The 144,179-nt window shown below is 40.7% G+C and overlaps 8 protein-coding genes and 1 long non-coding RNA gene across 12 annotated transcripts; 5 read left to right on the forward strand and 4 right to left on the reverse strand.

Moving 5' to 3' along the window:
• The first annotated feature begins 11,380 nt into the window (after positions 1–11,380).
• LOC114280230 (serine/threonine-protein kinase PEPKR2) lies at positions 11,381–15,636 on the forward strand. Its single transcript, XM_028222576.2, has 4 exons — positions 11,381–11,719; positions 11,843–12,645; positions 14,262–14,558; positions 14,899–15,636. The coding sequence occupies exons 2-4, from the start codon at positions 11,889–11,891 to the stop codon at positions 15,267–15,269; spliced, it is 1,425 nt and encodes a 474-aa protein (XP_028078377.2). The 5' UTR covers positions 11,381–11,719; positions 11,843–11,888; the 3' UTR covers positions 15,270–15,636.
• Positions 15,637–29,617: 13,981 nt separating this feature from the next.
• On the reverse strand, positions 29,618–30,037 carry LOC145822103 (uncharacterized). Its single transcript, XM_082918696.1, has one exon. It carries the CDS (start codon positions 30,035–30,037, stop codon positions 29,618–29,620), a length of 420 nt encoding a protein of 139 aa, XP_082774822.1.
• An 8,351-nt stretch (positions 30,038–38,388) lies between these two features.
• LOC145822104 (uncharacterized) lies at positions 38,389–41,804 on the reverse strand. The gene is made up of 2 exons (XM_082918697.1): positions 41,054–41,804; positions 38,389–38,618 (listed from the first exon to the last, which is right to left on the reverse strand). The coding sequence occupies exons 1-2, from the start codon at positions 41,802–41,804 to the stop codon at positions 38,389–38,391; spliced, it is 981 nt and encodes a 326-aa protein (XP_082774823.1).
• A 4,639-nt stretch (positions 41,805–46,443) lies between these two features.
• Positions 46,444–46,938, forward strand: LOC114271899 (uncharacterized). Its single transcript, XM_028213565.2, has one exon. The coding sequence runs from the start codon at positions 46,444–46,446 to the stop codon at positions 46,936–46,938; it is 495 nt and encodes a 164-aa protein (XP_028069366.2).
• Positions 46,939–55,384: 8,446 nt separating this feature from the next.
• Positions 55,385–57,141, reverse strand: LOC145822105 (uncharacterized). Its single transcript, XM_082918698.1, has 2 exons — positions 56,017–57,141; positions 55,385–55,897 (listed from the first exon to the last, which is right to left on the reverse strand). Exons 1-2 carry the CDS (start codon positions 57,139–57,141, stop codon positions 55,385–55,387), a joined length of 1,638 nt encoding a protein of 545 aa, XP_082774824.1.
• Positions 57,142–59,950: 2,809 nt separating this feature from the next.
• On the reverse strand, positions 59,951–66,585 carry LOC114280181 (bet1-like protein At4g14600). The gene is made up of 3 exons (XM_082921691.1): positions 66,221–66,585; positions 62,077–62,133; positions 59,951–60,296 (listed from the first exon to the last, which is right to left on the reverse strand). The coding sequence occupies exons 1-3, from the start codon at positions 66,344–66,346 to the stop codon at positions 60,126–60,128; spliced, it is 354 nt and encodes a 117-aa protein (XP_082777817.1). The 5' UTR covers positions 66,347–66,585; the 3' UTR covers positions 59,951–60,125.
• On the forward strand, positions 63,822–66,025 carry LOC145822994 (uncharacterized). Its single transcript, XR_014365004.1, has 2 exons — positions 63,822–64,000; positions 65,392–66,025. It is a non-coding gene; the product is annotated as an uncharacterized LOC145822994 (long non-coding RNA).
• Positions 66,586–85,638: 19,053 nt separating the features above from the next.
• LOC114280228 (pyridoxine/pyridoxamine 5'-phosphate oxidase 1, chloroplastic) lies at positions 85,639–99,980 on the forward strand. Of its 2 annotated transcripts, XM_082921695.1 has the most exons (5): positions 85,639–85,874; positions 99,098–99,265; positions 99,389–99,457; positions 99,577–99,743; positions 99,898–99,980. In XM_082921695.1, exons 1-3 carry the CDS (start codon positions 85,740–85,742, stop codon positions 99,425–99,427), a joined length of 342 nt encoding a protein of 113 aa, XP_082777821.1. In that variant the 5' UTR covers positions 85,639–85,739; the 3' UTR covers positions 99,428–99,457; positions 99,577–99,743; positions 99,898–99,980. The 2 variants fall into 2 exon arrangements, with proteins under 2 accessions (XP_082777821.1, XP_082777822.1); XM_082921696.1 differs by lacking the exon at positions 99,389–99,457.
• A 200-nt stretch (positions 99,981–100,180) lies between these two features.
• Positions 100,181–117,063, forward strand: LOC145822995 (pyridoxine/pyridoxamine 5'-phosphate oxidase 1, chloroplastic-like). Of its 3 annotated transcripts, none has more exons than XM_082921693.1 (4): positions 100,181–100,400; positions 102,765–102,821; positions 111,053–111,143; positions 112,114–117,063. In XM_082921693.1, the coding sequence occupies exon 4, from the start codon at positions 115,518–115,520 to the stop codon at positions 116,331–116,333; it is 816 nt and encodes a 271-aa protein (XP_082777819.1). In that variant the 5' UTR covers positions 100,181–100,400; positions 102,765–102,821; positions 111,053–111,143; positions 112,114–115,517; the 3' UTR covers positions 116,334–117,063. The 3 variants fall into 3 exon arrangements, with proteins under 3 accessions (XP_082777819.1, XP_082777820.1, XP_082777818.1); XM_082921694.1 differs by having other exon boundaries at positions 100,193–100,400; XM_082921692.1 differs by lacking the exon at positions 102,765–102,821 and having other exon boundaries at positions 100,330–100,400.
• The last annotated feature ends 27,116 nt before the right edge of the window (positions 117,064–144,179 follow it).

Genomic DNA, 144,179 nt, shown 5'->3' on the forward strand with positions numbered 1-144,179 from the left:
CCTACCCCTCCTATCCTAGGTGTCTGTTCATCACTGTGGGATAAAGGAAAAGAAAGACCAAGCCAAAAACCTGCACACATGGTCAGTCATCAGTATATGGATGTAAGGAAAATAAAAAAATAAAATAATCAGTACGAAATGAAAAGTAAATTAAAAAAAAAAAAAAAAAAAACCCCTTCTGGACCTTCTGAACCTTAGACCTTCTGAACCTCAGCCTTTATATAAGATCTGAGTCTGCATTCGTTTAACCACACCATCTTCACCATCTCATTCCAACACCTTCAACAGCTCCATCACACTACAATATTAACTACATTCAGTGTACATATCCATGTGAAGGAAGAGAGAAGAGGTTAGTTTGAAGCGCAGTTCATATTCTTGATAGTTTCAGAGCTGAGTTGCAGGAAGGCGAATTGCAAGCGAAAAATAGCCACCAGGGACAACCGGCCGGTCATCTGGTTCAGCTACTAGTTCGCCCTCTCCACTCAGTTTCGCTATCTGTTGCCTATCTGTTTCTTTTTTTCACACCAACATCATACATTTTACTATACATTTTTCTTAACTTTTGCAATCATCATGCCGAGAATAAAAAGAGTGAGACCCGAATGTAGCGAAACCTCTAACCCTGTACGACGTGAACCACAACAACAACATCATGACTATCCAACTGTTGATTTTCTCACATATAATCATGAACAAGCTTATTCAAATTTCGCTAATCGACCAATTGTTACGGGGAGAAAGGTAAATCTACCATCTCAATATAATCCACTGTTGCTTGGCAGATTGGATACAATGGGATGGTTACTTTTAACTAATTTACCACATAAGGTATATCCCCGTCTTATACATTTATTTTACGTTCACTTGACATCTGTTGAGGAACAAGTGGAACTGTTAAGTCTGACCTCTTGTGTGAAGGGGAAAGTAATCACACTCAACCCCTACACTTTCACACAAATTATTGGAGTTGACACAGGAGATTTGCAATGCTATTTTCAAATTGAGACTCAGTTAGATAACATTGTTGATGATCTAACTGAGGTTTATATCACAATTTGTGAGAGTCGATTCACCGACACTAATTTACAAGCCAGACATGTAAAACCCCACCTTCGTATTCTTCATCGATGGATAGTTGAAAATGTCACTCTTAAAAAAGGACATTTTGATGTTGTTCCATGTTTTAATGTTTATTTGTTATATTGTTTTGCAATTGGACAAAAATTAGATTTATGCTTCATATTATTGAGAGAAATGATGGTTGCAAAACTTGGTACTCTGAGTGGCCGGTCACTTCCTTTTGGAGCTTTGTTAACCAAAATTTTCAAAGCGCATAATGTCAACCTTGAAGGTGAAGTAGATGTGAGAATCACTTCACCAATTTCTGAGTACACACTAACCCGAGCTGGTGGTGTTGAAAACTTACTGGGTTTTATTAATTTTGAAAATGAACCAATACCTGATGAGGAAGAACCCAATGACAATGCCATGCCACCAAATGAACAACCCCAATACTGGACTGATTATTTAGTGTTGGAATAAGAACGATACAATCAGCGCCTACAATGGGAACAACAAATGGCTAATCAGGTCAATACATTGGGTACTCGGTTCGATGAATTTGCCGCCGCTCAGAACTCACTAATTCAACAATTTGGTGAGTTTCGTGTAGACTCAGGAAGACGTGATAAAGTGACACGGAACCGCATTGATCAGATTGACCATCGAGTCACTCAGGTGTACCATCACTACTTCCCTCCACCACCAGCACCAGCACTACCACCACCACCTGACAATGATATTTAACTTGTTTCGATGAGCGTTTAAATGGTTCACACATGCTGTGGTTACATTTTGTTTTCTTATTTTGTTGTGGTTATTTTATTTTCTCATTTTGTTGTGGTTATTTTATTTTGTTATTTTGTTGTAATCTTTTGTATTGACGTAATGAATAGTCAATTTCTTTTTCTGCACTATAAAATTAATCATGTTATAAAAATTTGTGAGTTATATTATGAAATTAAAAAAAAAAATTCGTACAAAAATTAATAAATGTAACAAATCCTTCATTTCAATAAAATGAAAAAATTAAAATTAAATTTAAAATTTAAAAAGTCTATGAATTAATAAAAGAATTAAATTAATAACAAAACCATTATTTTAATGAAATGAAAAAAACAAATTAAAAAAATAATCGGCGGAAATGAAATAAAACAAGTTAAAAATTAATAATTATACTTTTTTTTAATAAAAAGGAAAAAAAATAATAATAACTTATTTGGTGTAATATCTGAAAATAACAAAACCATTATGTTAACATGAACAAAAAAACAATTAAGAAAAAGAAATTAAAATTAATAACAAAGCCTTCAAATTATTTGAAAATGAGAAAAGTAAATTAATTAAAATATGTAGTCTACAAATAAATTATAAAAAATTTAAATTAATAATAAAACCATTATTTTAATAAAATGAAAAAAAACAAGTTAAGAAAAAAAAATCGGCTAACATGAAATAAAAAAGTTAAAAAATTAATAATTATATATTTTCTTTAATGAAAAGGAAAAAAGAATTAGGCTTGGTTTGGGATCTCAAAAAAAGATAAAAAGTTAAAAAAGTTAGTTAAAGAAAATGATCACTATTCACCAAAAAAAATATATTAAATAAATAATTTTACACAAAACAAATTTTGAAACAACTCTGATGTGGGACAGGCAAAGCTCACTTTTTGGAAACAAGCTTCTATTTAGGTGCACTAATAACTCAGTGTTGTTCGGTCCGTGGAGACCCATTACTCATCCCGTTTAAATAATCTAAACCGTTCAATATGTAGAAATCGTAGAGTACTATATGCCTATGAAAAATCATCTTCATCAGATATCGATAACGATATGATCAAATCAGTTAAAATTTATAAAATGGATGGTGTTATAGTTAGCGGTTGAAAACAAACTAATCCGATCAGATAGCTATCGATATCCGATCAACGTGAATTTTTATAAGAAGACAGTATTCGACAAGTTCTACACATTGAACGGTTTTGATTAGCAAAACGGGACCCGTGGTGGGTCCCCACGGGCCGAACAACACCTCCAATTCAATGCCCGAATAGCAGGGAAACATCTCACAGCCTCTACTCTACCAACGTTGTCCCTGCATTCAGCCCACCGTACCACCTATTCCATCCAATCTTATCCTATACAGTAATTTATACAATTTTTTAATACACATTTTTTCGTAAAAAGTCAAAACATTATCTCAAACAACCATATTTTTTTTCTCAACTTTTCAGACCAAAAAGTGAAAAAGTGGACTTATTTAGGACACCCCAAAAAAAATTAATAAAAACTTGTTTGGTATAATATATGAAAATAACAAAACCATTATGGTAACATGAACAAAAAAATAATTAATAAAATGAAATTAAAATTAATAACATAGCCTTCAAACTTGTTTTAAAATGAGAAAAGTAAATTAATAAAAATATGTTGTCTACAAATTATTTAAAAAAAAATTAAATTAATAACAAAACCATTATTTTAATGAAATGAAAAATACAAACTAAGAAAAAGAATTCGGCTAAAATGAAATAAAAAAAGTTAAAAAGTAGTAATTATATATTTTATTTACTAAAAAGGAAAAAAAATTAATAAAAAGATTTTTGGTATAACAATTACTAACAAAACCATTATGTTAATAACATGAAGAAAAAAAATTTAATAAAAAGACATTTAAATTAATAAAAAAGCCAAAATTTCAATAAAATGAAAAAATAAAGTAATAAAAAATGTCGTATAGAAATTAATAAAAAAATTAAAATTAATAACAAATCTATCCATGGCCATCAATTTTTTTTAATAAAAAGTTAATGAACATCATAAACTGAATGAATATCATAAATTACAATTTTTGTATGCATCATTTAACCATCAAATTCAATAAAGTGTTTGACCTTGTATATTATACATTGCATCAACAACATATTTAAGTGTCTTCATTAACGTAATAACATTTTGTTGATTGATCATGTGAGGATCTTTCTGTTCCTTTTCCTTTAATTGTCATTTAGCCCAATGCTGTCCTCATTGTTAGTTATCCTATAAAAAGAGGAAAGAAATCATTAAATTCACAATTACGTAAAGTGGGTGAAGTTATGTAATAAATGTGTCATAATGATTGAAACTAGTAAAATAATTATACATTTAAAACCATTAGTCACTACGATATTCACTTGCCTTGTTCACATTACAAATCTAGCCATGACCAACATGATTTTGCCACATAGCAGTAACAATTGCATTCCTAAAGTTAGATTGATACGTCAATCCATGTTGTGACATGTCAACATAGTCAGCTTGGTCTCCAACAAGCCCGTCTGCTTCCGCTTCTACTACCATTTCATTATCAGCTTCCATAAATAATAGGTTTATTTCTACATGCAAACAGATCCAATTATGCACTACACAACATGCAATCACGAGAGGGCCTTGTCTTGTAGACTTGTAATTTGGCATAGACCGCAATATTGGGAATCGATTCTTCAGAACACCAAATATTCTTTCTATAACATTACGTAACGACGAATGTCGATGGTTAAACAATTCCTTGGGTCTTGAATAATGACGGCCATGAAACTCTTGCAAGTGATAGCGTTGGGAACGAAATGGGGCAAGAAATCCAGGCATGTTTGTGAAACCAGCATCTACTAACTAATACTTGCCTACATGTAAATAATGAATGCACTGTTCTATCAAACAGATGTACAAAAAAAATAATTTCAAAAAGTGTACCGTATGTTATTTTGTGACACTTACCATTGGGTGGGTGTGAGAACTGTAGATTAGCTCTTGTAATAGAGCTAACTAAAATAGCGTTGTCGTGTGCGCTACCTTCCCATCCATAATTAATAAATGTGAACAACATATCGAAGTCGCAAGCTGTGAGTACATTTTGCGATACAGTAGATTTGCGACCGTAGAATGTATTTTGTCTTGAAGCAGGGACCCATGCATCCACTAATATGCCATCGATAGCACCGACACAATCCTAATTGAAAGATATTTGTTTGACATTAAAAGCGAAACAAACTTGGATATTATTTGTATAACAAGAGGAAAAAAAATATCATTCCTTATTGTTATGTAGAAGTTACAGAACAATCATTAAATTTATACCTTGAACTAGGGAAAAAACCTCCTGTCATTTAAAATTTTTGCCGGTATCTCGTCTTGGTTATGTGGTTTGATAACCGTTGATGCAAGCTTGCACAATGCCCGCATAACAATTTTTATGTGCCGACAAATTGTTTCCGTGGTGTTGAAATCTATCTGCCAGTAGTCGATGGCGATCATTTTGGGCAAAAGTGTATAAAAAAATTCCAAGTGATTCCTCCACACTGATATGCATATGTTCAGTATCGATAAAGCCATTTTGGAGTAAGGTGTCTTTCAATAAAATGAATGTTTGTCCATCCATTCGCATAATGTCCATCATTGTTTCTGGATGACCATTTAATAAGCTGAAGATGTAATCATCACCTTTGAATGGACAAGTTCGCTGCGGTCGGCGACTACTTGACGCGTTGATATGGTTATGCATGAAAACAATTATCAAAAAATCCATAAAATCTTCAATAACCTCATCCTCCTCTGATGAGATCTCCATTGCATTGTTTTCTGTGTCGGATGACATATGGTTTCGTCTACATCACAGTAAAAGCATAATTATAAAATAATGTTTGACAATATTGTAACGCTTACCATTATTGGTGAAACTGAATTAAAAAGTGGCTACATGAATAGTCGGCCTTAGTCATTTACCAGCATCCACAAAAATATATACGAGAAAAAAATTTGTTTAATATGTAGTCATCTTGTAATAACACAACATATTTTTAATAAAACAGAAACTATTTAAAAGTTTAATAAAATTAAACATACAAAGATGGAAAAGAAAGAGCATCTCATGGAATGAAAAAAAAAAATGATAAAAAACAAATCAGGAATCATGAAATCATCTTGCAGAACGACAAGGAAATTCACTAACACAATCAAAACACAACTTCGCACTTCACTGCAAAGCGAGGATCATAGCTAAGCGCATATGGGTAGGAGTACGCATAAAAAACCTTCGCCATTCCTTGTCTTTAAACAGTGTCAGTACCTTAACGTACTGCACCGGTGGTATGTCTCAACCTCTAGCAATGCATCTTGACATGCATCAAGGGAATACTCATCACCACTTGCACTTACAGCCTCTGTCTCATTTTTTCGTGCACGTGAATGCTCTGTTTTTGCCTGTACGTAGGATGTGAAAGCTGCGCACACATCATCGAACCCACTTGACTGTGACTTTTTGGAACGACCATTGTCAATCTGGTTGCTTGTAGGACCCCTCTTGTGACTTTTGCCCTTCGTTGGATCCATGTACTCATCGCCGAATAAGTCAACGGGAATGGCTTCAACAGCAGTACTGCCACCAACTTCAGGGTTCCAAAATTTATTTAGCATTTCATCTTCTTCATCTGAGTCAAGGGCTCCTTATGTGGATGCACGAGACAAGGCCCCTGTGGCACAACAATTTTCAACAATTTCCGCCATTTCTTAGCAATACTCAAATTCTTTTGTCCTAAACTTCTTTATATTTCTGGTAGCCTACAACAATTGAAAATATAGAATTAAGCATACCGTATGCGTGATGAAATGTTAAAAAAAAAAAAATTGAAAATGGTACAGGTTAATGAAAAACCTTATCCCAAAATTCATCCGATGCAACAGTAGTGCCTACAATGGGATCCCATCACAGACCAGTCTGTGCCTGGAGTCGCTTAAACGTCTGGTAATGAACTTTCAATCACTGATATTTTTGTCGCACCTGCTTTGCTGTATACCGAAATCCATACAGATTGTGCAACTGATTGGCAAAATGATTCCAATGCCTAATTGTCCACACAATAGTACAGCCCGTTAATTGATTTTTTTTAACCTCTTCTTTCAACATGTTTATTAATTTCATTTCAATTCTAGGAGTCCACATTTTTGTAGCTTGATTGTCATCGGAATTGTTTCCATCCATCTATAAACATACAATTTATATTTAAACTAATCTGGGGTGAATATAAAAGAATAACAGAGCAAACTACTCTGGAGTGGATATAAAAAAATAACGGAGCAAAAACTAATTACAATTATTTATGTAGGAACCAAAAGTAATATTTATTTCAACTTGGTAAATAATGTTGGGAAAAACAGATGGTTTGAAGGGCAACATAGATAAAAAAAAATAAAACCACATAATAGTAATGTTACTTCAACTTGTTAAATAATGTTACGAGAAGCAGATGATTTGAAGGGCAACAACATCAATGTTTATTTCAACTATAGGAAAGACAGATGATTTAAAGGCCAAAATAGAGACAAAATAAAAATCACGTAACATTGTCTGTATTTACATGCTAAAAAAATAACCACGAATAAGCAGAAAAAGAAGGCCACAAGAAGAAATAAACAGAAGAAGAGAAGAAGAAATAAGAAGCAGCAGGACAGAGGGAAGTTGACCGGCCGGATGACCCGGGGGACGACCGACTAAGTATTAAAGGTGACAAAAGGTGCAAAGAGTTTAGACAGATCAGAAACTATCTCAAACTATTTCTATACTCATTTGGACTTCTCAGAAATCATTTCAGAACTCATTTGGACTTCTCAGAAACCATTTGCACATAACAGATGATTGAAGGAGATATTTACCAGATTAGTGGGAGTTGAATAGGTATCACCTATGATAGAGTGACTGAATGTGCTACTCTTTGATAATCGTCTGATTCGACAATAGGTTTGATAAATTTGACCTGAGACAAAAAAACAATTGGGAATAAAATTACGGATATTTTTTTAAATCAGTGACCTATAAAAAAATATGTCAATTAAATTTGTGAGTTATTTGACCTCGCACTCATCGTTGTTTGGTTGCCCGTAGAAGGAATCTTCCATACTGCACAAATTGTAAGTCATTTGATTTGTAGGAGATAGTATGAGTAGGGAGGGGGTTCACAGGATTCATGATTATAAAATGGTCTAAGTTCTCTATGAATACTACCCGTGACGAATCTTCAGTCTTGATCTTTGATACAGAGAAAGAAAGATGATCTACGACGAATCTTCAGTCCTGATCTTTGATACAGAGAAAAAAAGATGAGTAGATCAGTTCACGTGAACCTTTTCAGAGACGATGGACATGGAAGCTTTTCAGCAAAGGAAGAGGAAGAAGGATGAAGACGTTGAAAGTGGAGAAATGAATCACAAAGCTGCCAAACGGGTTTTCAAATTGTAGTTTGAATTATATGGTGAAATTCTATTTTGAAAATGGTATCCAAACGTGATGCGGGAGTGATAGGGTAGAAATGTAATTTCAAAACACATCCAAACAGAGCCTAAATTTTCGGGTTGTTACACTATGCGTGCGGCGCCGGAGCAAAAGCGAGGACAGTGGTGAACCAAAAGAGAGACATCGATCAAAGTGAGGATTTGTAGAAGGGAAGATGAGAATGAAGATTTATAGAAAGAAGAAGGAGATGGCGGTGAAGGTGGTGATGAGGCTGGTGGCGGCAATGACAAGGTGTGATGGTGGGTAACGACGACAAGGCGAAAAGAGAGAGAGAGAGAGAGAGAGAGAGAATGTGCCAGTATATAAGGGGGTCAAAATCGTGAAGATTTGAGAAATTTTGGCGCCCAAATTAGTCTTTCGTTAATTAATAGAGACGGAGATGGACAGGAGTATCGGATTGTAACACGAGTGGAATGGTGAGGTACAAATTGTCAAAATTGGAAACTTGGGGTTTTAATTTGAAAAAGGCACTAAACCCTGGGGTTTTTTTTTTTTTGTAATTTCCCCATCAAATTATCTCAAATAGAAAATTATAAAATTTTATTAATTTTTAATTTTTTTTTTCAATAAATGAGGTTATTTAAATTAGGAGTGGCCATCAGTCTGATCAATTGTCCAACTTGCTCAACTTAATCCGATATTTTTAGGATTTGAGAAAAATATTTAATCAATAAGGCTGAATTGAACAAAATTTTTGAGTTTGTTTAATTTTCAGGCTAGATTTGGGATAAAGAGTATTTGCCTAGTCCCGCCAGGCTTGCTCATTTAAAAAAAAATAATAAAATAAATTTTTTTAAGGTTACTAATAATAATAATTTAAAATGTAATTTTAATTTTTATATTATTTAGTTACAAAATAAATTAAAAAATAATAAAAGATAAAGAAAAAAAATATATATATACTTCTTTTTATAATTTAAACTAAAACACTTCTTAAAAATTATATTTATTTTATAATTGAAATTTATTAATATTTAAATTTAAATAATTATTAGAAATGATTCAATAATTTAATAGCCTTTCGAGATAGGGAAATTTTTTTTTTTTTGGTATAAAAAAAAATTTAACAGTTCATATCTATTACGTTAATTAGGTGAGCTTGGAATTTAGACATTCTTTTAAGAGATTTATGAGAGTATTTAGAATCAGCTAAATAAATATATTTTTTTATTTTTTACAAAAGAATGTAAAAAAAATAGAGGGATGATATAACCCAAATAAGTATACTTATTTAAATAAGTACACTTATATAGATCATGTCACCTGTTATCTAGCTAGACTAAACTTAAGATGACACACATACTCTTATTATATAATATGAGTGTTTGAGAAATTGTTATTTTAGTTTTTGACTCTTTTAGTAAGTTAAAATTTTTGTGTTTAGAAAGATAGTTAATTTTTTTGTAGTTGGATGTAATGTTTGTGAGAGAAAAAATAAAATGATTATAAATTTGATGTGACATTTTGTCTTATTAACTATTTTAGCCTATTTTATTTTTTTTATGAATTTTAACCAAAAAATATTAAAAATAACTTTTGCCAAACACCTTAATATCAGCCCAACCTAAATTCGGTATAGCCCGTTAATTTGTCCACCCCTAATTTTAACATGTCATGGCAATTCTAAATAAAATCAATATTAAGGTATCGTTTGGTTTTGACTTTTTTAGTTGACTTTTTAACTTTTTTTAATTTTTTTAGCCTGAGACTCTTTTAGTCATTTGGTATTTTTGTTTGGCTTTTTTGACTTTTGGGCTTTAGAATAACAAAATTGCCCTTAGTATAGAATGATACTTTTTTGACTTTTGTTTGTATATGAGATATTTTGATACTTTTGTAACTTTTTTGTCTTTTTGTGATTTTGTAATTTTTTTTTTTATTTTTTGTGATTATATAGCCTAGGAGGAAAACCAAACCAAGACTAATGTATAATTAGTTTTCTATTAAACAAAATATTCGTGTTTATTATGACGATTTGATTTTGACGTAATTTTTATTTATTTATAATATTATGGTTAATCAAATTTTCATTTATTAGAGCATCCGTATCAAAGTAGTTAAAATTATTTTTAGCTAAATTAGTGATATTGTTCATAAAAAATGGACGTGCATCAGTCTTGCTACTATTCATCGCTAATTTACGAGTGCTATAGTATCTCGCTACAACAAGCGAGATATTGTTCATCGTTACAATACGGAGATTAGTGTTACTCGAAGTCCGGCCAGTCAATCAGTCATGGCTAATTTCTTTTTTTTTTTTTATACATTTTTTAAAAATTGTTTGGCTGGTAACTCATTAATTTAATAAAAAAAGAAAAATAACAAACTCAATAAAAAAATAATATTTTAATAAGATTAAGTTAAAATAGAGAGTTTGATACAATAAGTACTAAAGAAGTGATTAATTAAAATAGTAAAATAACTTTTTAAGCTATAATTTGGCTGGTATTGTTCATCGTTACAACACGGAGATTAGTGTTACTTGAAGTCCGGCCAGTCAACCAGTCATGGCTAATTTCTTTTTTTTTTATACATTTTAAAAAAATTATTTGACTGGTAACTCATTAATTTAATAAAAAAAGAAAAATAACAAACTCAATAAAAAAAATAATATTTTAATAACTCGTTTGGGAACATGCTAATTTAGTAACTTTTTGGCTATTTAGCTAAAAAAGTAGGTAAAAAAAACTTATATGTTTGGGATGACTTTTTGGCTAATTACGAAAAGATGTGCAAAAAGTAGAGAGAAAAGAGAATCTTTGACTTTTTGGTATGAGTTGTTGACTTTTTAGTTAAAAAGGTAACTTTTTGACTTTTTGACTAAAAAGGTAAGTCTCCAAACGGTACAATAAATACTAAAGAAGTGATTAATTAAAATAGTAAAATAACTTTTTAAGCTATAATTTGCCTAAAATTTTTAAGAAACTGGTTGGATGCTCTTATAACTAATGATATGGAGACTGTAGTTTATTGGCATTGTCAATATAACAAAAGTGGCCGAAAAAATCAAACCCAAAACGTCATTTTAAATATAAAACGACATGATTTTAACACATTTGACTCGTTTAAACCACAAAAAAATCAAACCACCAAATGTTTTCCGTCGACATAAACATCTTCCGTCAACATAATTGCTTAAAAAGTCGGTCTCCCCATAATCCAAAATGTACCCCAAGCCTCCCTAAAAACTCACTTCACATTACACAAATCAATCAATCAATCCCCAAATCCACATGATCCATCGGAGATTTCTATAGAATTTTTTGTTTCATCTTCCCCCTACCTACCTTGTCTCTCTTCAGCTTCGATGTCTCCCCAATATGCACACCAAAAGGTTCTTTCTTTTGCCCTAGTCTTCTCATCTTTCTTCAATTTATTATTATTTATTTTTGATTTCTTTGAACATCAATCAAGCATTTGTTTTGTTCGATTCTTGATAATGTGAATGATTTTACAGAATTGAAAATGGGTTTGCTTTAGGTAGATTATAGTGTGATGTGATTATGAGGAAGAAGAGGAAAGGTAGTGAATTTCTATACCCAGATCAAGAGGTTTTAGAATCAACTCGCGATTCGCGTTCGTTATCGAATTTAAAGACCCATTATTCTTTGGAAGATTATGCTAGGTTGAAGAAGAGGTGTAAGGAAGATGTGGTGGGTACAGACCCAATTGGGTCATGTAAAAATAGGCTTCTGGGTATTGCTTCCACGGCTCCGCCATGCGGAACTTCGTCGTTGGTTTTACCAGGAAGAGGGTTGAAGAGAAAGATAGGGTGTATTGATAGAGCCACTCAATTGGGTAGGAAGAACAAGATTGAGGATGATTATGTTTCAGGTGCCACAATTGGAAAAGGTAAATTTGGGTCGGTTTGGTTGTGCCAGAGTAGGGTTACTGGAGTGGAATTTGCGTGTAAGACTCTGCGTAAGGGGGAAGAGACGGTTCACCGTGAGGTAGAGATTATGCAGCATTTGTCAGGGCATCCGGGTGTTGTAACATTGGAGGCGGTGTATGAGGATTCTGAATGCTTTCACCTTGTGATGGAGCTGTGTTCGGGTGGACGTTTGATTGATCAGATGGCCAGTGAGGGTCGGTATTCAGAGCACCGGGCTGCTAATATATTCAAGGAAATTGTGCTGGTCATTAAGTATTGTCATGAGATGGGAGTTGTACACAGAGATATAAAGCCTGAGAATATTCTTCTCACAAATTCAGGGAAGATAAAGCTGGCAGATTTCGGCTTAGCCATGAGGATTGCAAATGGTAACTAATCTGACACCTCCCTTCTATATTGTTCTGTTACTTTTATTGCCCATAAATATTTTTCTTTCTGCTGCAGTTTTGAACACCAGAAGTTGGAATGAATATGGACCTTTTTATCTTTTTGTTTCTTTACTTATTAAATCTTTGCAATTTATTTATTTATTTTTGAGTGGTTTCTTCCAATTAGGAAATTTTCTTATCATTTGTTGGAGCCTGTAATTGGAAATTTAGTGATATAATTTGACATGACTCGGTGGATACTAAGCTACCAATAGAAACTTGTTATAAAAAAAGCTTTGTAAATGGTCTAAGGATTTTATGTTTTAATTATGGCAAGTCTGTGTAATGCCTGGTGTTTGGGATTGATAAAGGTGGATATTCTTCACAGGTGCTTCTCCTTCTTACCAACTTAAGCAAGAATAGCAAGATCATGAGATGAAGTACATAATGGTCCTATATGGGTATTGCCTTTCTGTGTCTCCCAGTACATATCATTTTTCCTATGCTAGTACAAAGAGCCAAAAAGGTGTGAGCATACATTTTTATGAAAATCATTGGGGCCCACAGGTTTTGCTGGCCTAATCAACTTCTATTGTTGAATGGTTGCCTCGTGTCTTGACTTTTTCAAAATATTTTTGGAAGTATATCAGTTTAAAGGCATTTGAAAATCTTAATGGCGAAGTTATTTGATCTGATGCATGCTGAACTCTCAAATGGAGTGATCATTTCTTAGACCATGATTCTTTAAACAAATTTAACATTTAGCATGGCTGTATGTGATGGTCTGTTACCTGTACTTGCTGGCTGTAAGGATATGATACTCATTATTAACATAGTTTTTAGTGCATTCCCTAACGGAAGAATTTTTCCTGTGGTCTTCTAGTTTTATTAGACGTTGTTTGGTTACTTGGAGGCATATTGGTGATTAAGATGGAGGCAGAAAAGGACTTTATTGTTTGGTCGCAAATAACACTCAACCAAAGACATTCTATAGAGCTTTGTTCTTCCCCATTATGTGGAATTTTTTAACCAGCATGAGGTGCCTCAAATTCCATAGCTTGTGTCTTTTGTTCTTTTTCTTTAGGAAAATGTGTAACTGAAATGTAATAGCGGTGAGATACAGAGGATTTCAGCATTACAAAGTCACACTGCGCTAAAGTAATCTGCAGAAGATGACACTAGATTCCACCATTTGTGCTTAGAAAGGATTTAATAGTGTGACAGAATTAAGATTATTTGGATTCCTTGTATGAGGCTTCCAAAATTTAAAATCTGTAAATTATAAGAACAGTTTCATTATGCAGGAATTGGTTTTTGCTTAGCTTTAAAAAGAGTTAGCTACATCGAATAGGCTGTTTTTTCTTCCTTGTGGGAACCGTTGGTCTTCTTGGGAGCCAAACACAGGCCTAAGCTGCAGAACATGACACCTAAGTTTGTGTTTTTAGGCACATTGTAACAATTGATTAAAGAGAGAAATCGCCTCATGTTCTGGATTTTAAGTGGAATTCTGATAAATCCACTCTAGTGGTCTCATATTGCATTTTATTATTTTAGTAGCTGCCTTTTGTGATTGCTTTCCTTCTTGTTTATGAAACATTGCAATCATTACATTGCAGGTCAGAGATTGACTGGTTTGGCTGGGAGCCCTGTTTATGTTGCCCCAGAAGTTCTCCTAGGCGATTATTCTGAGAAAGTTGATATATGGAGTGCTGGTGTCCTTCTACATGCTCTCTTGACTGGTCTTCTCCCATTTCAAGGAGACTCACTAGAAGCAGTTTTCGAAGCAATCAAGAGCATGAAGGTTGATTTCCACACCGGGATATGGGAGTCTATATCGAAAGTTGCACGGGATCTGATTGAGCGCATTCTTACAAGAGATGTTGCAACAAGGATAACAGCAGATGAAGTTCTAAGTAAGTTTTCTATACTGGTCAAATTTCTGAATAGGGTTTCTAATTCTTGGTGGTTTTTTATTTTTTATTTGTTTTATTTTTTTTAAGCTGTATACAACCGTTTTTATCGCACACAAGATTTTGAGTATGAGATGATAATGGCTGACCAACCGTTTTGCCAATGCAATTACGGCTTGTCTCTAGACCATGCCAGTGCCCTAGAACAATACCCGAATGTTTAGAAACGTCAATTTTTATCATTCACTTTTTTTTTTTTTTTTTCCCATACCATTTTCTTGACTTAATCTTGAATTTGTTTGTAAATATGCTAATCTTTTTCACTCATCAATGTTCCTTTCAGGCCATCCATGGATCTTGCTCTACACTGACCGCACATTAAGGACGCTATCTGTAAAGTCGAAAGCAAAGAGCCGGTCACCACCACCACCTTCCCAGCTACCAGCCATTACAACTAGACTGGAGGAGCAGAATGACCGTAGGACAGCCTATGATTCTTTTGGTGAGACTAATGATCCAGCATCGTTGCCTGGAAGTTTGAGTCGCAAGGCTGAAGAGCAAGACGGCTCTGGTTTGGTTGACGCACTTGCAGTAGCAATTTCACACGTGACGATCTCCGAAACAAAACGGAGCAGGCTGTGCGTTCCAACAAACCCAATACAGGAGCAATGCTCGTCTAACATGAAGGCTAACAATCTCTGCAAAGCATTTTGATTCCGAGACATAAACAGCTGACCGAACTACACCACCAACACCATCCCTCAGTTATTTTTTGAATGGGTATCTGAATTAAAAAATTTCGTGGCCAAAAGATGATATAACTGGCAAACATGTTTGGGTATCAAAATAACAAGTATTGGATTGATGGCTGGGAAAGGCTAGAAATTGTTGGAATGCTTGTTTGATCTAATGTTGGCCATTGTTGACATGGCAATGTACCTATAACCTGATACAACCTAATAAACTGATGTACAGTACTGGTAATGTAAATAGAGAGTGCTGGTGATTTGTAATTGTAACACGGGGTTTGTTTGGTTCTTTGCTTTATTTAAATATATTGTTTTGCTACCTGCATTTCACATTCTTGGAACTACAGAATTTTTGTAGATGGTGTGCTTTTTTAGGTCATGGGTATGCCAAATGTGTCGCAGGCAGATCTCGTAATAAATTGATAATTATAAGACAACTGAGCTTATTCATGGTATCCTGTGGACTAGCAAGTTTTGAGTAGGCCCTTTTTGTTTTTTGACAGATTGTGATAGTAAATTAAAATGAAGTTGAGCCATTGATTATGGTATATATCTCTCTCTGTAATTTCCATATGTTTTTTGAGCCAGGATTCGGTCTATGGTGGATCTTTATAGTACTAACATAAATGATATTTTCATGCAGAGTAATAAACCAGCTTGACCAGGTGCTTCATTAAAAAGATTATCATCATTTAATATATCCTCTTATGATATATTTGCGGATATATATATATATATATATATGTATGTATTTATAGAAAAGAGAGAAAAAATATTTCTTATTTTTTATTTTGCATTGATTCACTGGGAGTTCAAAGACAATGTGAAACAGTGTCCATATTCTATACAATTTTACCAAACTGCATGGGTTTCCGTTGACCCGAAAATGGTAGACACAATAGTTTATTGGTAACGCGGTCTATATTTTAGTTTTGTTGTCACAATCTCGAAACCAACTCCATTTTAAAAATCTCAAGATGAAAAAGTCTAATTCCAAGTCCCAAATTTTCCATCTGCAACAATCAAACCTGATGGAAATGGAGAGTGGTCTCAAGATGTTCACCCAAACCAACAAGCCATGTTTCTCAACCAAACTTATCCTCACATATCTCTCAACCTTGTTCCTACTTCTCGTTCTCTTCCACATCCAAACCTCCCCTTTCACTTCTCTCTCCTCCCCTACTTCCACTCCATGGTCATTTTTCCACCAATGGAAGAGCAACGACCACCGCTCCAAAGTTGTTGAGACCCTAACCGACAGGCTGAGGGACTCAGTCACTTTCCTCCCCCTCAAAGACCTCAGATTCGCCGAAATCGCTATGACTGGCAGCACCTGGTTCATGAGCTCCTTAAACGACAGCCATGATGAAGATGGGTCAGAATACCTCTACTTCCCTTCCCTGGCCACAAAGGGCAGGATTCTATGCATCAAGGGACGCAACGCCAGAGACGGTACAAAAAACTCCTATGCCTTGGCTTGATGTCACGGGCCGACTCCTTTAGAGGCGCAGTGGATCAATTTTTGCCCGTGTGGCGCTCAAACTCCACCAAGTTTAAGTCCGCCATAGCTCATTGACAAATCGAGTGTTGATGATCTCACCCGTTTGAACATTAGGGCCCAATGCTTTGTCAAGCAAAACAACTTCACAAGGAAGCTTCGTCTTCACCCGGATGCCACAAGTAGGCCTGACGCCTCAAGTGCACCAAGCACGGCATAAGTCACTTCATAGCGCCAAGCTTATCTTAAACAAGGTGCTCGCCCAACTTAGGTTTTTGTCATCAAGGTGCCTAGCCACACAACAATGTGCTAGCAAAGGTCCTCAACTTAGCCGACAAGCCAACGTTGCATGTTGGGTCTTTGATAGCATCTCTAAGTGTCGTAGGGTCAAGCATGCCTCAATAGATGCATATTGGATGGCCACTTGGTCATGCGAAGTCCACAAGCCACCGAGGGTCAATCTCTCGCCCACGGCGTAATCCTCGTGCCAACACGTGTGTTAGATTCCGCCTAAGGCCATTGCGCACCTTAGCGTTGCACCAACGTGTAGCATGAGTAAGGCAACATCTCAATCCGTAGCTTGCTTGTAGCATAATGTAGTCTCTCAATGGACTTAGTCAATACGTAGCTTGATGTCTTCATTTGATACCCCACATATGCGATGTTGTCGTCCAACTGCTTAGCTTAAGCCACGGGATCCCCTCGTGCAAGGTTAAACCAAAACCAAGCACTTGAGTTGGCACACGAGGCCTTTAGTGGTGCTTCGATAGCCCATTCGGTCCAAAACGAGTCCCAAAGATGCTATATTGTGTAGCATAGTGGAAACAACGTAGTGGACCTCTCACACGGGAGGGTGCGCGCAGTGCCTGCATTATTGCACCGTCCAGGGGGCTCCTAAACCCACGTTGAGACTCTGGATACCCCTCTGGATGCCTAAAGCCCGTCCTTGAGTTGCCCCAAGGTTGCTCACTTAAAGCCCGGTTTGGGCGGGGAGGTAGGTAGGTAGCACACATTCCCCCCTTATATATGCTTGTTAAGCAACCTACCCTCTGGCAGGAGGAAACATCATACATGTTCGAGGAGTCATAATGATTTTTCATAAATTCTACAAATTGAGAAAAATCACGAAACTTGGTCAGGAAAACACTTTCCCCAAAACCTCTTTACCATAAAAATTTCAACTCGAAACTCCTTCGTTTGACTGCCGAAACAAAGCGCCAAAACTCTGCACTGTTGGCTGCCACTGCTGGCTGCTACTGCCGTATTTTGCTGCTGTTGGCAGTGCTGTTTGCTGCTGTTGGCAGCGCTGGTTGGCTATTGGCATGGGCTGCGGCTTTGCTGTTTGCTGGCTATTAGTGGCTTACATGCCTTGGACTACTTAGGGCCAATGTTAGGCCACGTTGGGGCATTTCCAACGGCCACTCTTGAGCACTCAAATGGCCACACCACCGTGAGCGAAACGTCACGGAGTTAGGCTTGCAAGGCAACCCGTGACACTTGGCCAGAAAGTATTCCAAACTCTGCCACTCTAATCCTGGGCCTAACCTATGTCTCTGACACTTACTATAACTATGACAATCTCTGGCACGGGTTGTGCGCGGTGGCACCATTTGTCAGCTGGTCAGTGAAGAATCAGCGCTTGAAGCCGAGAAGGTGGGTACTGTTCCATTGGGGGGAAATGAGGACTAAAATAGGATCATGGGTTGAGAACTTGTTGAAAGCCAACTATGGAATTGGTGGAGTGGTGGTTGATAGATTCGAAGCTGGTGATGGCCCGTACTGCTTCGAGAAGGCTGTGGTGATGAGGCATGATTTGGGGAGGATGGGGGAGGAGAGGAATATGGAGGTTTTTGAATTGTTGAGATGTAAGGCTAGGGAGGTTTGTGGGTTGAAAATGATGGGTAGAGGGAATGAACAAAACGGGATTCCACTTACAAGGCTGACTCTGCTGATGAGAAGAGGATCTAGAGCATTCAAGAATGGAACAACAGTTGTAGATGTGTTTGCCAAGGAGTGTGCTAGAATTAAGGGTTGCATTCTGAGTGTGGTTCAGTCTGAAGATCTGAGCTTCTGTGATCAGGTCTTTTTTTTCTCACCCTTTCCATTTTTAAAAAAAATTATGTTATTTTACTCGGTCTCATTTCACATTTTAAAGTTTTGTTAATGCATGATGTTAGTAAATATCTAATCAGACAAAAAAAGGTACAAGTTATTAGATCGGAATGGATTTATCAGATTAAGACCCGTCATTAATTAGATCAATTGGATTTGGGTCTAATCAGATTATAGATTTGAACCACTATTAACAGATTTGGAAATTTCAAGTTGGATTCTGATCGGATTCGGATTGGACCCTATTTATCGACAGACGTTTATGCCACATCACTTTGTAACATTTTTCTTTGTAGAGGTTGGTATAGAACTTCACCACAAGTCTCCAAACATATATAACACTAGTGCACCATGTTAATTGCTCCAAGACAATGACCTTTCATCTAACCATGTCAGTTTAGTCTTGTTCAGCTATCATCTCAGAATGTAGTGACATGCTCTTTTGTTAATGTAATAATTAACAAATTAAACAATTTTACGGTTCTGCTATGTGTACAGAATTGATGCACACAATAAAGAAAAGGACACCCTTCTCTTTATTATGTGGACATAGGTTTCTTTGCCAACTATGTCATTCTAAATGGCAAATAAGGGTATATTAATCTGTAGAGAATGTGAACTCTTTTAAGATCAAAACCAAGACTATTCAAAACAGAGAGACAAATGCAGTTGACAGAGTTTCATGGTAGGTGTCTGACTTATAATTGTGTGGTCTTCATTCAGGTGAGAGTGATGACCAACACCGACATTGTGGCATCTCCGCATGGAGCACAGTTAACAAACATGCTCTTCATGGACCGGGGCAGTAGCATAATGGAGTTATTTCCCAAAGGATGGTTAGTGTAGGTGAGAGGTGTGGTTAGAGGTAGTCCGGGAAGATGGCGGGCACTTCAATGGCCTGAGATCACCGGAGGTGGAGAGGAGTAGGTCAAGGCAAACTTGGAGAGGGAGAGGTTGGCAGTGATAGACCTTTGAACACTAATGTAAAGTATGAGAGAGTGTTTAAGCATGAGACTTGGTTGTATTGTTGTTGTTGTATCTCGCTGCATATACGATACGTTATATAGGCCACAGGAGTATTGGAGCCCAAGCAAACTGTTGGACAGGTGGCTCGTTCTCCTCAACTCTACCAGAAGTGATATAAGCCTTTCTGCCGTCTGTGGCTTGCCGGCAGGCGGAGAGCAATATTTCGTGGCAGGTGGAAAGTAACGTTTCGTATATGCATCGGATGACATGAACGTAAGGTCATTGTTGCCTCTTCTCCAAGCCTGGTCGAAATGGAGTTGTCTTAGCAAGAAGACAACCATCTCGATGATCTCATGACCTCAACCGCCAGTCCAGTATCCTCTGATGATCCCGAGCAGTAGTGCCTGGGTCCTGCTCCCAACCCAGGCATCCAAGTAGGTGAATGGGCTAGGGCCCACCTTAGTGTTTAGAAGAGCCAAGGGCTCGCTTCTAGGCGACCAAGTAGGAGGGTGGGCCGCGGGCTTATCTCAATGTTTGTCAATCTAAGTCCAAGTGAACTGGGAGCTTGGGTTGATTGTATTGTTGTTTGGTCTTGGAGCGAGGTATGAAGGATCGTGGACCCTGCGGGGCCATGGTGCTGCCTGTTGCAGGGCTCTTTATATTTAGATATATTTGGGCTCGTACATATGCTCCCGCTTAGGCTAAGCATATAATTTTGGTTGCCTTGGCACATGGCGCCCATAGGGCTCGCCATGTATCAAACATATGACATGCCTGACGTGGTGCCATATTGGTTTGCCACGTGGGTGGGGTTTTGGTGATGTGTCACCTGTAGGGCTTGCCACGTATTGAGCTTGATACAAGTACCCACAGTAATGCCCCCATATACAGATGCTCTTATAGTTAATGAGAGTATTTGTACATGACTATGTTAAAAAATTTTGAAAAATATTAACTCATGCAGACAAGTATTCAGATAGAGTCGTCTAAAATTAACCTTTTGATACAATGGGGGCATTTGGATTGCTCAAGGAGAGTTTACATTTTAAATTTCATCTGGTGCGAGCCGGCCAGACAAAGATATGGGATTGTTGGGCGATGGCTTGATTCCGTAAAATTTCCACTACTTCACAGGAGATTTCGGCTTCGTTCCATAGGCACCAGATTCCGCCCTTCACCCTTTCCATGCTGCTAGGAGGGGGGGCAATGGTCTTGGTGTTAGGAAAGCCCATGATTTGGCTCATGAACTAGGCCTCGCTTCTCCCTTTTTTTGGGTTCGTGATGATGACGAGGTGGAAGCGTCTGCTAGAATGTAGGTGCATGTAGTGTTGGAGGAAGTTAGGGCGAGCGACGCCCTCAGTGTTGAAGAAGAGGATGTTAAGCGGAATGTTGTAGGGGATGTTTGGCTGAGCACTGCGGGAAGCGCTTTCTTCTCCCATGTTGAGATCTGCAAAGCTCTCTATGTCCCAACCAAGTCCCAAATCTTCATTTGGGTTTTCCAATGGTGCTGACATGATGGAGATGTGGTGGTCTAGATCTCTCTCTGTCGGTCTTTGCGAGAGGATGTTGATACGGATCCTCTCAAAATGTGGGACTAACACCTGATTTGCCTGGCAGGTGGATCCCTGGAGAGTGAGGTTGATTTCTTGGTTTAGCAAAAACCAAGTATGGGACAGTGGTATTGTGTAAAATTCTGGAATGGTTAGTGCCTTGTACCATCCTCTTATTTTACCCCGGAATTCTTCCGGCACCTCTAAGACTGTATGAGCAGATATTGGGTGTTGGATCCAAGGGGATTCGAATAGCTGATCTTGGAATTGCCATGGAGGCATGGAGAGCATCTTTCGAAAGAACTCACACACAGGGCGGTGACGGTGAGTAGGAGTGGAGCTTGAAGCTCTAGAGCTGGAGCTTGAAGCTCTATAGCTTGGACCTCTTGGGTTTGGAGCCTTGTTCACTAGCCGCCAAATGGTGTTATCTCGGTGCCCTTGGCCTCCGGAAGCCATTTAGAGAGAATGGGTTGAAAGGAGAGCGTTAGCAATTAGATATGAATTTGCCTGCATTTTTGTGTGTTGTTGTCCTGCATTTGTGCTCTCTTATAAAGACGGGAAAGAGGGGGTGAATTTATTGACTTTTGCAACTTTTTGTTGGGAAAGAGCGATCTATGGAGAAGGTAACTCATCAATTGGATTTATAGGTTTAGAGCAGACTACTAATAGCTGCTGATTTGGAGCTGCTTGGTAGCGTGCGATAGCTTGAGCTATTTTTTTGAAGAGTCTAAGGTTGTTGCAGTCTGTTTTTAATATTTGTAACAGGCAAAGAGAATTTTTGATTGGTTTAAGGATTTTCCTTAGGAAGGTACAACCTCAGTATGTATATAAATTTATTTAATCTTTTTTTTTTTTTTGGAACTTCTCGTCCTGCTTGAACGTTGCATTATTGCCACATAAAAGATTGTGTATATTCTGGGTATAACTTAAACTTGTTCGAATAATTGGAATAGTGAGCTCGCTGTTTTGTGGAAATAAAGACTCTATATATATACATATATATATATATTATTATTATTATTATTATTATTATTTTTTTTTTGAATCAAGATCTCTGTTTGCTCCCTTTTACCCATTGTACAGAAGGGTGTCTCATGGACATGGTTACCTAGAGTTGGGTTTCTTAGACTAATGGACCATAAAAAAAGAATAACAAAAAACCGTGTTTGGCGATTCTAGGGTTTTGTTGTACCATTATGTTTGGGTTCGGGTCTAAGTGTTCCATAGTCTCTCAATCCAAGTGGAGTGTTGGGTTGCTTCGTTCTCTCTCCAAGTTGAGTTCTGGGTTTTCTATATTTTCTGTCCCTTTTTGTAAGCTTGGTTGGATGTCCACGTTGTGTGCAAGCTGCAGAGGAAAGATAGCGGGACGAAGGCTGTCGTAGGTCGGCATTGGTGGGTCGCAAGGGTGTGGAGTGGTGCGCAGTGGTGAGGCGACTCGCACGCTGTCTTTGGTTGAACCAGGTTGCGACGGAGGTTCGGTTTCTGGGTATAGGAGAGGGGCTAAATTTCTATATTATTGGGTTCAAATTGGTGAATCGAACTTCGAAGTCGCGAAGGGGGAGAGAGGCGAGTCGGACGGAGGAAGAAAGGAGAGAAGAAAAGTGCTGCGAGTCGCGGAAGTCGCCGTTACGTGAGCCGCAGTGGTGCTGTGAGGTGATCGGTTGGGCTGTCAGAAGTTAAGTTCTGATTCTGGTTTGGCTGCTAGGGTTGGGTTCTGTTTGGGTCTTGATCGAAGAACCTGTGCGTGAGCCATTGGCAGGAAGGGCTGGGTTTCGATCTGTTTGAGTCGGTAAAGTTGGGTTTCTAAGAGTTATTGTTATGGCTGGATCCTGAGAGGAGCAACGAACTAGGAAGGGGACGAAAAAGAGCCGCGAGCACTCGCGGAGCTCGTTAAGATTGGCGCTGCCGTGGGCTTGAAAGGTATGTGTGTTACTTAGTTGAATTTTATATATTGATATATATAGATATATATGTATATATATATATATATATATATATAAGGCATGGGTTGTGATAAAAAAAAAAATGTTGGATAGTCTTAAAGGAGGTAAGCCACGAAATGAAAAGAAAATAAAAATAGAATATTAATTATTTTTTTATTTTTTATTTTATTTTTATTATTTTTGAGCAAGAGGCAGATCAATAAAAAAAAAGGGTTGTGTTTTGGAGAATTGGAGAGGTCTATAATAAAATGTTAATTAGGTAAAAAGTGAAAAGGTTAGAAAGTTACTAATAATGAATATTGGAGAAGTGTAGGCTTAGAAAATAAAAATAAACTGTTAGAATAAACATCCGAGAGCTATTTGGCAAAATTTTAGGATGGTATTGAGAGCTATGAGGTTTTATTTATTTTTTATTATTTATAGGTGGTAAACAGAAAAGTTGAACCGAGGGAAGCCCACAAAAGGATTTGGAGAAGTATAAAAATAAGATAAATAAATAAAATAATGAAGGGGCTATTTATTTTATTTTATTTTTAAAGTGATGAGGTAATAGAGGGCTGTAAATAAATGAGGGCTATGAAAGATGAAGCCCATAAACCAATTTCGGGAATTATAAGGAAATGAGGCGAGGGAGGCACAAGATTTTTTTATTGTTTTATTTTTTTATTTTTACAAAAAAAAAGAATTTTGTGAAATAAGGAAAGATAAAGCGAGGGAGGATTGCTGCGAGGGGAAGTAAAGATTAATGGGAGGGATGGTGGGTGTTGCGAGGGATGGGTTTGGTTATGTGAGGGTAAGGGGCTATCCCAAAATATGGGTTTTGTTATGCGAGGGAAAGTGGCTATCTCAAAATATGGGTTTTGTTATGCGAGGGAAAGGGGCTATCTCAAAATATGGGTTTTGTTATGCGAGAGAAAGGGGCTATCTCAAAATATGGTTTGGCTCTTTTTTTTTTTAATTTTTTTTAACAAAAGAATTTGGTGAAATAAAGAAAAATGAAGCGAGGGAGAAGTGGTGCGAGGGGAAGGAAAGATTAATGCGAGGGGTGGGGGGAGCTGCGAGGGATAGAGGCCTAGCGAGGGGAAGAGGCCTAACTTAATTTTTTTTTTTTTTTTAAACTTCGGTGGAAATAGTTAGAAAGTTTGCGAGAGATAAAAACATATGCGGAAAGCGAGGGAAAGGGGAATTGGAACGAAGGTATACTTCATGCGAGGGATAGAGGCCTAGCGAGGGGAAGAGGCCTAACTCAAATTTTTTTTTTTTTTTTTTAAACTTCTGTGGAAATAGTTAGAAAATTTGCGAGGGAAACATATGTGGAAAGCGAGGGGGAGGGGAATTGGAGCAAAGGTATACTTCATGCGAGGGATAGAGGCGAGGCCTAGCGAGGGGAAGAGGCCTAACTCAATTTTATTTTATTTTATTTTTATTTATTTATTTTTTTAACTTCGGTGGAAATAGTTAGAAAGTTTGCGAGGGATAGAAACATATGTGGAAAGCGAGGGAAAGGGGAATTGGAACGAAGGTATACTTCATGCGAGGGATAGAGGCCTAGCGAGGGGAAGAGGCCTAACTCAATTTTTTTTTTTTTTTTTTTTTAACTTCGGTGGAAATAGTTAGAAAATTTGCAAGGGAAACATATGTGGAAAGCGAGGGGGAGGGGAATTGGAGCAAAGGTATACTTCATGCGAGGGATAGAGGCGAGGCCTAGCGAGGGGAAGAGGCCTAACTCAAATTTTTATTTATTTATTTATTTTTTTAAACTTCAGTGGAAATAGTTAGAAAATTTGCGAGGGAAACATATGTGGAAAGCGAGGGAAAGGGGAATTGGAGCAAATGCGTACTTCAAGCGAGGGATGGAGGCCTAGCGAGGGGAAGAGGCCTAACTCAAAAGAGTTTTTTTTTTTTTTTTTTTCGATGGAAAGGGATAGAAATTTAGGCAAGGGATAGAAACATAAATGTCGGCGAGGGATAGAAACATACCTGGAAGGCGAGGGAGAGGTGAATTGCGAGGGAAAGGCCTAACTCAAAATAGTGCCTCAGCGAGGGGAAGATGACTTTCATTTTTTTTTTCTTCGATGGAAAGGGATAGAAATTTAGGCAATGGATAGAAACATAAATGTAGGCGAGGGATAGAAACATACCTGAAAGGCGAGGGAGAGGTGAATTGCGAGGGAAAGGCCTAACTCAAAATAGTGCCTCAGCGAGGGGAAGATGACTTTCATTTTTTTTTTTTTCGATGGAAAAGGATAGAAATTTAGGCAATGGATAGAAACATAAATGTAGGCGAGGGATAGTAACATACCTGGAAGGCGAGGGAGAGGTGAATTGCGAGGGAAAGGCCTAATTCAAAATAGTGCCTTAGCGAAGGGGAAGATGACTTTTTTTTTTTTGGTCGATGGAAAGAGATAGAGACATAGGCAATGGATAGAAACATAAATGTAAGCGAGGGATAGAAACATACATGGAAGGCGAGGGAGAGGTGAATTGCAAGGGAAAGGCCTAACTCAAAATCGTGCCTTAGCGGAGGGAAGATGATTTTTTTTTTTTTGGAAAAATGCACCTCAAAAGTGAATGACATTTCTGATTTGTAAATCTTGTGTTGATGCAGGAAAGGCGAGCTTTTGTGATATGGCTAAAGTAAAAGGGGGAAGTGTTGTGTCCCGTCGCAGCGCCCAACAATCACTAGCAGGTTCTTCTGGCATTTCCAAGTCGAAAGTGGATAAATCCAAGAAAAATCTTTTTAAGGCCAAGAAGGACACGGATCCTCCAATCGTCCCTCCAGCGGAATATTGGTGTAGGGCACCTTTCTTTGGTGCCATGGATTTGTTTTGGGCGAGGGTGGATTTATTTGATGACAATGGCGGGGTCCCGATTGATTTTCTTCTTGGTGGGGTTGAGCCAGAGAAAGGGGTTGAAACTTTTGTTCCTCCAGAGTTTATTGTACATTTTCATGTGGAGAGGGGCACTTATCCTTATTCTTTTCCAGCTTTTGAGGATTATACGGGGCCCAAAGATGACTTTGATGTTTGGAGCGCAGCTATCTTTCGTCATCCTTTATATTGTGAGGTGCTTGCTGGAGCTAAGATTGCTACTGCTATTTCTCAGTGTATGCGGATTAGACAGGAGCCATCTTGGCTGGAGTTTACATTGTCATGTTGGAGTTCAAGTTCTCATACTTTTATTGCACAGTGGGGCGAGACGACCCCTACTCTAGAGGATGTAGTTGTTTTGATGGGGTTAGAGCGTCTTGGATCAGCGAATCCTAGCGTAGGAAGTTTGTCCCTTAACCAGATGGCTATTGTTGGGAGATTGGAGGAGGCCGTGGCACCGGCAGGGAAGTTATTGAGTCGTTATCAAAATAAAGTGTTAGTAACATCTCGATCACGAAAACGACCAAAAAACACTTTCGGGGGTTGTCTTCGGTACTGGTTTCGAGATCTTAGCCATCAGGTGCAAGGAAATGCGAATGATGGATTCATAGGTCTAGGAATGGAATGGGACAAGTGGGGGAGTGTTGAGCATTTAGCTGCTTTTATTACATATTGGCTGTCGCGGTATGTCTTGATGGGTAGACCCCAGGACGGCGTTTTCCATGAGCTTTTTCCTCTTGCTGCGATTCTTGCTTCCGGCCGTCCCATTCCGTTGGCTCCTTTGTTTCTGGGAGGGCTATATAAGAGGTTAGATATGTATCAGGAGGGTGTTGATCATTCCAAAGGACGATATGATGTTACTAGCTCCCTCCCTACTACCTTTCTGCAATTGTTTTTGTATGAGAGACTTCCTAGTTTGGCCCCTATGCCAGAGGTGTTTTCCATTGAAAAAAGTGAGCCGCGTTCTGCTAGTTGGGCTGAGGGATGTACACAGGGGAGTTTGGCCAGCATTTTTGATTTTGAGGACAAGTTTGTTGCTCGTCCTTATGTCATGCCGGTTTGTGGAGTATCTTCTACCATTGCCTACCGCCTAGATGATTACAAGCTTGTTCTCGAGCCGGGTGTGTCTTACTTGGGGGATACGGACTCAGTGATGGTTCTTAGCACCGTTTCTGGGCATTTACCTTATTTTGTGGATGATAGATACGATGTGGTGGCCTATAATCCTTTGAAGGTTGCTCGACAGTTTGGTTTGGACTAAGGGGTTCCTCAGCATCTTCCTTCCCCTGTACCTTCGATGGCCGACTGTAAGCAATTATATGTATACTCTTTTCTTTCAGAAGAATTAAGGCGTCGGGGGCGAGTTGTGCTAGCAAGTAAGGGTAGAATTGGCGGAACCACTCCTAGTTGGAAGAAGTATTGGAGATGCAATCTTGCATTATTTCGGACTTTCTTGAGTGGTGATCTCGATCCTGTCCATGTTGAGCTCATTTCGTCTGATGACCCTGATTTATGTATGGCCCGCGGAGAGCGGGGCTTGTCAGTTGCAGATATGGGGGAACTCAGTCCACTGGCTTGCTTATCTAAGGTGACTATTGCTTTGGAGCAGACCCAGATAATTTCTCCTGACCGTCCTTCTAGTGCCAAGCGTAAAAGGCCACTCTCTTCCTCCGTTCTTGTTCCAGTGCCTGGGAGAGTACCTCCAAAGATTGGAGGTATAGATTCGCCTACTAAAACCAGGATTGCCCGCCAAGCGAGGGGTTGCTCGACTGACACCATTGATTCGTCACAGGTAAACTCATATTTAGTATTTTGGAATTATTTGTGTGTTTGTGACGTTTCCAATACGTTTGTATTAAAATACCTATATTGTTTGCAGGGGTCGGCTGGCGTGTGTCGGATAAAATTGGCGCGGCATAAGGTCTTGCCCACAGGTGGAGGCGGATCTCATGATGGTGGCCTCCTAGTCCCTCTAGGTGTTGAGGATGATGCAGAAAATTCTGAGGATGATGAAGAGGGTTCGGATCAGAGTCTTGAGATTATGGGGGAGAGGGACGATGTTGAAGACGATATTGGATGTGACATTATTAGTGCCAGGCCTTCTTTGTCGGATACACCAAATTCTAGGGATGCATTGGTTCCTTTGCGAGCCAAGATTGGAGGTGGTGTCCCTATTGCTCGCTTATTTGAAAGTGGTTGTAATTTTTCACATAGCGATGTGCTTAGCTCATGAGTCGGAGATGCGAGTACATCCGTGAGCTTGTCATGTGGCATTGGCTCTTCTGCGCCCATTTCTTTACATACTTCTACGACCTCTGCGAGCCTAGAGAGTAATGTGCCCACCATTCCTTCGGGCTCCGAAGTTGGAATCAACTCGCCTATTGTTTCAGCTGGTTCAAACTTGGGTGGTGTGCTCGTACGCGAGTTGTTTGGCTTCATTCAAAAAGGTGCCAGTGATATTGCAGGTAGCCTTCAAAGGCCATCACTGCCAACTATTGATGGAGATTATTCCCTCATTCATGCTACTGATGGAGATTTTTCTCCTATTCATCTTCCCCGTGGCAGTATGGTTCTTAAAGGGATCGATGAGAAGGAAAAGCTACTGGATCCAGTTGTGTTGTTTGCCAGGGTAAAAGCAGAGTTAATTCCTCGACTGCTCTTTGTTCTTCATTATAAACCGACCACTTTCATGCACTTGGGTAGCTCTTATCTTCGGACTTATTTTTTGGATGGTTTTGGAGAATTCCTTAAGGAGCTTTACAAGTTATCCCCAGAGACAGCTTCTCTTGATGAGGTGTTGGCCCAACGTGCTGTTTTGGGCGAATTTCGAGATGGCCGTATTAACAGATTGGAGGTGGGTTGGTTGGATGATTAGTTATCTCTTCTTGAATCCAAGGCCAGGAGGAGGATGATTGAGGCTGAGCTAGACGAGGTAGATAAGGCTTTGGTTGTTACTGTACGAGTGAAGGAGGAACGTAAGCTATCTTTTGAGCGAGCACAGAAAGCTTTGAATGAAACAGAATTGGCGACTTCTAGCTTGAGAGAAAAGAAAACGATTCTTGAAGCAAGATTGGCGGGTGAAGAAGAAGAAGATCAAGCTTCCAGAGTCTTGATTAGTTGGATCATAGCTTTGTAGCATATGATAGCTTTATAGCCTAAAACTTTTTTGTATGTTGGAGATTTGGGCCTCCCTTTCTTTTTTGTAATTGAAAATCTTCAACTACTTAATGGAGCTGACTTTAGAGTTAAAGTGTCATCTTTTATTATTTGTGATTATAGTTAGAATAAGTGTGAAAAAGGACGATATTCATTGAAGAAGCCCAAATAGGCACAATACATCTTGGTGTAGTACATCATATAGTAATGGGTAATTTCTAAGGATAGTAAGCCTTCAACCATTTCGCATTGATGGGGCTCAAGAGGGTTTGAGAGTCAGGCTCAGAAATTCTGTAATAGCCATTTTCATTGACTTCCCTTACTACATAAGGACCCTGCCACTTGGGTGTGAACTTGTGGGTTGATGTTCCCCTCATGACGTGAGGTGCAGCCCGTAACACTAAATCACTTTCTTGGAACTGTCTTGGACGTACCAGAGTGTCATAAGCTCTAGCTATACGGCTCTGGTAAACTCTAAGATTAGCTTGGGTTTTGTCCCTTCTCTCATCAAGGATTTCCAACTCTGACGGTCTGGAGTACAGGCTAATTCCACTTCGGAGGCCCATGCGAGCTGAGTGTATGGCAATTTCCACTGGGAAGACGGCTTCCGTGCCATATACCAACGAAAATGGGCTCATTTGAGTTGGTCTTCTTTTGGATGTTCTGTATGCCTAGAGCGCCATTGGAAGCACATGTGCCCAGTCCCTTTGATAATCCTTGAGAGTCCTTGAAAGGATTCTATGGAGTGTTTTGTTGGTTGCTTCAGCTTGTCCATTCCCCTGGGATAATAAGGCGTTGATTTATGGTGTGTGATGTCGTAGGAGACTAAGAGTTTCCCCACTTGACGGTTGACAAAAGGGGTCCCATTATCCGACAGAATTACTCTAGGAATACCAAAACGACATATAATGAATTCTCGAATGAAATTGGAGACAGCGGCTCCTGTTGCCTTCTTCAGGAGGATGGTTTCTACCCACTTAGTGTAAGTCTCCGTGGCCGCTATGATCCATATGTGTCCCCTTGACGGTGGAGAGATGGGGCCAATAAGATCCATAGCCCATGTGTGGAAAGGCCATGGTGAGCTCGAACTATGCAGATCGGTGGCTGGTGCGTGAATAAGGTTGCCATGGAGTTGACAAGGTTTGCAGCGTTTGGCATACATTTTGGCGTCTGCTTCCATGGTGGGCCAATAATAACGTATATGCAAAAATTTACTGCAAGTTACAAGCTGCTAAGGCTGAAGAAGTCAAAGAGAGGGAACAATATCAGCGACTTGTCGGGAAATTGATTTACTTGTCTCATACGCGGCCTGATATTGCCTTTGCAGTCAGCATGGTAAGTCAGTTCATGCACTCACCAGTGGCAGAGCACTTTGAGGCCGTTTATAAGATCTTAAGATATTTGAAAGGAACTCCAGGGAGAGGCTTACTGTTCAAGAATCATGGACATCTTCAAGTTGAAGTATACACAGATGCAGACTGGGCAGGAAGTGTTACAGACAGGAGATCAACATCCGGATACTGCTCCTTTGTAGGTGGGAACCTAGTTACATGGCGGAGTAAAAAACAGAATGTGGTAGCTAGAAGTAGTGCAGAAGCAGAGTTCAGAGCTGTTGCCCATGGAATCTGTGAAGTAATGTGGATTAAAAGAATTCTTGAAGAATTAAAGCTTTCTCACCCGACACCTATAAAGGTCTATTGTGACAACAAAGTAGCTATATCTATAGCTCATAATCCAGTTCTACATGATCGCACAAAACATATAGAAGTGGATAAACGATTCGTCAAGGAGATGATTCCGTCACCAAATATTTCAATTCGTTGAAAAGGTTGTGGCAGGATCTTGACATCTTCAACACATACGAATGAAAATCGGTTGACGACTGCAACCACCACAAGAAAACTGTGGAAGACAGCCGTATTTACAAGTTTCTTGCCGGCCTCAACATTGAGTTCGATGAAGTGCGAGGAAGAATTATTGGCAGACCTCCTCTCCCATCCATTGGCGAAGTATTTGCCGAAGTCAGAAGGGAAGAGAGCCGAAGGAGCGTCATGCTTAAGAAAAAAGGTACTGGTGAATCAATTGAAATTTCTGCTTTAATTAGCGATGCTGCGGCCAACAAGGCTGCAAATTACCAGCGCAGGTTTGATGATAAGCCACGGGTCTGGTGTGATTTTTGCAACAAGCCTCGCCATACACGCGAAACGTGTTGGAAGATCCATGGCAAACCTGTCAACTGGAAAAGCAGCAAACAAGGAGAGAAGAATCGTGGCTTTCCTACCGCTAATGAAGCCGATTCAGGTCCCTTCAACAAAGAGCAGATTGATCAACTCTTAAAGCTGATAAAATCCAACTCCTCATCCGGTACTCCTAGTGTTTTGTTGGCACAAACAGGTAGAAATCCTAAAGCCTTCTCTTGCCTAAACTTCTCTCCGTGGATCATAGATTCCAGTGCCTCCGATCACATGACTAGTTTTTCCCATTTATTTAGTACCTATTTCTTTTGTTCTGGTCATGACAAAATTAGAATAGCCGATGGTAGTTTTTCACCTATTGCAGGAAAAGGATTTATTAAACTAACTGAGAAAATTAATCTCAATGCTGTTCTTCACGTCCCCAACTTAGCCTGTAACCTTTTGTCTGTCAGTAAACTATCTAAGGATTCTAATTGTCGTGTTACATTTTTTGAATCCCATTGTGAATTTCAGGACCAGAACTCGGGGATGATGATTGGGCGTGCTAGGATGCTTGAAGGTCTTTACTACTTTGATGAAGTACCTGTTAGTAATAAAAAAGCTCAGAGCTTTAATAGTACTAGTTCAATCTCTGTTCGAGAAAAAATAATGCTATGGCACTATAGGCTAGGACATCCTAGTTTTCTTTATCTGAAACATTTATTTCCAGAATTATTTAAAGGGATTGATTGTTCTTCTTTTCATTGTGAAAGTTGCATTTTTGCAAAATTTCATCGCTCTACTTATTTGCCAAAACCTTACCAGGCTTCCAAACCTTTTTATTTGATTTATAGTGATGTTTGGGGCCCTTCTAAAATCACTACTCTTTCTGGTAAAAGATGGTTTGTTACATTTATTGATGACCATACCCGCTTATGTTGGATTTATTTGATGAATAAAAAATCTGACGTGAAAAATTTATTCACAAATTTTTACAATATGATTGAAAACCAATTTCAAACCAAAATTGGTATTTTACATTCTGATAATGGAACAGAATATTTCAATGAGCAGTTGGGTGAGTTTTTGGAAAAAAAGGGGATTTTTCATCAATCTACATGTCGGGATACCCCTCAACAAAATGGCATTGCAGAACGAAAAAATAAACATCTACTTGAAGTAGCACGTGCTATAATGTTTTACATGCATGTTCCTAAATATTTATGGGGTGAAGCAATTTTAACAGCCTCTTATTTGATAAACAGGATGCCTACAAAGGTGTTAACATACAAAACACCTTTCGATTGTCTCAAAACTTTTTTTCCTGACACGAGGTTGTTTTCTGATTTACCTGCCAAAGTTTTTGGATGTACTGCCTATGTTCATGTTCCTAGTCAATTTCGTTCAAAACTTGACCCCCGTGCTATAAAATGTGTTTTTTTTGGGTTATTCCTCAAACAAAAAGGGGTATAAGTGTTTCGATCCTCAAACCAAGAAATTTCATGTGAGTATGGATGTGTCATTTGTGGAAACAAAATCCTATTTCCCCAACACTTCTCTTCAGGGGGAGACAAGTGGAGTAGAAGACCGTTTTTGAGATATTTCTATCCCGCTCCCCAATGTCATTTATCCTACACAAAAACCACATCTGTCTGATAATGATCACTTAGGAGAACCAAGTTCTATGGTGCCTAGTCAAGAAGATTCTTGTTTAGGGGGAGAAGTACTACAAAATGATCTAAATCCTGAGCTTCAGGTTTATACTAGGAAGCGATTTCATCTGAGGAATAATGACCCGAATGTCCATCCTAATGACCTGAATGTCCACCCGAGTTCTGGCATCGAAATTTTAGGTAATCCTATTCCTTTTACTTCCGACCTTGATGTTCCTATAGCAATTAGGAAAGGTGTCCGAAATTACATTAAACATCCTATTGCAAATTACCTCTCCTATCAAAGACTGTCTAAAAACCATAGAGCTTTCACATCTAGGATTTCACACTTGTTTGTTCCAAGGAATATACAGGAAGCATTGGATGATCCGAATTGGAAATTAGCAGTCATGGAGGAGATGAATGCTTTAAGGAGAAGTGGTACTTGGGAGATAGTTGATCTACCCAAAGACAAGAAAACAGTTGGGTGTAAATGGGTGTTTACGATAAAATGTGAAGCGTTGAGAGATACAAGGCGAGACTAGTGGCTAAAGGCTTCACTCAAACTTATGGGATCGACTATCAGGAGACGTTTGCTCCTGTTGCTAAAATAAATTCCATCAGAGTACCGTTATCTCTTGCAGTAAATTCAGATTGGCCTATACATCAACTTGACATTAAAAATGCATTTCTCAATGGGGATCTTGAAGAGGAGGTGTTCATGAGCCTACCGCCGGGATTTGAGCAGAGACTTGGAAGCGACAGAGTATGCAAATTGAACAAGTCATTATACGGACTCAAACAATCACCAAGAGCATGGTTTGAACGCTTTGGGAAGGCAGTTATCAGTTGTGGCTTCTCGCAGAGTCAAGCAGATCACACAATATTTTATAAACATTCAAAAAATAGTAAAATTGCAATTTTGATTGTTTATGTTGATGACATCATTTTAACTGGTAATGATGAAGCAGAGTTAGCAGCCCTCAAAGAGAAACTCGCAAAAGAATTTCACATTAAGGATCTGGGAGCCCTCAAGTATTTCCTCGGAATGGAATTTGCAAGATCCAAGGAAGGTATATTCGTTAATCAGAGAAAATATGTTCTTGATCTCCTTGGAGAAACAGGTATGCTTGGTTGTAGGATGGTGGTGATTTGGACAGAGTGAGAGTTTGACGTTTTCACCGGAATGGTAGCGGCAGGGGTTGAAGTGGTATCAGAGCTACAAAAAACACAGCAGCCCTAAAACCGTCATAGCCATGTCGGAAGTCATATCCGAAACCACTTCAACCCCTGCCGCTGCCATTCCGGTGAAAACGTCAAACTCTCACTCTGTCCAAATCACCACCATCCGCCTAAATGGTGATAATTTTCTCCGCTGGTCACAATCTGTCCGGATGTATATCCGTGGGCAAGGAAAGATCGGTTACATCACTGGTGACAAGAAGTCAAAGAGAGGGAATTTACTGCAAGAGATAACAGTACTCTGATGGAATTTATTTTAGCAACAGGAGCAAACGTCTCCTGATAGTCAATCCCATAAGTTTGAGTGAAGCCTTTAGCCACCAGTCTCGCCTTGTATCTCTCAACGCTTCCATCTGCGCTACATTTTATCGTAAACACCCATTTACACTCAACTATTTTCTTGTCTTTGGGTAGATCAACTATCTCCCAAGTACCACTTCTCCTTAAAGCATTCATCTCCTCCATGACTGCTAATTTCCAATTCGGATCATCCAATGCTTCCTGTATATTCCTTGGAACAAACAAGTGTGAAATCCTACATGTGAAAGCTCTATGGTTTTTAGACAGTCTTTGATAGGAGAGGTAATTTGCAATAGGATGTTTAATGCAATTTCGAACACCTTTCCTAATTGCTATAGGAACATCAAGGTCGGAAATAGAAGGAATAGGATTACCTAAAATTTCGATGTCAGAACTCGGGTGGACATTCGGGTCATTAGGATGGACATTCGGGTCATTATTCCTCAGATGAAATCGCTTCCTAGTATAAACCTGAAGCTCAGGATTTAGATCATTTTGTAGTACTTCTCCCCCTAAACAAGAATCTTCTTGACTAGGCACCATAGAATTTGGTTCTCCTAAGTGATCATTATCAGACAGATGTGGTTTTTGTGTAGGATAAATGACATTGGGGAGCGGGATAGAAATATCCCAAAAACGGTCTTCTACTCCACTTGTCTCCCCCTGAAGAGAAGTGTTGGGGAAATAGGATTTTGTTTCCACAAATGACACATCCATACTCACATGAAATTTTTTGGTTTGAGGATCGAAACACTTATACCCCTTTTTGTTTGAGGAATAACCCAAAAAAACACATTTTATAGCACGGGGGTCAAGTTTTGAACGAAATTGACTGGGAACATGAACATAGGCAGTACATCCAAAAACTTTGGCGGGTAAATCAGAAAACAACCTCGTGTCAGGAAAAAACGTTTTGAGACAATCAAAATGTGTTTTGTATGTTAACACCTTTGTAGGCATCCTGTTTATCAAATAAGAGGCTGTTAAAATTGCTTCACCCCATAAATATTTAGGAACATGCATGTAAAACATTATAGCACGTGCTACTTCAAGTAGATGTTTATTTTTTCGTTCTGCAATGCCATTTTGTTGAGGGGTATCCCGACATGTAGATTGATGAAAAATCCCCTTTTTTTCCAAAAACTCACCCAACTGCTCATTGAAATATTCTGTTCCATTATCAGAATGTAAAATACCAATTTTGGTTTGAAATTGGTTTTTAATCATATTGTAAAAATTTGTGAATAAATTTTTCACGTCAGATTTTTTATTCATCAAATAAATCCAACATAAGCGGGTATGGTCATCAATAAATGTAACAAACCATTTTTTACCAGAAAGAGTAGTGATTTTAGAAGGGCCCCAAACATCACTATGAATCAAATAAAAAGGTTTGGAAGCCTGGTAAGGTTTTGGCAAATAAGTAGAGCGATGAAATTTTGCAAAAATGCAACTTTCACAATAAAAAGAAGAACAATCAATCCCTTTAAATAATTCTGGAAATAAATGTTTCAGATAAAGAAAACTAGGATGTCCTAGCCTATAGTGCCATAGCATTATTTTTTCTTGAACAGAGATTGAACTAGTACTATTAAAGCTCTGAGCTTTTTTATTACTAACAGGTACTTTATCAAAGTAGTAAAGACCTTCAAGCATCCTAGCACGCCCAATCATCATCCCCGAGTTCTGGTCCTGAAATTCACAATGGGATTCAAAAAATGTAACACGACAATTAGAATCCTTAGATAGTTTACTGACAGACAAAAGGTTACAGGCTAAGTTGGGGACGTGAAGAACAGCATTGAGATTAATTTTCTCAGTTAGTTTAATAAATCCTTTTCCTGCAATAGGTGAAAAACTACCATCGGCTATTCTGATTTTGTCATGACCAGAACAAGGGAAATAGGTACTAAATAAATGGGAAAAACTAGTCATGTGATCGGAGGCACCGGAATCTATGATCCACGGAGAGAGGTTTAGGCAAGAGAAGGCTTTAGGATTTCTATCTGTTTGTGCCAACAAAACACTAGGAGTACCGGATGAGGAGTTGGATTTTATCAGCTTTAAGAGTTGATCAATCTGCTCTTTGTTGAAGGGACCTGAATCGGCTTCATTAGCGGTAGGAAAGCCACGATTTTTCTCTCCTTGTTTGCTGCTTTTCCAGTTGACAGGTTTGCCATGGATCTTCCAACACGTTTCGCGTGTATGGCAAGGCTTGTTGCAAAAATCACACCAGACCCGTGGCTTATCATCAAACCTGCGCTGGTAATTTGCAGCCTTGTTGGCCGCAGCATCGCTAATTAAAGCAGAAATTTCAATTGATTCACCAGTACCTTTTTTCTTAAGCATGACGCTCCTTCGGCTCTCTTCCCTTCTGACTTCGGCAAATACTTCGCCAATGGATGGGAGAGGAGGTCTGCCAATAATTCTTCCTCGCACTTCATCGAACTCAATGTTGAGGCCGGCAAGAAACTTGTAAATACGGTTGTCTTCCACAGTTTTCTTGTGGTGGTTGCAGTCGTCAACCGATTTCCATTCGTATGTGTTGAAGATGTCAAGATCCTGCCACAACCTTTTCAACGAATTGAAATATTTGGTGACGGAATCATCTCCTTGACGAATCTCTCCCAACTTTAAAGTTAATTCGAAAACTTGAGATTGATTTCCTAGGTCAGAATACATCTGACTAACATTATCCCACAATTCTTGTGCAGTAGTATAGCACATGTAATTAGAGCTTATATCCTCCTCCATGGAATTGACCAACCATGTCATAACCGTGGAGTTTTCAGCGTCCCAACTGTCGAACAGCGGATCATTAACAGCAGGAGCCTTCTTGTCACCAGTGACGTAACCGATCTTTCCTTGCCCACGGATATACATCCGGACAGATTGTGACCAGCGGAGAAAATTATCACCATTTAGGCAGATGGTGGTGATTTGGACAGAGTGAGAGTTGGACGTTTTCACCGGAATGGCAGCGGCAGGGGTTGAAGTGGTTTCGGACGTGACTTCCGACATGGCTATGACGGTTTTAGGGCTGCTGTGTTTTTTTTTGCTCTGATACCAACTTAGAAAATATGAGGAAGAAGAACTCCGAAAATATGAGGAAGAAGGAATATATTTCTGTTATATTCAAAACTTCTTATCTTACAAGACCAAATGACACTCCTTATATAGGAGATATTACAAATATCATTATAACCCATTATATGCCACTTACATATTATATATTACCACTATCTACCACTATCATATTATATACATGCCACTATCTACCACCAACACCACTATCATATTCTATACATGCCACTATCCTTCACCAACACCACTATCATATTATATACATGCCACTATCTACCACCAACACCACTATCATATTCTATACATGCCACTATCCTTCACCAACACCACTATCATATTATATACATGCCACTATCTTATTATATACATTAACACAAATTTCCAGCAGTGTTGGAATAGCTTGGCTCCACCTTGGTGCTCCGACCCATGAGCAAGTTCTAAAACTTTATGGATTTCTGCTCCCGATAAGCAGCGTAAAGGCTTTCCGTCAAAGCCATGCCTGAAAAGTTGCCCTTCCTGCAAAAAGAATTTTGAAGCTCACTTCTTGATTGTTGCAGCGGTAGAGCGATCTGGCGGCAATGACGCTTCTTTGAGGTAATCTATATACACCTGACGCCAGTCAGAGGTGATTTTTGCGAAATTGCATTTAGCTTTTGGAGGGAATTCCTGGCATTTGGTGCACTTTCCCTGAAGGTCATTTGCTTCTTTGGCCATAGTAGGCCAATAATATCCCTGTCGTTGTAGCCTCCTGTAGAGGCTCACGTCTCCTGTTCCGCAAGAACGATTGTTATAGCGATCCCGGTTTTTCCTTTTTGTGTTTAACTGTAATCCGAACTCGGTTCCGTAAGGGTGCTGTTGTCTTATCCTCTTTCTATCCCTTATTCTTTGTGTTCGAGTTTTGGGTTGTGTTAGGCAAGTTGGGAATAAGTTGGTTGTGTTTTAAAACGTAAAATCTTTGCCCGGTTTTTGGTCTCTTCGCTCGAGCGACGCTTTTGACGCTCGAGCGGGCCTTTGTTGTTGCTTATCTGCTCGAGCGGGGGTGTTGGCGCTCTAGCGGGAAAATCACCCATCTAGTATTTCGTCTGCAGTGGTAGACACTCGAGCAGGGGATTGGCCGCTCGGGCGGGAGTTTGTGTCTGACGCTCGAGCGGGGAGTTTAACGCTCGAGCGTCGGGGACCATGTCTGTAAAAGTTCTGGGAGTGTGCATCCGCCGCTCAAGCGAGAGGTTGGACGCTCGAGCGGGAGTCTGTGAGTGACGCTCGAGCGGGGGTTTCCATGCTCGAGCGTGGCGACTTTTATATAAAGCCGAGATCCGACTTTTTTGTTCACTTTTCAACATCCTTTCTCTCTCTTACTTTTCCAGAAAGCTATTTTGAGAGTTCCTCTCACTAAAACCCTAACTTCTCTCTTAGGATTGATCTAGTAGGAGTTGTTTTCTCACCTCCAACCTTTACAAAAGTTGTGTTGATCGTCGAGGGCTATCTTTTAATCTGAAAATTTCGGGATTTGGAGCATTTTCGTTTTCTTCATCTTCTTCGTTGGGTTTCATCATTCGAGGTAGGGATATCCTACTCCTCTTTATGAGCTTTGTCGTTAAATTTTAGTGTTTTGATACGTTGGGGGCTGTTGGGTAATTTTGAGAAAGTTTAGGCCTTTGTGTATTTTTACAAAAGTTGAGGTTTTAAATATATAAAACCTATATGCATGTTTGGCATGGAGAAATGGAATTAATGTTGAAACATTAATGAAAATGAAACCTTAGGGTTGCAATATTAATTATGGAAAATGCCCTAATTGCATTGATTAATTAATTTGTATAATCAATTGTGAGAAATGAGGAATTGAAATGAGAAAGTCGAGATTGGGAATGTATGGGATTAAAGGGTGTAGTTGAATCATTTATCGCTCACCGAATTGAAATGTTGACTACAATATCCGTCAAGTGCATTTATTTTCTGTTTAGAAATAATTGCTTTGGGCTACCGGTGGAGGGTAGTTTTGATTGTTGTAGACAATGCATGATGATTAAGCAAACTAAAACTAATCAATTGGCTGTGTCATAGAGTATGACGGTTGAAAGAATACATTAACTTTATGTATTGATTGATTATGTATACTACCGATGTGTATATATATATATATATACGTTGTTTTGTGCAAACGGTTTATTGGAAGAAAGGGGCTAGACCTCTAAACCAAAAGGTTTATTGGAAGAAAGGGGCTAGACCTCTAAACCAAACGGTTTATTGGAAGAAAGGGGCTGGACCTCTAAACTGGAAATTGATACAGCTCATATGCTTATCTTTTGAAATATTGATACAACTCATATGCTTATCTTTTGAAGTGTTGATATAGCTCATATGCTTATCTTTTGAAATATTGATACAGCTCATATGCTTATCTTTTGAAGTGTTGATATAACTCATATGCTTATCCTTTGAAGTGTGGATGCAGCTTGTGTGTTTATCAATTGAAGTATTGATATAGCTAGAAATGGAAAAAAATGTTAAAGATGAGTTATTGTCTCATATAAGTTGTTTGGCTGGGTTCTGAACTATAGTATGAATTGAGAATTGGATAAGAAACGGAAAGTGAGATGCAACTTGGATATGATTGTCATGAAACTGTAACACGGTACAAGTGGGAATATAAGTGTGGACCATCTGTTGAATGCTATTATTTTAGTCATTGTTTATAATTGGTTTAGTGTATTTCTACTGGGCTGTGGCTCACCCTATATGGGAACATCATTTCAGGTACAGGTAGCATGCCACCTCCAAGGACATAGCTTGGGAGGCTAGAGGCAGACAGACATTTTTGTTGTCTATTTTCTTGATGTATTACATGTAATTCAGGCCAAGGGCTTAATATGTGTTTGAGTTAGCACTCTATTTTCTTGTAACCAAGTGTTAACTTGGAAAGCTGTAAGCCCGTAGGGCATTTGCTTTGTTAATAACATGTAATACTGTTGTACGAACTACTTTGATGAATAGAAGAATGTTGGTCTTTTGTATTTCAATACATTTCAATGTAGGTGGGTTTGTTGTATTATTTTGAGGACGTTACAATTGTGAACCCCTTCTAGCTTAGACTTGGCTTCGGTAAAGTTGATGCATCGTGCTAGCAAACCCCTAGGCCCTCTGTAGTAGAGAACTCCTTGGTAAATCGTAAAGTGTTTGATTTCACACAAAGGTAGTTTACCTGAGGGGGCGCGGAGCTCATCGATGATTGGGGCCCTCCAGTCAGCGGGTTCTTTTTCAGGAAGAATAGTTGTTACCGAGCACGGCATGGAGCGCTTCAGAACTTCTATCGTAGTTGATTCTTCTGCGAATTCTACTTTAGAAGCCAAGGTAGCAAGGGCGTCTGGGTGTCGATTGTTGGAACGAGGAGCGTGTTCTATCCTTACCATGTCAAATTTGTCTGTCAACCTTTGGACAATGGTTTTGTATGACGCTAAAGGGGGCTCCTTGATAGCATAGTCTCTATTGGTCTGCTTAACCACCAAATTAGAATCACCTTTGATGCATAGGAGACTTACTCCTAGGTGGAGTGCTGCCGTAAGCCCTAATATCAGGGCTTCGTATTCCGTCTCGTTGTTTGAGCATTTAAAATCCAGTTTATATGACAAATTGACTTCAGTTTGATTTAGGGAAATAAGGACTATTCCAGCTCCTCCCCCTTTAGAGGTGGACGATCCATCGAAACTCAAACTCCATTCTCCTTCGGTGTTTACTTCAGCAGCTTGGAACTCATCTCCTGGCAATTCATCCGAGGGAGGCTCATGTTCTCTACTAGGGAAGTGAGCCAAGAGGTCGGCAAGTGCTTGACTCTTGATGGCCTTGGGAGCTTTGCAAGTGATGTCATATTTTGCTAATGATAGGAGCCAATGAGCTGGCCTGCCGGAGAGCGCTGGTCTAGTGAGGAGAAAGCGAATGGGATCACTTTTGGTCATGAGATGGATCGGATAAGAAAGAAGGTAATGGCGAAGCTTTTTAGTGGCAAAGACTAGGGCGAGGCAATGTCGCTCAGGGGGAATATCGGATCTCAGCTCCTTGGACGACTCTACTTATGTAGTACACGGGTCGTTTGAGTCTGTCAATTTCCTGGGCGAGCAGAGCTCCGACTGATTTTGGTGTAGAAGTGATGTAGAGGAGTAAAGGCCTTGCTGGCCGAGGAGAAGTCATAGTGTAATAACCCTCACGCTATCCTAACCATACTCATATGCATTCATGTGATTCTGTCTTGTAAGCTTGCGTTTCAAGTCTTGTCCTTGTTCGTTTAAGTGTTTCAGCATGTTTTGTACCTTGCTTGGTGTGAGTTTAGCCGAGGTCGTCTTCCGTCTAGGATTACCTTGGAACCACTTTGTTTGACCTCCACCTTCGCCCTGACATATTGGCCGAGATGTCATCATCTAGGCCGAGGTGTGAATCATCTAGGCCGAGATGTTACCTTTGCACCTAAGTGATCTTGTCCCGGAGAGGTATGACCTAGACCGAGGTGTGGCACATCTAGGCCAAGGTGTGGCACAGCTTAGTCAAATGTCGTCCTTCCTAGCCGAGGTCATTATTCCCTATTTGCCGATGTCTTGTTATTAGCCGAGATCCTTACTCGCCAGAGTGCCCATGCCGTCTTGCTTGTTGAACACACTTTGTCATAGTTTTGTCTTGTCACTCAGTCACCTTTTTGTGTAGCACCAACCAGCCGCTGCCACGTGCCTCTGTAGGGGGTTAAGTCAGCCAGCAGACTTAGAAATGTATCATTTGCTATATGTCTTTGTTTGTGAGGAGAGAGAAGCTCTAGAAGAAGAAGAAGAAGTTTAGAGTGAGAGAGTGGGTTTTGAGCTTGATTCCTAGAGATCAAACCATTAGATTCGTGTATTGAGGTTAGATTCTCGATCTACTCTTGTCATTCTTATTGATCATCTAGCTGCATTGCATGATCGAACCCGTTTTGCATGTCATGCATCGATTTAAAGTTGGTTTTAGAAAGAGAAAATGGTGTTCATGTGTTCTTGAAAGAAAGGTCTTGTTTGATCTGAAAATTTGCATTAAGTGTTGTGTTTTTGTGTTTGTTCTCACTAGATCCTTGAATATGGGTACCCAGGTCCATGTTTTTGAACTCATAGCATGAAATCTCAAATATTGTAATAGCAAATCACGATCTTTGCATTCATCTTCCTCATATTCATGCTCATCTTGTTCTTCAAGAAAGGGAAACCCAGATTTTTCCCGACTTCATTCCTTTGAATGTGACCATCGAGGCCACACCTCGGCCAGGGGATGTAGAACCTCGGCCTAGACCTGGTAGTCGCCCAGCATGTTTTTCCGAGATAAAGAATTGTGTTTGTTTTGATTTGACTTAGTCTTGGGAAATGCCGAGATCATCTGCATGCATGTGAAACTTGTTTGAGAGTGCGTTCAATAGACTTTGCCATGTGTTTGTAGGGTTTGGACTTGCCTCGACCCCGACGTTTGAAGAACTAAATGAGTGGTATTTTTAATAAAGCTATGTTATAATGCTTTGATAAAGTCTTGTTTTGCTTCGTTTTGAAAAGTATTTGTAAGCATGAATGGTTATTCCTAATTGGAAAAAAAAATATATATATATATACATATCCTGTTTGATGACATTCTTGGAAGTCCGTACGTGCTAAGGGACTATAAGCACTTGTAGCACAAAGTTTGGAAGTCCGTACGTGTAATAACCCGACCCTCGTACATGTTCTTTGTTATATTTTTGGATCCTATTTTGTGATTTGAATGCTTACTGTGAAATCCTATGGGAAATTTAAATTAAGCAAGTGAACCATATGATTAAGGATGTCTATTTGTTCAACAAGAAAAGTATCTGTTACATTAGAAGGTTTGAATCGAAATTGGAGGCCTTAAAGGCTTAATTATCTGAAATTGATTTTATACAAGTGATTAGCATAATTTTTAGGTAATATTAAGCATTTTTGGGAAATTTCAATTTCGGATGTTTAAACGATTGACTTTTGTCTTATTAGTTCTTATAGCTCTTATAAATATGTATGTGTTCTTTGAGCTTTGGACTTAGTTCAACATAATTCCTGGAAAAGGATAGTAAGAGTAGAGGGAAATGAGAAGGGAGTTTCAATAAAGGCTAGAGATTGAATAACCTAGAGAGAGACTTTGGGAGGTCTCAACTCACGGTAAGTTTGTCTATTTTTTTTATAATTCCTCTCTTGAATTTGAGGGTGATACAACCATGATAATTGAACCCAAGGTGTAATTGGATCATGTTTTATCCATTGAATGAGTTTGAGCTAAGTTGCTTATATATGTTTGTGGAGAAATTAGCTTTGATTTCTTACTTTCTCATGAAAGATCATGAAGAACTTACCTTATATATATATATGTGATGGTATATGTGATGTTGATGCAAAAAGGAGATTGGATTGTGGGTGAGAGTTTAAGAACTCTTATGGACTTGTGTATGTTGAACTAAAGTATATTAGTTTGATGTATATAATTGTCACTGTATTCAAATGAATTTGGGTCATGTTTTACCACTTAAGAAAGTTATTTTGAGCCTTGTTCATGTTTTCCAAAAGATAGGATTTTGTAAGAATTTTTGGACAATTTTGAGCAGAATCGCCGCACGTGCGGGGGTCATCGCCACACGTGCGGGGGTCATGGCCGCACGTGCGGGAGGTGCTGCCGCACGTGCGGGAGTCATGGCCGCACGTGCGGGAAATGGTGAAAAACAGGGGCTTGGCCACTATCTAAAAGGCATGTGTGGGACATTTTGCCGCACGTGCGGGAGAGCTTACCGCACGTGCGGGGCTCACAGCCGCACGTGCGGCCCATGCTGAAAAACGTGGATCGTTCCGTTTTGCGTGTAAAACCCTCTAATGTTGTCGGAATATGTATTTGATGCCTTTTAATATGTATAAATTCCTTCGAAGTAAAACGAAACAGAAAGTAATCTGATATGAAAAGGAAACTAAATTGTAAAGGTTGAATGTGTGCAGGGCACACTCCGGGAGGAACAAGCACATCATCACAGCACTGTGAGTAGTATTATCATTATCCGCTTTACATATGGCTAAGGATTTCCATTAGCATCTCGTTTATACAACTATGTTAATGTTTCAAGTATGCAACCATGTTAATGTTTCAAGTATGTATGTTAATGTTCAAGTATGTTCCAAGTATGTAAAGAAAGAAATAGGAAAGATAAAGTACCTTCCTTCTATAAGACTCTGGGCCTACGTCCATTCAATATAAGTTGTAGTGATATGAAACAAAGTGCTACACGGAACTAAGTGCTACGACGTGAGCCACCTCTAGAATCCGTGTGAGACACCTCTTGAGTTCGTATAAGTATATTCAAGGGCTTAATGCCAAATTATCCAAGGGCGTAATGCCACTCTATTTAAGGGCTTTATGCCGCCATGTTTAAGGGCCTTGTGCCACCATGTTTAAGGACATCATGCCACCATGTTCAAGGGCATTATGCCACCATGTTCAAGGGCTTCAAGCCATTATGATTTAAGATGTGATATGTCAAGCTGTTATGTTCAAGACTGGGCCTAAGGCCGTTATAAGATGAACACAGAATCAGGCTAACTATGTGACCTCTGCACTTCCATATATATTGATATATGTCATGTTTCAAGTTGAGCATTGTTTCATTTATGTACTACTATTCACTGAGCCCGGCTTACTCTTTGTTATGTCTGTTTCTGTAGGCAACCAACCAGGTGGTCAATCCTAACCCATGACACCCGGTTTCTTTTGTCAACCTTCGTGTATCCAAGCACTTACGAGGCCACTTATTTTGTGAAGTTTATTGAGATAATTGGCTTACTTCTTGGTTATCCTTCCAAGGTTGAATGTATATAACTTCAACAGTTTTTATTACATGCCCGATTATAGGGCGGGTCTGTATATGTGTTTGTGTATAAGTACTGCTAAGAAATATATATATTTTTTTGGACTCTATCGACCTATTATGATGCATGTGATGTATGAGATCCTGGCATGTTAGAAATAGCTCAATGGAGTTTGTTTGGTTTAGTATTCTTTTAATGTTTTGTGCTTCCGACAAGGCCCCATATGCTACATATACCAGGTTATATGTCTGTTTTTGAATGGGTCATGCCCGAACTTTTAGGGGCAAGTTAGGGGTGTGACAAGTGGTATCAGAGCACGAGTTGCTATCTCACACACGGATCCATTGAGCTTCAGGGTGTCTAGAAAAGCTTTAGGCATCTTGCATGACATCCTGAAAGTATATGAAAGAGTGATTGCAACGTTAAGTCTACTTTGATAATGCTAACACTTTTGAAATATGTCTATTATGCATAAATGATTATTGTGTAGGCAATGGTGAGAACAAGGACAGAAGATACAGAAGATGCTACTTCTGCACGACTGGATAGAATGGAGAGAATGATTATGGAAATGGCGGAGACCCTACGGCAACAACAGCAACAGCCACAACCACCACCACCACCGGTACCTCCACCGGCAGTACAAGATTTCCATGCTGAAGACCGGACTATCACCCTTACTAAGGAGTTTAAAAAGATGAAACCGCCATCCTTCAAAGGAGGAATAGAACCAATGAAAGCTGAGGCGTGGGTGTTGGGAATAGAGAAGTTATTCGAAGTCTTTCCCTGCACAGAAGCTCAAAAGGTGCAACTGGCTGCCTTTACTCTTGAGGATGAGGCACGCAGATGGTGGATGCTTACGAGAACTGTACACCAAGGATTGACATGGGACAGATTCTTAGAATTGTTTTATGACAAGTACTTCACTCAAAGCATGCGGGATAAGAAGGTAACAGAATTCGAAACTCTCAGGCAAGGGAACAAAACCGTCGCCGAATACGAAGCCCAATTTGCGGAATTAGCTCGGTTCGCACCTCATATGGTGGACACGGATTATAAGAAGGCGCGTAAATTTGAAGGGGGATTGCGGAGCGCTATCCTGGATAAGGTCAACATGTTGAAGTTACCCACATACGTGGATATGTTGGAGAGGGCTGTTATAGCGGAAGGGAATCTTGCTACTCAGAGTCGAATTTCGGAATGGAAAGGGAAGAGGCAAAATACTTAATGGTCGAAGGGATCACCTACTCCACCAAACAAGAAGCAAACTTTTGGGAGTTCAAATACTTCTACCCCTAGTCAGGATTCAATGCCGACTTGTCCGGAGTGTGGGAAGAAACATTGTGGAACGTGCTATCGGAAGTCTGGAGCCTGTTTTCAGTGTGGTAAGACGGGTCATTTGATCAAGGATTGCCCTCAAAGAAATCAACAAAGTAATAATAGAACCGCTACAAGTTCAGCGGGGTCTGCACCAACTTCCAACACCAAGACAACTGTTAAACCTACTAATAATAAAGACACTGTGAGACAAGGCAGGGTGTTCGCATTGGTTCCGGGAGATGTACAAAATACGGCAACAGTGGTGTCAGGTACATTTATTGTTCATGGTCATTTCGCTCATGTATTATTTGATTCTGGCTCCACCCACTCTTTTGTGTTGAAACTATTTGTTCCTAATTTAGATAAAACTGAAGAAAAACTGTCTTATATGTTGTGTGTGTCTTACCTTTGGGAGGCCCTATGATTTGTACTTCTGTATATGCTGCTTGTGAACTCCAACTCGGGGATATCCGGGTATATGCCAATCTGTTACCTCTTGATATGGCCTATTTTGATATTATTCTGGGAATGGACTGGTTGGGTGAATATGGTGCAACTATCGATTGTTTGACTAAACAAATCAGTTTCCACCCTCCGGGACAGTCAGGGTCTACCTTTCAGGGACATGGAGTGACTTCTCCACCTTATTTAATTTCCGCAGCAAGGGCTTGTAAATTAATTCAGAAAGGGTGTCAGGGGTACTTATGTAGTGTTCTAGAGGGGAAAGTGGCGAATGGGAATACCGACATGATCCCAGTTGTCTGTGAATTTCCGGACGTCTTTCCAGAAGAATTACCAGGGCAGTTAATAGACCGTGAAATTGAGTTTACAATTGAAGTAGCACTGGGAACTCATCCCATTTCTAAAACTCTGTATAGAATGTCGCCAGCCGAGATGAAAGAATTGAAAATGCAGTTGCAAGATTTACTGGACAAAGGATATATCCGTCCGAGTGTATCTCCGTAGGGTGCACCAGTTTTGTTTGTAAAGAAGAAGGATGGAACACTCCGGCTTTGTATCGATTACAGAGAACTTAACAAAGTCACGATCAAGAATAAGTATCCATTGCCAAGAATCGATGATCTATTTGATCAGCTTCAAGGGGCACAGGTCTTTTCTAAGATTGATCTACGGTCTGGATACAATCAATTAAAAGTCAAGGCTGATGATGTTGAGAAGACAACTTTTCGAACTCGGTACGGTCATTATGAATTTTTGGTTATGCCCTTTGGAGTTACTAACGCCCCAGCAGCCTTTATGGATTTGATGAACCGCGTCTTTAAGTCCTATTTGGATGAATTTGTGGTGGTCTTTATTGACGATATCCTCATTTATTCAAAGAATGCGGAAGCTCATGAGACCCATCTTCGCTTAATTCTTCAAACCCTCCGGGAAAAGAAATTGTATGCAAAGCTAAAGAAATGTGAATTCTGGCTACTCGAGGTGGCATTTCTGGGGCATATTATCACAAAGGAAGGAGTTTCTGTTGATCCACACAAAATTGAGGCGATTGTAAAATGGCCGACTCCTACCAATGTGACTGAAGTGCGTAGTTTTATGGTTTTAGCTGGCTATTACAGGAGATTTGTTCAAGATTTTTCCAAACTTGCTGTGCCACTTACACAATTGACTCGAAAGGGAGTTGCATTTGAATGGTCAAAAGAGCGGGAGTCTGCTTTCCGGGAATTGAAGATGAAGCTAACCACAGCTCCAGTTCTGGCTTTACCGTCTGGCACCGAAGGGTTTGTAATTTATAGTGATGCGTCCCATAAAGGATTAGGGTGTGTGCTTATGCAAGGTGGAAGGGTTATCGCCTATGCTTCACGATAGCTTAAACCCCATGAAAAGAATTATCCCACACATGATCTTGAGCTCGCGGCAGTAGTTTTTGCTTTAAAGATATGGCGGCACTATTTGTATAGTACTACCTGTGAAGTTTACACCGACCACAAAAGTCTCAAGTACCTTTTTACCCAGAAGGAATTGAACATGCGGCAACGTCGGTGGTTAGAGTTAATTAAAGACTACGATTTACAGATCCATTATCATCCTGGTAAGGCCAACACGGTTGCAGATGCTCTTAGTCGGAAAAATATGGGAAATTTGGCCAACCTGTTTACGGAACAAAAGGAATTGGTAAGTGAATTGGATAAAATGAGTGTGGAGTTTAAGATACATGGACAGGAAACAGTACTAGCAGCGGTAATGGCTCAACCGACTTTACTTGAAGAGATCAAGTTACATCAAATGGAGGATGACATTCTAAAAAAGGTATGTGATGAGTTAGAGACAAAACCACAATCGGGGTTCAGTTTAGTAGATTCGGTACTCAAATTTCAAAATCGAATATGTGTCCCCAATGTGTTGGAACTTAAATGGAAATTGATGGAAGAAGCACACGCCTCAAGATTTTCTATGCATCCGGGAAGTACTAAAATGTACCGGGATTTGAAACAAAACTTTTGGTGGCCAAGCATGAAAAAGGAGATTGCAGACTTCGTCTCTAAGTGTTTGCAATGTCAGCAAGTGAAAGCGGAGCATCAAAGACCAGCAGGATTATTACAACCCCTTCTAATCCCGGAATGGAAGTGGGAACATCTAACCATGGATTTTGTTGTGGGATTACCACGGACACCTCGGGGTATGAATTTTATATGGGTCATTGTCGACCGATTGACTAAGTCCGCCCACTTTCTACCAGTGAAGACTCAGTACAATGCAGATAAACTGGCGGTCATTTATGTGAATGAAATTGTTAGACTGCATGGTGTACCGGTCTCGATTATATCGGATAGGGATCCGAAGTTCGTTTCCAGATTCTGGCAAAGTTTACAAGAAGCCATGGGTACAGAATTAAAGTTCAGCACAGCTTTCCATCCTCAGACTGACGGTCAATCCGAGAGAACGATACAAACTCTGGAAGATATGCTCTGGATGTGTGTGCTAGAGTTTCAAGAAAGTTGGGAAACCCATTTACCGCTGGTAGAGTTCGCATACAACAACAGTTACCACTCAAGTATTGCAATGGCACCCTATGAAGCTTTGTATGGAAGACCGTGTCATTCTCCCGTATGTTGGGCTGAAGTTGGAGACAAATCCTTAATAGGGCCTGAAATTGTTCAGTTGACAACTGAAAAAGTTAAAGTTATTCGGGAAAGATTAAAAACGGCTCAAAGTAGACAAAAAAGTTATGCGGATAACACACGGAGAGATTTGGAATTTGAAGTGGACAGTCACGTCTTTATAAAAGTTACTCCGATGAAAGGCCATCCAAGATACGGGAAAAGGGGTAAGTTAACACCCCGTTATGTTGGTCCCTTTCAAATTTTGGAAAGGGTAGGTCCGGTAGCTTATCGAGTTGCTCTCCCGCCAAATATGAGTCAAGTACATAATGTGTTTCATGTCTCTATGCTTTGAGGGTATCTTGCGGATCTGTCTCATGTTATTGATTATCACCAAATTGAGCTAAATGATAAGTTAACTTACGAGGAAAAACCAATCCGTATTTTGGACCGACAAGTGAAACAATTACGAAACCGAGAAATTCCAATGGTAAAAGTGGAATGGCAGGAACATTACGGAACCGACGCAACTTGGGAAAGAGAGGAGGAAATGCAACATCAGTATCCGCATTTGTTTATACTCTAAGGTAAAACAAGTTTGGGGGACCAAACTTATCTAAGGGGGGGAGAGTGTAATAAGCCGACCCTCGTACATGTTCTTTGTTATATTTTCGGATCCTATTTTGTGATTTGAATGCTTACTGTGAAATCCTATGGGAAATTTAAATTAAGCAAGTGAACCATATGATTAAGGATGTCTATCTGTTCAACAAGAAAAGTATCTGTTACATTAGAAGGTTTGAATCGAAATTGGAGGCCTTAAAGGCTTAATTATCTGAAATTGATTTTATACATGTGATTAGCATAATTTTTAGGTAATATTAAGTATTTTTGGGAAATTTCAATTTCGGATGTTTAAACGATTGACTTTTGTCTTATTAGCTCTTATAGCTCTTATAAATATGTATGTGTTCATTAAGCTTTGGACTTAGTTCAACATAATTCCTGGAAAAGGATAGTAAGAGTAGAGGGAAATGAGAAGGGAGTTTCAATAAAGGCTAGAGATTGAATAACCTAGAGAGAGACTTTGGGAGATCTCAACTCAAGGTAAGTTTGTCTATTTTTTTTATAATTCCTCTCTTGAATTTGAGGGTGATACAACCATGATAATTGAACCCAAGGTGTAATTGGATCATGTTTTATCCATTGAATGAGTTTGAGCTAAGTTGCTTATATATGTATGTGGAGAAATTAGCTTTGATTTCTTACTTTCTCATGAAAGATCATGAAGAACTTACCTTATATATATATATATATATGTGATGGTATATGTGATGTTGATGCAAAAAGGAGATTGGATTGTGGGTGAGAGTTTAAGAACTCTTATGGACTTGTGTATGTTGAACTAAAGTATACTAGTTTGATGTATATAATTGTCACTGTATTCAAATGAATTTGGGTCATGTTTTACCAATTAAGAAAGTTATTTTGAGCCTTGTTCATGTTTTCCAAAAGATAGGATTTTGTAAGAATTTTCGAACAATTTTGAGCAGAATCGCCGTACGTGCGGGGGTCATGGCCGCACGTGCGGGAGGTGCTGCCGCACGTGTGGGAGTTATGGCCGCACGTGCGGGAAATGGTGAAAAACAGGGGCTTGGCCACTGTCTAAAAGGCACGTGCGGGACATTTTGCCGCACGTGCGGGAGAGCTTGCCGCACATGCGGGGCTCACAGCCGCACGTGCGGCCCATGCTGAAAAACGTGGATCGCTCCGTTTTGCGTGTAGAACCCTCTAATGTTGTCGGAATATGTAATTGATGCCTTTTAATATGTATAAATTCCTTCGAAGTAAAACGAAACAGAAAGTAATCTGATATGAAAAGGAAACTAAATTGTAAAGGTTGAATGTGTGCAGGGCACACTCTGGGAGGAACAAGCACATCATCACAACACTGTGAGTAGTATTATCATTATCCGCTTTACATATGGCTAAGGATTTCCATTAGCATCTCGTTTATGCAACTATGTTAATGTTTCAAGTATGCAACCATGTTAATGTTTCAAGTATGTATGTTAATGTTCAAGTATGTAAAGAAAGAAATGGGAAAGATAAAGTACCTTCTTTCTATAAGACTCTGGGCCTACGACCATTCAATATAAGTTGTTGTGATATGAAACAAAGTGTTACACGGAACTAAGTGCTACGACGTGAGCCACCTCTAGAATCCGTGTGAGACACCTCTTGAGTTCGTATAAGTATATTTAAGGGCTTAATGCCAAATTATCCAAGGGCGTAATGCCACTCTATTTAAGGGCTTTATGCCGCCATGTTTAAGGGCCTTGTGCCACCATGTTTAAGGACATCATGCCACCATGTTCAAGGGCATTATGCCACCATGTTCAAGGGCTTCAAGCCATTATGATTTAACATGTGATATGTCAAGCTGTTATGTTCAAGACTGGGCCTAAGGCCGTTATAAGATGAACACAGAATCAGGCTAACTATGTGACCTCTGCACTTCCATATATATTGATATATGTCATGTTTCAAGTTGAGCATTGTTTCATTTATGTACTACTATTCACTGAGCCCGGCTTACTCTTTGTTATGTCTGTTTCTGTAGGCAACCAACCAGGTGGTCAATCCTAACCCATGACACCCGGCTTCTTTTGTCAACCTTCGTGTATCCAAGCACTTACGAGGCCACTTATTTTGTGAAGTTTATTGAGATAATTGGCTTACTTCTTGGTTATCCTTCCAAGGTTGAATGTATATAACTTCAACAGTTTTTATTACATGCCCGATTATAGGGCTGGGTCTGTATATGCGTTTGTGTATAAGTACTGCTAAGAAATATATATATATTTTTTTGGACTCTATCGACCTATTATGATGCATATGATGTATGAGATCCTGACATGTTAGAAATAGCTCAATGGAGTTTGTTTGGTTTAGTATTCTTTTAATGTTTTGTGCTTCCGACAAGGCCCCATATGCTATATATACCAGGTTATATGTCTGTTTTTGAATGGGTCATGCCCGAACTTTTAGGGGCAAGTTAGGGGTGTGACAGTACGTGCTAAGGGACTCTAAGCATTAATAACATAAGTCCTTAGTGTCTGGGGACTATAATGCAACGACACCATTGAATTGGGATATCTCCCTTGCCTTGCCTTGTCTTGTCTTGTTTGCCACTGACGGTTTACCGCGTGGGTTTTGTTTGCCGAGATGTCATCACTTGTATTATAATGATGTTAGTAAGCATCCTTGGAACTTGGCAGATTTGCTAGATGGACTTGGTTCATCCTTTGATCTGCAGTAATTATGTTATGTATTGTTTGATAAAGATTTTGAATACGAGTCATGCAAACCCCTTTATTTCTTATACCATTCATTGAGTATCCAAGCTCACCCTCTCTATATATATATGTTGGTGATGAGCAGGAAGGCGGTGACGCCTAGGTGTGACTCGCAAGCTTGTTTTGGGTTTTTGGTTATGTCGACTTAACTTGTATTCATGTCGGCAATCTTGAAAATTATGCTTCTCAGCTTATAATGCTTGTAATGTACACATGTTGGCTGGAGAAGCCTTTTGATCAAGATGTAAAATGTATTTTGTACTTTATTGTATTTGTATCCAAGTTGTAATATTATGTAAAGTTGTATGCCATTCCATGTAACTTATGCACTGCTCTTATGGACCACTTGTATTTTTTTTTAAATTATTGCTTCCGCACTCGTGAGCCCTATGTATATTAATACTCTGTTTGTGTGTGGATTTTGGAGGTTAGCCTTCAGTAATCCCGGATTACTGGCCATCACGGCACCAAACTAGTAGGGGCGGTTTGGGGTCATGACACATAGAGAGAGGGGAAATTAAAGCTGACTTCACTCATTTGAATGCTTGTTGGTGCTCCTCATTCCAAATGAACCTGACGTCCTTCTTTAGTAATGAATTGAAGGGTTGTGTTATTTCGGCCATAGCTAGGATAAACCATCTCAAGTAAGATGCCTGACCAAGGAAGGTTCTCAACTCGTCTAGATTAGTAGGTCGTGGTATATTTTTGATGGTGGCGATCTTTGCTGGGTCGGGGTCTATCCCATGGCCGTGAATGATGCAGCCAAAGAACTTGCCGGCAGTGACTCCGAACGCGCATTTAAGCGGGTTCATTTTGAGTCTGTATTTCTTACAGCGTTCAAAGACTCTTTGAAGGTCTCTAAGGTGACTGGTTTCCTCCTTAGATTTCACTACCAAATCATCAATGTAACATGATAGATGGTTGTCATAGCTCTCTAGTATGTTGCTCCCGCGTTTTTTAATCCAAAAGGCATTACAATATAGAAAAAGTTACCTATAGGAGTGCGAAATGCTGTCTTTGGGGCATCCTCTGGAGCCATTTTGATCTGGTTGTAGCCGCTGAAGCCATCCATGAATGAGAACATATAGTGCCCCGCCGCTGAATCAATCAAGGTATCTATGTTTGGGAGTTGGAACTCATCTTTGGGGCAAGATTTGTTTAGATCTCTGAAATCGACGCACACTCGACTTTGACCATTCTTTTTGATAACTGGGACGATACTAGAAAGCCAGGTGGGGTGTTGGATGGGTTTGATAAACCCTGCTCCAAGCAGCTTCACCACTTCGTCCTTGATGTTGAGCTCCACCTCGGGCTTATAAAATCTTACCCCTTGCTTGACTGGGCGAGCCAGGGGAATGACGTTCAAACGGTGCATGGTAACATCTTTGTCTAACCCTGGCATTTCTTCATATGTCCATGCGAAAACGTCCGAATACCTCCTGATCAACTCGATGAGGGGCCTCCTTTGTTCTGCTGGAAGATCTTTGCAAATGAAGATAAGACGCATGGGTTCTCCTTCAGAGGCTATGTTGATTTCTTCCAGTTCTTGCTTTTGGGGCCTAGGGCCGTCCTGTAAACACTCCGGAGCAGGTCGGACTTCTTGCAATCCATCTTGCTTGGCAGGGACTTGGTTAGGAGATGAAATGGCTGCCTTGAAGGGTTTAACTTTTGAGCCTTCGGTTCCATCCAAATGAGTTACCGCAGGACAACAAGATTTGTCAAAGTGTTTATTTGTTGCTGGAAAAGCTACAGCTTTTTTCCTTCTTCTACTCTTCTTGTCTCTATTTTTTTTATTCTTTGCCATTTACGGGCGTTGGGCCAACGTAGACAAGGTGTAGCAACAGTGATCTTCTACACTTAGTTCACGATGGGCGATTGCTACATCGTCTGGCTGGGGGTCGGCATTGGTAACATTTGCCAACCCCTCGCACCGTCATAAACGGTATACCACTCTGCCATCTTTTGTTTGAAACCTGGTGACTTTAGGGAGCTTTCTTGAGGGCTCTGGTTTGGTGAATGTCTTTCTGCGAGGTGGTGATAAATCTTCTCCAGAGAGGTCATCCCAGTTAGGTATAGGAGTTCCTCGAAGTGGTAGGGGAGGTTCATCTTCATCCACATCATTGTAAAATACTGTATCTGCCATGTGAGCTTCATCTACTCGAAAAGGCTTTTGAGAGCTAGCTATGGCTACTACCTCATTGTTGTAGATTATTTTGACACATTGATGGTAGGTGGACGGGATCACAGCATATCTGTGAAGCCAAGTTCTCCCTAGGAGAGCCTGATAGGTCGTCTCTGCTTTTATAACATGGAACTTAGTAGTAGAGCGAATTGGTCCCACTGTTAAGTCTAACTGGACATGACCTATGGTTTTAATTTTTTGGCTTCCAAAACCGGTGATGGAGATAGGCTGTCTGACTAAGTGCTTTTGTGGGATCCCGGCTGCCTAGAAAGTAGAATAAGGTATCACATTGAGTGAAGCTCCTCCATCCATGAATCTTCTTTAAACTCCATCCCATTGATGAATACTGGGATGTAGAGGGGACGATTATGTGGAAACAGTACTTGCTTGTTGGCCTCAGTAAAGGTTATCGCCAAGGAGTTATCTCGAAATACTTTCCTTACTGATCCGCTTACACTCATGCACGTTTCACCATTCTGCTCCGCAAGTCTTAAAAAGGCCTTGGTGGCTTCAAAGCGTGTTGTTTCAGACAGGCCGAATTGGTCGAAGAACCACTCGAACTTTGTCGATTTCTTAAGCGCTGTCACACGCCTGGTCTCAAAGTCTGGGCAAGTGGAAGCTGGGAGTTCAGAGAGCTCGCACACCATTGGCTCTTCCATTTCGTCATAATGCGAAAGCATCATGACCGTCTTGCCATTATCCTTGTGGCGCGGGAGAGGATCTTTCAAGACATCTTCTGTTTGGCGAGGTAGCTCCAAAGCGTCGTCAGACATCAGTTTTCTAACTAGGGATCTGAGTGCCCAACATTTCGTAGTAGGATGTTTAACGGAACGATGGTATATGCAATAGTCTGCCCGCGCTTGATCCTTTTTGGTAATAGGTTGCCTTGGCTCGGGGAGGTGAACTTTTCCATCTTCTACCCAGGCGTTGAGGAGTTCTTGTGCCTCGTTTACTGAGATAGGTAATGGCGGGGGAATTTGATCGAACTTTCTCATTTTTGCCTGCGGGTCTTCTCTTCCACCAGAGGAGCCTTTGGCTGCATATACAGCATGGTTGCGTCGATTAGGCCTCCATGAGGAAGGTTGAAGTGCCGTTGGTCGCCATGAGTGGGGTTGTGGTGCTGACATTCGTGCCCCTGATCTTACTGTTTCACTTATGTTTCGGGCCGCAGCACATAAAGCGGAAAAGTCAGGGAAGTGGTGGTTGACCAACTGGAGTTTATAAGTCGTGAGCATTCCTTCAGTGCATAATGACACCAGTTGGTGTTCTTCCATCGGGTCTTGAATGTCTACTGATTTTTCCCTGAAACAGCGGACGTAAATGAGGATGTCCTCCCCAAGTCGCTGTGTTTCCCTCATAAGATGAAGGGTGGTTAACCTTTCTTCAACGTAGAAGAACTTGATGTAAAACTTTTTTACCAAGTCTTCCCATGAAGAAATAGAGCCAGCAGTGAGGTTAGCATACCACGAGAATGCTCGATCTGTGAGGGATTTGGAGAATTCCCTCATGCGGAGGTTTTGGTCCTCTCAGTGAGCTCCAAGGGCATCAAAAAAGTGTGAAACATGCTCCCTGGCGTTCCCTTTTCGTCCGTCGAAGTGAACAAACTTGGGTACTGTATATCCCGCCGGATATGGAAGGCTTGCGATGTGAATAGGGTAAGGAGGACGGAGGTCCAATTCTGGGGAGGCAGGAATGTGACCTTTGTTCGTTTGAAGTAGGCTATGTATGTGCTCTTTTCCCACCTCCAATGTTAATGGTTGGGAGAAGTTCTGATTTGCCGGAAGAGCTGGAGAGCCAGTCGAAGCCACTGCGGTGGGAGCTCCACTAATGGACCCAACTTGTAGTGGGGGTGTCTGGCTGGGAGCTAATGGAGGGAGCGGGGGGGCTGTTTGTCCTCCTGCTTGGGTTCATAAGTCGTTTTGCGTAGCGAGGTTGGCTTTTGAGCCATTCTGGGGTAATGGCGGAGCGCCATTTTGAGATGATGTAGGAGGGTTAGATGATGATGGGAGCGTAGGTGCCCTTTGTAAGGCTAGCAGGGCGTCCATTAAGAGTTGTTGGTTCTGTTGAAGGGAGGTGGCGCTCTCAGTCAATACACGTAGCTGATCTGCTATAACCGGTTGGGAGGATTGTTCTTCCGGAGAGCCACTGGAGTTATGTTCCGAGGTCTCTGCCAGGGTCTCCCTACCGCCACCTTAGGGTGTCGCTACTCCAGTTCCAATGTTCTTTTTGGGTGCCATGCGAAGCGAGCACCACTCTTCCCTAACAGAGTATAATGTGGGTGAGAGATGTGGTTAGAGGTAGTCCGGGAAGATGGCGGGCGCTTCAATGGCCTGAGATCACCAGAGGTGGAGAGGAGGAGGTCAAGGCAAGCTTGGAGAGGGAGAGGTTGGCAGTGATAGACCTTTGAATACTAATGTAAAGTATGAGAGAGTGTTTAAGCATGAGACTTGGTTGTATTGTTGTTGTTGTATCTCGCTGCATATACGATACGTTATATAGGCCACAGGAGTATTGGAGCCTAAACAAACTGTTGGACAGGTGGCTCGTTCTCCTCAACTCTACCAGAAGTGATATAAGCCCTTCTGTCGTCTGTGGCTTGCCGGTAGGCGGAGAGCAACATTTCGTGGCAGGCGGAAAATAACGTTTCGTATATGCATCGGATGACATGAACGTAAGGTCATTGTTGCCTCTTCTCCAAGCCTGGTCGAAATGGAGTTGTCTTAGCAAGAAGACAGCCATCTCGACGATTCCATGACCTCAGCCGCCAGTCCAGTATCCTTTGATGATCCCGAGCAGTAGTGCCTGGGTCCTGCTCCCAACCCAGGCATCCAAGTAGGTGAATGGGCTAGAGCCCACCTTAGTGTTTAGGAGAGCCAAGGGCTCGCTTCCAGGCGACCAAGTAGGAGGATGGGCCGCGGGCGCATGGGCTAGGGCCCACCTTAGTGTTTAGGAGAGCCAAGGGCTCGTTTCCAGGCGACCAAGTAGGAGGATGGGCCGCGGGCTTATCTCAATGTTTGTCAATCCAAGTCCAAGTGAATTGGGAGCTTGGGCTGATTGTATTGTTGTTTGGTCTTGGAGCGAGGTATGAAAGACCGTGGACCCTGCGGGGCCATGGTGCTGCCTGTTGCAGGGCTCTTCATATCTAGATATATTTGGTCTTGTACATATGCTCCCGCTTAGGCTAAGTATATAATTTTGGTTGCCTTGGCACATGGCGCCCATAGGGCTCGCCATGTATCAAACATATGACATGCCCGACGTGGTGCCTTATTGGTCTGCCACGTGGGTGGGGTTTTGGTGATGCGGCACCTGTAGGGCTTGCCACGTATTGAGCTTGATACAAGTACCCACAGTTGGAACATGCAGGTATAGGCCAGCATGTTTTCCACTGGATGGCGAACTAGTTGATGATGAAGCACCAGGGTGCATGGTGGGACTCAGTTGGCAACGAATGCCCGTTCCCTGAACAAGAACTGGAATGCTTTCTTTTCCACAAAGACAGCCAGGTTGGTCACAATGAAACCTACTTTGCAGAGTGGGCCAGAAAGGTCCTCAACCATGTGAGAATAAGCAAGCAGGAGGAAGCTTCCAAGAAGCCACAGCCGATCTCAAGTGCCTGTCAATGCTAGTTGGCCATTCATTTGCCAATTCATGAGATAGAATTTCACAGACAAGCAATAGTGAAATATGAATGGAACCACAAATACAATTATAGAATTTCACAGTTTTAAAAGCCTCAAAACAGCCTATGACAAGTTATGGGACAATGTAGGAGGATATCAGCACTCCAGATACGAACTTTCACAGAATAATTCCTGGAAAATTTCTGGGCAACATAAAGTGGGCCTATTGACAATCTCTGAGGTGTGTGGTAGTGCTAGCCTAGCATTGTTTCATAAGCCGGACATGAAAAGAAGAATACAAAATCTGCATCAACATGAATGGATTGATCACAATTCCAAAGCAAAATTTCTGCACATGAACTGCTAATTAACTATGGAGGTCAATTTTTGTTCTTTAATTCAATAAGCATCAGGGATTTTTATTTATTTATTTTTATCTAAACCAACATAACTTGTATCAACGAACACTCGGAAACCTCTGAACGAGTTCTAGTTTACTGTAGCAATATGCTCAAAAAATGGTTAACATAGTACATTAGAAATCACCCAAATATGTTGCTCTATGCAAGTGCATGAGCTTGCTAGTTTGTTGCTTATTTGTACTTCAGCTAACATTGCATGTACAAAAATAAACTCGAGATTGGATGAAGCATTTCAGTAATAAAACTAATTACTCAGAAGATAGACTGTCACATTTCACATACAGTAACCATGCTTTACATTTCAAAAGGTAAAATCCAAGAAACAAGGACCATGCTTTCTAAAGATGTCATTACAATGAGAATACGTCCAAGGGGAGTTAAAAAGAAACTGGTATTAGATCTTTTGAAAAGACAAGGAGACCCTGTCTAGGCAGGGCAGCAACAGGATTAATGTCCTAATCTTTGTGAAAATTTGGACCAGAAGTAGACCACACTAAAACAAATAAGTGCAAAAAGAACTACGTGAATAACATGGTTTGATCCATGCTGGATGATACTCTTGTTCAATCTCCTCATGTTGTTCTTCACCCCTGCTTGAGCTTTGATCAGTGTCATTTGCTGTTATGAACAAGAAAATATAGTAATTTCAGAAGTAGTAACTTCTTTCATCAAGGAAGGGAAGGCTAAATGCCACTTACTTGATATGAATTGTGAACAAATTATAGAATATAAGCAAGAATCATTGTTAAATTCACCTTGGCCAAATGTATTTATTATTTGATCCAAAATGCAATTGCTGCCTGTCTTAACATTGTTCAATACCAGAAGCCCCTCTAGTTTTCATTCTTTCCTAATACGAACTGTGAAGAGGATTCAACACGAATTATACTGGAACTTGACCCATGACGAGCATCTACAAGTCTCTTGTATAGATCATTATGATCCATAATGGTACTAAAAAATCTAAATCATTTAGTTATTTATTTATCTTCTTTCCAAATCACTATGTGTGTGTGTGTGTGTGTGTCAAGTGTTGATCAGAACACAAACCCTAGAATGAAATATAACATGGCCGGCAAAGAACCAGAGTGTTCTGAACCATGAAAAGGCAATGACACTTTTGCATATTAAATGGAACTTTATATACTTCCAGGAAATTGCAAATTAGAGTTGAAAATTGAAACCAAAGTTTTAAAAGGCTTGCTTGAGGCTTGCCTCGCTTCAAGGTTAAGGTAAAACGTATCAAGGTTTTGATTTTTAGGCATTACTCCCTAAAGGCTAGCACATCATAGTTTGAGACATGCCTCAAGGCTAAGGTAAAACGTATCAAGGTTTTGATTTTTAGGCATTACTCTCCAAAGGCTTGCACATCATAGTTTGAGACATGCGCATTAGGTGCGCTTTGTATGCTTTTTGCTCATAAGCATATGAGGAGTATGCATGTGAGCTTTTATTAAACTTTGTCTATTAGATTGTTTAAATATAAAAAAATAAAAAGAATTCATTTTTGCAACTATATTCTATAAGAAAAATTAAGTAAATGATCAATCAAGAAAAAACATAGTTAATGGTCAAGTGAGATACTCAATCACTAAAATTAAGAATATCAATTTCACTTTTAGTAAAGGAAAAGTTCCTTTTATGTAGTAAAATGTTCAACGTCCTAAGGAGAAAAGAATTTACACCTTTATATTTAATTTTGTTTTTATTTTTTTACCATTTTAAAGTATTTAATTTATTTACTAAATATAAAAATTTGAAATTTAAAATGCGTACACCTCAATTCTTTGAGGTTTACGTCTCGTCTCATGAGGGGTCAAATGTCTCGAGATACGCATTTACCTTTAAAAATTTTGGTTGAAACAAGGTCTAGAGTGCGAATTATATATCCTTAAATCTTGACATTGAAAAAAAGATTAAGGGTTGGTTTGGGATGTCCTAAAAAAGTGCACTTTTTGACTTATTGATGGGTTTGTGTTGGGTTTGGGTTGGGTTTGATGTGATGTGTTAGAGAGGTGATGTAATTTAAATAAGATGATGTGACTTAAATAAGATAGTGACTTTTTGACTTTTTAACTTATTTAGTACATGCCAAACTAGCCCTAAATACTGATTACCAAGTATTGGTTAATATCTTATTACTATTTATGCCTTTTTCTTTTCCTGTTTTCTCTTCCCAGTACACATAGAACGGAAGTCCATATTGAACTCTACCCTGTTATTTATAGAGCTAAATTCATAATTCAAGTAATTGAAGATAAAAAGAAGTAATGATTGTTCATTCATGTCAATGTCAAACAATCCAGATATTCTACCAGTAAATGTTCCAGAAAGCTAGTTTAAAAATAAAATAAAAAATAAAAATCTATAGTGAATGGTAGTAAAGTTGATGGCCTACCAGCTCATTGAGAAAGTCATTCCGAAACTTTGCCTCTGTTCCAATCTCTTTAGGTACCTGGCATTGAGTGCTCAGGAAACAAAACAAGTAGAAACAAAAATGTAGAAAAGTGTCGTAATTAAATGATGAATAATGCTTGGGACCCTTTTTGGGGGTCACTCCTCACCTCATTTGTTACGTGATGAATGGTGATTGGAGGAGTAAGAAAAAAAAGAAAAAAAAAAAGAAAAAGAAAATATAATCAATAAAAAAGAGAGAGGGTCAAAGGAGATGGGAGAGAAAAAGGGAATGAATCATGTTGTTAAATGATAGCATTAACAATTCAAAAGAATTTCCTTTTCTTATTCTTTTTCTGTTGGGCTTTTCTCCAGTAGTGATTGGGGGCCCGAAAACGGGACCCCCGAATGCCCCGAAATTTTTTTTTATTTTTTATTTTTTATTTTTTTTTTTTTTTTCAGCAGACGAAGAAGAGAAGGAGGGGAGGGGAGGGGAGGGGAGGGGAGGGGGAGGGGGGAGGAAGGACTGGAGGGGGCCTAAAAAATGGAGGAAGAAGACGGAGGAAGAAGAGGTGGCGATCGGCTACAGAGGCGGAGGCGCGGCGACGAGCAGAGGCGGCGATCGGCGACGGAGGCGGAGGCGCGGCGACGAGCAGAGGCGGCGATCGGCGACGGAGGCGCGGCGACGCGATCGGCGACCGGCGACCTGTCTTCCCTCTCTCTCTCTTTCTCTCTTCTCTCCCTCTCCCTCTCCCTCTCCCTCTCCCTCTCTGTCTCTGCGAAGAAGAAGAAGAAGAAGAAAATGGCGGAAGAAAAGAAAAAAAAAAAAAAAAAATCAAAACCCAAAACGACGTCGTTTTGGATTTTGAGTCAAATTCGAGCCACCATTTTCGGGCCCTCAAACATTACTCGCTTTTCTCAGCCCTGGGGGTGATTCCGAGGAGGGGATGGAGAATGGAAAGCTGATGAAGGCAGTCACGGGGGCACGGGTCCTACCCTGACTCTTCAAGGGTAGCTTAGCTTGAGTTGCGTGTGTGGCTAGGACAGTGATCAGGGTGTGAATAAGGTGATGTGATGGGTGTCTGCCTGCGATTTGGGTGGCTTGAAATCAAATTGTGAATAGGGGATTAACAAATAATTAAATTGTAGTTTAGAATAATTTAATTTACTAATTGATTGAAGAATATTATTAAATAATTATTAAGTATTTACATAATATTTTATATATATATATATAACTCAAACTAATTTTATATAATATTTTTTTATATATATAACTATTAATTTATAATAAATCTCATATTTTAAATCTCTTTCATAATTATTTTTACTTTGATATTTCATTAGATGTTAAAAACATATATATATGTGTGACAACCATCTCCTTAGTTAAAATTAATTTAAATTAAATTGAATATATGCTTATTGTTAATTGAGTGTTTATGTGATTAGGTGCTATTGATTGTCTTGAAAAATTATTGACTTGCTTGATTGAACTGATAGGAGAGAATATAAATTCAACCTATCATTCACTAATTTTAACAAGTTATAATTAAATAACTAATTAACCAATTAGCGTCTAATTCACATTAATATAATTAAATTAGTACGATTGAGATTATTATATGTAGAGGATTAATTTTAATTTGTGAAGATGTGAATTTTATTTAATATGATTAAATCCTCAATTTAAATTAAATAATTGATGAACTAAATAAAATAAATCCTAATAGATATAGAAGAGAGAGAGTGTTTAGTTAGTTGAGTCATCTTTTCTTCACACCAACAGAACCACGTAGACTTACGTAGAGAGAGAGAGAGAGAGAGAGAGAGAGAGAGAGAGAAAAGGCTAGTTCAAGAAAGGAAAGTGAAGCAGATTGTTAGAGACTTGAAATTCATAGTAGATAGCTTAGTTCCTTCATCTCTAGGTAAGGGTTCTTCTTTTGTAGTTCAATAATTTGTAGAATCATACAATCAATTAGAGCATCAAAGATCATTTAGAGGGCTATAAGCTTATTGAGTTGAATTGGTAATTAATACAAGAGATTAGAACATGCATGTTAGAAAATTGAAGAAAGGGTCAATTTACCTCATAATTTTTACATGCATAGCATATTCTTAAGAGAATCTGGGTTCTAAACTTGTTTTTAACCATGATTCATAGAGTTTAAGGAGAGATTAAGCATGAATTAGAGCTTGGGTTCAAGAAAATGGATGTTTTATGAAATTGAGTTTCAAAAATGGAAGTATGAGTTTAATTTGATATTTAGAGCCTTATAAGAATTCAATTAAAAATCTGATTTAGGTTCGTAAAATTAAGCCTTAATTGAGAATTAATTAAATTCAATTGAAATTGAGTTAGGCTTAAGATTATGGAAATAAATGTGAAGATTAATTATTTTAGCCTTGATTTGCTTGAAATGGAGTTGAAATTGCAAAATTTACAAGTTTATGAGTTTCTGATTCAGTAATTTAAACATGACTAAACAATTATAATTAATGTGTATGATTCTAATTTAAGTTTAATTGTGTAATTAGTGACCTTAATAAGGGTTTGTATATGATTCGATTATTTATATTTAATTAGTTTGAGTAATACATAACTAAACATATTTTAATTGGAGGTTAATAATCTAATTAATTCCGAATACTAGTCATCCATATTTAAGAGGAATGAAAGGAAGAAAATGTAGGAATAACCGAGTGAAAAATTAGAATTAAATGAGAGAAACTCAAAGACAAACAAGTAACCGAATTAAATAGATTGTAAGAGTGTAATTGTAATTGTGTTGTGCTTGACTTATTTGTTTAGGTCGGACGCTGAACGATTAGCACGTGTTTTTCAGGAGCTCACTGTAAATAACACTGTTGTAAAGATATGTGCTAATTGTATTTATTTTCCAAGGAAAAACTATATTGTTTTCTGAATTGATCATTTTATTGTGAATGATGATCCTCTTTTCAATTGTATTCATGGCATCCATAGCTTATTGTTATTGTTATCGTCATCGATATTGTTATTGATACAGAAATCTCTATCAGTTCCAAATCTTAGAACTATTATTATTGTTTGATGGCCATCAATTGATTGTTCGATCTTCAAGATCTATCGTATTGTTGCTATTGGATGTACCACATATGACCTATATGAATATGATTGATTGAATTGAACGAATGAACGATTGATTGACAAAAAGATTAATTGAAAATGTTCTATCAATAATCGATTATTTCAAATACTGTAAGGACATCATTCTTAACCTCTTTACACAGTTGTTATTCACTGGGCTCTAGCTCACTGTTTATTATATATATGTAGGTGATCAAGCACTGGATCAGAGTTAGTGGCGTCAACCTGAACTCTGTTTTGTCAAGCCAACCATTGTGCCTTACCGCGAGGTTCCGAAGTAACATATGTCATGGCTGGGGTGTTTTGGATTCATCCTTTTGGATTTTGATGAACAGGAATCCAAACCAAGGCTAGACTTTGAATTTGAAAATGATGTGTTGAAATTTCAATGAAAGTTGTGTGTACCAAATGATCCCAAATTGAAAAAGCGAGTTTTGCAAGAAGCCCGCAATATGTGTATTAACTACAGCGGAGCAGAGCGATTTCAAAGATGGATTATAAAATTCAAAATTTAATTCACTGTTAGTGGATAGATCAGTGAGGTTTTAGCAGATTAAGCAATGTTTTGCACATGTTAGGATCATTTTGGAGAGTCAATATGTTTTTCGCAGTGTTGGTGGGTAATGAAACTGGTTGGTTCTCGGATGACTGTAGTTGAGAGAAGGCATCGCTTGCAAGAAACAAATATTGAATTGTGTAAGTTGGAGATCCAGAAAGCAATGCCCATGTCTGTTGAGACTCTCTCTTCCATTTTTTGGCAGAAGATGAAAATTAAAATTTTTGGTATTCGACATCAATGTAAAAGGAGTATATATATTGAATATCCTAGAGTAGTTTACGACCGATATATCTAACTTGTCTATAGCCTAACCAGAGTTAACAACAACTATTAAATAAAAGTTATGTTCTCTGAATCTCATCGTTAGTGTCCCAATAGCTAAACATGCCTCCAATTCTATCAATTAAGAAATTACAAGAAAAGTTGAGTAACAAAAGAGAAGAAGGAAAAAAAACTTACAAATTTCAGTTGTCCAACTTGTTTACGGAGACCTGTGATCTCATCATCCAAATCCCCATGCATCGGATCAATCTGTAATTGGATTTCATCTGAACTAGCCACTTGTCTCGTGCTAAGCCTTTCCATGCATTCACAAATGCAAATAAATACATACAACACAAATTCAATATCACTACCAAACAAAAGGGAATTAGAAAATAAAAAAGAAACTCAATTATATTAGGCTGAATTTGAAGAGACAAGACTCAAGTTTTATTTTTTTTCTTTTAAATTCTCGATACTCAAATAGAAAAATCCAAAAACAAATAAAAATGAACTAATTGATTATGAAAATACCTCGATCTGTATGGAGCGGCGCCATAGAAGCCGCCTTCTAACAACCCTCATCACTGATCACTGATCGATTACTGATTACTGCTAAACTGAGACTGATTATGATTGGTAATTGAACTGATTCAACTACTGGACTGACTGACTGGAATCTGGAATTGAATTGATTAAGTATATCTGTTATATTGCATTTCTATCTGTTGATTGTTAATTGATCTGTTCGTGTTTTTATGTTTAACCTACAAATTGAAGGCCTTATCGGCGGCCATATCTGAAATTGATTAATGTTATGTGTTCGTTAGAATTTATAGGAAATTATGGCATATTTATCTGAAAACTGAATTGGTATGATTAAATTAGATTAAAATGGGTTAAATTGCATTGTTGACTTAATTACTATTTTGCCATTGTGAGTGGCCACTATCTAAGACCACCTTTGAGCCTCATTACACCTAGATCAAACATTTGCTCAGCTCATTTCCCTTGTTCTTGCCGACCATGAGAGTTAGAGTGAGAGAAAGTGAGTTCCTCCTTGATAATTGCTTGTAGACTTGGAGATTTTAGAAGATAATTGTGAATTTGAGCTCTGACACCTTATAATTCAGACTTAGGTAAGGATTTCACCTTTTCATTGATGTATTTAAGATTGTTCTTGCATGGTTCTTGAGCCTCTAGAGAGCTAAGTCATGTCTTAGTCTAATAATGTTGAATTGGAGCTTATTCCATGCATGCATGTTGGTATTGTTGAGTTTTAAGTTGATTTCATGGATAATTGTTGCATGCATGTACAAGTTCTAGCTAAGGTTCATGAAACCATCATGTTTTTGAAAGATTTGGCTCATTAGAGCATGTATTAAAGCTTTGAATTGATTTAAAACTCATGCATGTTCATTTGAATTGTTGTCATGAAAATTGATTTGAAATTGGGTTTGTTTGAACTACCATTGGGCTTTGATTTTACAAATTGAGCTTTGAATCATGTTAAACTATGAGTTTTGAAGTGTTTTCCAGAAAATGAGCCTAAGAGGATCGAATTTGGTGTTTGAAACTTGATTTTGAGCTTGAGGTTCAAATCTGAATCTGGGAATTTCAGATTTTGAACTCACGCTCGAGCGGGGTGACTGGCGCTCGAGCGTGGAAATCGTGCTCCCAGTATTTTGTTCTGTTTTTAAGTCAGCTCGAGCGGGGTAATTTACGCTCGAGCGGGACCTTGTGTCTTACGCTCGAGCGGATGTCGAGCGCCCAATCGAGCGTGAATTTCACCTATCTAGCACTTTTGACTATTTTGAAGTACGCTCGAGCGGTTAAGTCTGCGCTTGAGCGGAAACCTTTGTCTGCATGTCCGCTCGAGCGGATTAACCTACGCTCGAGCGGGACCCCTATTTTCTGAAAATTCTGAAAATACTTTTAAAGTGCATCTTTGCATCCTCATTTCATCCTAGGTATTCTTAGGCCTAGTTTAAGGCATCTTAATGAGGATGTAGATGTAGAACCACACCGAGTCAAGATAGGGATTAAGTTATTATCTTTCTCAACTGTGTATCTTAGTGTGTGTTCAATCTGTAAATTGTGTAAGGTTGGCGACTGGGGACGCACTCTAGCTTTACTATAGCCCAGAACTCTGTGAGTAACAACTGTGTAAAGATATGTTTAAAATGATTATCTTCTGAATAATTGAACTGTACTATTTTCTGAACTGATACTGTTAATTGAATGAATGTATGTCCTATATTCTGAACTGTATTGTGGCATTCTTAGCAACTACTGTTTACTGTTACTGTTACTGTTACAGAGATCTCTGTCGGTTCCCTTGTCGGAACCATTACTATTTACTGATTGATGGCCATCATTTACTGTTCGGTCTTTTAAGACCTACTGTTTACTGTACTGCTATGCTAATGGATATACCACATATGACTGAATGACTGATATACTGAATTAACGAACTGTTTTCATTACTGCAAGGACATTCATTCTTAACCTCTTTACGCATTACGTTATTCACTAGGCTTTAGCTCACTGCTCATATATATATGTAGGTGTACAGGCACCAGACCGCGGCTAGAAGTGTTGGGGTTAAGCTCCAGTTTTGTCAAGCCAACCTATGTGCCTCACTGCGAGGTTCCGAGCCTGTCAAGCTAAGGCTATGGGGTGTTTTAGCTTTCCCCCTTCTGTTCTGTTTTGTAAACTGTAGACTGTTACCGTACTGTTTAATAGCGGTTAGGTCCTTGAACTGAATGATTGTATATATGTACATACTGTTTTGTCACTGACTGCATATATGTATGAAAAAGTCTTTTTGGCATTCAGACTATCACAGCTCATTGGACATTGTTTATTTGCTATTTTGGCTTCCGCCATGCCTCTGTACTCTGTTTTACTGTATTACTGTTAAGCAGGCCTTCGGTAATCTCGGATTACTGGCCGGTTACAGTGCTAAACCCATAGGGGCGGGTTTGGGTCGTGACATGCCGCCCCTATGAGAACTAGACGCCATTGGAGAAGAAGAACTTGAGACGATGATCAAGGTTTCGAATCAGGAGAAGAAATGAATTAAGGGAATAGAAAGTGAAAGAAACCCTACAACAAAGAATTCTATTAAATCGTCAAAGTTGGTCTGGACTGGCTATTTTCGACGATTGATAGATAGATTTTGAAGTTTTCTTGAACAAATTGGGTATAGGGAAGGATGGCTGTGACGTGTAATGTGTTTGGTTGGCGGAATAACGATGATGTGCCAACAAAGTGATCGACAAAGTGATCCATCGTTGGATTTGGCGATCAGACAATTACCGGTGCTTGTGACGTGGTCATACCAGAAATCGATCTGGGACGTCGGATCTATATAATAGACGGTTCAGATCGTTGTATAGTATAGCCACGTGTCACGGAATAAGTTTTCTTGAAGAGGTGACTGTTTTACAAGTGGCATCTGATCATTGGCGAAATTTGTTCCATCCAATCCTATTGTTAGAAAATGCCATTTAGACAATTCGCACCTGTGACATGTCTAGAACAAATTTATTTACTATTTTATTTAGCGAATTTTTAATGTTTTTTAATTTTTTTAGGGGATTTTTTTTAGGGTCCCTGGTATTAAGATTTTATAGCATAAATGGCATTTAATATTTTTATAATGTCTAAGGTCCTTCAATATCGACCTAGAGATATTTCAATGCAGAGAATTTCTTTCTGGACTTCCCAAAGAATTTCACTAGGTTCAAACCAGAGAAAATTGAAATTTCTCTGAGTTCAAACTAGAGAAATCCAGAGAAAATTGAACATCACAAAGAAAATTAAACAAGACAGAGAAAATTAAACATGCAAAAAAAAATTACACACGGCAAAGAAAATTAAACATGCTACAAAAAATTGGAGAAAAAATCAAAGAGACAACTAGCCATAGAAAATCAAGCAAATTACATAGAGAAAAGTGAATCCAATATGTTTAGAAACAATTGTGATGCCAGAGAAAATTCATTTCAAGAGGAAAATTACGTACAAGGACACAACGAACCAATAAAAATCAAACAAACAATATAATTTGATGGGTCAGGAAAAATTCAGATGCCAGACAAAATCAATCAAAATTTTGGCCCAAACTCAAAGAAATTTCGACCCAACTCAGAGAAATTCCGTCCGACTTAGAGAAATTTTGGCCAAACTTAGAGAAATTCAAAGAAATTTTTCCTAACTTAGAGAAATTTAGAGAAATTTCTTTAATTTTCTCTGTGTTTTGGAAATTTCTCTACGTATTATACAGAGAAGAGAGAAGAAAAAAATGGAATAGTTTCTTGTCAACCCTTTAATTCTTCACTCTATAAGGGAAGTAATTTAACAAGTGATGCAAATATATGTTTTGAAATTTCTTTGTGTTTTAAAATTAGAGAAATTTCAAAACTTTGCAAATCAGAAAAATTTCGAAACACAAAATTTCTATGTATTTTAAAATTTATCTGAATAAAAATTTCTCTCTCTCTCTCTACTCAAAGAATGGCAACTATAGTAAGCTCTAAAACACACTCAACAGGCTAGTAAACTATTGACCATAATTGAAATATATATGTATATATATAAATAAGTCATCATAGTGTTCAATGCATTTTGCCTTTATCCATTTCCAATTTTTTTACTGAAATGTGACTCCAAGCAAAGAATATTCAATATATATGAGCTTTCTTTGATTTTTGATTTTTTCTAATTTGTGATTTTACAGCTCAGATTGTCGTCCAATTCCAATATTTTATTAATTCTCCTTTTTATCTGCCTGTTGATTTTGCTTTCAAAGATTTTGTTTTAATTGAGTTTAGCTTTTTTTTTTCTTCTTTAATCTTCTTCTTGTTTTCTCCATACCAGTCCAGCTTCTATCAAACCCATTTTTTTTTTCTCAAAACCTTATTAGCTTAATTGGAATCTTTTATGTAATTATATATTCTAGTTTTGTCTAACCATTTCCATCGTCGACAGCACCGTCGCCGCAGCCAAAATCTCTAGATCAGCTTTCATCAATTGCCTATTTGGCATAATATGAAGCCTCAAATCGGACATATATGAGTGTCCGCCAATGAAAATCGACAAATCATCAAGCGTGATCATACCAAATCACTCCAAAATCTATATACATATGCATTTGAAATAATAAAAGAAGAATTGAATTAAATCAAAGATATTCAATCACATCACTCCACAATATATACATATATATGTATGTGTATATATATATAGAGAGAGAGAGAGGGAAGAGGCTTACGTTGCAACAGCCATGCTTGATGCAAATGCCGACAGGAGGGAGTAAGATTGTGATCAAGATTTCACAGAAGATCACATAGCAATTTGTCATGGTTGAGTTGAATTTAGCAGAGAGGAAGAGAGAGAGTTTGAGTAAGAGAGAGAGAGAGAGAGAGAGAAAATTGATTTGAGAGAGTCAAATTTCTCCATGATACATGGACGTGGGGTTGAGGGACATCATAAAACAATATTGTGATCTTCTTTATTATTAAAAATGAGATAGAGACCTTAGACTAATTTTTATTTTTTATTTTTAAAGTCTCAATAATTTAAATAGAAAATTAGTGATAAATCTAATTTAGAGAGTATTTAAGGCATTAGATATAGTAAATATTTTTTGTTGATGAGAGGTCCATGTTTTGTGAAATCATTTGGTGAGAAGTCCTATATGATATTTTATTTTCAATTTTACCCTTTGATTATTTTTATCTATTTGACTTTTTGTTGGTTATCAGTTCAAATTTTTCTCTATCTGTTCAAATTTTTTACCCTATTGTTTAATTTTTTAATCTTTTCAATTCAAATTTTGCTTATCTGTTTAAATATTTGTCTAAATAAAATTTTATCTATTCAATTTTTTGTCTATCTATCCAATTTTTTGCCTATCTATTCAATTTTTTCCGTTACTTGTTCAAATATTTGTCCAAAATTTTATTGTCTATTCAATTTTTTTTCCTTATAAACTATTTGTCAAAATTCTATTTGTTCAATTTTTTTAATTTTTTTTTCTATCTATTGAAATACAAGGAAAACCAAACCCTATTTGTTGAGCTAATCCAACCTTATCTGTTGCAATACCAAGTTAAACCAAACCTCATTTGTTCAATTTTTTGACCTATTTGTTCAATTTATGTATCTATCTATTAAACATACTCTCTCTCTCTCTCTCTCTCTATATATATATTTTCCAAATCAAACATATCTTATCTGCTCAAATTTTTGTCCAAACCCAAAGAACCAAAAAAAAAAAAAAAATCAAATATTCATGATCTGTTGAAATTTCTTATCTCCTTTACACAAATATACAATCCAATTTTGAATGGAAGAATAGATATACAGAGATACATACATTCACATACACATACAAAGAGGTACTCATCATTCAATCATATGATCTAACACTAAACAAATAATAATAAAAAAAACAAAAAATAGATAAGAAACAGAGAAGAAAAGAGAAGGTGAGAGAGAGAGAGAGTGAGAGATATGGATATACAACAACTACTACTACTATTACTACTACAATAACAACAATAAATGTCTTTAAAAAAATGTTTGTAAAATGTACAAAAATTGATCTTACTCCACAGATCATTACTCAAATAAACCGAACTCAAATCTGAACACAGATAAAATGTTTATAAAAAAACACAAATTCTGAGATCCAAACTCAGTATCCTTAGATCTGCTAAAAAACAACACAGATCTGACCAAAGAAAGAGAAGCATGGTGGGATCTGGGCTCGTCATTGCCATAAGTCATATCGTTTACTTCTATATGATAAAGTGATGGCAATGACAATACTTACTTTGGATTCTTCATTGACATATATAAGTCTAAGCTCTTGATGTTGTAGAGAGAATGGAAGGATGAGTGACTAGAGATGAACCAGACAACAGCGATGAAGAGATCGACAAAGACGGGTTTGGTATCGGTGTAGTTTTCTTTATGATGTTCGATCACTCTAAAAATGTGAAGTCTGAAACCCTAGTAACCGATAATGGAAGGAAATATGAAAGTTTAGAGGAGTTGCTAAGAGAAAGAATATGCTATATATATAGCGAGATGAATGAGGATGCAGCGGAGAAGCCAATGTGACCTAAGGAGCCCGACGACAACGAAACGACCTTAACAACGAAATTGGCAGCGGTGACGCCACCGTATCGTCGCCGTCACTAACAATTAGAATCGAACTAGGCGATGAGTCGGGATGAACAATGTAAGAGAGAGAGAGAGAGTGTGTGTGTGTGTGTGTGTGTCACGACCTAAACCCGCCCCTATAGGTTTAGCATTGTAACCGGCCAGTAATCCTTGGATTACAGAAGGCCTCTTAATAGAATAATATTTAATTGGGGACTGCAGAAGCAAATATACCAAATATGAATAGTCCATAGAGTTGTACAAATATACATGGGATAAAAATTTGAAACCTTATATATAATATATTCATATATGTGACATCATGATGCATTGGTCTTTATCACATTTGATACAGTTGCAGCCCAAAAAGGAAAATAGCTTTTATACACAAAACAAATGACTTGTTCGTATTACAAACAAAATATAAGGTCTTTACTATTACTGTAACAACCCCTATCCGTAATTAGCCACTAATTCGTATTTAATGATACTAATTGAGTGGATCAAATGAATTATTGGGGTTAGTATGTAAATTGCATGATATTTGGTCTTCTATCTATTATTTATAGAAATATCTGTTTGAAATTCCACTTTAATATGTAAATTGAAAGCCTTATCGGCATCTGAAACCGAAATTGACTACACCGATATGTTATTTGGAATTTTTAGAACCATATGGCAAATTTTATTAAAATTTGATTCAGTCTGATTAATTAAGTCATGTTTGGTTAGCCTAATATTTTAATTATTGTATTTTTAGCACCATAGCTTTTTATGAGCCTAATAAGTTCATTTGAACTCATTTAGCTCCTTTCCCCTTATTCCTTGAGTGCCAAAATCTGAGAGTTTACTTGTGAGAGAGAGAGAGAGTGCATTATAGTAAGAGAGAAGAAGAAATTAAAGGTAGAAGTTGAAAGCTTTGCTTGAGTTCATCAATTTTGTGCAAGAATCTAGTTAATTCAAGACTATAGGTATGAATCCAACCCATAATTTATGAATCTAAGTCATCAACATGAAGATTATGAGTTTGAATGTGTATATTGAGCTTAGAGTAGAGTTTGAGTTGCAATTCATGCATGCATGTCCATTTTCTTACAAATTGAGCATGATTTTCAAGAATTCTCTTGTGCATGTTTGAAATTCATCTTCATTTAGGGAAATCATCAAGTTCCAAGTTGTTTTGTGGGGTTTGATCATGTTTTGAGGAGTTTGATACAAGAAAAATTCATGCATGTTGTGTTCATGAACATTCATCATGTTTTAAGTTGAAAATGTGAGCTTTTGACAAAACCTTGGGCTATGATTTTATGAAATGATCCTAAATTCTTCATGTTTTACAAGTTTACTATGTTTTCCCAAGTTTTGGGGCCCAAGAGATGTGTTTTGGAAGGTTGAATTCGAGTTTTGAGCTCGGTGATCAAATCTGGAAATTCCAGAATTTGCATCCACGCTCGAGCGTGGGAGTTTACGCTCGAGCGACCACTCTGAGTGCGTGCACTCCGCTCGAGCGATCAAAGTCCACTCGAGCGTGAATTGCAAGCTCCCAGAAGTTTCATGTCATTTACAGATTGCTCGAGCGAAGGAATGTGCGCTCGAGCGACCATTCACATTTTGCATGTCCACTCGAGCGTGGAAGTTGTAGCTCGAGCGTAGATTGAGACCAACCAGTACTTTCTTCGAGTTTGCAGAACGCTCGAGCGAAGGAAGTCTTGCTCGAGTGACCCTTCTCATTTTGCATGTCCGCTCAAGCGGGGATCTTATTTTCAGAAAATTTGCCTAAGTGTTCCAACTCATGTTTTGGCATCCTCATTGCATCTTAGGCATTCCTAAGACCTAATTAAGCTTTGATAATGAGGTTATGGATTAGAAACACACTAAGTGAAGAATGTACTAAGTTATGAGATTCAAGAGTGTGTTTTCATCTTTGGGACAAAAAAGAACAAGAATCAATGTAAAGTAAGCTAAGACGTGTTGGCCACATGAATGTGTAATGATAAGACATGCTTGTGTTATGTATTTTGTGATTGTAGGTCAAGACTTGAGGATTGATTGACCGCTTACTGGAACCACTGTGAGTAACGTTATCGTAAAGATATGTTTATATGAAATTATGTTCCAAATGAAATGTGATAAGCTATGATTTCTGAAATGATATCTGTTTTCGTGAACGAATATTCCATGTTTGAAATCTATTATGGCATCCATAGATAGTCCCAAGTCATGGGGGACGACATGAAAATGCTGGTCCATGATATACAAGTAATTACGAGATCTCATTAGCCACTTCATTGTGGTGATATGTGTTTAATCGATATCCGGAACCGGTTACTCTAGTCGGAAGACGTTCTGTAATGTGTTCTATGGGATGCACTATTATTATGTTTTGATATGAGAATGATTATGCTATGATCTGTTTTCTGCTTATGATATGTTCAGATTTCGTTCACTAACCTCTTTACCTTAATGTTATTCACTGGGCTTTAGCTCACTGTTTGTATATATATATATATATGTATAAGTGAGCATTCTGGAGTTCAAGTCTGGAGACTTTTTGTCTGAATCTGTGTTTTGTTGTCAGCTAGCCATTGTGCCTCACGTGGAGGTTCCCGAAGTGTCCTGTGTTCAACTTCTGTTGGTTCTGTGTATATATATGACTTGATGTAATTCGGTTGGCTGTACTTCAGATACTTTAATGTGTGTGGGTATAATGTATGATTGACTTTTGACTATGTATATGAAGTTTTAAATATTCTATTTCATATAAGTCAGCACAGCTCATTGGACAACTATATTTATGTATTTGCTTCTGCTAGCCCCTTATTATATGCTTATCTGTTCAGAGACCTTTGGTAATCCAAGGATTACTGGCCGGTTACGATGTTAAACCTATAGGGGCGGGTTTGGGTCGTGACAATTACCACTTAGACTTGACTTGATCATATCAGGGAACCTCCTTGGAGGCATAATGATTAGCTGACAAAACAGAGGTGTCTGATCATCAACTTTGAGTCTGGTCACACGCTTGGTCAGCAACATGCATAATATAAATAGTGAGCGGAAGCCCAATGAATAATAACAGAGTAAAGATTTTAATGAATGATGCCCAGAACAGATTTCAAATTTCATAGCAAATCAGAATCATAATCAGGCTTATAGCAGAAACTGAGTCATAGTCTTATTCATATTCAAATCATGTATGGTAGGTCTATTAGTATAAACATGTCTCTTTGGTCAAGCATATCAAGTTCCAAAAGGAACCTCTGGTGCTGGGTAACATATCTCATACATCGGCCACGGTATTGTTTCCCCCGAGCGATGGCCTGTGCCACGGTATTGTTTCCCCCAAGCGAGGGCCTGGGCCACGGTATTATCCCCTGGGCTAGGGCCTCATGACCATAAGCCACACTATTATGTCCCCTGGGCAAGGGTCTCTGCTAAGGATACCATAATTACGTTTCAAAGAAAATTAGACAATCATTCATTCATACAAAATATAGCATTTCAAAAAATTGAACATTTCATATCATCAGAAAATAATTAAATCCAAACATAACTTTACAGAGTTATTATTCACAGATAACCGGTGGCTTCAAATAAACGAGTAGAGTAGGTAATTCACTTAACTTGAGGCGCGTGACCTTCATAACATAACAGATACATACATTGAAACACACGCTCGAATTGTACATAACTTATTTCATTTGTCCTTAGTGTGTTTCTAGCCTTTATCCTCATTATAGTGTTTAAATCTTGGCCTAGGAATACCTAGGATGGCATGAGGATGCAAAAAAATGTACTTGAAAATATTTTTCAAAACTTGCTAAAAACAGGGTTCACGCTCGAGCGTGGCTTTCCTCGCTTGAGCGGACATGCAAAATGTGAAGGTTCGCTCGAGCATAACTTTCTTCGCTCGAGTGATCTGCAAACTTTGACAAAAGTACTGGTTGCTTGATTTTTACGCTCGACGGACGCTCGATCCCCGCTCGAACATGAGACTCAAACCTTTGCTCGAGCGTGATTTTTGTCGCTCGAGCGATCTGCAAAACATATGAACTTCTGGGAGCATGCATTTCATGCTTGAGCGGACTTTTGGTCGCTCGAGCAGAAGTACAAGATCACAGAGTCACCGCTCGAGCGTGGAATCCACTGCTCGAGTGGAGTGGCAAAATTTGAGATTTTCAGATTGCTCTCCTTGGTTCAAACTCGAATTCAACCTAATCAAAACACATCTCTTGGCCTCAAAACATGAGAAAACACTTACAAACTTACTAAACATGAAGAATTAAGGATTATTTCGCAAAGTCAAGGCCCAAAAGTAGGTAAATTGGCCAAAATTCAACTTGAAACTTCAAGGACATGATATGAGCTTGTCATGCATATATTGACTTGAGTTCTTAGTTTCCAAAACATGATCAAATGAGGACTAATGGTGAGAAATGTGATGAATTCTTCAAACCATACATGCATGTGAGAAAAGCTTTGACAACAACTTTAAAATGCTATGAAACATGCATGCATGTATGGAATGACTTAGCTTTCTTCAATTCGAGCTCAATTCCCATATGAATTCACCTATTTCATTTGTATTCATGTACTAAATGACTCAATCCCAAGGTTGTAAGGTTGAGCTCTTACCTAGGCTACTCAATTGCTTCACTTAATCAAAATCTTGAGTAATTCGCCAAATCTCCTAGTAATGGCCTTCTTTACTTCAAGTTTGGTCCCAAGTTCTTTAGTCTCTCACTCTCTCCCACGTTGAGCTCAAAGATGAGGGAATGGGGGTGTCAAAAATGTGTAAGAAGAGGTAGGGGTGGCCTTATATAGGCTTGGGCATAAGATTAATTATTTATTGATCAAGTTAATCAAGTAGACATTAAATTATTTTAATTTAATCATTCCGAACCAAATTTCAATTAAACCTACCGTAAAATTCTAAAAACTCTAATTAACACATAAATCAAGTCAATTTCTGAATCGGATGCCAATAAGGCCTTCAATTTGTAATCCAAAACGGAAACATGAACATATCTTTCTACGTTAAACAGATATAAACACATATAATGCAATGTATGATGCAAAATTTCACTTTAATTTCTTTTTAGATGCAATTAAACATGGATTAATGTTAACTATGGGTCGGGGTTGTTACACAGAGAGAGAGAAAAAAAGAGAGAGAGAGAATGAGAGATGGAGAGCTGTAATTAGGGTTTGAAAATGGAAATCTTTAAGGTAGCTATATTATATATATGGAGTAGTTTGGTCTTTTTGCAAAAACGTGTCCTTATGGACATATTATTTTCGAGCGTTGACCTTGGGCTAAAAAAAATTTAGATTTGGATTTATGGCCTGAGCACACAAAATTAAGATTGAAAAATATACAATATACGAAAATATCTGATTTAATTGAATTTTTTTGATTTTTTTTTAACTTAAAGTTCCTCAAGTTTTTTGTTGTTGTTGTTGTTGTTGTTGTTGTTGTTGTTGTTGTTGTAATTCACTATAATCAATCTAAAAATAAAAGATAAAATTCACATCTATGCCAAGCACGTACTTTTTGATAGGTTAATGACATTACATTTTACTAATTCTTTATGAATTTATTATAAATTTAAGGGTGTTCAGACGATAAATCTAGTTTTAGATTTTCTTTGTCCGAAGGTACAGGTGCTGAAACACTTTGTCCATAAGGACAAACTCCCATAAAATGATCAAACTACCCATGTATATATATATGTATCATTTCCCAAATCAAACCCTAACAACCACATCTTTCTCTCTCTCTCTTTACTATGTTTGTTTCAATCACGAAACATATCACTACCTCAATCCCAGCACAGCGACAACTTCTCCACCGTCAGCTTTTTATCAGGGCTCAACATCCGCTACACCAACGATCTCGCTAACCGTAGATCTCGTTACCATCTACAGATCTTTCTTTCTCTTTCCCTCACTCCCCTTAGATTTATCGTCCAAAAACCACCATCACCATCGTCTTTTACTCTAAGCCGCCATTCACGATTTGCTATCTGAACTCAATTCAAAGGTTGCATCTAGGGTTTCGAGTTTGATTTGACCACATAGTTGAGTTGTGATCTTGATTCGATTGTTTTTGCCAAGATCTAAACTCAAACATACACATTCTTGATTTTTTTGGTTGCGATAGTAGTAGATGGAAAATCTAGGGTTTGAATAGAGAGAAGAGTCTACCGTATTGCTAGTGGAGGCGAGCCCAGTGATCTCAGCCTTGAAAATCAAGAACCTGTGTTTGTCCTCCTTGATTGCTTGCCAAACTTGCGCTCGGAGAGACTGAAGTAATGGTGATCTGTGATTTGAACATGTGTTTTGTGTTGACATTGCACCAACAACCTAGATTATGATGTCATCGTCGCTTGAATCGGCGACGACGGTGGCGAACGACATTGCAATGAGGAGAGAGAAAACAAGGAGGGCAGAGTAACGATGATTTATGTTGAAATTTCACGATCTGAATCAAGAATTTTGCAATATCTTGGATGTTTTCCCATTGAATGAGTTGGATCTTTGATTATTTTAATGGATCTTAGAATATTTATGTGAAAGTTTGAGTGATGGATCTTGGAGTATCTATGTGATTTTTTTCCATTTAAGACAAAAATTTCAATATTTGTAGTTCTAGTTGCTCTTGGATGCATGAAAATCTCTACTGTGAAGATCAGATCACAAATCTTGCTCTCTTTCTCTCTTTCAACAATAACAAAAAATTAACAAAATAGATCGATTAGAGAGAGAGAGAGAGAGAGAGAGAGAGAGAGAGAGAGAGAAGATTTAAACAGATAGAATTTGGTTTGCCTTGGTATTTTAACAGATAAAAAAATTGAATAAAGATTTTTTTCAATAGATAGAGAAAGAAAATAAAAGTGGAGAGAAAAACAGATAGAGAGTAAAACATATAAAGAGAGAAAAAAGGGTTGGTGTCACGACCCAAACCCGCTCCTAAGGTTTAGCGTCGTAACTGGCCAATAATCCTTGGATTACCAAAGGTTTCTGAACAGAATTACAAAATATAAGGGGCTGCGGAAGCAAATATAAAACTTACATAGTCCATCGAGCTGTGTTGACACACATGTGATAGATAATTTTAAGCTTTATAAACACACTTGTGACGTCATAAAAAGACATTAGTCATACATTATTCCCATAGACAGATAAAACAAAAGTGGGACTTAGCCCAACGTATAATACCAAAAAGAAAACAAGTCTTAAAAGCTTGGACCACAAAAACTTGACTTTTTAAAGGGAACTTTCTCAGGAGGCATAGTGGTTGGCTGACCCAACTCTCCAGGCAACAGCTTAGGCCTGGTCACATGTCTGCTCACTTACATACATAATATAAATAGTGAGCGGAAGCCCAGTGAATAATAACTGAGTAAGGGGTTAAATAAATGATGTCCCGTAACTAATTCAGTAAATAGAAACAGATACATATGCACGTTCTTGTTCGAATCATAAATAGAAATCAAAGTTAATGCTTAATTATACATAGTACATCCATTAGCGCTAACACATCACATATAGAGCATTAAGGGTCATACTTGTCAGTTCCATATAGGAACCTCCGGCCGGGTACGGATAACTTGTCAGTTCTATAAAGGAACCTCCGGATCGAGAACATATAACTTGTCAGTTCCATAAAGGAACCTCCGGCCAGGTAGGGATGACTTGTTAGTTCCATAAAGGAACCTCTGGACCGAGAACAGATAACTTACTTGAGCCACGAAATTGTTGCCACGAATACTTGTCAGAAATTAGACAATCATTCATTGTACAGAATATATATATATCATGTTATAAAATAGATCTTATTCCATATACAGAAAATGAATAGAGTTTAACTTAGCTTTACTAAGTTATTACTCATAGATGGCTTCGAAAACAGATAGATAGAGTAGGCAAATCAGATATCTTGTGGTGCGTGACCTATACAATTACAGAACGAATATATACTGAATTACACACATGGAATCATTAACTTAGTTCGTTTTTATCTTGGTGTATTTCTGCTTCTTATCTTCATTATTATGTTTTAATCTTGTCTTAGGAGTGCCTAAGATGCAATGAGGATGCCAAAATGCTTTTGAAAACACTTAAAAAAATTTGCTGAAAACAGGGGTCGAGTGCAACTTCTTTTGCTCGAGCGGACATGCAAAAATGTGAGAGGTCACTCGAGCGGTCTGCAAATTCTGCAAAAGTACTGGTTGTTTGGTTTTTTCACTCGATGCGCGCTCGAGTGTGAGACTCAAGTTTTTGCTCGAGCGAACTCTTGTCACTCGAGCGGTCTGCAAAAATAGAAAACTTCTGGGAGTATGCATTTTACGCTCGAGCCAACTATTTATTGCTCGAGCGGGAGTGCAAAAACATAAAGTGGTCGCTCGAGCACAGAATTTATTGCTCGAACGGAGAGCAGAATTCTAGAATTTTCAGATTGCTCTTCTCAACTCAACACTCAAATTCAAACCAACGAAACACATTCTCTTGGGCCTAAAACTTGAGGAAACACATGAAAACTTGTAAAATATGATGAATCAAGGATCATTTCATGAAATTATGGCTCAAAAGCTTGCCAATTGCCCAAAATTCAACTTGAAGCTTACGAATATGATATGGACATGGCATGCATGAATTGTTATAACCTTAAACTTTTCAAAACATGATCAATTAAGGTCAAATGGTAAGAAATGTGATGCAAACTCAAAACAAAGTCAAGGTAGATACATGCATGTGAGATTTGTTTGAAATTCAAACTCCAAATGTGATGAAAATGCATGCATGCATGGAATTCATCTTCTTAAGCTCAATTCTCATCTTAATTCACCCATCACACTTGATTTCATGTAATAACTAACTAAATTACAAACTAGGAGGTAGAATTTCTTACCTTAGATGCTTAATTGTGTCCTGGATGTCCAAATGGTTGAGTCCCTTAATTCAGTACCTTGAATTTCTAATAATTCTCTTTTTTTTTCCTTGTTAATCTCTCTCTCTCTCTCGGTCTCTCTCTCTCTCTCTCTCTCTCTCTCTCTCTCTCTCCACATTTGAGTCCAAAAGATAAGAAGTGAAAGTGTAACTAATAGCCTTAAGTCATCAACTTGCCTTATTTAGGCTTAGCTTAAGAAGTTTAATTAACAACTAATTAATTGGCATTATTATATTCTAATCATTTGGTTCCGAATCAAATTTTAATTAAACCTACCATAATGTACTAAAAATTCCAAATAACAAATAATTCAAGTCAATTTCGTGATCAGATGTCGATATGGCCTTTAATTCACAAACCGAAACAGAAACACAAACAGATATTTCTACGAGACAGATAGAAATACAAATAATGAAATGCACATGTAATTAACTCAAGATTTCATCTTAATTACTTATTAGGCATACTTGATCATGACTTAACAATTAATTATGGGTCGGGGTTGTTACCGTTGGAGAGAGAAACAAATAAAGAGAAAGTTTGAAAATTGTATGAATTTGAACAGACAGAAAAAATAAATTATAAAATTCAACAGATATGTTAAAAAAATTCAACAGATATATATATATTTTTGAACAGATAGACAAAAAATTTGAATAGATAGAAAACAAATTTGAACAGATAGATATAAATTTGAACATATTGTCAACGAAAAGTCTGACTTCTCACCAATAAAAAAATATCCACTAAATGTCTTATACCTTCCTTACCTTGAACTTATCAATGATTTTCTCTAAATTTAATTATGGCTTTCATCTTTTTAAGATTTCTCCATTGGACAAAACTCCTCTCATTAGGAAATCTCTTTCCATAACCATTCTAACAAACCCTCATTCGGGCTATCTTTCTCCAGCAACAATTCTCTCCCTTCTAGATAAAATGGCAACTTGGCAGTCATGGAGCAAGACATATTAACTTTGTAATTTAAGAAATGATAATATTAATAAAATTATAAATAATGCGATATATTATAAATAAATATTTATTACTTAAAATTTAGATTTTTTCATAATTTATGTAAAAATTTGTAAAATAAATTGATTAGATTATTAAAGTAAAATCTATATCCACAAACTCTATTACTAATTTTTTTTAATCATTCAACATAAGAATAAATTTTACTTTTACGTATAAAACAAAAGAAGAGAGAATCACTTTACACCGATCAAAAGAATAAGGCGGCATTTAAAAATAAGCCATTTTAGTAAATATCAAAAATATCACTACAAATTGTAATGTTTTTTTTTTTTCTACATATTTGTTATAAAAAAATCAAAAAATTAATTAAAATAATTAATTTCCAAAAAGCACCTCTAAGTTGAGTTATATGCAAGTGGCAAACAGTATAAAACAATGACATAGTAAATTCTATTTCCACACACCTATTTACCTCAGTGCACACATTTAATGAAATTTTAATTTAATGACAATTATACATTAAAATAAAATGACTATAATGGACATCAAAACTCACACCAACCCATCTCATTTCTTTCTCTTTCATTGCCTCATTTCCCACCACTCAGTGAAAGATCATTCAATTTCTTCCCAATTTCAACTGATCGATCATTTGGAATTTTCTTCTCCCAAACCATACCATTCATTGCCATTTTTTTCCACTCCACTAGAACTCGCTCGTAAACCCCTCATTTCTACGGTCTGTTTCAGTCAAAACCACCGAAGTATTCTTCTCCTCCTCCGACTCATGTTCCATATCACCGGTTAGGTTTTTCTCCGCTTTAAGTATCTCCTTCTTCTTCAAATTGCCAATCTTCCATTTTTCATTGTCAACCATGATCACTCCGTCTTGCAATTTCTCTGACTGATTGCAGGGAGACAAATTGTTCATATTCTCTTTCTGTTTCTTACGAATCTCTTCTTCACGATTTCGTTCTCCCTCTTCCTTGTCTCTCCGCATTCGCTCTTCTTCTTCTTCTTTTTCTTCTTCTTCATGAAGATACCTTGCTAGAATGATGTTCAAAGCAAGACCAATAGCAATTACATTAACCACAAAGAAAAACAGTTAGGTTTTCTAGAATTACTTTACTAGAATTATTGTTCAACCATATCAAGCACACACCCATGTGTGTATACATTATACATACACATACATGGCTTAGAAAAGCAAAACCTAGAAACAGAATTCAATCACAGATGTTAATTCAATAAAGAAAATCGAAGAAAAATGATAGAATTTAGAATCAGTGATGAGATCAGTGATTTGATCAAATTGGTGAATTCATAATCAGTGATGAGATCAGAATCGTTGAATTCAGAATCAGCGACTATGTGAGTTTAGGTGGAAAATATGTGTACAATATTTAAGTTAAAGTTATAATTGGAATACGTGATGTGTAGAATGAGACAAATAACACCTAATCAAATTCATAAGGGTGTGCACCGAGAAATGATGTGCACTGAGGTAAGTAGATGTGTGGAAATAGAATTTTTTGAATGACCTGTATTCTCACCCAATTAATTTCCCTTTTATTTAGGAAAAATTACAAGTTTTTAGAAAAATATTTACACAATCATGAAAAAAATTATGATTTAATATTTTAATACTAATAAAATTTATCATTAGCACTCTGTTTGTTTGGGTAAAAATATTTTCTAATGAAAAATATTTTTTACGATTTTTTTTTAGAAAATATTTTCCTATGTTTAGTGGTGATGGTGGTGGAACGAAAGTAGAAATAGAGGGGGAGGTAGTGGCATGGTGGTGGGGCGACTGCGGCGATGATGGCGATAGTAGTCGTGGTGATGGTGGTATGGTGGTGGAGGTAAAAGTGGTGGTAATGGTGTATTGATATAACTAAAATTTTAGTTCGAAAAATATTTTTCGTTTTTCAAAATTAAGGGTGAATTACAAATACAGTCCCTGAGGTTTGCTTAAAGTATAGAATACCCCTTGTGGTTTGGAAAATTACAAACATCCATTGTTAAAATTTTTATTTACCAGAACTAATTAAAAAAAATAAAATTCATAATTGCTCTCCTATACAATAATAAAATTACTTAAATTGTTAATTGAAACATATTTCCAACATCATTAAAAATTGTTAATTAATTTGATGAGTTATTAATAAAATGGACGATTTGTTATGAAATTAGAAATCTTAGAAAGTGGAATATAATTTTCAAAATTAGAGGGGCGATTTGTATTTTAATCAAATCTCAAGAGGTGTATTTGTAATTTATCCTAAAATTAAAAAACATTTTTTTGTCCAAATATGTATATTTGTTCTATTGATCATAAAAAAATATTTTTTTTTGTTAACTTTCATTCTATTATATCAAATATCAAAAAAATATTTTTTTAAAAGTAATTTTAATCCAAACAAACAGTATAACATGTAATTAGTTTTTAAAACTTGGACTGAATAAATAATTCCCGTTTTATTTATTCACCAGGGGGACCCTTCTCCTATTATTGTCTCGGCGCGTGTAACTGATTAATGTAACTACCGAGTGAGTGTTGATTCTAGGGTAGGGTTGGGTTGGAGCTCCGGTGAAGAAGTGAGAGGAATGGCTAGTAGAGCTGTTCCGTCACTGCAGAGCTTGAACAGTTGGGACTCTATTTCGTACCTGTCTCAGCGAGAAGCAGCCGAGATCGATGACATCCTCATGGGTCCTCTTGGCTTCAGTGTCGTTCAGTTAATGGTTAGTTAGTTTTCAATTTTAATACTCAGCTCTGTTTCTTAAGCTATCCGATAATAATCACTGAATTGTTATTAAAGACGCTTGGTGTCATGGTATTTGTCGGAATTGGCCGGTTTGAGTGTTGCTACTGCAATTGCCGAGGTAAGTTTTAAACATTTTTTGGGTTTCCTTCCTCTCAAATTGAATTAATTGCTATGATGGGTATTTGATATAAAAAGTGCTAGAGGTCTCAAAAATTCTATCAAAAATTTTACTAAATGTCTTACATGGGTGTGGGACCCACATTGTATAGGTCCCAACCCATGTGAGACATTTGGTAAAACTTTTGGTAGAATATTTGGGGTCTTTAACATTACTCATTTGATATTAAAGATGTAAATAAATTAGGAATTATGTTTAAAAAAAAGTTAGAAATTAGATTATAAAGGGAATTTGTATTAATTATTGACGTGGGTAAGCCCATAAAGGCCATAGCCCACTATGAACAACCCAAGCCCATCACTTAGAGCCTAATACACAACCCAGCTATAGTGAAGTCCAAAACAACTGGAATCCAACGTGGCATAAAGAGCCAATGCCATTCAGACATACGGCAGGTAAAGGATAAGCCATGGTTTTAAAAACCGGACCGGACCGGCCGGTTCAACCGGTGACCGGATGGGGTTCCGGTCCGGTCGACCCTCTTAAACCGGCCATTTGAAAAAACCGGCCTATTTTTTTCAAATTCAATCAAATTCATTGGAGGGAAACTTAAAATTTGAAATCCCTCCAAAAATTTTGCTCTTCTTTCAATCAAAGTGTTTGAATTAAAATCATATGGAAGAAATATTAAATATTTAAATTCTTCTTCCAAAATGAAAATTAATAATATTTTTAAATATATTTTTATATTTTTTAATAAAAAAAGTATTAAGAGAAATATTTAAGATTATTAAAATTTTTAATTTATAATTTGATTACTTATATTTTTATTTAAATATAATTTTAATATATTTATGACGTCACGGTTCGATTCCGGTTCAACCCGACGGTTGAACCGGTGACCCGTCCACCCGATCATTTTTCCAGTTCATTCACCGGTTCGGTTTTTAAAACATTGGGATAAGCCATATCAGCAGATAAAGATCTGCAAAGTTATTGCCACTGCACATCACCATTAATGCAGCCCATCACAGTATTTATTACGACAACACCTCTCTGTCAGAACAACACCCATTTACCCTGAACAAGGTAAGCTACAGCATAGACTTTCGGCCAAGATGGCAGGTCGGAAGGGACATTGAAATGATGACCAAAGGATATAAGCAAATGTTGAAGGCAAGAAGAAGGTTAAGTTTTTCTATCTCCAATTCATATCTCTACATTACACTTCTCTTTCTCTAACTTGCTCGTCGGAGGGTTTGTTGGGGGACTCCCTGTTCCCCTATTGAACTTGTGTGCAGGTTCTCTGGTGGGCCTGAACACCCAGTTACCGGTTGAAGAGGCGTGGATTAGTCCGACCCATTCCAACTAGGACCCGTTGTGTAGTAACTGTATCATCAGTTGGCGTCGTCTGTGGGAAAGCTTTGCTCATCGCGCCAGTTGTGTTCACTGTCGCCGGAGACCCCATTCTAATAACCCTTTCTCGCTACCTATCGAAGTGTATGGTCACGACTAGATCCATGGCTTCTCACCAAAATGCTGCCGACCACTAAGCCGACCCCCCCAATCCAAACAACCCACCACAATATTTCATTGAGCTTACCAATAGTATTAACTGCATGGCCGAGCAAAACCAAGCCCTGATCAATGCCTTACTCCAAAGAAACCTTCCCATGCCCCCTCCACCACCTCCCGATATTCCTCCCACCTACGAACAAGCCCCAAGCCATACTATTCAGCAGCCTAATCCGCCCAACAGAGAAGGCTTGCAACCCCCTCCCCCAGGTATACACCTACCACCCCGGGGCCCACAACCATCGATCCCGCCGCCAATCCTTGAAGGAGAGGCTAGCAGTGTCCAGCCCCCGTTGCCCTCCGGAGGTGACCACATCCCTCTCTGGGATGCGGAACTCCGAGCCATGAAGCTCCAACTCCAGGGGGTCATGCAGAACATCTAGCATAAACCCTCTACCACAGCAAACTCACCATTTGTCGCCTCCATCCGCGACAAACCTCTACCCTCCAAGTTCAAGATGCTCACCATCGACTCTTTTGACGATACGACGGACCCAGTCGACTATCTGGAGACCTACAGAACCCTCATGATCCTCCATGCATTCCTTGACGAGATCATGTGTCGAGCTTTCCCCGTAATGCTGAAAGGGTCAGCTCGGCTGTGGTTTAGCCAGTTACCAGCAGACTCTGTCTCTACTTTCCAGCATCTCAGTGACTCATTCCTCAGCCATTTTATTGCAGTCCAGCGCCAACGACGCCCAGCAACCCAACTCCTCAACATTCAATAGACCGAGGGGGAGTCGCTACGCAGTTTTGTTACCTGCTTCAACATCGAGGCCCTACAAGTTGCGGAAAATGATGACAAGGTCATCCTCACTACTTTCATGGCCGGTCTGTGGTCGTCCGACTTCCTATTCTCCCTCTCTAAAAACCCCCCAACCTTCATGGCAGCCTTACTCTCCAAAGCCCAAAAATACATGAACGCTGAGGATTCCCTAGCCGCCCGGCAAGATCCCATAACCAAAAACCCGACCTGTAGAGAAAAGAGAAAAGACTCAGAACCCAGAAACACACAGTATAATAGCCAACACGACACTATACCGAACGGCCCTCTCGAGCTGACCGGTTGGCACAAGCCCGACCGCCCAGTCGGTTTGAGCAGTACACACCCCATAACTCTCCCATGGAACAAGTCCTCAATCAGATCTAGCGGGACTACCCCCTCAAATGGCCCCAACCGTCACGAACCTCCTCCAATCGGAAAGACCAGTCTAAATATTACCGTTTCCACCAGGACCATGGCCATAACACCGATGAGTGCGTTAACCTCAAAGATCAGGTCGAGACCCTCATATGCTAGGGGCGTCTTAGCCGGTTCACGGACACCCACCCTCAGCAAAGGCAAAGAATTGAGCCCCTCAGAAACAACCGCCGGCGCACCCCCCGGCAGCCAGCCCAACCTAACCAAGGCCATGATCGCCCTCCACAGCAACCTCGGCCGCCAGGCAACCCTCCTCCACCTGTTGGAGAGATCAGAGTTATTTTAGGCGGCCTTGCTTGCGGGGGACCATCCCGCTCGGCTTAGAGGGCAGAACTCAGGAAGATAAGGCAGGGCTCAAACAAAGCAGTTGCCACGGTCGATCGACCCTCCAAACAGCCCAAGCAGTGGACCGAGCCTATCACCTTCACGGACGCCGACTGTATAGGCATCCGCTACCCTCATGATGACCCTTTCGTCATTTCTGCCCTCTTCTCCAACTACAAGGTCAGAAGAGTTTTCATCGACAACGGCAGTTCTTCAGACATCATCTTTCTCAACTGCTTTCGCCAGCTCAAAATTGGGGAGGAAAGTCTGTCTCCTCTCCAAACCCCTTTGGTCGGTTTCACTGGTGACTGGGTCACCTCCATCGGCTCCATTGATCTTCCCATCACAATTGGCGAGTACCTACGGTAGACTACAAAGTTGCTCACCTTCCTTGTCGTCGACTACCCATCCACCTACAACATCATCCTTGGCCGCACTGCCTTAAATACCTTCCAAGCTATCACATCAACTTATCACGTTGCCGTTAAGTTTCTTACCGATCTGGGGGTCGGGACTGTAAAGGGAGAGCAGACCGTGGCCAGTGAATGCTATGTTGTCTCACTAAAAGAAGTCAAGCTGAAGGAAGCCATGATCATTGAAGGACTTGACATCCAAGATGAGGACGAGTTGGTCAGAGGAGAACTTGTGAAGGAGCTCGTGGAGGTTCCCATCGACCCCACTAACCCAACAAAAACTGCCAAAATCGGCAGCCATCTATCCCCCCAAGCAAAGGCCGACCTCACTGCCCTCCTGACCGAGCACAATGATGTCTTTGCCTGGACCCATTCAGACATGCCGGGTATTGACCCCTCCTTCATAACCCATCGCCTCAGCATTGAACCCCATTCCGACCTTACCGCCAGAAGCAGCGCATCTTTCATCCTGAGCGCAATACTCTTATTGCCGCAGAGGTTGACAAGCTCCTTAAGGCCCAATTCATCAAGAACGTGGACTACCCTAGATGGTTGTCAAACGTGGTCCTGGTTCACAAGAACAATGGTAAATGGTGACTTTGTGTCGACTACTCAGACCTCAACCGCGCTTGCCCCAAAGACAGTTATCCTCTTCCCTACATAGATCTGCTGGTCGACGGCACGGCCGGTCACCAAATGCTCAGCTTCATGGATGCCTTCTCTGGGTATAACCAAATTCTGATGCATCCATCTGATCGGGAACACATCTTCTTTATTACCGACCGAGGCACCTACCATTACCAAGTGATACCATTCAGACTGAAAAATGCTGGGGCCACCTACCAACGGTTGGTCAACGTCGTTTTCCATCATCAGATCGGTCGGAACATGGAAGTATATGTCGATGACATGCTAGTCAAGAGCAAACTCTCCGCTGACCATCTGACTGACCTGCGAGAAACCTTCGCCACCCTACGGAAGTACCAGATGAAGCTCAATCCGGAGAAGTGCGCCTTCGGCGTAGGATCTGGGAAGTTCTTGGGCTTCATAGTCAGTCAGCGGGGCATCGAAGCTAACCCTGAAAAGATCAAAGCCTTGATTGAAATGCAGTCACCTAGAACAGTTAAGGAAGTTTAAAGACTCACTGGCCGAGTTGCCGCCCTTAACTGCTTCATTTCCCGCGCAACGGATAAGTGCTTCCCCTTCTTCAGAGCTCTTCGGTAAACTTTTGAATGGACAATCGAGTCCGAAGAGGCCTTTCAGCAGTTGAAGCAGTGCATGGCCAACCCCCCCTCCTTTCTCAGGCAATCACTGGCGAACCCCTCTTCCTCTACTTAGCCGTTTCAAGCACCGCAGTCAGTGCAGCTCTTATCAGGGAAGACGACTTTGTTCAACAGCTGGTCTACTACATCAATCGGGCCCTTAGGGGCGCCGAGCAGAATTACCCACTGTTAGAAAAATTGTCCTTGGCCCTGGTCACTCCGTCCTTACTTCCAAACCCATTCCATAGTGGTCCTCACTGACCAATCTTTGAAGAAGGTAATGCAGCAACCAGAGCTCTCTGGCAGACTCATGCAATGGTCGGTGGAACTCAGCCAGTTTGACATCTCCTACCGACCTCGAACAGCAATTAAAGGGCAGGCTGTCGCCGATTTCATCCTGGAGTTCACTAATCCTACCCCCAACCACGGCCACTCCGCCCCCACCAACCCCTACCGAGCCAGAGGACCCTCATTCTTGGACTCTCAATGTTGACGGATCATCCCGCAGAGAAAGCAGTGGGGCTGGCCTTATCCTCACCGCCTCTGAGGGTGGTTATTTCAAATATGCTCTCCGTTTCTTGTTCGATGCCAGTAACAATGAGGCCGAATATGAGGCATTGATAGCAGGGCTCCGCCTAGTCAGGGATATTGGTGTCAGCCATATCCGGGTGTTCAGCGACTCCTAACTCATTGTCGGACAAATTACGGGGTAATTCGATGCAAAGGAGGACACAATGCGGGCTTACAGGGATATTGCCCTTCCCCTCGTTCGTCTCTTCAATACCTTCCATATCCAGCACATTCCTCGGGCGGAAAACTCAAAGGCAGACGAGATGGCTCAGTTGACTTTTGTAGACCAGTCCGACCGCAGCCATGGTGTCCGTCTCGAATACTTGGCCCACCCTGCCATTTCTCCTGATCAGCAAGAATTGCAGTTCCTCCAGAATGAGCCCATCCCTTGGGCGTCGGACATCTTTCTTTTTTGACAACGGGGGAACTTCCATATGACCAACAGCAAGCCGCCAAAGTTAAGGCCCGGTCGTACAATTACATCCTCGTTAGTGGTGTTTTGTACAAACGTGGTTTTTCACACCCGTATCTGCGATGCCTCAGTCTAGCTCAAGCAACCTATGTGATGCGAGAAATCCATGAGGGTATCTGCGGTAATCATTCAGGCGGCTAGTCCCTAGCCCACAAAATAGTTCGCACTGGATATTTCTGGCCTACCCTCAACCAAGATGCGACCGACTTCGTGCTCAAATGTGATAAATGTCAACGCTTCGCCAACATCTTCTATGCTCCTCCCACCGAGTTGATCACACTTTGCAGTCCTTATCCATTCGCCAAATGGGTGATCGATTTAGTTGGTCCACTTCCCACCGGCCGAGGCCAAACCAAGTTCGCGATTGTCGCCATTGATTACATCACCAAGTGGGTAGAAGCAGAACCCCTCGCCACCAATACCAAACGGAACACAACCAAATTCATCTGGCAGTCGATCGTATGTAGGTTTGGCATCTCTCAAGCCATCGTCTCCGATAACGGCAAACAATTCGACAATGCCAAGTACAGGAAGTTCTGTGCAGACCTGCAGATCCAACCCTGTTTCTCCTCCCCAGGTCATCCCCAAGCCAATGGTTAAGTCGAGGTCACCAACCGTTCTCTTCTAAAGATCATCAAAACTAAGCTAGAAGCTGCTAAGGGACTTTGGGTTGAGGAATTACCGAATGTACTCTGGGCTTACTGAACTACAGCTCGGACTCCCACTGGGGAAACCCCTTTCCGCTTAACATACGGCGCTGAGGCGGTTATTCCAGTGGAAGTCGGTCTGCCTACCCCAAGGGTTTTACATCCAGATCCAGAACTAACCGAAGAACTCCGTTGGGCAGACTTAGACCTAATTGAAGAGCTCAGAGAGACCACCACTGTCAGATTGACCTCATACCAAAGAAAATGAGAACACACTACAACCGTAAAGTCCGACCAAGGGAGTTCGCTGTAGGGGACCTTGTCTTGAGAGAAGTAACTCTTGCCACTAAAAATTCGACTGAGGGTAAACTGGAAGCTAAATGGGAGGGACCTTACGTTGTAAAAGCCCGACCACGTCCGGGCACTTACCGATTTCAGGACATGGAAAGTCAAGACCTCCTCCACCCATGAAATGTTGAACACTTGAAGCGCTACTTTTAATAAACTCCTACCTTTTTATTGCTCAGTTATTGTATTTTCTTTTTGACGAATTTACACACATGAACATACTTGTTCTCCCCTGGCATAATGTAAATTTTGATCAACTGGATCGCACTTTCCATGACAATAATTTTATATCTCAACTATCTGTGTGTTGTCTCAATAACATTTTTGTTGCAGCACTTATTAAAAAGCCTCAGCCAGACTAAGCAAAAAAAAAAAAAAAAAAAAAAGCCTCAGATAGACTGAGTACCAAAAGCCTTGGCCAGACCGAGCGCCAACAGCCTCAGCCAGACTGAGCACCAAAAGCCTCGGCCAGACCGAGCGCCAACAGCCTCTGCCAGACTGAACACCGAGCGCCTCGGCCAGACCGAGCGCCAACAGCCTTAGCCAGACTGAGCACTGAGCGCCAATAGCCTCAGCCAGACTGAGCACCAAAAGCCTCAGCAAGACTGAGCACCAAAAGCCTTAGTCAGACTGAGCATGAAGCACTCGGCCAGACCAAGCCTCAGCCAGACCAAGCCTAACAAGTCTCAACCAAACTGAGCGCCACAATTCTAGGTCCAAACTGAGTTACTTGTAACGCCAGTAAATCACAGCTTAGCCCCAACTGAGCACGCATACTCGTCGCATTAGTAGACATACTTAGTCACAATTCTAGGTTCAAGTTTTTACACCACTTTTCACTTAGTCAAATTCCAACGACGTTCTTATATGTTTCCTTTGCTAGTCAGATTATTTCCTTCTCCATCAACTTTTACAAGTCAACCTCTTTTCTTACTAGTCAAGCCTAACTCCAATAAACCATTCTCATCCACTTCAGCAGTGTGGCAAACACAAACTCATAATTTTATTACATTTTAAATTCCACTATGCATTAAGGAGTTCTTAACTTTACTCTGCATTGAGTTTTTATTACAAGTTCAATTTCACTCTGCATTGAGGAGCCTTTAACTTTACTTTGCATTGAGTTTTGATTACAGATTCACTTCCACTCTACATTGAGGAGTTCTTAAATTTAGTTTTTATTACAACTTTACCTCCACTTTGCAAATGCACACACGCCACCATTCTCATTCATTTCAGATGCACAAGCACAGACAATCGAATGAAAACACAACTGAAATTTTATTTATTCACAAATTTGTACATAAGTTCATTACAGTAATTCAAAAACAAAAACAAACACACAAAAACAACTCTAAGTACAAGGTCTTCTTCTTCTTCTTCTTCTTCAATTACTCTTCCTTACTGGACACGAGGTCTTCTTCTTCAATACCCTCATCCAGGGGGGTTTGGGCCACATCGTCGTCGTCAATTTTTACACTACTCAGGTCTAAGTCTGGGAACAACTCCTTAGCTTTACGCTCGAACATCTTCCAACCACTGTCCCAGAACTCAGCCATTTCGTGTTTATAGAAGTCGGACCGCTGGAAGCTCTCAATAATTTCTGCCTCAGTCCTGTCCCCAGCGGTCGTCCTCGACGGGCTCGCCCCCCCAGACTCCTCCCTTGCCAAGCTGCTGGCGACCGCGGCATCAACCGCCATCTGAAATTCAGCAGACCTCTTGAACTGATCCACTACTACAACACACAGATCGGGGTATGCCGCCATTTCAGAAGCTGCCCTAGCTCTCTTCTCCTCCAACTCCTTCTGCAGGGTCGCCCTTTCAGCAGCCGCCTTGGCCCTCTTCTCCTCCAACTCCTTCTGCAGGGTCGCCATTTCAGCAGCCGCCTTGGCCCTCTCTTCCTGCAACTCCTTCTGCAGGGCCTCTCTCCCCTCCATTGCCTTAACACGCTCATCTTCCAGCTCTTTCTGCAGCCCAGTAATTTCCTGGTCTGCGTCTTCTTTTTCCTTGATCTACTGGGCACGCAGATTTTCATTGCTGGTCATAGCCTCTTCAAATCGTTTGATGGCGACCACGCAGTCCTTTTGAGCATCCCCCAGCTTCTTCTGCTCGCTTGCCAGTTGGAACTCGAGCGACACAACCTGGCGGCGTTCGTTCTTCAACTCCAACTTGATCGCTCGCAGCTCAGCATGGGCACTCTCCCAGCCTGCACGCTCCGCCTTCAAACTTGCAAGTTGAGCCTTGGCCTCGTCTGCCCTCATCTTTGCAGCTGCTGCCTTTCTCAACAGAGCTCCTGCTAAGGTGGTTACCTCCATTTGAGCAGAGCATAACGCCTCAGCAACTCAACCTCATTGAATTTGGCTACTGAGCGCACGGTTGCCTCATCCACGATCCCCACAAGACGATCTGCACCTGCCCTGGTTGGGCCTTCTTCTCCCTCCAGCCGCCCAGCCACTGCGCGAGCGTGGTAGATCCCGGTCGTCAGCCTGACACCCCCTCCTTGGGGCGCAGGACCCCTCTGGGGCTGTTTTCCTCCCCTTGGCTCAGGGCTAGTTGCCCTACCTTCTACTTGCACTTTGGGGGCGACCCTCGCCACCTCTGAGGCGATCTCCACTATTATTGGGACGACCTCCACTCTCTCCGAGGCGATCTCCACCACTTCTGGGACAACCACCCCTCTTGGGGTCTCCTCCATTCCCCCCTTCTCTGCCTCCTTGGCCATGCTGGTCTCTCCTGCTATCACTTCCCTCCTCCTCTTCACGGCAGGCTCTTCTTCACTCCTCCTCACTCTCCTCTTCTTCTTTACCACGCCCTCCACCTTCATCTTCTTCAAAGCCCTCTCCTTCAAAGGATCTGCTAGGGGCAGTCGGGGCACAAATCCACCTAAGTCTTTTTTTCCCAAGGGTTTGGGGCGAGGTCGGATCCTCTCCCTTGCAATCTGCTTCGGCGGTCAGTCTTCCTGGGACTCTTTGAACTTATTGGCTTTGGCGAGGATGGCCATGTCCTCAGCCTCTTGTGCTTTCCTCCTCGCCTCCAATTCAGCTCACCTCAGATCTCCACCGCTCGGCTGAGGACCCAACCTCGCTCCAAATAAGGCTAGGGTTGAACGAGTTCGTCCTACCTGACCCCCTCCTTCTCCCACCATGCCTTCACTTTCTTTATTCTCTCCTCTGCCGCTGCTCCCAGTTTTGGCTCTACAGATTTGGTGGGCACTCTCCACACCGTGCGCACCCCAGCCCCTCTATTCCCCGACACATAGAACCACCGCGGCCTCCAACCTTTAATTGATGACGGTAGCCCCGCCACCAGACCCCTCTCTGCCGCCGCCTGCAACGTCACCCAAGTCTTTTGTTGTCCTGAGGCCTTATAACATGCGAAGAATTCGTCTACTGTCATGACTGCCCCCTCGTTCGCCTTTGGCCACGTGCTTGCACAGGCCAGTACAATCTTCCACGCGTTGGGCATTAGTTGGCCCGGTGCCACCTCCAAACGATTTAGGACATCTACCACCACTTGCGACAGTGGTAGCCTCAGTCCTCCCTTCAATGCTTCCTCGTAAAGGCAAACTCCCCCGGCCTTGCGTCGGATGGCCTTTCCGTTGACGTCGGCAACAATAATTCTATTTCAGCAGGCACCTGGTATTTTTCGCGAATAGCCTCCAATTCTGCTGTGGTAACCGTTGATTTGTCAGCCTTCGTGTGCCAGTGATCTGGTTCCGCCTGGCTGATTGGCTTCGGAGCTGCTATCATAGTGGAAGCATGAGATCGTACCACCGGTTCCCCCACCCTCTCCATTTGCCTCTCCATCCTATACTGCTCTGCTAACTCCACTGCGTCATCATCACCAAGCGGATCCATCTTGACATTCACAGCTTCTTCTTGGGCCATTTCTATGGTATGTCTGCGAATCGCTTCGGATGCAGGTGCAAGGAAATTGAAAAAATGTTGCAGAGGTGTATCGTCAGCAACAAAGGAGTTAACACTTGGGATGTTTTGATTTTTCGCAAAGAAGTAGGTAAATCAAATAATGCCAAAAGCCCAAGGCTTGCCCGTATTCCAAGGGTCGCAATTAATTTGCGCCAGTTTGAACATCCGCCAAAACTGTCTTTTTAACACCCATAATGACCTATCGTTTCATTTCTGATCCAACACCTAATCTCCCCCCCACGAGATGTTGCCACGTGTATGACCATGATCCACTGTCTCCTCCCTTTACCCTGTATTTTCTACTTCAAAACACCATGTGACACGCCGCCTCTTGAACCGCGCGCCCCTCCACCTTACCCTTTGCGGTTGGTCCTCCTCATGGTCAGCCTTTTCACTCGGCCACGATTCGCGGTCGGTCCACCTCATGGTTCTCCCTTCCACTCGGCCACGATTCGCGGTCAGTCCACCTCATGGACTTCCCTTCCACTCGTTCCACCTCACGGTCGATCAACCTCGCGGTCGGTCCACCCACTCGGTCACCCCTGCCGGTCAACCTCCATCCTGCCAATCTCTAACACCCTCATTCTCTTCAGTAGTATTCCCTTCGTTGGACTAAAGCTGTACTCGGGAATGGGGGACTACTGACGTGGGTAAGCCTATAAAGGCCATAGCCCACTATGAACAACCCAAGCCCATCACTTAGAGCCCAATACATAACCCAGCTGGTGAAGTCCAGAACAGCTGGAATCCAACGTGGCATAAAGAGCCAATGACATTCAGACATATGGCAGGTAAAAGACAAGCCACATCAGCAGACCAAGATCTGCAAAGTTTGCCACTGCACATCACCATTAATGCAGCCCATCACAGCATTTATTATGACAACACCTCTCCGTCGGAACAACATCCCTTTATCCTGAACAAGGTAAGTTACAGCATAGACTTTCGGCCAAGATGGCAGGTCGGAAGGGACAGCGAAATAATGACCAAAGGATATAAGCAAATGTTGAAGGCAAGAAGAAGGTTAAGTTTTTCTATTTCCAATTCATATCTCTACATTACACTTCTCTCTCTCTCTAACTTGCTTGTCGGAGGGTTCCCTGGGGGACTCCCCGTTCCCCTGTTGAGCTTGTGTGCAGGTTCTCTGGTGGGCCTGAGCACCCAGTTACCGGTTGAAGAGGCGTGGATTAGTCCGACGCATTCCATCTGGGACCCGTTGTGTGGTAACTGTATCATCAATTATTTAATTGGTTGATGTGATATGGGATACGTTAAAAAATAATCTGTGAACAAAAGGTAGCTAAGGAGTATTACTGTTAGGCATGTTTGTTTGGATAGACATGGGCTTGGAATTGGATTAATAGTCCAATAAAATTATTAATCCGATGTTTGGTTAAATAATTGAAGTACGGATTAATAATCCGTTCGGATATGATATTCCACATATGATGTACTATTCAATCCCACAGAGAGGGATGGGATATAAATTGGAGGAATAAGCTAAAGTCTAGACTATTAGTCTCTCCTCATAATCTTCACTCAATCCAAATATAGTATAGGATACACAATTCAAAGGGATTCGTAGTCCTAGGACTATTAGTCATGGGAATATTAATCCAAAATAATTCAGTCTGTCCAAACAGACATGGCCTTAAGGTTAGAAGTTACCATTGTATGGAGGTATGTGGCTATTTTTGAAATACAGTGTATAATGCTACCAGGTCATAGCACATGGAGGTTAAGTGAATTTTACCCTACAAACAATGTGTATTTATACCTATTAATCACTCCTTTAGACTTATAGATTTTATCATTTAAGAATTCTAGAATGGAAGACTTCCAATTTGTTTATGAATAGAGACTCGTAAAATAGATGTTAGGACTTTTTGTTCACATTTCTTTTACAATATGTATAATGTGGAAAATGATATCTTACTGTTATGATATAATAAAATATGAATGTATTTGTAATGTAAAAAATGAAGAAACGGTAATTATTTTCATTTATGCATATCAATATATAATACATTGTTATAGTGTTCTTCTTGTGTTATATATATATATATATATATATTGTTATAGTGTTCTTCTTGTGTTTTTGTGTCATGTTTTTTTGAAAATTATTGTGTCAACGTGTCTGTATCGTTATCCTTGAACTGTATCCATACCTGTGCTGCTTAGTTGTTGAGAGATATAGTGGTTTAGTTTTCCCTTTTTATCTCCGTTACTATCTTTGGGGGCTTAATGGTTCATAATTTTCTCTCAGCGAGAAATATTGACCTTTTCAAAAATTTAAGAACCTGATTCAAGTTGTATGATTTTTTTTTGGGCTATCTTTTGACAGGTCTACAGATCAACTGAGTATAATCGTGTTCTTACTATTTGTGGTCCTGGGAACAATGGTAGTGATGGTCGTGTAGCTGCTCGTCATCTGCATCACTTTGGATATAAACTATCTGTTTGTTATCCAAAGCGTGCTCCTAAACCTCTTTATGATGGTCTGGTGACTCAGGTATGGCAATAGGACTGAAGTTGAAATATTGGTGGAAGGTTAGATTATATATTTTTGAAGTTTTTATCGTAGTAGTAATTTTGTGGCTGGAATCACCGTGTGTTCCTTTCCTCTCGGTTGAAGATCTGTCCATGGACCTATCGAATGACTTTGATATTCTAGTAGATGCGATGTTTGGATTTTCATTTCGCGGTAATTTCTTCTTTTTCAGTTTCTGAGTCTCTCTCTCTCTCTCTCTCTCTCTCTCTCTCTCTCTCTCTCTCTCTCTCTCTCTCTCTCTCTTCTTTGATTTATACCTTTAAATCCTGCAGGTACCCCAAGGCCTCCTTTTGATGTACTGATCCAAAGGCCGATATCTATTCAAAATCATCATCGAATGCATCAGGAATCACCTATTGTTGTCTCCATAGATATTCCATCTGGGTGGCATGTTGAAGAAGGAGATATCAACGGAGAAGGCATTAAACCTGATATGCTGGTATATATACTTTGATGGGAACTTTTGGTGTACCTTTTACTTGACAGTTTGATTTGATAGTTATAATTTGATATTGTCATAAAATTATACTTCTCCACCTCGAGTGAACCGCATCATCAATGCAACTTTATGATGTTCTAGGTTTCTTTAACAGCTCCAAAGTTGTGTGCCAAAAGATTTTGCGGTCCACACCACTTTCTAGGTGGCAGATTTGTTCCACCATCTATTGTAGGTAAATATAAACTTCAACTTCCACCATATCCTGGCACTTTTATGTGTGTCCGAATTGGAAAGCCTCCGCAAATTGACGTATCAACTCTGAGAGTGAACAATATTTCTCTCGAGTTTCTAGAGGATCAGGTGGAGGCTGACCCCTTTCATTACGTATGTTTTCTTTAAAAAATGAAGGGTTGGTCATTAGTCTAATTTCTGATTATTTCTACTTTTGATACTACTAGGATTAATGTGCAAGCTATTTCAATACTGATGTATAAATTGCTTAATTAATATTTGAAAATTGATGTATTATGTGATTTGGTGAAATCTATTGGCAAAACCCCTTTATTCTGTCACAATAAAGGATTTAGATGCAGTGGCTGCAAGCTTGAGGGAACCAAATGCTATGGCTTTATCAACTGCTGGCAAAGATAGGAAACCGTAAGTTTCTCTCGTTTTACTATCTTTCTTTATTCATTGATACTTGATGGTAATTGAAGTTGCATGAACACTTCTGAACAGCTGAAGCACCCATGTTATTTGAAAAATTAATCTGTTCTTACTTTTTTGTTTGCTCCTAAATGGGTTCTTCTGATTCTATTATTTTTTTGTTTATGTCTATCACATTGCACTTGTGATCCATTATGGAGCATCATAGAAGATTCATATATGTAACTATAAAGATGTGTTTTTTTTTATCTTTTTCTTTTGAGACATTGTTGTTAGGGTTATGTAATCTTTGCCTGTTCTTAGCAATATGATTCATGATCATACTAAAATTGATAAATTTGAGGTGTCCTATTTGTTAGATTTGATTTGAATAATCACATTCTTGAAAAATGTCAGAGTAAGTTTTAAAGTTGCCAAATTATGCCACATTTGGATAGTCATATCTATGTTATTTAACATAGTGGATAGGTAGGAATGATCTTTTATATATCATTTCAATTTCATCAGCTTGTGAGAATATACTCGTCTATATTAGGCATGATTGTGTATATAATATTAGGTATGATTGTGTATATATTAGGTAGTATGGTTGTATTTCCTTTCATGGTTGTATTTCCTTGTTTGGTTTAGGCGTTAGGGTTATATAAACTAAGGTCTTGATGTAATCAATACACAATTTGAATATACAATACTCTTCAGAAACTTATATGGTATCAGAGCCGCATTCAAAACCCTAGTCCTCATCTAAGTTTGAATCAACCGTTTCATTTTGGTTCTATCTTTGGTTCGTGGCCATCGACGACCTCCGTGGCCATCAAACGACCTCAATTTGAAATTGCAGCCGTGGTCGCGACCCGACTGTGCTCTCTCTGGTTCTGGAGTCGCAACACCTCTGGCCTTCTCCGATTGGGCTCTCTTTGCTCGTAGGATCTTTGGTTGGTTTGGGTTAGTGCACTTAAAACCTAGTTTAGGTTTATTACTATTTGACCCCAGCACAACACCTTCTCAATATTATAATTTTGACCAATTTTGACCCATTAATTCTATAAACCTTGTTTTATTATAATGTTGAACATTAAAAACCAAGCCATCAAGTGCAAACTCACTGGTGACAATTATGCCTATTGGGCTAGTGTTGTGAAGAGCTTTATTCTTGGTCAGAAAAAATAAGGTTATGTTTTTGGTTCTGTTCCTCGTCCATTGGACCCAAAGGCGGAAGGATATCTGACTTCCTGTGATACTTGGGATTGTGATAATGCCCAATTTTCTGACCTGGTTTCATAATTCTGTGGATGACCGTATTGGAATAATGTTTTCTAAATACACTACTGCCAAGGAGGCGTGGGATTATTTACTGGGATCAGCAGTCCAACTTTGCCAAGCGGTATGAGTTGGAAACTATTATTCAGAGTGCTCGTCAACGAGATCAGACTATTCAGGATTTTTATATTGAGATGACAGGTCCCTAGGATCAATTGGCTCTCATGGAACCACTTAGCCTCAAGGTACTAGACACTTATGTTGAGTTTCGGGAGTAGGGTCGTTTAGTGCAGTTCTTAACGGCTCTTTTCCCTCAGTATCAGGCTATCCGTGGTGGCATCCTTCGTCGATCTCCTTTTCCCAACGTGGATGCTATTGTTCGTGAGCTCCTCTCCAAGGAAACCCATCTTAAGATGGCCAGTTAGATTTTACCTCCCTTTGTCTTCTTGGCTCCTGCTAAGCCTTATTTGTTATCAACCCCTTTTTCTTATCAACTTCATGCCACTGCAAAGCCCAAAAAGGGGCCATTAGGTCCAGATAAGTGTGCTTTCTGCCACCAAAGGAGTTATTGGAAATACAACTATCTCAGGAAGGGACGTCAGCCTGCTCAGTCCCAGCCACCTCAGACACAGCTTCGTAATCTTGCTCCAAGTACCTTCCAGCCTCCCGCTGCTTATACTGTTTCTGCTCTAACTTTAGATCCTGACTTGGCTTCCTTAAGTGCTCAGCTTGCTCAACTTTAGCATATCCTGTCCACCTCTCAGTCATTCCCATTTGCCTCCGCTCTTACCTCTTTTCATTTAGGTTTGCTTGGGTCCTTTAGTTTTTTGATTCTGGTGCCTCTCATCATATGACTCCTCACCTGTCCTTACTTCAAAATTGTATTCTCCTACCCGTTCCTATTACTATTAATACTGTTAATGGGTCTGGTATGTTGGTTCTGTCTATTGGGCCTGTTTTACCCTCTGCTATGTTTACTGTTACTATTCCTTTATTCTTTATGTCCCTCAATTATCTATAAGTTTATTATCTATCAGTTAACTTGATACTTCTGGCTTTGATGTTATCTTTTCTTCTTCTGTCTGTTGTGCGCAGGATCGGGTATCCAAGAAGCAGATTGGGACCGGTCGTAGAGTTGGAGACCTCTATGTGGTAAAAAGTTTGCATTTCCCTTTATCCACCTCTCCAGTTGCGCTTTCCTTGTTTTAGTTAGATTCTCAGTCGAGTCAGTTTTATTTATGGCATTGTCGCCTAGGTCATTTGTCTGTTGATCGCTTACGGTCTTTAGCTTAGTCCGGAGTGTTGGGTAAAGTTTCTCCTAGTCAAATTGATGAATGTCGGGGGTGTAAACTTGCTAAAATGTCAGCTTTACTATTTAATAAAAGTACTTCTATTTTTATTTTTCCATTTTCTCTTGTGCATATTGATGTTTGGGGATCCTCTCCTGTTCTCACTAAAGAGGGTTCCACTTACTATGCGTCTTTTGTTGATGATTGCACTCGTTGTACTTGGGTTTATCTTATGACTCATAAATCTGACTTCTACCAAATATACCATACATTTCAGTCTATGATCATTATATAGTTTGGGGCTACAATTAAATTGTTATGGTTTGACTTAGGCGGAAAGTATTTTAAAACTAAGTTCTGTGAGTATCTGGCCACTTTGAGTACCATTTATCAAACTTCCTGTACTGATAGCCCAAAATGGTCGTGCTGAGCATAAACACCGTCATCTCCTTGAGACAACTAGATCTCTCCTTTTTTCTCCTTCTGTTCCAGCTCCCTTTTGGGGGGAAGCAGTTCTTACAGTTGCTTTTCTTCTCAACCGTATGCCTACCCCTTTACTCTCTGGTCGTTTTCTTTATGAGGCTTTGTTTTCCCAATTTCCCAATTACTCTCTCCTTTGTGTTTTTGGGTCTGCATGCTTCGTTCTTCTTCCTCGGAAAGATAGGACAAAACTTAGTGCCCGTTCTGTCCTGTGTGTCTTTTTGGGTTATAGTCTTACTTAGAAGGGCTATCGTTGTTACGATCCTATTTTTCGCTGACTTTATGTCTCCCGTCATGTTGCCTTCTTAGAACGTCTGTTTTGCTTTCAGCTTTCCCCTCTCACTGCTCCAGTTTCAAAAGCGGATTTGGTTCTCATTGACCCATTTCCTTCAGAGGTCTTGTCTGATGAGTATATCTCTACTGTTCCTCCTGAACTTGCTCTATCTTCCCCTTTGGCTACTTCTCCTCCTTCAGCTTCTTTTCCTCTTCCGTTGCTAGTTTAATCTTGTCGCAAGGCTCCCCCTCTACCAGTTGTCTCTACCTCGGTTGCTGTCTCTTCTACTTCTGAAGACTCTGATCTTGCTACACACCAATATCCTACTCGAGAGCGTCATCCTCCAAACAGGTTGGGTTGCTCTAACACATGTTTTTTTATTTCTTATCGTACTTTTTTGTCTACTATTCATTCTTTTTCAGAACCTCAGTCTTACAAGGAAGTCTGCCAGGATCCTCTTTGGATTCGAGTTATGGAGGATGAGTTGTCTACTTTGCAGAAAACTAGTACTTGAGAGTTAGTTCCTTTGCCTGCTGGTAAGAATTTGGTTGGTTGCAAATGGGTCTACAAAGTCAAGACTCACTCTGATGGTTCTTTTGAGTGCTACAAAGCTCACCTAGTAGCCAAAAGTTTCTCACAGGAGTATGGTATTGATTATGAGGAGACCTTTGCCCCTGTTGCCAAGATGACCACTGTTTGTACTTTGATCTCTGTTGCTGTTGTTCGTCACTGGCCTCTTTACCAGATGGATGTTAAGAATGCTTTTCTTGATGGCCATCTCACTGAGGAGATTTACATGTGTCCTCCCCCTGGTCTTCCTCATTCCTCTGGCCTTGTTTGTCGTCTTCGGCATGCTCTGTATAGTTTGAAGCAATCTCCTTGTGCTTGGTATGATCGTTTTTAGACCACTGTTACTGAGCTTGGGTTTCATCCGTGTGACCAAGACTCTGCCTTGTTTCTCTTCCACACCTCTGCTGGTTTTGTTGCCTTAATACTATATGTAGATGATATGATCATTACTGGCTCAACGCTTCTGCTATCTCTGAGGTTAAGCAGCATCTCTTCGGCATTTTCGAAATGAAAGATCTGGGACCATTGCGGTATTTTCTTGGTATTGTGGTCGTTTTTTCTTCCAAGAGTTACTTTCTGTCTCAGGTCAAGTATGCCAATAAGGCTATTCACCATGCCAGTCTTACTGACACTAAGATTTCTAATACCCCCATTGAGCTTAATGTGAAGCTTAACACTACTGATGGTGTCCCACTAGATAATTCGATTTTGTATCATGAGCTTGTGGGCTGCTTAGTCTATTTGACCGTTACTCGCCCTGATCTTGCCTATGTTGTTCATGTGGTTAGCCAGTTCGTTTTTGCTCATCGCTTTCCGCATTGGGCTGCTTTGGTTCGGATTCTTCGCTATTTCCGCGGTACTATCTTCTAAGACTTCTTGTTGTCTTCTACTTCTTCCTTGGATTTGGTGGCTTATGCTTATGTTGATACTAATGCTGATGCTGATTGGACTGGTAATGTTATTAATAGTAAGTCCACTTCTGGTTTCTGTCTGTTTCTTGGTGATTCCTTGATATCTTGAAAAAGTAAGAACAAACTGTTGTTGCCTGTTCTATTGCTGAAGTTGAATACCTTGCTATAGCTCATGCTACTGCTGAGGTTTTCTGGCTTCGTTGTCTTCTCTTTGACTTGGGCTTTCCTCAGTCCTCTCAGACCTCTCTCGATTGTGAGAACCGAAGTGCTATTTAGATTGCCCATAACACTATTTTCCATGAACGAACGAAGTACATTGAGATTGATTGTCACTTCGTCCGTCAGCACTTACAGTCTGGCTCTATCTCGCTTTGTTTTGTCCCTTGGGTTCTACAGCTTGTTGACTTCTTCACCAAGACTCATACTACTACTCGTTTTCGATTTCTTCTTGACAAACTTTCCGTGTTTTCGGCTAAAACACCATCAGTTTGAGCAGGGGTATGAGAATATGCTCGTCTATATTAGGCATGATTGTGTATATAATATTAGGCATGATTAGGTAGTATGGTTGTATTTCCTTTTATGGTTGTATTTCCTTGTTTGGTTTAGGCGTTAGGGTTATATAAACTAAGGTCTTAATGTAATCAATACACAATTTGAATATGCAATACTCTTCAGAAACTTACAGTCTCCACAGAAGTGTATCAGGATGTGATGATATTCATAATTTGTTATTTTAAGGAAGTATAATTTTAAATGTCTAGATGGATTGAAGAAGTATCCTCTGCTCACTGCACTGCTCACTGCACTCAGATTTCATCACCATCTGCTCATGGCCAGCTGTCTTTGTCTGTTAGACCTGCACCATCACAGATCTGTAACTCCAGTGGAATTAGTTGTGGTGGTTAGACTAGTTTGTTATGAGTTAGTTACTTTGTTTAGAGTTAGTTTCAGGTTAGATATTTTGTATGCTTTAGATACAGTATATAAATCAATGTACCCAACAGATTTGATATAATGAAAATATAATAAGTTTCAAGAAACTCATTATGGTATCAGAGCATTGAAGCTCTCGTGAGCAAGATCCACAGGTCTCCAATGGCTGATTCTTCCCTGCCATCAAATCTTAGTTTACTAATTTCAAATTTCAACTCTCTCATTACAGTGAAGCTCGAATCCAACAATTTCCTCATATGGAAATCTCAAATGACAAATATGCTTAGAGCATCTGGCTTTCTTGATCATGTTAATGGATCTCATCCATGTCCATCTCCAGATCTTATTGATGAAACTGGAAAACCTGTTTCAAATCCAAGTTATGTGCAATGGCAATTGGTTGATGCACATTTGCTTACTTGTCTAACTGCAACTCTATCTTCATCCATTTATTCATCTGTTCTTCATCTGACTCAAAGTGATCAGGTATGGCAATTCTTAGAGAAGCAGTTTACTTCAGTTTCCCGCTCTCATATCCATCAACTAAAAACCAAACTTCAAACTCTGCGTAAGAAATCATCTTCAATGGAGGTCTATCTCTCTCAAATTAAAGATCTGGCAGCACAGCTGGCTTTAGCTTCTGCAAAAATTGAGGATGAAGATCTGGTTTTCTTCACTTTGAATGGTCTACCAGAGGAATATGAGGCTTTCAAAACTTCTATTCGTACTCGATCTGAGCCTATCCAAATGGAAAATTTGTGTTCATTGTTATGCTCCGAATCCATTCATATTGCACAGAAACTTAAACAGTCTCCTGGCACTGATCTTCATGTTGCCTATTCTGCCTCACAAGGATCATCTTCAGGTTATGATTCTTCCAATTCTGTTAATAGAGGTTTTCATTCTGCAAGGGGCAGAGGTTCCTCTCATGGCTTCAGAGGCAGATATAATATTTCTCGTGGTGGCAGATTCAATAACAGATACAACAATAACATTCATAATAATAACAGATCCAGAGGAGCCTTTTCCTTTAATTCTGGATCTAACTCTGGCTGCCAGATTTGTGGAGGTTGGAATCATACTGCTTTTGATTGCTGGCATCGACTGGATCCTACATTTCAGCCTTTCTCTGGCAGTAGTTCCTCTCAGTCAAAGGCTTATGCTGCTTCAGTTCCTCAGTCATATGCTACTTCAGTTCCTCAGTCCTCTTCTGATCCTTCCATACCTCCTTGGTATGTTGACTCTGCTGCTACCAATCATCTGACCAATGACTTGACTAATCTGCAACAATTTCAGCCTTATCAAGGTCAGGATCATGTTCAAATTGGTAATGGCTCTTCCTTACAAATCAGTCATATCGGTAAAGGTATTTTGCCAACTCCGCATTATTCTTTTCCTCTTTCCAATCTTCTTCATGTTCCAGCTATTTCTTCAAACCTTTTATCTGTGCATCAACTCACCAAAGACCTCAACTGCCTTGTTATTTTTGATGCTAATACTTTTGTCATTCAGGACAAATGCACGAACAAGATTCTGCATAGAGGTGTTACCATCAATGGTCTTTACCAGTTCATTCCTTCATCTGAACCATGCTCTTCTCCTCAAGTTTTTCACTCTAGCACTACTGCTCCTCTGTTTGATAGCACTCCAACAGATAGCACTCCAACAACTCTGTTTCAGTCCAGCAATTCAGCATCTGTGCCTGATTTGCTGTGGCATCAAAGATTAGGCCATCCATCTTCTTTAAAGCTTCAACATCTGTCTGATGTTTTACCAAATAAATTGTCTTTCAATAAGGCCTTGTCTTGCCTTGATTGTAATATGTCTAAATCTCATAGACTTCCTTTCACATTGTCTAATACTTTTGTCAATTGTCCTTTTGCCTTAGTTCATAGTGATGTATGGGGTCCCTTTACAGTAGATGATGCTCCATTTCGTTTCTATGTTTTGTTTGTGGATGACTATAGTAGATTTACTTGGGTTTATCCTTTGAACTACAAGAGTGAGGTGTATGATAAATTGCTTATATTCAAAGCATATATTGACAATCAATTTTAGACTTCTCTTAAAATACTTAGGACTGACTGTGGCACTGAGTTTGTCAATAAAAGAATTGATACTTTGCTGTCTTCTCATGGCATTGTTCATCAAAGGAGTTGTCCTTATACTCAGGCCCAAAATGGCATAGCTGAACGCAAACACAGACACATTATTGAAAGTACTATCACATTGCTTCATCACTCATCTGTTCCCATTAAGTTTTGGTTTGATGCTGTTGCCACATCCACATTCCTCATTAACAGAATGCCTTCTAGTCGTTTACATCACAAGACACCTTTTGAGATGTTATTTCATACCATACCTGATTTCTCTCTTTTCAAAGTGTTTGGCTGTCAGTGTTTTCCTTGGTTAAAACCTTATGTTCCACACAAGCTAGCACCAAAATCTATGTCTTGTGTTTTCTTAGGGTATCATCCTACTATTAAGGGATATAGATGTCTTGAGCCTCTTTCTGGAAAAGTCTACATTTCTAGGCATGTTATTTTTAATGAATCATGTTTTCCTTTTTCTCAGCAGTCCACAGTGTCCTCTTCTTCATCTACTTCAGATTTATCTACTCTTACATCATTTTTCTGGCCTGCTGCCCTCAGTTCTTCAGCTGCCATTCCAACTCAGTCTCCTTCTTCATCTATTTCATCTCCTGCTGAGCATTCTTCCAGATCTGAGCCTACTCCTCCTCTTCCTCAACCTATTCCTATTTCCTCTATTACTATTGATTTACCTCCTCCTTCTCTTTCTTCCTCTGTGTCTAACATCCATCCCATGATTACTCGATCTAAACATAGGCCTTCCCACTGTTTTTCTGCTAAAAGCTCTCTTCTTGAAACTGAACCTACATCTGTTCATGATGCTCTTCACTCTCCTGTGTGGTTTCAAGCCATGCAAGAAGAATATCAAGCTCTTCAACAACAAGGCACTTGGGACCTTGTCCCTCTTCCTTCTCATAAAATTGCCATTGGGTGTAAATGGGTTTTTCGCATTAAAAGAGATTCAAATGGTACCATTGCTCGTTATAAAGCTAGATTGGTGGCCAAGGGATTTTTGCAAACAGAAGGAATTGATTTCCATGAGACCTTTAGTCCTGTGGCTAAACAACCCACCATTCGCATCTTTTTGAGTATTGCTCTTCAAGCTCAATGGTCCATCAAACAGCTTGACATTTCCAATGCATTTCTTCATGGCACTCTTCAAGAGGAGGTTTATATGCTGCAGCCTCCAGGGTTTGAACAATCTTCTACACATGTTTGCAAACTCAAGAAGGCCTTGTATGGTCTCAAGCAAGCCCCTCGGGCTTGGTACTCCACCTTCTCAACTTTCTTGCTCTCTCAAGGATTCACCAACAGTCTGTCTGATGCCTCTCTTTTTATCAGAAAAACTTCTACAAACCTCACTCTGCTCTTGGTATATGTTGATGACATCTTACTAACTGGTGATGATCCTGCTTTCATTAATCTGTTTCTTCAGCACATGCACACATCATTTTCCATGAAAGATCTTGGTCCTTTGTCTTATTTTCTGGGCATTTCAGTTACATCTGATGAGCATGGTTCCTTTTTATCTCAAGCTAAATATGCTGCTGCCTTATTGAATAAAGCTGGAATGGCCGACTGCAAACCATGCTCCTCTCCTATGGTAGTTAAAGCTGTGTGTTCTACAACCGATTCCCTGCCATTTGCTCAGCCATCACTATATAGAAGTTTGGTTGGTGGACTGCAATATTTGACTATTACCAGACCTGATCTCTCATTTGCTGTTAATCAAGCATGTCAGTTTATGCATCTCCCTACCAATGCTCATTTTCATGCTGTTAAGAGACTCCTTCGATATGTCAAAGGGACTCTACATCATGGTCTCTTTTTCACTCCCAGTTCTTTTGCTCTTTCTTCCTTCTCTGACTCTAACTGGGCCAGTGATAGCCTTGATCGCAGATCAACATCAGGCTACTGTGTATATCTTGGTTCAAACTTAATTTCATGGTCCGCTAAAAAGCAGGCCACTGTTTCTAGATCATCCACTGAAGCCGAGTATCGCGCCTTAGCTCATGCTACAGCCGAACTCACTTGGATTCAACAATTGCTTAAAGACTTTTGTGTTTCTTCTTCTCCTGTTCCTGTCCTATGGTGTGATAGTTTATCTGCCATGGCCTTAGCATCCAACCCTGTTTTTCATTCAAGGTCCAAACATATCGAAATCGATTGTCATTTTATTCGCGAAAAAGTGGTTGCCAACCAGATTGAGCTTAAGTATATTCCAACCATGGATCAGGTAGCTGATATTTTCACAAAGCCTCTTCCTCTTTCCAGATTTCATTATCTTCGTGACAAGCTGTTAGTGGTTTCCTCCCCTATCAGCTTGAGGGGGGCTGAAGAAGTATCCTCTGCTCACTGCACTGCTCACTGCACTCAGATTTCATCACCATCTGCTCATGGCCAGCTGTCTTTGTCTGTTAGACCTGCACCATCACAGATCTGTAACTCCAGTGGAATTAGTTGTGGTGGTTAGACTAGTTTGTTATGAGTTAGTTACTTTGTTTAGAGTTAGTTTCAGGTTAGATATTTTGTATGCTTTAGATACAGTATATAAATCAATGTACCCAACAGATTTGATATAATGAAAATATAATAAGTTTCAAGAAACTCATTAATAATGCATTATTTTTTTAGTAAAATTTGTTAACCATTTCAAATTTACCACACATCATGTTATTCTTTAATGCAGTTCATCATGTATGGTATTGCTAAAAGGAGTTGATAAAGACGGTTTTGTCTGGCTAGAGATCAACTTTGACTTTCGCATATTGATCATAGTTAAGATGGTTTTCTAAATGCTGATTATTTCCATTCGTATTATTTAATCATGCAGGTACACCAATTATGAAAGCCGAAAGGCTTATGAAATATCTGAAAATCCTCATGCGTCACTGCTATTTTACTGGGATGGTCTACATCGCCAGGTAAACTTGTTCCCCCCCTTCCCTAATTCCATCAAACAATTATAAAGCAAACGGGTCTGTAAGTAGAGTGCTTTTATGTTCATGTTCCTTTTAAAATAGAAAATGTTTTTAATTTGCGTTGGACTTGTAATGATATCTTAAGCCTTGTCAGAATAGACAAATGGTTGTTAAATAAATTCTTTTCATTTTGGAATCATGATCTCTATTTTTGAAATAGAGATCTGATCTGACTGATAATTGTGAGTAAATAGCTCAAATCTCTAATTTGTATGGATTATCTGGATAAAATGATATGAATCTTGAAATTCTACAGAGGATTCGTAGTGGGTTCAGTTTGGATTTAGTTTGGGTTTTACAGAGGATTTGTAGTGGGTTTTATAGTGGTCTCTCCCTCTTTCCCTAAATTTGAAATATAGGTTCTTATCTGGGAAAAGAAAAATGTTGCTTTGCTTGTCTATCTATTTAATTTTTCAGTTGGTATAAACAGGAAGCTGGCAATGGCTTTTGGTTGAATAATATTGAGATGCTGCCCTAGCTAGGGCATTTAACATATCTACTTACTTGAACAAGAAAAATGGAACTTTACACTTACGGTTAGACCTCCGAAAAGGAAAGGCGAAATTATGGTTGAGGAGGGCATATTGTGTTGGATTTCCATAATACCATTAATTTTGCTGCCTATGACATCTTAACTGAGAATACACAACCAAAAACCCTTTTGGTCTAGCCATTGGTGAGAATACTGCAGGTGGAACACCGTGGATGAGTATGAACATTGCACTAAACTGTGAAAACCATTAGCTTGTGGTTTTCAGGCAAAAGTTTATTAACCTAATAATTCATATCTCTTCAATTATCAAATGTTTTTTGTTTATAGTGATAATAGTTATGATGAGAAGAATACCTAAATAATGCCATACCTCTTAAAATCAAGTTTAAAGACCAAATTAAATGATAATGTGATTTCTAGGCAAGAGCGGAAGGATTTCTGGAGAAAGTTTCTGATGAGGAATCTGAGCAGTACTTCCACAGCCATCTTCGAGGAAGTCAAATTGGAGCAATAGTTAGCAAGCAGGTTTCTTTTACGCCCCTTCTTCCATTCCAGGTATATTAAATGATACCTTCATAAACCACTAAACCTATTTATTCTTCCCTCCATAGCACTGTAATTCCTGGACGGCATATTCTGTACCAAGAATTCAATGACTTAGAGGCAAAATTCTCTGACGGGTCAGTTATCAAATGTGTAATTATTTTACATCTCCCAAAAAAAAAAAAAAAAAAAAAATCAAATGTGTAATTTTTGGGTGTCTTGTGAATCTACTTTGATAAATATTTGTGTGCTAACATTCTGCTAAACATGCGGGCTTGTTTGGTTTGTGTGTGGGTGAAAATCTGACCACACTGCCCGTTTAGTGATCAGCTGGAGAGCACAAGCAGAATAGATGGCTTAAGTAACCTGAAACAGAAAGAAAAAGCTCCGGCGGTGGTTCTTCCACCCGGGGGCACTCCGACGACCAAGTCAGTATATCTCTCAAAGATAATCAATTACTAAACTGAATACTCAAAGTATAAATTGTATACCTTAGACCCACGGGGGTGCCTCTCTTTTATAATATACTCAATCCAAGTCCCACTAGAAGTATGACTTCTATGAACTCTAGTTCACTGTTTACTCTGGACTCCTTTAAGTGATAAAGATAAACTCCTTGAGAGTTTTATCCTTATCTTGATTCAGTCCCCTCTGTGCCTTAGGACTCTTGCCCCTTATCTCGGATTCCGACACCTTCGGAGATGACCTCGGCTTCTCCGAGATTACCTCGGCTTAACTACCAAGGCACGTGGCATCTCGGCTGACACGTTGGCGTCACCATGCCACGTGTTGGTATTCAGAAAATATATCCCCACAACTGCCCCCTAGGTTCTATTACCTCGGCATTCTGAGGTGATGGAACCTATTCCGAAATTTTGTCACTTCTTTTCTGAGTAATGGCTTAAAAACTATTTAGCCAAGTTTATCTACTTTCAGCCGACGTGTTCTCTTCGGAGAACAAGGTTTCGGTCGTACTCTCCCACGCGCATGAGCTGTCATGCATATCTAACTGTTTCTTTTACGTGTTTCGTCTTTATTGGAGCGTACCAGTGACGCGCCTGAAGCTGTCTGTTCATTTCGTCTGCGCCGTCTGACGCGTGCGTTGCTCTAGGCGCAATAATTGCCCTATTTTTGCCGCCGTTTCAAATTTTTGACAAAACTTTTCTTTTGCCTCTATTTTTTCTTCACTTTTTCGTCTTCTTGCTCTTTCTCTCTCTGAAAGTTCATTCTTCTTTGAATCTGCCATCGCTTCAATTTCTCTTCTGGAACTGCGCTTAATCCCTCATTCTTGCAAAGCCTTTTTTGCTGTTGTAATCAATTTCTGGGTTCGGCGAGCACTGCCTCGGCTTCATTTGTCCTGGTAAGACCCTCTTCTTTAATTCTTCCATTCTCTTTATGTGCTTTTGTCTGTCTTTTTCCATTACTGATCTTTGTTCGAGGTCTTGAATATATTTGTATCTTGAATTTGTGGCTATGCCTTGAACTTCTATGTTTTTTTTCATCATTCTCTTTGCCGCTGTTCTTGATTTGTTTCTGTATCTCTATTGTTTCTGAGAACTATACCTCTGTTCTTGAATCTGAAACTTCGTCTTTGTTTTTTTTTTTTTTTTTTTGTATCTGCCCCAGATCTGTGCCCTCGATTTTTATCTTCATACTTCATAGATTTGGGATTTGTCTGTAGAACCCTTAATCTTTAGGGAAACCTGAAAAACGCCCATCTTCTGAAACATATTCCTCTTAGTTTAAGCCGACATAATGGGTATGTGGAGGCATAGGGTAAATACCCCAACAAAACTTGAATACTTTAGGCAAGAATTTTCTATCCCAGCCGACGTTCATCTTAAGCTGGCTGGGGATAATGATACCATCGTGCCCACAGACCATACAATGCCTTTTCCAATAGTTGCTTTTACCGAATGTGGACTTCGGCTTCCACTTGATCCCCTTTTTCGTCAAGTTCTCCATTTCTATAAGCTGAACCCTATGCAACTTACTATCAATTCCTATAGGGTAATTAACGGTATTATAGCCTTGGCTAGGCAAGAAAACCTTAGAATCACCCTAGCCGACCTTCAATATTGTTATACCATGTGCCCTCTTGATCTAAAGGATAGGGGTTTTGTCTATTACCTTAAGCCGAGATCCACTCAGTACAAAATTATAGCCGACCTCCCAGACTCCAACAAGGGGGCTGGAGATGATTTTCTCATTGCTTCTGGAAATTGGGAATTTGGCCCAGATGAAGATGTCCACCTCTACCCTCTTCCTCGAACGATTACAGAGGGCAAGAGTAAGAGCCCTGAGTCAATACTTAGTTGTTTTTATTTAAGACTTTAATACTTTTTGTTTCTGACGTCTGTTTCTTTGCAGATCTTCATCAGCCACCGAAAAATTTTCGTCAATCCTTCTTCCCAGGAACAGATCTGAAAACACTTCTTGGCCTTCCAATCCATAAACGAAAAGCCCCAGTATTACTAAACTTCATTCCTACATACAAATCCACCTTACCCGACGTCCCAAGAAAAAGGAAGAAGAGTCTCTCTCCACCTACAGCCACAACCTTAACTGCTTCTACATCCCGAACAGATCAAGAGTCCACATCTGACCCAGCCGATCTTCCATCAACTTCGGCCCCCTACTTAATACCAGTTTCTGAACGTAGACGCCGACGAAAGCTCGTAAAGACTGCCGAAATGGTTCGTCCAAGGCCTGTCGTCCAAGATCTTCTTGCCGACCTTCCAACTGACGCCGAAGCCGCACCAACGCAATCAATGCTTCCACCCAAACCAAAGAGAGTAAAAAAGGCTCAGCCTAAGGCCAAGGCTACAGATGCCGAGGCTGAGGATGCTTTGCCGATTTCTAAACTAGCAGAAAGCAAAAAATCAGCCTCTACTTCAACCAAGAGGTCTGCTGAGGGCCAACCCTCAGGGTCCACACAATCGAAGAAGGCGAGGTCATCGTCCGCGACGACCTCGGCTTCAAAGAAGCCCGATGTCCCCTGGGCCCCTGATCTATCCCTGGAGGATAGGCCCATTATGGCTAGTGAAAGTGCTGACGACATTAATGTTGCCGTCGCCCTTAGCACTGCTCTTCTTCTACCAAATGACTTGGAGCGAAATGGCAAGCTTAGTGAGTATGAAAATTACGCTCTTATGCTCCAACACTCCGCTCAAGTAAGTATTTCTGTTTGTACTTGTGATTTTTTCTTCTGTTCTTCACTGAGAGTACTGTCTCACATTTCTGTTTTTCTGTAGGCCATTCAGCATGCCCACTCATTTTCCATGCAATCCTTTGAAAATCGTCAAAGGTTGGTTGATATGAAAAGGGAAGCATCTTCTATGAAGAGAGAGATCAAGTCTCTTAAAGCAAAAATGAAAAAATTGGAGGATCAAGCCGAGGCTGCAACTAAAGTTCAAACTTTAGCTCTTGAGAAGGCCGAAGCTGCTGAGGCCGTTAGAAAAGTTGCTGAGGCCGAGAAAAGAGAGGCCGAGGTTCAGAAGGCCCAAGCGGAGAAAGAACTACAGCAAGCTCTGGCCACTAAAGAGGCCGAAATCAAAGAGGCCGATGAAAAGGCCTATGCTCAAGGTATGGCCGATGTTGCAGAAGACTACAAGCTTCAAGTCAGGCAGGCATGCAACAGGGGATTTTCCCTTGGTTGGATGTCCTTAATAAAGAAGCTTGATCTTCCTGCTGACTCGCCATTGCGCCAGGCCGACGCTATTCCTTTACCATTTCCTCCACCTCCTCCTGAAGGTGGATCAGAGTCTGAGGCCGAGGCCGTGGATGAAGATGAAGAAAAAGATGATGGTGAGGCCTTGGTGAGAAAACCCAAGAATGCTGCCGAAGCCAAGTCCCCTCCTCCTGCTGAGCAGGTTATGGACTTAACTCAAGATGAGGGGGGTGATGATGCTGAGGAAGTGCCCAGGGAGTCTGTTCAAGGGTATCTATCATCTGACCTCCTTCTGACTGAAAGAAGTCTTGACACAACATTGGCAGAGATAGATGCCGAAATACAAGCGGAGAAAGTGGCCGAGGAGATTCCACCTGAATCATCCGAGGTCCCCGTTCCTGCAGTGGCTGATACTGAAGAATCTTGAAAATGTTTTTTTTTTTTTTTTTTTTTTTGTACCTTGTTTCCTTCTTTTTCTGTACTTTGTACTTTGTACTTCTTTACTTTCTGGATAATGCAAAACTCCTTCTTTTGGCTGATGTGGTTTCTTTAATATGTAACTGCAACAGTTCCTCCTCTGGATGTTTTAGTTTTGTGATATTCTGTTGACTGCTTCTGCATAGTCTTGTACTTAGAAAATTTTTGCATATTTCCTCATGTTGCTTTCTTTGTGCAATCTCCTCGGGGTTTCATACCTCGGGTATGACCATAAAAACTTTTATTTCGGCAAGATACTGTCCTGCAATCTTTTCATAAATTTCAACAAGTATATATATTTCGGAATGTAAACTTTTGCAAGCTCCTTCTTAAGTTTCAACAAGTTTTAAACGGTTATCTTAATCTTACCTACTTGTAAATTGCTACAAATTTCAACAAGTAATAAACAATATACTTAGCCTTTATTTTAACCTGTAACTTTCTGTGTACCTCAGCGGGTGATCGTATGTCGGCTTAACATAAACTTGTAAATTGCTGCAAATTTCAACAAGTGTTAAGCATCTTCTTTAGGGTTTAAACAACCCACATATTGCTATGAGAACTTAAGCAATAACCTCGGCCTATCTTGGACTTGTAATAAATTTCAACAAGTGAAGATAAGGAATCAGCTTAATTCCAGCTTGTAAATTGCTACAAATTTCAACAAGTGAATTAAGGAATAACATCGGCTTAACTTCAACTTGTAAATTGCTACAAATTTCAACAAGTGAAGATAAGGAATCAGCTTAATTCCAACTTGTAAATTGCTACAAATTTCAACAAGTGGATTAAGGAATAACATCGGCTTAACTTCAACTTGTAAATTGCTACAAATTTCAACAAGTGAAGATAAGGAATCAGCTTAATTCCAACTTGTAAATTGCTACAAATTTCAACAAGTGGATTAAGGAATAACATCGGCTTAACTTCAACTTGTAAATTGCTACAAATTTCAACAAGTGAAGATAAGGAATTAGCTTAATTCCAACTTGTAAATTGCTACAAATTTCAACAAGTGGATTAAGGAATAACATCGGCTTAGCTTTGCCTGAGTTTGATATGTCTTCAAAAACATCCATGCATAACTTTATCAATCGAACATGTTGAAAGGATTCTGAAAAGACTTTATTGATAATATCGGCCAAACAATGATGTTTATCTAATGATAGAAAAATTTCAAATTACAAGTATTCCAAGGTCTGGGCAATGCTTTGCCTTCATTGTCCTCAAGCCGATATGCTCCATTGCCTAATACTGAAGTGACTCTGTAGGGTCCTTCCCAGTTTGGGCCAAGCTTGCCCTCCCTGGGATCCTTCTTGTTCCCGACGACTTTTCTTAGGACTAGGTCGCCAACTTGAAAATCTCTTGGATTAACCTTCTTGTTGTAAGCTCTGGCAAGCTGTTGCTGGTATACTGCGAGCTGAATTGCAGCTTTCTCTCTTCGTTCTTCCAATAAATCCAGGTCTCGGGCTAAGAGTATGTCGTTGGTGCCATTCTCTACTCCCTGGGTTCTGATCCCTGGGATGCCGATCTCTAATGGGATGACTGCTTCTGTGCCATAGGCCATGGTAAAGGGGGATTCTCCTGTTGATCTTCTCGGCGTAGTCCGATACGCCCAAAGTACGTTGGGCAATTCGTCCACCCACTTTCCTTTTGCTGCCTGCAGCCTCTTCTTTATTCCATCCAGGATTACTTTGTTGGATGCTTCTGCTTGCCCATTGCTTTGAGGAAAACTTGGTGTTGAGAAATAATTCTTGATCTTGAATTTTGCACAAAAGTTTTTGATGAGTTTGCTGTCGAACTGTGTCCCGTTGTCGGCAACAATTGCTCTTGGAATCCCAAATCTGGTGATTATGTTTCTCCAAATAAAATTCTTGACATCCACATCTCGGATTTTGGCAAGAGGTTCTGCCTCTATCCATTTTGTGAAGTAGTCTGTTGCTACCAGCAAGTATTTTCTTTGCCCAGTTGCTTGGGGAAGTTGTCCAACCAGATCCATGCCCCATTGGGCAAACGGCCAAGGGCTGAATACTGGGTTTAGGTCGGCAGCTGGTTGATGTATCAAAGGTGCAAACCTTTGACATTGTTCACACTTTTTTACATAGGCTTCGGCGTCCTTTTGCATGTAGGGCTACCAATACCCCTGGGTAATGGCCCTGTGGGCTAACGATCTGCCCCCTGCATGGCTTCCACAAATTCCTTCATGAATCTTGTAAAGGAAATCTTCAACCTGCAAAGGATGTACGCACCTTAAAAGTGGTCCAGTGAAGGACCTCCTGTAGAGATGGCCTTCCGCTGTTAGACTGAATCTGGCCGATTTCAGCCTAATTTTATGTGCTTCTTTATGGTCTTCTGGCAGCTTCCCCTCTTTTAGGAATGCAATGATTGCATCCATCCAACTTGGTCCAAGGCCCACGCACATTGCTTCTTGTTCAATGCTCTGTTTATCTATGCTCGGGGCCGACATGTAGTCGATCATAATTGTCCTTGTTTTTCCAGTTTGAATTGAGCTGGCCAAGTTTGCTAATGCGTCGGCGTGGGTGTTGTCATCTCGGCTTACTTGGAGTAATCTGCAGTTCTGGAATAGGGCTGCCAGTCGGATGACTTCCTTTGCATATGCCGACATTCTTTCGTCTCTGGCTGCAAATTCTCCTGTTGACTGGTTAACAATCAATTGTGAATCACAAAAAACAATTACCTCGTCTGCCTCTGCTGCTGCTGCTAGCTTTAGCCCTGCAATTAATGCTTCATATTCTGCTTCATTATTGGAGGCTTTGAACCCCAGACGGATGGACTGTTCTACAATTTCTCCATCTGGAGATATCAGCAGTACTCCTGCTCCTGCTCCCTGGCGGTTTGAACTTCCATCGACGAATAGTCTGAATGAATCGCCGATGTAGATGCTGCATGGTCTGAGTTTTTCTTTCTCTTGCTTTTTTGTCTTTGACTGGGATTCTTTTTGCTTGTCGGGGCAATGTTCCTCTTGGCTCGACGGAGCCCGAGGTGTGATGGTTTCAGGTGTGAGTTCTGCGACGAAGTCGGCCAAAACTTGGCCCTTTATTGCTGTTCTTGGCCTAAATTCTAGGTCAAACTGGCCTAGTGTTACTGCCCATTTTGCTATTCTTCCTGTTAAGTCTCCTTGTTGTAATAAGGACTTCAGTGGGTGCTCTGTTAGAACCACAATCTTGTGTGCCTGAAAGTAATGGCTCAATTTCTTTGAGGCCATTACCAAGGCTAGCATTAATTTTTCCAGTGGTAGGTACCTTGTTTCCGCGTTAGCCAGAGTCTTGCTTACATAATAGACAGCCTTTTGCTCCCCTTTTTCCTCTCGGATTAGCACTGCACTGACTGCGTGTTCAGAGACTGCTAAGTATAAAAACAATTCCTCCCCTGGGATTGGGTTAGAAAGGACCGGGGTTGTGGTCAAGTACTTTTTTAGGTCGGCTAAGGCAGCTTCACATTCTTCCGTCCATAGGAAGTCTGTGGCTTTTTTTACCAGGTTAAAGAAGGGTCTGCACTTGTCTGAGCTTCTGCTGATGAATCGGTTTAGGGCTGCGGCCCTTCCAGTGAGCACTTGAACTTGCTTTGCCGATGTCGGACTCTGTAGTTCCAGGATGGCCTTGATTTGGTCTGGGCTGGCCTCAATGCCTTTTCTTGTTACCAGATATCCTAGAAATTTACCTGACCCAACTCCGAAGGCGCACTTTGAGGCGTTGAGTCGGAGCCGATATCTTTTGAGTATGTCAAAGACCTCTTCTAGGTCGGCAAGATGACCTTTTGATTCCTTGGTCTTTACGACCATATCATCGATGTAAACTTCTACCGTTTTCCCAATTAGATGTTTAAACATCTTTGTCACTAACCTCTGATAGGTTGCTCCTGCGTTTTTCAGCCCAAAAGGCATTACCTTGTAACAGTACAGGCCTTTCGGGGTGATGAACGCGGTCTTCTCCTCATCTGGAGGGTACATAGCAATCTGGTGGTACCCTCTGTATGCATCTAAAAAACTCATCCTTTCATGTCCCGAGGTGGCGTCTACCAGTTGGTCGATTTTGGGCAGAGGAAAGCTGTCTTTCGGGCAAGCTTTGTTGAGGCTGGTGAAGTCTACACAAACCCTCCACTTGCCATTCTTCTTTTTTACTACTACTGTGTTGGACAGCCACATTGGGTACTGGACTTCTCGGATGGCCCTGGCTTCAAGGAGTCTGTCTACCTCTTCCTCGACTGCTTCGACGTGCATTAACGTCGGCCTTCTTGCTCGTTGAATAACAGGTTTTGCCGATCTGTCGACATTCAGACTGTGGCAAGTGACCTCGGGGTCAATGCCAGGCATTTCATAAGGTGTCCAGGCGAACGCCTCTATGTTTGCCCTTAAAAAATCTTCCAGTTCTTTTTCTTCTTCTTTAGCTAAGCTTGAGCCGAGAAGAAAAAATCGTTCTTCGTCGCCCTCCTGGACGAGGATTTTCTTTAGCGCCTCTTCGCTTTTCTCGGCTGGTTCTTTCCCGACGTCTTCTAGGACTTCTATGTCCTCATCTTCAACTTCTGCTTTCTTTGGCTCCCGTATACTACAGGTGGATTTTATTGCTGCCATGGAGTAATTTTTGGCTTGTAGTTGATCCCCTCTGACTTCTTCAATCCCATGCTCTGCTGGGAACCGGAGTAGTTGATGCAACGTCGAGGGAACTGCCCCCATTGCATACAATCACGGTCTTCCCAGGATGATGTTGTATGGTGAGGGTGTGTCAATTATCAGGAATTCCGTCCTGATCTTCTTAGTGCCGGCTTGTACCTCCAAGCTTGTTGCACCCAGTGGCCATGTCGGCGTTCCATTAAAGCCGATCATCGGGCCGCTGGATTGTTCTAGGTCATCGGGGTGAAGGCCTAGCTCTTTGTAACATCTGACGTACATGATGTCACAGGAGCTGTCTTGGTCTATTAGGATGCGTTTTACTTGGCACTCCCCAACCTGGAGGGATACTACCAAGGCATCATTATGCGGATGCTGGACCAGTTCTAGGTCGGCTTCAGTAAAGGCTATCATCGGCCCTTGGCATTCTTCTGGCCGATGTCTCTTTTCTCCGACTTGATAGATATGCTGTAAATGTCTTACCCTCTGGGTTTCTCCTCTGACTTCGTTTTCGTTGACCCTTGAGTGGATCACATTAACCACCCTTGGTTCTCCTGCTTGTGGTAGTTGTGCTGGGGGAGGGGGTGCCGCTGGTGCTTGAGGCAACCTTGCCTATTCTTCCCTTGTTCTGGCCTCATCGACCAGGTCCCTCAGAAGGCCTTGTCTTACTAGGTCTTCCAAGTGTGCTTTTAAGGCTCTGCAACCTTGAGTTGGATGCCCTTCTTCATTGTGGTAGGCACAACGTCTACCAACATTCCTTCCCATGAATTCCCCTGGTGCTCTTGCTGGAGCCCTGAAATAAGGTTGATTTCGAATCCGATCCAAGATTTTATGGATTGGGATCCGGAATACTGTGGTTACCGCCTGTTTATTTCTTAATTCTATTTCTTGTTTGGTCGGCCCATTGTTGACTCGGCCTCGCTTTGGCGAGCCGTTTCCCTTTTCTTGTTTCACCTCTTTGTTTCCCGATGTATCTTCTTCGGCCCTGGCGTATTTCTCAATTCTTGCCATGAGTTCTTCCATGCTTTTTGGCAATGTTTTTGCCAAAGACTTCCGTAGAGGGCAGTCATCTTTCAGGCCGTTCTTAAAGGATACGACTGCTACTTCCTGGTTGCATTCGGGTATTCAGTTGAACACCTCGTAGTACCTCTTCGCATAGGCCCTGAGGCCTTCTTCCTTGGTGATTCGTAGAGCCATCAAAGCATCAACCCTCAGGGGTTGCAGCTTGTTGGTCACGAATCTGGCCACAAACATCTCGGCCAAGCCTTCCCATGTCTTTATGCTTCCTTTTGGTAACTTGTGGAACCAATCAGATGCAATTTCCCCAAAGGATGAGGGGAATACTTTGCAGAGGAACGGCTCGTTCCCGCTATATAACACCATTGAATTCAGGTATAGCCCAACGTGAAAGTTTGGATCTGACTTACCATCATAGATTTGAAACCTCGGCATACTGAATCTTTTGGGCGGTTCGAATTTGTCCAGTTCCACCGAGAAGGCCGTCTTCGGTTTTACTGGGGAGTTTACCTCGGCTTCTGCATTCTGCTGCCTCCTCTTGAGGTAGTCCCTTAAGTCTTCTTTGCTCCTCCCTGGAGCTCGGCTGTCTTTGGATTTTAGTCTTTTTGGTACACTGCTTTCGGCCTCGTGGTGGGGTCGTTTGGATCTTTCTTCATGGGATGTGTCAAAATGGAGTATTTGCCCCTGAACATGTCGATGTTCTTTGGGGTCTGGATTCTTCATGTGGTGTGTCCTTCGGGACTCTTCTTGCCTCGGCTTTTCCCGTCCGATTTCCCTGGAAGGCCGGTGAGAATGCCTTCCGCTTCTGGTATGCTGAGGGACCTCGGGGATTGTTTTTCTTCCATCCTTCTGAGTGTTGTTTGCCGGCATCGGCGTATCTTACAGCGGGTATGGTGGCTGCATAACATTATTCTGCATCATGAAGTTGACGACTGACTGGAGGTCCGCCAACTTGTTTGCTAGTTCTTTCACTTCCTCATCCCTCCGGAGGCACCTGTCCCTCCATACCTGGAGGTTATCTTCATTGTAGTACTTTCCTTGGTTTGCTCTTTTTGACGTGTCGCCTTCTGGAATGACGTCATTCTCTCTGTGACCCTGGTCACGGGCTTCTGCATTGTGGTTATCTCCTTCGATGTCAAGGTTAATTGGTCTGCCACTCCCAGTGGGAGCATCATCCCCAATATTTTCCTGCTGTCCGTTACTGGCCATCTATTCTTCCTTCGTTCCCACAGACGGCGCCAAATTGTGTGGGTGAAAATCTGACCACACTGCCCGTTTAGTGATCAGCTGGAGAGCACAAGCAGAATAGATGGCTTAAGTAACCTGAAACAGAAAGAAAAAGCTCCGGCGGTGGTTCTTCCACCCGGGGGCACTCCGACGACCAAGTCAGTATATCTCTCAAAGATAATCAATTACTAAACTGAATACTCAAAGTATAAATTGCATACCTTAGACCCACGGGGGTGCCTCTCTTTTATAATATACTCAATCCAAGTCCCACTAGAAGTATGACTTCTATGAACTCTAGTTCACTGTTTACTCTGGACTCCTTTAAGTGATAAAGATAAACTCCTTGAGAGTTTTATCCTTATCTTGATTCAGTCCCCTCTGTGCCTTAGGACTCTTGCCCCTTATCTCGGATTCCGACACCTTCGGAGATGACCTCGGCTTCTCCGAGATTACCTCGGCTTAACTACCAAGGCACGTGGCACCTCGGCTGACACGTCGGCGCCACCATGCCACGTGTTGGTATTCAGAAAATATATCCCCACAGTTTGTTTTTCAGAAAAATTTTTGAGAAAAATTCTCTACAAACAAATTTTAAAGAATAATCAAACCAAACAAAATTTTCCAAAAAAAATCTTAAAATTTTGTTTGGTTACCTACTTTCCAAAATCACTTTCTCCCACATACACATCAAATCAATCACTTTTTTTAAAACTCTCTTCCCAAAATAATTTTCCAAAACCATTTCTGAAAAAAGGCAAACCAAACAAGTTTTCGTACTTTTTATCTCAAAAACTACTCTACAAGCACAAACCAAACACATCAGTTATTTTTTATCCTAAGTCCAGGTTCCATGATTAACATATGAGAGAAATATTTATTATATATATCTTTCTGTGTGTGGGGTATATGTATGTTTGATTTGTGTCCATGCATTTTTTATTTCCATGGTCCAGTTTCTACATTACCAACTGAACAAAAGATTTACTTTGAATGAGGGTGTAGACGGCTCCCGAACGCCCCGGGAGGATGAGTCCCGTTCTGTTCATTTGGGGTTACTACAGTTCGGACTCGACTTGTGTCACGGTTCTTAATCTGAACCAAAGAGTCCAAATTTGGCAAATCGTTTTGAGAAACAGATTTTTGAAAAAGTAGTGCCAAACATGGACTGCTTTGCCAGATACAGAGTCGCCACCTAAATATTTTTAAAATGGGAAAATTTAGGAAACCCTGACTCGGTGCCGAAGGCCACATGTCCGTCATCACCGGAGTTGTCTCGGCTCGGGAGCTTGGGTACGATCGGGGAAGGTCAGCTATGAGCACCCCCTTTCGCCCGGTCCGAAGACCGGCCTCTACTAACCGTGATATCCTTTTTTGAAAACTTTACGTGTTCTAAAACCAATTATTAACCTAGAATTACTATGTTATGCGCGCAGCAAACAAGTATAGACTAGATTGCCTAATTTGGAAATAAACATTGCACATCCGTTCGGTTTGAAAATGCTTTGGAATTTGCTACTCGCAAGTAGGCTAAAAAACACGGATTTCAATGAGTTCTTCCAACTCAAACAATCCAACCTTCACCCACAGGCATTCAAAACAGTTTAACACATAAGCATTTAGCCACATGTTAAGCATGCTGTCATGGCAATATTCACACTCATGTGATATGCTAAAGCGGAAATACTTACATAGTACTCCGTGCCAAAACAAAGAATTTGTTAGCAAACATGCATGATGCAATGTTACTAGAATAGGCTCGGCTATCCTAAACATGTCATGTGAAAATGCACAATTATCACATATTCAGTTTGGAATTGAAGCATTGATGCAATTAGCATGATGTACCGAGCCTAATGCATGCAATACAAATGCATGGATGCACACATGCATAACATAAGGTATGCTAAATTAAACGTGTCCTAATACTAACCATTAAAGCAGGCAAGTAAAAGGGAAGAAAGACGTGGGGTTGGAAGACATACACACCACCCACACACACTTATTACAGATTTACCCTCGCTCGGAGGGATTGAATAAATATTACAAATTAATTAACTACACCAGCTAATTAATATTACAAATTAACTAATTTAATTAACAAATTGAATAAATTAAATAAAGCGGGAAAACGCCTCGGGAAGCGCGCCACCATGCGCAAGCTGCCTCTGTTTTCCTTCCTTTCCTCCTCTGGAGGCTGTCAAAGCCTCAGGACTGCATCCTTGGACAGAGGGGATCATCACCGGCTGAATGAAACTTCCACCGGCAGTGTAGTATGTCCATCGGCACAAAATAGGGCCTGTCGGCAGAGAAAATGGTGCCGGTCGGCACATTACACTGCCGGTCGGCAGAGTATTCCTGCAGAACCTGCAACTCACAGCGACAGAGGGCAAAACAAGGCATGGCAGCATAATTCAAGGCATGTATGCACCAACCATGTCTCTTATCATTGTGATGACTCAAAGGGACATGTGCCTCGGTTCTCGGACCACCAATCACGCATTTCCATGCATGATGGCCCAAAGAACCAAGTATGCAACTTTGATTTCAAATGCATGCAAACCAATCAAACAAATTAGGCCCTATTCCTATCACCAATTCAAGGGACAAGGCATGCATGCAAGATGCAATGCAACCTAGGCATACAAGCTAAGGATGCAACATGGCATGGCAAAGCACTTATGCAATCATGCAAGCATACACATGGCAATGCAAACGGATGGCAAGATGGACTTATACATGAATTAGGCAGCTCTAATAAGGCCTAAAATAGTGGCCATAATGACCAAAACAAGAAGCCAAAACACATGTACACATACACATGATGGAAGGCCTACACTTGGGCGCAAATCAAGCAACATTCAAGCACACTTGAAAGGGATAAAAAAGAGCAATTAGCATGCATTATAAGCTCTAAAATCATGCTAATACATGGTGCCAAACAAAGCAACAAATCAAGCCAAGCATGCACCAAATGGCCTAAGTGTTCAAAGCAAATCAATGAGGCATTGAACTACACTTAACAAGACCAAACAAGGCATGCATTAAACAACTAAAAACAGATTTTTAGCATGTTAAAACAAGGCCAAAGGACTCCTTAGATGGCATCTAAGTGGCTCAAATTCAAAGGCATGCAAAGGCACCAAAACATGGAGCATTGCAAAACATGCTTTCAAAGCATTAAAGAGGCATGCAAGGCAATCAAACAAGCATGGAAATGGGACTGAAATAACATATAAAGTGACCCCAAATCACCAAAACAATGCAAAGATGGCATGCTACACATGCACATACTCAAGGCCAACAAGCCTAAACACAAAGGAGCTATATCAAGCATGGCAAAATCGACCCAAACGACTATGGACAGAGCTAAAACATGTCAAGATAAGCACATAAACTTCAACAATGCAAGCCTAAAACATGCTCCAACAAAGGCTAACAACCTAGAACATGTTAAGGCACAAATAAGGCATTACATGGCAACTATGCTAAACATGCATGGAGTTCCAAAACCAACTTTAAATCATGTTATATCATGGATATATAAGCATGAAAAACAAACCAAACATGCTCAACACACACTCAAGCATAGGCTTCCTTAGGAGGCCAAAATATGCCCTTTTCAAGGACAACAAGGAGAGGGGGTGGCCCTCTCCTTCTTGGGACTTCAAAGCATCATCTTCACCACTGAAATCCCTCAAGATTTCAGTGGTGAAGAGACCTCAACACCAAAATCCCGGAGCTAGCACAAAATGGCTCAAAATGAGGCCTTTTGAGGCCTAAGGGTGGTCAACAACCCTCAAACAACAAAACACTCTTAATAAACAACAAAGAGGGCTTAAAAACAGAACTTTTTTATGTTATACAACAATCACAAAAACAGCTCTAAGACTAGTACAAAATCAATGCAAAAATGGGGGAAAAAGGGACTAGTTTCTCACCCTTGTAGTCCTCTTCAACAATGGTGCTCCAATGGCCTCCTTGAGCTTGAATCCAACACAAAAACTTCAAAACACACTCTTTAGAACCTCAGCTCCAAGAGGAAGGTGAAACACTAGGTGTTTGTGTGCAATAATGAGACACAAAACACCTAGTGTACAAAATGAGAGGAAAAGAGAGATAGGTGAATGTATCTAACCCTAACCCTAGAAAAACCAGAGCTCTCTCTGTATTTTTTCCTCAAAAATGTCTAAGAGCTCTTTTCCCTTGCCTTAGAGAGAGACCCTCTCTATATCCCTCTTGTAAAGCTTACAAGACAAGCTTTGCAAGAGGGAGATCCCTCCATACACGTGTATGGAGGGGAGCAAAAGCAATACAGCTGTCTAAAAATATCTGCAAAAGCAGATGAACAGCAATCGGCCGGCCAAAAATGCCATCTTGGCCAAAAAGAGTGCCGGTCGGCAACAAATAGTGCTGACCGGCAACAAAGAGTGCCGGCCGGCAAACTATATTGCCGGTGGCAGCAAAAACCAGCCGGTGGCATCTAGCCAATGCCGGTGGTGGGTGGGGATGGTCTACAAGCCCCACCCTGCCTCTCAAAGGCAAGATGCAAGTGTTTGGTGCAAAACCAGACACTAAACGGTCGAGTTCGGGGATCCTGAGGCAAGGCGCGCGGGCCGAGGCCTCCGGGAACTCCAAACGAACACAAACATGGAAGATCACCGTGTGTTCAAACAGTGACGTCCAAGTCTTGAGGACGGTCAAAAATGGGGTGTCTACAGTTGCCCCTCTTTGACAGAACTCGAAAGTCATAACAATGACGGGAGTGAATGTCAAAGCCCAGAGACGACCCATTTTTGACAAGGCCGAAAACTTAGACAAACATACAAGACAAATAAGGTGCGCCCGGAGGCAGGGGCAAAATGCAAGACAATGCACAGAGCCGAGCATAACTTATGATCATGCAAAGAAAGCTGTAATGAAGCAAACATGCAACAATTTTAAGCTAGCATACCAAACTACACTACAATGCAGAAAGGATGTAAGAGAATTATGGAATTCTCAATACGTCTCACTCGGGAGATACAATACCTGTGCGGCTCGTCCGGTTGCACCAGCTGCAAATGAACCGTACATACAATATCGTGCCTGAAAAGAAAACAAACTTAACAGGTGCAATATGGTTAGCAACATGCATGACAATGCAAATGTGGTGTACTCGAAATGCGTGACAGCGCAAAGCAAGTGGGGGGGCATAACAATGCTGTGAAAAATACAAACATGTAAGTGGAGCATGCGGTTTACGCAGGCAACGAAATTGATCATAAGCATGCGATCTACGCAGATAATGAAGTTTAACAAACGTGCGGTCTACGCAATCAAAACGCGCGGTCCACGCAGGTGATGAAACTGAACATGCGGTCTACGCGATCAAAACATGCGGTCTACGCAGGTATTGAAATTAAACATGCGGTCTACGCAATCAAAACATGCGGTCTGCGCAGGTAATGAAAATAAACATGCGGTCTACGCAATCAAAACATGCGGTCTACGCAGGTAATGAAAATAAACATGCGGTCTACGCAATCAAAACATGCGGTCTACGCAGGTAATGAAATTAAACATGCGGTCTACGTAATCAAAACATGCGGTCTACGCAGGTAATGGAATTAAGCATGCGGTCTACGCAATCAAAACATGCGGTCTACGCAGGTATTGAAATTAAACATGCGGTCTACGCAATCAAAACATGCGGTCTACGCAGGTAATGAAAATAAACATGCGGTCTACGCAATCAAAACATGCGGTCTACGCAGGTAATGAAATTAAACATGCGGTCTACGCAATCAAAACATGCGGTCTACGCAGGTAATGAAACTGAACATGCGGTCTACGCGATCAAAACATGCGGTCTACGCAGGTAATGAAATTAAACATGCGGTCTACGCAATCAAAACATGCGGTCTACGCAGGTAATTAAATTAAACATGCGGTCTACGCAATCAAAACATGCGGTCTACGCAGGTAATGAAATTAAACATGCGGTCTACGCAATCAAAACATGCGGTCTACGCAGGTAATGAAATTAAACATGCGGTCTACGCAATCAAAACATGCGGTCTACGCAGGTAATGAAATTAAACATGCGGTCTACGCAATCAAAACATGCGGTCTACGCAGGTATTGGAATTAAGCACGCGGTCTACGCGATCAAAAACATGCGGTCTACGCAGGTAATGAAATTAAGCATGCGGTCTACGCAATCAAAACATGCGGTCTACGCAGGTATTGGCATTAAGCACGCGGTCTACGCGATCAAAAACCTGCGGTCTACGTAGGTATTGAAATTAACATGCGGTCTACGCAATCAAAACATGCGGTCTACGCAGGTAAAGAAATTATCATGCGGTCTACGCAAGGAGAGAATTAAGATGCGGTCTACGCAAGTAAGGAATTAAGATGCGGTCTACGCAAGTAAGGAGATGATTACAAACATGCGGTCTACGCAGGTAAAGAATTAAGATGCGGTCTACGCAAGGAGAGAATTAAGATGCAGTTTACGCAAGTAAGGAATTAAGATGCGGTCTACGCAAGTAAGGAGATGATTACAAACATGCGGTCTACGCAGGTAAAGTAATTAACATGCATGACAATGCAAAATGCAATGAGATGCGCAAAACAGCGCGACGGAATGCAATGCACAAAACAGTGCGACGTTTTGAAATGCACAAAACAGTGCGACGATTTGAAATGCACAAAACAGTGCGATGCGCAGAACAGCGCGAACATTTTTGAAATGCACAAAACAGTGCGATGCGCAGAGCAGCGCGAGGTTTGAAATGCACAAAACAGTGCGATGCCAAGTGTGACATGCATGCCACACGGAATGTAAATGGGCTTAAATGCGCGACAACGCACGTATTCCAGAATGCATGACAATGCATGGAATGGAAATGCAATGACGATGCATGAGAAATGTGCACGACAATGCAAAGGGGTGCGTGTTGCGACGCTTGTAATACGTGCACAACAATGCAAATGTGTGGCGCATGACAGTGCGATGCAATGCACCGAAGTAGTGTGATGAACTCGTGCAACACACATGGGGCAACTTTTGAATTCAAAAAGGATACAAAAAGGATACACCTTGCACGAATTCGAGTGCCACGCACTGGAGACACGGCCTGAAGTCAAAACGGAGGCCGGTTGAATGTCGGAGATGCACTTTCTTGCACTTTCTTCAGCTATGAAGACCCAAAACAACTCAAATGGCCTAAACAAGGCTGTGGGAACCCCACCGGCCGAAAGGGGAGGCCACCGGCTGGCCATCGGCACAAAAACAATTATATCGGCACAAAAAAGTGCCGGCCGGCACAAACCATTGCCGACCGGCAAACAGTTGCTGGTGCGGGGCAGTTTTGTCTTTTCACCTTGGGTGTTATAAAATAGGGCTTCATGCCCTATTTTCTCACTTCTCCACCGCCGAAAACCTTTGCCCTCTCTCTCTAGAGTGTTTCTCTCTCATTCTTCGCCCGTTTCTTCGCGTTCTACGCTCGTTTCGTCGTCGGATTCGCGTTCCTCTTCGCGTTTCGGACGTTTTCCACCGATCACATTTTCGTTTCGGTGCCTCGTTTGGCGTTCTAGCCTTTTCGGGGTTCGTTCCCCTCACTTTCCTCTTCATTTCCGTACATCTTCACATTCCGGCCTTCCCAGCCATTTCCGACCCTCTCGGGAGTTGACTTTTCAGTTGACTCTTCGTATTCCGGCTCGGTTTTCCTTTTCCGGGCCATTTTCACACCATTCTCTACATGGCGGACGACATTCCACATGGCGGGACTCCCCCGGACCACGAGATGGATCCCGGGGTCGAGCTCTTACCACTGAGCGAGCGCCCGTTCGACCCGGCGACCTACCGGCCGGCGATCCACGTTCTGCCCCCAGACGGCCTGCGTCAGTTCCGGAGCTTTGAGAGATACGCGGCGCCTGAGCTACTGCTGCGCGAGCCTACCTCCCACCTTTCATTCGGCACTTCCGAGGTAACTCTTCATCTTCTGCTTTACTTTCTGCAATGTAGGATACAAAACTGCCATAGTTAGTTGTATTCTCTAACTGCTGAAATCTGATACGCCGTAGACCGTAGTTGACTGTAAACATACATACAACTGATATCTGCTTGAGACTGACACATGCACACACACTGCACTAGCCCTGAATTACTCAAACACACGGCACACACTGTATTCCACTGCATACACACTGGCACCCAGTATTTGTCTGAACCTGACAAACTTGCATACATGCCATATCTGTTCTGAAACGCCCAAACACGCTGACACAGCACACGTATTTTACTGTAAGCACACCGGCACCCGGTATCTGCCTGAATCTGACAAACTTGCATACATGCCATATCTGTCTTTTCAAAACTGCATTTTGAATGTTGTCTTGCAATTGTCATTTTCCGTTTGTAGGAGGGTTCCCATACCATTCGCGGGTATGGGAATACTGGTGCGCGGGAGTGGTATGATGAGCTCCCTGATGCGGTCCAGCGCATCGTGGACCGAGCGGGCTTCGGCACCTTCTGCCGAGGGCTCTCTAGGTTGTCCACATGCAGACCTCTCCTTGCTGCTTTGGCGGAGAGGTGGTGGGACACCACCGATTCTTTCCATTTTTCTGCTGCAGGGGACATGACGATGACCCCTTATGACTTCTCGATGCTCACAGGCATCGGGGTAGGGGGGGATCCGATCCCTTTCGACACAGACATGGATGAGTGGACCGCCGCTCAGGTCCATCTACTGGGGGAGGCCCTACCACTAGCTCGTCCAGGCTTCGTGCGGTACTCCTGGTTCGAGACACAGTTTAGGGTTCAGCCCGTTTTGGAGGAGGTGCAGATGACCCCGGAGGATGAGGAGAGGTATGCTCGCGGCTTCCTTATGTTCTTGTTCGGGACTACTATCTTCGCCGACCGGGCGAACACCGTGCCTCTCTGCCTTCTCAGCGCACTGGTGGACGTCCGGGATATCTTGCACTATGATTGGGGCGGCGCTGCTCTGGCCACCCTTTACGGCTATATGAGCTCGGCTTCTCGTGGCAGCGGCCAGCTGCTTGGAGGTTACTGGCGGGCTTGGGAGGTACATTTCTTCTCCACTTTTTCATTCCTGTCTCGTACTTTCTGTACTTAGTACAATGCACACACTGCGGTCTGCTTTACACTTACTGTATACTGTACACACGGCACACACATACATTCTGCTTTACACTGACTGTACACTGCTCACACTGTACACTGCACACAATACACTGCACAAAACACGGCTCTGCCATTTCTGCTTTATTCTGTCGGTCATACTGACATCTGTTTTGCAGTTGTGGGTTTACGCCTACTTCCCTAGGCTTGCACCCGTACCAGTCGCGGAGCCTCCTCCGGCTGTCCCGTTCTCGAGTCGCTTCGACGGGAGATGCACCCAGCGACCACGGGAGACATTCGGCTTCTTCCGTCGATACTTCGATACCATTACCCCGGCCGAGGTATGCTTTACTTTCAGTTCATTTAGCTTCGCTTTCCCACTGCATGTTTCAATAACAGTAGATAACAAACTGTCTGTCATTTTCAGATCACATGGCGGCCATGGGCTTCCTTGCCGTCGGCGATGCGGGGTCGGTTCCCTGGTGCTGAGGAGACCTCGCATTTTCGGATCTTGCTAGAGGGCTCGGTCTGTCGGGCTTGGTACCTGGGGGAGCGTTTTCTACGCCAGACCCGCGGGTTACCTGAGCAGATAGTCCCGGCTCACCCTCCTGCAGAGATGAGGGAGACCGAGGGGCTGACCACTGAGCAGCTGGATGATTACTCCATCGGCTGGGAGGAGGCCGGCTTCCGAGGCACCGGCGACTATCAGGAGTATGTGCGGACGTACCTGATGCGCCCCCTGAGCGGTCGGCGAGCAGAGGGGGCCAGGCCTGTAGCATCGGCGGCTAGGGCCGGAGCGGGAGTAGGGGCTGGATCTTCGAGGAGGGCCCGGGTCCGTGGTAGGGGTAGAGTGCAGGGAGGACGGGGAGCTGGCTGGCCTGCCCTGCCTGCTGTACTGACTTTCCAGGGGCAGGGTGGGTCGACCTATCAGATCCCCTTCGCCCCTCCACCGGCTGGTCATGAGTTCATTGACATCCCCGACTTGCCGCCGGTATGTTCTACTGCATTTTGTACAGTTATTCAATTCAGTTTACTTGATATTCCACAGAATACTAATGCATCTGATACCTTTGCAGGCTTCTTCTGAGTACACCCGTCAGTCGTTGGCGATGAATGCCTCGATGATGGGGATGCTCCAACGGACTTTTGACCTCCTAGCCTTCTACAGCATACCGGTATGTCCTTCTGACATTGGCCTCAAACCATTCATACACTGCTTTGCATAATCTGATGCACGGCATGACACCTGATACGCTGATCTCACAGTATCTGACACACTGCATACACTGCATTCTGCACTGTTAAGCTGCGATGATAAACTGCTCACAGCATTCTTACACTGTACTCACACACTGCATTCTGCACTGATAAACTGCTCACGGCATACATACACTGTCCTCGACATTGCATTCTGTACTGTTGAACTGCTCACGGCATACTGATGCATTTCCCTTTTCGTGAACTTTTCAGCCTCCTTTCCAGATTCCCATGGCAGGAGGTGCTCCAGCTAGACCTTCTGTCCCTGCTCGGGGGAGAGATGAGGAGGGCAGGATATTTCCCCGTACCAGGGGGGGCGTACTCACGTCGGGAGTAGCTCGCGAGCTCCAGTCCCGGACGATGATGATGACGAGGAGTCAGAGGCGGAGGCAGGGTCATCGGAGGAGGAGACCGGAGACGGTTCTAGCTCGGGCTCTGACGACGACGCTGATGATGCTCCTGGACCCTCGTCCAGGAAGAGGACCAGGACAGACTGACGGCCCTTCGGAGTGCTTGACACAGATGCAGATCTTTGCTATCTTTTCTTTCTTGTACTTTTCTTTTTGTTGGTAGATAGATTACCTTGTACTGCCGCAGGCAGATTTTGTTTTCTTCAAAACTTGTACATTTGAAAAGATAGTTAAATGAACAGATTTTTTATCTTAAAAAAAGTGTTTACATTCACACATTTCATGCACTGCATCGCATCTCTTCATGTTACACCTCAATGTAAATGGAACTAATTGGTTGTCTGAAAATTGAACACTTGCACTGTAATAATCAGATAACTTAAACAGCCGACGGCGAAATAACCCAAGCAACCCACTGCCTGATTCTGGACACACAGCCCTTGCTTTACTGGGGATTAATCTGCATACAGCCCATAACACAACATTCGATTCATCCTGCACACGGCAAATTCTGAACAAACGGCCCAATCTGACAGGACGGACCTCAAAGATGGAACCGGTTGGAGTCGAAATGCGTTCAAATGTAGAGAATGGCACAGCATTCTGAGCATAAGCGATTTTTGAAATCGAATGAGGGTTTTTCAAACCGGGATATCGAGCCTACAACCGAACACAGCGGGGAGGACTCAAACAAAGAGGTACACGACCTAAACACAACGAGACACGCTCAGGAGAGACTCAAAACAAAAGACGAGACCGTCAAATGAAAGAGACACGACACACAGACGCGTAAACGAAGATGGGAGACCTCGGACCACGAGGAGCCAGTTTAATCTGGGTATTGTTTCCCACCCTTTCTGATTTGTGATCCTCACATCACTCGACTCTCACGCTCGGATTTTCTCTCAAGGCCCTTTTCCTCACTTTTCCCTCAACTTACACCTCTCTATTCTTCATTCTCTCATTTTTCATCCCTCCCCGGGGTGATTGATGGATAAATAGCAAGGTGTGGGTTCATGCTCAACACCGTTAGCTCACGACTATTTCTTCTGGCGGGCAGAGCGTTTTTCTGGCAAGTACGTCGATGGCGGGGGAGAGACAGAACGCCTGGCTCAACTGTGCCCCTAGTTCATCATTTTAACCATTCTTTGTTTTTGCTTTCTACTAAAACAGTTTTGATCAAAATGAGAGTCGGATTAACGCACTCGTTCGATTTTTGATTTGAAAAACATGCAAGTCAGGCTATGAGCACTGAAAATTTTCCTTTTGGGTCCAAGACAATGGTCCGGTTTTGGAAAATGAAATAGTTTTCGAGAAAATAGTCAACCTCAGTAAAAATTTTCAAAAACTATTTTTCAAACAGCTGATGCTCAACGAGCATGGAACTTACTCTTCGAGATGCGCAACCTCGGATCGGAGGCAATGGAAAATTGCCCCTGGTTTAAAGGGGGTGGGAGGCAACGGAAAGTTGCCCCTAGTCTGAATGGCGGCTCACGGCGGCTCGCGGCAACGGAAAGTTGCCCCTTGTTTGGGATAGTGCCGCAGCAATCCGCAGACAGTCTTCATTGGCGGTGGTCGAGCTCTTGGACACAGAGATGACGAAGATGGTCACAACAAATATATGGACACAGTCGCCTTTGGAGGGTGTTGGCGGCTGGACTTTGAGATGAAATCGAAACCATTGCATGGACTGAGACGCTTATGAAAGCGTTGGGGGCTGGACTTCATGATGAAGTTGCCTACGTATCCCAAACATGGGAATCAAGCCTTACGTAGTTCCGGGTTAAGGTACACTCGGGTATTTAACCTCTCCTTTTTAGGCTCTAACTTTTGCCAAGGCGCCCGATGCGGGTTTTCGACCTTGCGAGCTTTGTTCTTCTTTTCTTTTCAATTCTTTTCATTTCTTTTTGATTTTTTGTTTTTTGCATTTTCTTCATTCCATTTTCTTCTGCATTTTTCTCCTTCTTTTTTTTGTTCTTTTTTTTTCTTGCTCTAACTTTTGCCTGGGTCGCCCTTCCGGGTTTTCGGCCCAGCGAACCTCTCAAAGGGTAAAAGGTGTAGCAAGTCCATGCCAAATGGTTTTTTAAATTGAAGCCTCTCTGTGTCTAGGAGAACGGCTGTTGCACTGATTTGCAGAAGAATCCATCAAGGTTGCTCCACGAGCTTCTTCCGACGAGATCTACTCCTTCTGATTCGGCTTTGGTGCCTCTTGCTCGAGGGCTGTTTCGAAACTGGCCACACGGGCCTCCATGGCGTTTGTCCGTTAAACTTTCTGAACGTTCTGAACGGGTTCAAAATTGGAAAGCAAACGGGTTGAATCTTGAGGCTGAGAGCGATCCTAGGCTGCGCAATCTCAAGAGCGATTCCACACAGGTCTTCGCAGGGCCGCGTAAAACATTTGCTTTTGAAAGTTTTTAAGGAAGCGACGAATCGCTCGCGCCGAAGACAGTGTGGAACCAATCTGGATTAGGCCAGGGTCCTTCTCAGTACTCACGCCGACAAGCATGATTTCATTCATAAAAAGGCTTAGCACGCCTTTCTTTCTCTCAAAATGATCAAAATTTTACAAAACCCGAGGAATTCCTTCCTCTTCGTTTTTATCACCGCAGTGTTCAAAAGTTTGTTTTTTTTGAAAAACTTAGGTTAATGCAATGAGTTTGGTGCGCAGGAGAGCAGGCGAGATGTACTGTCAGCCCAATCAAATTCTCTGGTCCTTATGCTGAAAGCAAGCATGAAGTTGAGATAGCAACAGCTGTTTCAATCGGCTCTGTTGGTGCAACTGGCCCCTCGGCAGAAACAGACTCAAAACAAAAATAGATAATTACAAAACAAGACGGTGTTCGAGGCAACAACCCCTGAATCACCTGGTATTATATACAACAGGGACTGACTCGATACAACCAGACAGACCCTTAAGCACAAAAGACTGACTCAAGACAAAGAGACAGACTCAAAACAAAAGACTGGCTCGACATCCAAGCCAAGATTCACAAAATTCGGTTTCACCGATGCTCAAAAATGCGTGCCAGACGCTTCAAAAATACACCAAATGTTGCCCGCAGGCGTTTCACTTCACATACTCGCAGTATCTGAGCCCTCAAAATCCAGCAACTGAGTGGTAACGGGCTTGCCCGAGGTGGGTGGTAGGATAACCTTGTTATCAATCAAATCCTGCACTTCATGACGAAGGCGGGAACATCCATCGGTACTGTGACCGGACTGTTGATGGTACGCGCAGTACAAGGTAGCATCATGAGTGGCGGGGAGATTCTTCGGGAGTGGCCGGGGCTCCAAAGGCTTAAGATGCCCATTCTTCGCCAATATTAGCAATGCCCTAGACAAAGGCATGTGGAGGTCGTGAAAGACCCTGCGCCCTCGGGGCAGGTACTTTGTAGTTTGAGGATTCTTGCTAGATGCGCTGGCGAAAGGATCAGCTGGCGCTGCCTTGGCCTTTTGAACTCTTCCCGGTGCAGGGTTGGGAACTACAGGAATTGTCTGGGCATGGCGGGGCCCGTCCCGGTTTTCTGCCTGGCTTGAACTGCCTTTGATCGGAGTGGGGAAAGCATCATCCACAGCTTTGGTCACTATTGCAGACGTTTGTTGCTTGTTCATCCCTCTGACTTTCAGAGCCTCGACTGCCCACAGCAGTTGTTCAATAGGGTCGGCGTCTACCTTTGCCTTGTCTTTTCCTTTGGCCTCAGCCTGATCAAGGGTCGGGGTTGATACTGGCGTGTCGTGGCTATAGCCGGAAGCCACCTCTGGCTGGCTGAGCTCTATCACAATCCGCCCCAGTAGCGGGGGCTCCTGTGGTACAAAATTCCCGGCATACGGTGCCCCTGGCGGTGAAGTCGATATTCCATAGGCGAGGTCTGCCACAGACCTTTGGAGATCGCCTATCATCCCCATTAATTCGAAAGTGGTGGGCTCACGAGCCTGGTATAACTGGGGAGCCCAAACTGGGTGCACAACGGGCATCCTGGGCGGGTGTGACATACTGATGCTGGCTTCACTTTGCGGAGCGGTCCCCTGCTCCAATGCAGCCGTCATAACCACAATTTCTTCTGAACTTTGTGTCGCCATAAATCTTGCCTCAGCAAAGGGGAGACACTAGCTGTTCTGTATCAACTCTGCCACTCTCTGAACCTTGAAAGGAAAACAGACAGCATTTCAGCCCAAACTGATCAAACACGGGTGTAGCCAAACAACTGTACCCTACTGCTGATCACTGTTCCCAGAAGTCATTGTTCCCGAAAGCTGAACCAATACTCGGGGATAACTGGTTCTCACAACTGACACTGATACTGGTGTCCCTAGGTTTGATACTCAAACTTGCAAACTGACATGTGCGTTCCCTGTAGAGCAACACTCTAAAAGCACATAGCAAGCAAAAAGAACAAAACACCCCTATGTTGGGGTAGGGTTTCCCTGTCCTATTTTGTCAGGAACTAGGGTTTCACTACGCACACAGCGGTTTCAAACAACTTAGCATCGGGTAAGCAACCTGTCCTAGTTTGGAATGGTCACTATGGATTCCGAATATGCACTAGGTCGAATGGTCAAAAAGGGTGCCCCGGTAAACCGGGGTTTGTGTTCCCACACTGTCAGAGCCCATAGCCGGTCAGCCTTATGGACATGCCTTGACAAGACAAGCCTCCGGCAAACCGTTCAGGAATGGCAGATGGCAAACACTGTGTTCCTAGGCGCACCAATGCACATGCAATGCAAAGAAACACATAAATGAGATCAAAAACAGGATATCACGAGTTCGAGTCAAACTCTCTAAAAATCCCCAGCAGAGTCGCCAGAAACTGTAGACGGCTCCCGAACGCCCCGGGAGGATGAGTCTCGTTCTGTTCATTTGGGGTTACTACAGTTCGGACTCGACTTGTGTCACGGTTCTTAATCTGAACCAAAGAGTCCAAATCTGGCAAATCGTTTTGAGAAACAGATTTTTGAAAAAGTAGTGCCAAACATGGACTGCTTTGCCAGATACAGAGTCGCCACCTAAATATTTTTAAAATGGGAAAATTTAGGAAACCCTGACTCGGTGCCGAAGGCCACATGTCCGTCATCACCGGAGTTGTCTCGGCTCGGGAGCTTGGGTACGATCGGGGAAGGTCAGCTATGAGCACCCCCTTTCGCCCGGTCCGAAGACCGGCCTCTACTAACCGTGATATCCTTTTTTGAAAACTTTACGTGTTCTAAAACCAATTATTAACCTAGAATTACTATGTTATGCGCGCAGTAAACAAGTATAGACTAGATTGCCTAATTTGGAAATAAACATTGCATATCCGTTCGGTTTGAAAATGCTTTGGAATTTGCTACTCGCAAGTAGGCTAAAAAACACGGATTTCAATGAGTTCTTCCAACTCAAACAATCTAACCTTCACCCACAGGCATTCAAAACAGTTTAACACATAAGCATTTAGCCACATGTTAAGCATGCTGTCATGGCAATATTCACACTCATGTGATATGCTAAAGCGGAAATACTTACATAGTACTCCGTGCCAAAACAAAGAATTTGTTAGCAAACATGCATGATCCAAGTCCATGTTAAGTGCCTAATGCATCGCATACAAAATGTTACTAGAATAGGCTCGGCTATCCTAAACATGTCATGTGAAAATGCACAATTATCACATATTCAGTTTGGAATTGAAGCATTGATGCAATTAGCATGATGTACCGAGCCTAATGCATGCAATACAAATGCATGGATGCACACATGCATAGCATAAGGTATGCTAAATTAAACGTGTCCTAATACTAACCATTAAAGCAGGTAAGTAAAAGGGAAGAAAGACGTGGGGTTGGAAGACATACACACCACCCACACACACTTATTACAGATTTACCCTCGCTCGGAGGGACTGAATAAATATTACAAATTAATTAACTACACCAGCTAATTAATATTACAAATTAACTAATTTAATTAACAAATTGAATAAATTAAATAAAGCGGAAAAACGCCTCGGGAAGCACGCCACCATGCGCAAGCTGCCTCTGTTTTCCTTCCTTTCCTCCTCTGGAGGCTGTCAAAGCCTCAGGACTGCATCCTTGGACAGAGGGGATCATCACCGGCTGAATGAAACTTCCACCGGCAGTGTAGTATGTCCATCGGCACAAAATAGGGCCTGTCGGCAGAGAAAATGGTGCCGGTCGGCACATTACACTGCCGGTCGGCAGAGTATTCCTGCAGAACCTGCAACTCACAGCGACAGAGGGCAAAACAAGGCATGGCAGCATAATTCAAGGCATGTATGCACCAACCATGTCTCTTATCATTGTGATGACTCAAAGGGACATGTGCCTCGGTTCTCGGACCACCAATCACGCATTTCCATGCATGATGGCCCAAAGAACCAAGTATGCAACTTTGATTTCAAATGCATGCAAACCAATCAAACAAATTAGGCCCTATTCCTATCACTAATTCAAGGGACAAGGCATGCATGCAAGATGCAATGCAACCTAGGCATACAAGCTAAGGATGCAACATGGCATGGCAAAGCACTTATGCAATCATGCAAGCATACACATGGCAATGCAAACGGATGGCAAGATGGACTTATACATGAATTAGGCAGCTCTAATAAGGCCTAAAATAGTGGCCATAATGACCAAAACAAGAAGCCAAAACACATGTACACATACACATGATGGAAGGCCTACACTTGGGCGCAAATCAAGCAACATTCAAGCACACTTGAAAGGGATAAACAAGAGCAATTAGCATGCATTATAAGCTCTAAAATCATGCTAATACATGGTGCCAAACAAAGCAACAAATCAAGCCAAGCATGCACCAAATGGCCTAAGTGTTCAAAGCAAATCAATGAGGCATTGAACTACACTTAACAAGACCAAACAAGGCATGCATTAAACAACTAAAAACAGATTTTTAGCATGTTAAAACAAGGCCAAAGGACTCCTTAGATGGCATCTAAGTGGCTCAAATTCAAAGGCATGCAAAGGCACCAAAACATGGAGCATTGCAAAACATGCTTTCAAAGCATTAAAGAGGCATGCAAGGCAATCAAACAAGTATGGAAATGGGACTGAAATAACATATAAAGTGACCCCAAATCACCAAAACAATGCAAAGATGGCATGCTACACATGCACATACTCAAGGCCAACAAGCCTAAATACAAAGGAGCTATATCAAGCATGCCAAAATCGACCCAAACGACTATGGACAGAGCTAAAACATGTCAAGATAAGCACATAAACTTCACAAATGCAAGCCTAAAACATGCTCCAACAAAGGCTAACAACCTAGAACATGTTAAGGCACAAATAAGGCATTACATGGCAACTATGCTAAACATGCATGGAGTTCCAAAACCAACTTTAAATCATGTTATATCATGGATATATAATCATGAAAAACAAACCAAACATGCTCAACACACACTCAAGCATAGGCTTCCTTAGGAGGCCAAAATATGCCCTTTTCAAGGACAACAAGGAGAGGGGGTGGCCCTCTCCTTCTTGGGACTTCAAAGCATCATCTTCACCACTGAAATCCCTCAAGATTTCAGTGGTGAAGAGACCTCAACACCAAAATCCCGGAGCTAGCACAAAATGGCTCAAAATGAGGCCTTTTGAGGCCTAAGGGTGGTCAACAACCCTCAAACAACAAAACACTCTTAATAAACAACAAAGAGGGCTTAAAAACAGAACTTTTTTATGTTATACAACAATCACAAAAACATCTCTAAGACTTGTACAAAATCAATGCAAAAATGGGGGAAAAAGGGACTAGTTTCTCACCCTTGTAGTCCTCTTCAACAATGGTGCTCCAATGGCCTCCTTGAGCTTGAATCCAACACAAAAACTTCAAAACACACTCTTTAGAACCTCAGCTCCAAGAGGAAGGTGAAACACTAGGTGTTTGTGTGCAATAATGAGACACAAAACACCTAGTGTACAAAATGAGAGGAAAAGAGAGATAGGTGAATGTATCTAACCCTAACCCTAGAAAAACCAGAGCTCTCTCTGTATTTTTTCCTCAAAAATGTCTAAGAGCTCTTTTCCCTTGCCTTAGAGAGAGACCCTCTCTATATCCCTCTTGTAAAGCTTACAAGACAAGCTTTGCAAGAGGGAGATCAGGGGAGCAAAAGCAATACAGCTGTCTAAAAATATCTGCAAAAGCAGATGAACAGCAATCGGCCGGCCAAAAATGCCATCTTGGCCAAAAAGAGTGCCGGTCGGCAACAAATAGTGCTGACCGGCAACAAAGAGTGCCGGCCGGCAAACTATATTGCCGGTGGCAGCAAAAACCAGCCGGTGGCATCTAGCCAATGCCGGTGGTGGGTGGGGATGGTCTACAAGCCCCACCCTGCCTCTCAAAGGCAAGATGCAAGTGTTTGGTGCAAAACTAGACACTAAACGGTCGAGTTCGGGGATCCTGAGGCAAGGCGCGCGGGCCGAGGCCTCCGGGAACTCCAAACGAACACAAACATGGAAGATCACCGTGTGTTCAAACAGTGACGTCCAAGTCCTGAGGACGGTCAAAAATGGGGTGTCTACAGAGGGGTTCAGTTCTGTTGAAAAAAATGGTTTTTTTTGTTTGAGAATTGAATGAAAATTGTCTCATAAGTTGGCCTCATGAATGAGAGATTGAGAGAGATGATTAAGCATTTTTCACATGGTCTAACCATGAGAAACACATGGCCTTAATAGTGTCTTAAACCTCACACATGACCTTAATAGTGTCTTAGACCATGAGACACACATGGTTTTGGAAGCCACGAGGCACACATGGTCTTTCAATGTCTTGCCAAAGATGCTTATATAAGAGCATGCTCAACATTGTTAATTTTATCACCAAAAAAAAAAAAAAAAAAACCAAGTTCTCTTCTCCTCTTTTTCCCATTGTGTATAAAAGGAGACCATCCTCTTTGGTTGAAGTACATAAATTTTTGCTCTCATATTATAGTCAGTCTGTTCCTATAATATATTCTTCTTGTGTGAGAGAGTGTTGCCATTGTCATTTCGCCGGAGCTAACCAGAAGGTGTTTCTGTGTTAGCGGGTTCTAATCGTCATATCCTAGGAGACTGTAGACACTACATTTTTGACCGCCCTTAAGACTTGGGCGCCTTATGGTGAATACTCAATGATGAATTATTACGCTGTCCAAATCGTTCAATTTCTTCAGCAAAAGGCGTCGGCCTTCAAGTTTCAGAGCCCCAACCTTGCACCTCTTTCGGACCAAAATCTAATTTTTTCTAGCCTGACCACTTAGAGGCCTGCTAGCCAAAAAGTGGCCGGCAGGCCAATTTTTATTGGCCGACTGTCCTTTTTCATGGCCGGCCGACCATGTCCAGCGGCCAGCAGATATTTTGCTGCCAGCTGTCCCGCTATGTGCATGCCTTGTACTAGCTGGCTCAATACAGATATTTCCGACAGAAGAACCTGTTTTTCTATAAATAGATGACCACTCCTCTTGATTTTAGGTTAAAAAAATTTGTCAATAGCTAAAAACTTGTCAAACACTTTCCCTCTCTATCTTGCAATATACATACACTATACATACACTTCCTAAACCAAAATTTTGAGGCTCCTTGCTGAGATTATTGAGCCAAAATTTCTGCTCTTAAGGGTGATCACTTTGTGGTTTGTGAACAAAAGAACATCCTCTCTTTAAGAGGTATAGCTTTTGCCATCTTCTCTCTTATTTGTACTACTCTTTTCTTCTTTTTTTCACACTATTTTGGGCTATTTTTAGGTGCTGAAACTTGTGATTAAAAAGTTACCAAAGGTGGAGGGGTTAACCACCCTTTCTTGAACCTTATCCCATAGCTTAAATCCTTGTTTTCCCTACTTGTTTCTTTGCTTTTAGCTACTGTTTTTCAGAGTTTTTAGAGGCTAAAACATGTGATTTTAAGGTCCAAAAAGTGAAGGGGTCAGCCACCCCTCCTTAGTCTTGCTTACTAGCTTTGTTCTCCTCTTATTTTACTTGCTTTTTCTAGCTTTTCAAACTAATTTTCAGCACTTTTTTTTTTTTGGGGGGGGGGGGAACTGTTTTAGTTGTTTATTTAATTTATGCTTTGAATACTATGCTCGTGTTGTTGTAAGTCCTCATAGATTTAGGGGTTTAGGCCATAGGCACC

This window comes from Camellia sinensis, chromosome 3 (assembly GCF_055761805.1).
Source record: "Camellia sinensis isolate YWXY chromosome 3, ASM5576180v1, whole genome shotgun sequence".
In the NCBI taxonomy this organism is placed as follows: domain Eukaryota; kingdom Viridiplantae; phylum Streptophyta; class Magnoliopsida; order Ericales; family Theaceae; genus Camellia; species Camellia sinensis.

Excerpts from the sequence above, each read along its gene's own strand:
- LOC114271899 (XM_028213565.2), top strand. The coding sequence starts at position 46,444 with ATGAAAGCTGAGGCGTGGGTGTTGGGAATAGAGAAGTTATTCGAAGTC.
- LOC145822103 (XM_082918696.1), bottom strand. The coding sequence starts at position 30,037 with ATGAGCCCATTTTCGTTGGTATATGGCACGGAAGCCGTCTTCCCAGTG.
- LOC145822995 (XM_082921693.1), top strand. The coding sequence starts at position 115,518 with ATGCAATCCTTTGAAAATCGTCAAAGGTTGGTTGATATGAAAAGGGAA.
- LOC114280230 (XM_028222576.2), top strand. The coding sequence starts at position 11,889 with ATGAGGAAGAAGAGGAAAGGTAGTGAATTTCTATACCCAGATCAAGAG. Across the intron at positions 12,646-14,261 it reads AGCCATGAGGATTGCAAATG|GTCAGAGATTGACTGGTTTG; the intron begins GTAACTAATCTG and ends ATTACATTGCAG. Across the intron at positions 14,559-14,898 it reads AACAGCAGATGAAGTTCTAA|GCCATCCATGGATCTTGCTC; the intron begins GTAAGTTTTCTA and ends TGTTCCTTTCAG.
- LOC145822105 (XM_082918698.1), bottom strand. The coding sequence starts at position 57,141 with ATGAGGGAATTCTCCAAATCCCTCACAGATCGAGCATTCTCGTGGTAT. Across the intron at positions 55,898-56,016 it reads TTACTGAGGCCAACAAGCAA|GCAGCCGGGATCCCACAAAA; the intron begins GTACTGTTTCCA and ends TCTACTTTCTAG.
- LOC114280181 (XM_082921691.1), bottom strand. The coding sequence starts at position 66,346 with ATGGAAAGGCTTAGCACGAGACAAGTGGCTAGTTCAGATGAAATCCAA. Across the intron at positions 62,134-66,220 it reads AAGTTGGACAACTGAAATTT|GTACCTAAAGAGATTGGAAC; the intron begins GTAAGTTTTTTT and ends ACTCAATGCCAG. Across the intron at positions 60,297-62,076 it reads ATGACTTTCTCAATGAGCTG|CAAATGACACTGATCAAAGC; the intron begins GTAGGCCATCAA and ends TGTTCATAACAG.
- LOC114280228 (XM_082921695.1), top strand. The coding sequence starts at position 85,740 with ATGGCTAGTAGAGCTGTTCCGTCACTGCAGAGCTTGAACAGTTGGGAC. Across the intron at positions 85,875-99,097 it reads TCAGTGTCGTTCAGTTAATG|GTCTACAGATCAACTGAGTA; the intron begins GTTAGTTAGTTT and ends ATCTTTTGACAG. Across the intron at positions 99,266-99,388 it reads ATGATGGTCTGGTGACTCAG|ATCTGTCCATGGACCTATCG; the intron begins GTATGGCAATAG and ends TCTCGGTTGAAG.
- LOC145822104 (XM_082918697.1), bottom strand. The coding sequence starts at position 41,804 with ATGACCAAAAGTGATCCCATTCGCTTTCTCCTCACTAGACCAGCGCTC. Across the intron at positions 38,619-41,053 it reads TGAGCTCCGCGCCCCCTCAG|GAGACGTGAGCCTCTACAGG; the intron begins GTAAACTACCTT and ends CTTGCGGAACAG.